The following is a 144179-nucleotide window of genomic DNA, read 5'->3' as shown; positions in this document are numbered from 1 at the left end:
GTCACCATCTACAGAGGCCGCCATGAATAACGCCCCTTTTTTCGGTGTGTCAGATTCCGACACCTCCGCCGAATCAATTAGCACCACAAAGCTGTCTCCTCCCGACTCATCTGAAGACGATGAAATCCTCGAGACTCCTCCCAAGTGCAGCTCGACCGCCGCCTCCTCCCGCAATCTCAACCGAATGGTTGGGAATAGGTTTAATATTGATGCAGAAACTGTACCTGAAGAAACTCCCACTGGTGTCTTTCTGAGGTCTCCTAAAATGAGTGACGACGATAGCGAGAAACGGGTCAAGAATCAAGCTCTGTCTCCTGGAAGTACTCCGGGATTAGGGCTAGAAAGTCAACAACTTCATGAAGCAGGCATAGAGGCCGAACTCCCAAATGGTTCAAATCCGATGGCAGCAGAGAGGGAAGGGGTCCATCATCATCTCAGCAAGCCTTAATATTGTTCGTATTTAGAATGTGCAGCAAGTTAATGTTTTGGAATATTTTGAATCACAGAAATGTGTTTTTTGTGCTAGATGGACTAGTACATTGAAATATTTTGTAGTTGGTTTTCGTGCTTAATATGGTAGAACTGCCTGTATGTTTTGAGTTCTTGAAACATAACTTTAAAGTTAAATAGTATTTCTTGTTTTGGGAAGGCATGGCATCCTCCATTGAAATGCTTAGGATGGTGTTAATGAATTTTGTTAGCTTTTGCTTGCATTATCTTATTGATATTTTCTGGTATCTGCAAACAAGTTTGTCCGAGTCGAAATTTATGAAGCAAATCTATGCTTTCTTTCCTCAGAGACATTCTGTATTGCTCATCCTATAGTTTCTTTGAACGTTCTGGCCGACAGATTGACCCTATAGTCTTCTTAACTCAACAGCTTTGTTCCAATTCTTATAAGACTGTTCCTTTGTTGTTATATCCATCAGCACTGCATGCATTATAATTCTATTTATACTTGGTTTCACCAGTCTAGTGACATTTCTAGCAGCGTCTTGTAACCCTCGAATTGTAAAGTCAAGTACACTTCTTTGCAGATGCCATAAGAAATCAATTAAGAAGTGCAGACGCAAATTAACAAAATTCATTAACATTGTTAACAATGGAGGGTTCCATGCCTTCCCAAAGCAAGAGATACCATTTGACTTAAAAAGTTTTGTTCCAAAACTCAAACTTGCAGGTTCAATCATATAAAGTAGGAAATTGAACTGCAAAATTTTATTAAAATCAACCTGCACTGGGGGGAAAGTCTTGGGGTTATTCTCCAATTAGAAAAGATGAAATTTCGTTTTCATGTAAATAGACAATCTATTATCACGGATAATAAGGTATAACATTGTATAATTAATAGATGGGTTGATATATCTAGAAATATAAAACTTTAGAAATGAACTATCTTTTAATTATAGATTAGACCTGGATACTAGATTAATACGAGATTATAAAAATTGGAATGAAGCGGCATGTTTGCCTTTATCGGTCCATGCTCCGTTCCATATCCGCATATCGAGCCTAGCTTTCCTACCGCCCCATCAAAAAAACTCGGTCTTTCCTCTTTTTTCTTTGTTTGTTTTTCTTATTGGAAGATCCGTTTGTTAATATTACGAGTTTACAACCAGCAAGTGAAGAGTTTCACTTCATCGTATACTCAAATACCAACACATACGTGAACACATTTTTAAAAAATACGTAGAAACTACATTCTCTGTATAGAGTGAGATATATCGAAGCATGTGGAGGAGGTTATGTTGGTGCGGGGCTTTGAAGCAGGGTGTGTCTGCGGCCGACGGGAGGAAGCTTCCGCAGTCACCTCAAAACCGACTGTTGTTAGAGGGAGTGACATTACGAACCAATCCAGTCTTCCACAGAACAAAAGCTTGGTCATCTTCTCCATCTTCTGATGTCGATGCAACCTCCGATTTGAAAAAGACGAGAGCAGGGACGGGCAGCGTAACGCTGGCGGAGGCGAAGAAGCTGATGAAGCTGGTGAATGTGGAATCACTAAAGACCAAGCTAGAGACGGAAGGCAAAGAGGTGATCCGCTACCCGGAGTTACTGAAGGCCTGCGAGAGTATGGGCGTTACCAGAAATCTCGACGAGGCCATCAGTTTTGCACGCGTTCTCGACGAGGCAGGCGTGGTGCTTCTTTTCCGCGACAAGGTTTATCTTCATCCGGACAAGGTACACATCCCTCTTCTAACCCTTCACTCTTTAGTGTTGATAATCTAACGCATCTACTCTTACACAGGTGGTGGATCATATTAGAAAAGCAGTCCCTCTTGCTTTTGCTCCTGAAGACGACCCCATAAGGGACGAGCTAAAGAAGTTGCAGGAGAAGAAGGAAGAAATCGACGTGCTGGCACATAAGCAAGTCCGGTGCATCCTTTGGTGTGGTCTGGGATTATTCGTTGCACAAGTGAGCCTGTACTTTCGGCTAACATTCTGGGAATTCTCATGGGATGTAATGGAACCGATTACGTTCTTCACCACGGCCACCGGCATCATCATAGGCTATGCTTACTTTTTGCTTACTGCAAGAGATCCCTCGTACCAGGATCTGTTGAAGAGGCTTTTCCTGCGGAGGCAAAGAAAAATATTCCAGAAGCATGGGTTTGACGTCGCCAGGTTTAAAGAGTTGCAAAACAAGTGCAGAACGCCTTTCGATGCCTCCACTTCCATCCGGAATCGAGTAGGCTTGGACGTTGAACTTGATGACGCCTTACACAAGGATTAGGCTATATCTCCACCACTTCCTTAGCTCAATTAAAGTTATGGAGACATGTCTGGCATTTCATTCACTAATTCTCGAATAAATAATTTGGTCCAATAAGATTTTATTTGACCAGAACTTCTTACTAAATTTTGCATGCTTGTCAATGTTAAGTGCATATAAGTTTCTTTTTCCTTTTGAACAAGGGAATTTTGATCGTAAGGGGTATCGAACCCTCAACCTAGGGGACAAATAATCGAGAGATTTTAACCATTTATTGTAGGAATTGTGGCGTATAGCATGTGGATATTTTGTGCGTGGACAGAAAATTCATGGCATTGGCTAATAAATCCAGAGGTTTAGCAGAGCCGGAAGGAATATTTTTGTCAACCACGACACAGATAAAGCAAAATGCCAGAAAGAGCATGGCCTGTTCATTGCCTAGGCTCGATCATCAGCTAAATAATAATACACAGAAACCAAACCCAACTCGGGGCTACAATTATTTTGTATAATATCAGTAAAAAAACATTATTAATAAGTCTAAGATTTTATAATGCGTTAATTTTTTATTTTATGAGAAGTTTTATAATTTCTATTCCATTATTATAATAGCGTATTTTTTTTAAAAATAATTTAAAGTCATAAAATTTTAATGTTTTTAAATTGAGTTGCCCATACCATGAGACATCATCGTGTTCTTTAGAATTAATTGGAAAAGAAGTAAAACTCCAACAATGGGGATTTTTAATATGAAGCAAAACAAACAAAAATAAAAAGCACAATGGTAGTTGAGAATAAATTACCAAAACCCTGGACCTTTTAATATATTTTTTTAATTTTTTATACCGTTAGTTATATAATGTTAAGACATGTGAACATCAAATTGTAAAAGAATAACTTTAAATTATTAGATATTAAGTGATATTTTTTTTAAAGTAGATTAAGTGATATTTTAATATCAATACGTGTTTAACTTTTTATTTAATTTTATGGTGATATGCGGTGACATGTTTTTTTTTCTTTTGTTGATACCATTTTATCCTCCACCACCTCTGGGGTTTTCTCTTATATTATTGTTTTAGGGGATTTTTTTTTGTCATTTCAAATATTAAATAGCCAATTCCACCATTCAGTTTAAAGCATTTATTCTTTTCTAGCAATTCATAAATTAAACAAAAAAAAAATCATAAATTTGGGATTTATGGACATTTTTTTTAGATCTAAACGGTTTAGAATGTTTGTTTGAAAATTCAAACAATGAAAAACATTTTTATGAGAAGACCGATAACATAACTCAAAATTAATCTCATTATACAATCGATGAATTATTTAAATGATTATTGTTCGAATATATAAAATTAAGGTTAAATTATATTAGTGGTCATCTTATTACGAGAAAAATTTAATCATTTTAATTTTATCAATCAGATTATTTTGACTCGAGTTGAAACCAAGCTAAATGGTACGCTATTACTTGCTGTCGGCACTCGTTCGGTAAAACCCAAGTTGAAGATTCTTCTTTTCCTTGTTTTATTAATTTCTTTTCAATCGAAGCAACTAAAATATATCCGAAATTCCGCGGTTACGCATTCGATTTTCTCTCCTTTTTACAATATCCATCCCATAGAAGCTCAATTTTCCTTCATCTCTCCCCTTGTATACCGATCTGGGCAATTCTCAGAAGAAGAAAAAAGTGTGAAGAAACAGGGCCTTAAAATTATGTGTACAATGGTGTTGATGCCCCGGAAGAAGAAAGTTGGATCAGTTCCGGTTTACTTGAATGTATACGATTTGACTCCGATTAATGGTTATGCTTACTGGCTTGGCCTTGGGATCTATCATTCTGGGGTTCAAGGTTAGTTTTCTTTCTTCCTTTTGGGTGTTGCTGGAAAAAAGTAATGGAAAATGAAAAGAAAGAAACAGTGGGTTGTTGCAGTATTTTCTATGTAATTCGTGCTACTGCTGTTTTTTTTTCACGCCTTGAGTTTTGTTTCCATTATCTGGGTAGTCTGTTTGTTTGATGAGAAAATTTTCCAATTAATTTTTCCATGTATCCTTATTAGTTCGATTATTAGTGTAATAACCAACGAGATTGAAAATTGAAGGGAAGAATTTGAAACTTGTATATGCAAAAGAACTTCCACAAATATTAGCATATACATCCATGAAGCTGGTGCACACACACAAACGTATTTCTGTAGAAGTAGATTTCGACTGAGTTGAATCTTGGTGTGCAGTTCATGGAGTTGAATATGGTTTTGGAGCGCATGATCATTCAGCTACTGGGATTTTCGAAGTGGAACCAAAGCAGTGTCCCGGTTTCTCATTTAGGAAATCCATTTTAGTTGGAAGGACGGATTTAGGTCCGAAAGACGTCCGTTCGTTCATGGAGAAACTTGCTAGAGACTACTCCGGGAACACTTACCATCTCATCACTAAGAACTGCAATCATTTTTGCAACGATGTGTGTATCCAATTGACAGGGAAACCGATTCCTCGCTGGGTTAATCGACTTGCTAGACTCGGTAAGAAATCAACTTCTCACCCTTTTTATATCTACTTCATGGATCATCTGATTGTTTCTCGGGAAGATTGGTATATACCCATGCATATTCAACTGAAAGTTCTGTTGCGTATCGTTATTGCTCTCGTCAGCATGTTTTCTGATTTTAAAGTTAAATCAAAGAACAGGAAAGTTTTGCTTTAGAAAAATTCAAGATAAGGAAGAAGTGGTAGCAGCTTCCACCCACCACACCCACCGATGTAGTGCAAGCTTTGTGGAACGAGCACCATTCATGAATGGTCTATACTGCCCGTATGAGCCAATAATTCCGTTGTTTATTCTTTCCACAACTACCATAGTCAGCTTGTTGTCTTGCATTGTTATGATTTTAATACTCACCCGATATTGAAATGTTTACGGAGTTGTTCGTCACACAGGTTCTTGTGGTGAAGTAAATTTGAAGGTTCTCTCTGTGTAGACTATTGAGTGATGATATTTGTTATGAATGTATAGGTTTGCTCTGCAACTGTGTTCTCCCGGTAGAGTTGAACGAGACTAAGATTCGCCAAGTTAGATCGGAGGTAAGGTTCAACAGGTAGAGAAGAAGAAGTTGAGAAGCCAATCGAGTAGGAGACCTCGTTCTTGGACATCTTGTCCTTTGGGCCCTGCAATAAGTAACAGACAGAGGCGATGTCTTCCATCATCGTCGCTGATTCACACCTCTATGACCTCGAACTTAAGTTTGAAGCTCTAAAGAATAGTCAACAGTAGATGACGTTAGCAAATGCAAATCTTTTTTACCCCACTTCTGTTGTTTACTTGGATGGGCATGGGAACCGCTGCTTCGGGAATTCGCAAAGTTTCAATCTTCTGTAATATACTTTTTGATTTGAATGGAAAAGATCTGTGCTTTTCTTTCTTGCTTCTCACACTCTTGCAGTTCCAAACCATGTTTTGTTAGAACCGTTAGATGTTTGGGGACTTGAGGGAAGTGCTTGTGTAAGAAATAGGACCCCGTGAAACAGTAGTGGTTGGCTAAGGTTGAATGTGAAGGGTTATGGGGCTGCCTTGGGGGACATAATGGTCCCTTTCATTATCATGAATCTGGTGGGGATGATGTGTTTGTCTAGATCGAGTGGCAAAAAGTTGAGAAAAACAGGTTCTCGTGTCCGAGGTCCCTTACCCCCATGTAAAAAGATTTTTTTGTAAGTAACCAGAATATTTCATTTATCAAAACCAGTATCAATAAACGTCTTGTCATGTACATATTAAATAAATACAATCAAGACTATCGAAAATAAAATATAACATTGATAGCTTAGTGATAGCCTGATAAACAAAATTATTAACAAGTAGAGCAACGATGTACATAAACTGAACACACCAACGGCTTCGAGCGTCAAAACATGAAGAGAAACTTGAAGAATAACCAAAATGACTAATGAAAAAAGCGATCTCCCCTTAACATCAATCTCATCTGACACATATATGCAATAACCAACAAATCATCTTGTACAAACGAACAGAGGAATCGAGCATTAGGAAAGCAACCAATCATGTATTCAGTGAAAAAGACCAAGAAGAAGACCAATAAAAAAGTTGCACCGAGAGTCTAAAACACCGGTAGTCATGATACCCTTTACTATAAAAAGGGCTAAAAGAAATTATTAATGAAAATACGATAAAAAATAATAAAAAATGACAGGGGGTGGCCGGAGAAGACGAACACCGCTGCCATGAAACAAAGAAATTTTAAAAATTACCAGTAAACTATGTAAAAAGGTTTCTTGTATGTAAACTAAACGATTATTGTTCGGATAGTTAAAATTAAGGTTAAATATATTAGTGATCATTTTATTACGAGAAAATTTAATCTGATCGTTGATATTTTAATTTTATCAATCAGATTATTTAATTATTTGAATCGATGTCAATCAACTCATTCGCTACAAATATTTAACGGATTAACAGGTAGAGGAACATATGTAATAGTTAATAAAATTGACATCGTTATACATTTAGCTCTCGTCATTTACACAAATGAACAATGCATTGAAATTCTCCTAAAATTAAATAAGCACACGTACAACTATAATTTGAGCGATATTTATTAGGATAAACAGGTAAAATAAATAAAACAATTCACATAATGTTTTCATAAAGTAGTTTATATAAAATATGAAGGAGACGAAAGAGAAATATACATTGCATTTTAAAAAAAATCTTACATTCGCGTGTGTTTGAATAGTAATTGGAGAAGGGCTTATACATAATTTTACCATTTTGGCCCTTAATTCATTAATAGTAAAACATATGGCATAGCATAATCCATTCATTAAACATAAATATTGATATTTATCTTAAAACCATACTTTACTTGCAGGTTTCAACATTAGTTTCAAGACAGCTGGTTAGGTTAGAATTTGTTCAATTTTTGTCGGTGTTCTTCCTCAAAATTGATAACCCAAGTCCGGTTTTGTCAACTGATCGGCGCCAACACTACTAACCAGCACGAAGCTTACAAGACAAGTGAAGACAGAGAGGTTCTCTATTGCATTGTTCGAACTTTGATTCCATTTCCTACTTTAACTCGTATTATTATTGTTTTAAGTGGCATGAGGGACCTCATTCGCTGCAGATTACCCCAAAACATAATTTTAAAACAAACCCTTCAAGAACGAGAAGAGGCCCAATGGTTGTTCAAGTCATCATATCCGTACAACAGCGTTCAATAATTATATAAATATCGAATATTTTAATTTGATTATTTAAAAAAAAAAAATCTTTAATATTATAAAATATAAATTTTACTTACAAGTGTCCAATTTCTTACCATTCAATCTACCACACGTTAAATTCTGAAACAAAGTAATATTGTAAAGATGTGGAACCAAAGTCAAGGGTGGGAAGGCCGAATCACCCACCAAAACCCAATTTTTACTGTAGGCATGAAACAAGTGATATCCTATCGTTATTGCTTTTCCACTTAAAATTTAAACAAGTTATGGTCTTAACAAAATGGTGTTAATTATTTGAAGTGATTAATCATAGTAAAGGGAAAAAAATCAAAATTTAACCTACCTCATATAACCATGCCATATTTTCTTTAAAAATATTTGGATAATTAAGGGTAAACACACCATTGACCAATTAACTATTTAACACTTTAACTTTTCGCTAATTTTTAAATTTTCAATCCGATCATATAACTATTTAATTGTATTTAATCAAGTTATTGGTTGTTAACATTAACGAAAAAAAGATGATGTGACAGTTAAAAATTTATAATTATATTTGATATTTGCTACTTTGTATTCTATTAATTTACCTCTAATTTAAATTTAATTTAATAATGCAATCATTTATTCATTTGATGACTGATGAAAGGTGACCAAGGCAAAAACAAGTTGAAATTCAGTGCTGATCTCAATTAAAGAAACAAGAAGAAGCAACATCCAAGTGTGTGGAGAGGGAACAATCTTCAATGTTAGGACCAAGTCCTGGTTTAACTTCAACTGTCCAAAACAAGTCGTTTTTTGCATCCGACTTTCTTGCAAGCCAAATCCTTCTCGATGTTCTTAGCAATTCTTACAATAAAACAACTCAATCTTGACCTTCTTTATTATTAAATCTAGGGGTGAAAAAGGTTTTTGAGAGAATTGGATTTTCTAAGCAACTTTAAGGGAACTTCTTTAATTAAAAAAAAGGTAAACCCAAGTTGCTTAATTAATCATTTTGAAAAATCAAATCCACGGTTTCCTTTTTAGAAAAATCTCTAATGGTATAATTATGGATGTAGTCCTTGTATCGTGTCAAACTTTTGAATTTGATCTTTCTACTTCATTTTTGTCATGATTTGAATATATTGGTGGTTAAGACCAGCTGCCATAATTAATTTCCTTGATCTGTCGGATTACATATCTGGCACCGGAAAATATACAACTCTTTACCTAAATATTCTCCGAATTCTTAACGTTGCCGCCAACAACACTACCAAACGGATGCTTTGCCATTTCCAGCTTATTAAAATCGAGCCAACACACCTTAATTAATTAGGGTATTTTTCAGTTTTTCCTTTGGAAGTTGAAAAAACACACACATAAAAATGGGTTTATGAATTGGTCTGCATTTGTAAGGCTGAACCCAACATAAAAACATAGAAAGTCCAACATGACTCCATTACCTGTTTTCCTCAACAAATCACTTGTTCTAAAGAATTTATATCAGATCATATATATAAGCATTATTCATTAACTAGATTCTCTATGAAAATCGTTTAAACCCTCGCCCATCATTGTCATCCTCACTACTTTTCCACGTCAGATTGTATACACCATGATTGGCTTTGACTACCTTTTCTTCTCAACAAGATCTCACCTTTGACTCTTGTGTTCTTGCTGCTTCTTCTTTTGACACTATGGTGTGCAAGTTCAAAGGGGACCCTTGCCTTTTATAATGAGAATTTGTACGACAACGATGATCTTACAACAGAGTTTATGGTATGAAAATTTATCCTATTGTTTCACATTCTTAGTTGGTTTGAGACTCGATAAGTGAAGAGCCAAAATTGTGTCAAATTTGCAAACTCATCAGGCAATTATACTTAGAAATCATTGGTAAGAGGCACACTGTTGGTGTTGAAGCATGTTTCTTGAGATAAGGAAAGTGGTAGGTCAGGGTAAATTTGGCCAAAGGTGACACTAAAGGTTTCAAACTGTTAATGATGGTAAACTCACTAACATGCAATGATTTTAATATTTCACCTTTGCTGAATCAAAAGCAAAACAATATAATGAGATTCAAAACAACTTTATTTTTTCATTTTTGATGTTTGTGGGGAACAAAATCAATTCCCAAACAGGTGAACATCATGAAATTCCACTGATATAGACCAGACACCAAAAGCCCAAAACAATAATTGATATCACTTCAAAATTGTAAATTTTCCTTTCACCAAGGGGTTAAAAGGTTAATTGCATAATGTAAATTTGGGAGGGACTAAAGAATCAGTTTTACCACTTAACCAAGGGTAATGTTTTAGTAGTTAGTAACGGTAAGATACTAAGTGTTGAGTGATAAGTAGCTCATGTCTCTTCATGAAGATCTTAATTCGAGCATTTGTGAATGAAAAAAAAAAAATACAATTGAGGGATTAGTAATTTAAAAATGTAGCATGATGCAGCTAAAAGAAATAGGGAAGATGATTATATCATAAGTGCAGTTACTATACATTAAGCCTCATCAAATGGGTCACCTGGTAGACACCAGGAGTCTAAGACCTAACATAGGGTCTACTGCACCTGGAAAACAGTTCAAGGTTGCCAACAATAGGTTAAATTTGCCTGGAAATAAGCCTGTATTTGCTTAACATCTGGTGACCTAATCCTATGGATTAGACATTGCATAGTTCAACGGATCCATAGTGAAGTAGTTCCTCGATCATTTGTTCAATGTGATCCTCTTCAAGTGGTTTGAAGTTGAACTGTTGGGTGCTTTCAACTTGAGGTTTCTTGACAACCCTATTGGCTTCTGTCTCTTGATCTGGTAATGCTCTCTTTTCCGGCAGTCGAACCGCCATTCCACTGTCTCTCCCTGCAACACAATTGTTGTCGATAACGTGTGGAGTCGGTGCCTTCTTTTGCGGTTCATGCACAGTTGGTTGTTGATCAATTGAAGTGAAGCCATGTAGCATTTTGTGTATTTGGCTCTCAAGTTGCAGAGAGAAGCTTGGATGCTGATGGTTGAGGTGCATTGGGGTTGTAAGGGAAGTTGGTTCTAGCCCTCGGTCCACACATAAACCTCGCTGCTTCGTCGTAGGCCCGAGCCGCGTCCTCTGCTGTCTCGAATGTCCGAGCCAAATTCTAGTTTTCCTGCACCAAAAGAAACACATCCTTTAGTACTCGTAGAAGGACTAACACGTTCATGGTTTTCGAAACAGAGTTGAACTTACACGAGAGGATGGCGAATTTCGGACACCCAAGAACCCCAATGCCTTTGTCGAACACCTCGATATCGTTGTTGTGGTCTGGCCATGGTAGCAAATAAAGAAAGCTTCTTTTGAGAAACAAAAACAAAAAAGTGTCTGTAGAAATGCCTCAATGACTCAATGAGAGTGATGCTATGAATGGAAGGAAGAGGAAGGGGGTTTTGTAGTTGACACACATACATGTCATCCGACTTGAAAATTTGTTGGGTCCCATAAAAGGTTGAATTCATAATTCCGTGAAGTATTTACACGAATTGCGATTATATCTAAAATTATGTCGCGTAGGACTCTTAAAATAAGCAACTTTTTAACACTATTTTCTTCACTTGTAAAATTTGAACAAAATTTCTTATTTGCTAGACCCTGTCCACTTAACCTAAATAGATTGTTCATGTGAATGGTCTTCAGCTTAGGCAATGACTTAAGCAATATCTTTGAACATATCCACAAATATATATCTATATATATATATATATATATATATATATTATTTTAAAAAAATGTAATGAAAAAAACTTGTTTTAGAATGGTTGTTTAAACATAATATTTCATGTAGGTACCAGCAAAGTTTGTCTTCGCCCCAAACAAATATTCTGTGCATCAATCTGCACTTGAATGATTGAGCCAATCCTATGTTGTTCAAAACACAAAGAAGAATCTTGGACCGTCACGATTCATATACAGATCTAGCAAATATGATTTGATCGAACCCCACTATATACAAATTAATTTGATTCCAAAACGACAATCATTTGATTACGTTACCTCTGAATCCATATTTTAGAATATGACAATAAGCATTACTCGCCCAGATATCAAATTGGGCCTTTGTCAATTAAGTCGTGTCGGCCTGCTCGAGGTTCTTCATTGACACCTTACAATTTGTATTTCTAATAAATTTACATACATTTTTAAATAATATTATTCGAATTCATATCATCAAACAAACATATACTACTTTATACTAAATAGTTTTTTGACAAAATAAAAATCGTTAGTTTATTAAATATGACGGTATCAATAAAAACCATAAAAAAAAAGCTCAATTATTGAAAGATAACCAATAAACCACAAATCATAATCGAGCAACTTGAGAAAACTATCAATGAGCGCAAATCGCGGATTCAAATCCAATCTGAAGGTCCAAAGCAGTTAAGATTATAATGATAATAAATAAGCGATATTAATTAGTCATGACGATGTCAAATCTAACATTGAGATAATAATAAACAAAAATAACAATCAAACGATCGAAAATGTGACAAAAACGAAGGAAAGCGGGTCACAAAGAAAATGTAACATAAAGATAAAGTTATTAAAATTAAGAAAAACAAAAGTACAATATAGTAAAATAAAAAATAATAAATATCATCGATACTATAACTAATATCGTTGTCCATCATAAAGTAAGAAAAATTAAAACTTGCAGTGGCACAAAATAGAGGGGGGTGGGGGAACTAGGGCTGAAAACCATTGTGGATTCCAACTTGATTATGTTATACAGAATAGATTTAATTGTGCTTGAGCGAGGTATATATTATATTGAGACAAAAAGGTGCCTACCACCGACAATTTGGCAATTAAGAGACTTCATTTGAAAGCTTCCAAGTAAATGGCTTATCATAGGTTTATAAATATTTTTAGCCATTTTCCAAAAGAAAAGTAATATTTTAGATCTGACCTATGCGTTACGACTAGATCTAGTGAATTGTAGTAAAAAAATTCAAAATATTTTCAATAATTTAAAACCATATTCCGAATAAGCATCTTAAAAATAGATTTGTTAATATTAAAATTCATTCCAGAAAATAAAAGTCGACGTAAGGACTAAATAAAATATTCCAACATCAGTATCGAAGACAGTATAAATCATAAAACCAACATTTTCAAAATATAAACACATGTCAACCAAAATAAATGCAGCTTGGAAGATAAATACATTACAACAAAATATCACTCAACTAATGTGTGATCCTCAAGTGCCAGTCCGAGATGCCTATCCAAAATATCTGAAAGAGAGACATTTGGGAGAGTGAGCTAGGGATCTCAGTGTTCCAACAATGCAAAATAAAACATATAGTTTAGATTTCAAAACCAGTTCATAACAATTCATAAACGTCGGTAGAGTTTCTAAAATCAGTTCAGTTCCAAATTATGAAAATATCGGTAGTGTTTTAGCTTAAAATACATAATCACCCTCCAACCGAACACCATATGCAGTTCCCCATAATTGTATCTATAAGGACTTACCCTAGGCCCAAAGGGTGTAGGTGCCAACATAAAGGAGCACCTTGGGTCCATAGGGTCTTACCCTAGTCGAAGCGTAGGTGCCCACCTGAGGGGAGTGCCCTCGAGCCCATAAAGACTTACCCAATGCACATAGCAGAGGTGCCACCCTAAGGGTGTACCTTAGGGTCCATAAGATCTTACCACTAGGCCCAAGAGTCGCCTTAGGTCCATAAGGAATTACCAGTTCGATCGGTCTAAACCTATATCAGGAATTACCAGTTTGACCGAGCTGAACCTGCAGAAACTTCATACTAAATCTCATGGTACCCGAAGAAAAACATTTTTCAGACAGTAATCAGTGGCAGCAAGAAATCAGAGTTTAACATATTTATTTCAGTAAAAACGGTAACCATAGAACATGAATAAGATAACCAGGCTTAAATATTTGTAAATCATAAATCAAACTTAAATCAGATAAACATACGAAATCAAGTCAAACTGATAGACACATTGCAAATCAGATAAAACAATCATGTCCACATGGTATTTCAAACATATATTAAAAATAGATATATAGCACACAAGGAACACACCTCGCAAAAAACAGTCTGGAATATCTACTGAGCATCAGCTTCACTACGTTTTTCGACTGTACGAGAACCTAACTCATAACAATACAGAGCTATTATCGGAGTAGTATACTAAACTGAATATTTAACAGGATTATAAAACTGTACGTGTATTCACGAGCTCTTACATATGAGCGGATCGGGAGGAACCGGGTCAAGCAGTCGAACGGTCAGGAGATCCACGAGTACCTTAAATATATAACATTAATTAGTCATTGCCCTTCAGTTAAATTTGATGCACTAAAATAAATACTTAATTTACATATGCACGTTCGAGTTTACGAGTTAATTTGGAGGCTTTCTGGTTCGAATTTAGCAAAACGGAATTCAGATTCGGACTCAGGACATCGAAAAATATAAACTATGACTTTTTGAATGTTCTGACTTTTTTGGTCAAAATCAACGGTAAACGGTCAGGTCAACGGTCAGAGACATGTCAACGGTCAAGTCAAAGTCAACGTGTCGGTTAAGGCCAACGAATCAGATCGGTTCAAACTGGTTCGGGTTGGTTCAGTTCGGTTGAACCGTTCTAGAAGGATTAAGGCTGGGGAAAAGCTCCACGCGCACGCGGTGGCGACAACAGGCTCGGGGTGATCGACTGACTACTCCACGATCAACCATACATCAATTTCAAGCAATAATAACACTAAAAGCCAACAAAATCCATCAGAAACAAACGAATAAGGTCTAAATGCTTACCCAAGCCGACGACGGGGAAACGACAGCGACCACTTGACCCACAAGTCGGGTTTTGAGCGCACGGATAAGGGAAGTCCGGTGGTTCAGGCGGTGAGGCGAGGGGACGATCGAGGCGGCTGAAAAACATGATAACATGAGACAACGAGAGGGAGTTTCTAACGGTGATTCAAACGTCGATTCACGCCGAATCATGCTACGGTGGTGCTTGGGCTTTGGTCGTCGATCGACGGCGAGTCAATTGAGGGTGGCGGCATGCTCCAAAGGTGGTCGGACGGTGCTTATTTGACGGAGAGGGCAGATGTTGGGGTTAGGGTAAAATTGGAAATTGATATTTTCACGGGTATTTGGGGGTTTTTTGGGTATTATAACCCAGTATAACATATAAAATACATATTTAATAAAAATCTCAAAAATTGTCCTAACCTGGCTAAGGCACGATTAACCATTCTATTTGATAGGGGTTCGAACCGCCAGCCACTTAAAACTCATATTTTATTTATTAATTTATTTTTCCACTAACAGACACATGAGATAATTACGAGACTGATCCTTAAACTCCTTACATATTCAAAATTAAACTTTAAAACTTTAAAACTATTGTAGCCCCAATAACCAAGTTGGGCAAAATTGGCAGGCTTAATGCACTGCAACTCGGCTGTCGGCATTCCGCTGAACGTCATCCCATTACCCGCTTGACACGTAACGTATGGTTTATCTCCACCTGTCCTTTTGTCGCTCTGTCTTCTCATATATCACCCAAGTCCTTTCTTCTTCAAGAAATGCCCATTAATTTCCTTGGTAATTACAAAACCTACCGTGTTTCATTTAGGGTTAATTTGCAATACGCTCCCAAGTTGTTTTCTTTGCTAGAGTTTCTGATGGCCGATGTTGTTTACGTTGATTGACGGAGGAGACTGCCATATATGTCTTACACGATTATCCTGAAATTTGGCTTATTTTCTTCATCCTCGTCAGCTCTTCACTGTTGCAAAGTAGTTGTTGGGTGATGTCACTCGGGGCACCGTTAAAATTAATGTCGATGTCGCTTGTCCGAGGCAATTGGGATCACCAACATTGGGCATATTGGCCCGTCGGCCCATTGGTTGCTATCCTTACTGAAACCCAAGCATTGTGTCATGATATTCGTATGGCGGCCGAGATGTAGTTTCTTCTGGTTGCGGTCGAGTGTAATGCTTGTTGTGAAGCAATATCACGACTCATGCATTAGCTAATTATGTTTCGCTTACTGTTAGTCCTTTCAATTTCAAACATGTAGCTCTTCCCTTCATTTTGTGATTGTTACTACTGATACTTAATGAATAAAGGTTGATTTATATTCCAAAAAATATCTTTTTACATATCATTATAATATATATATATATATATATCTTGTCGACATAACGATTTTAATTTAATTTTTTTTAAAAATAATATTATTTTTATCAATAAAACCATTCGATAAATTTATTTGATTTTCATAATTAAATGACTAATATATAGTTTATTCTAATATTTGTCCATTATTTTTAAAGATGGGTAAATATCATTCCTCACCGATTCCCCTCCTTTTTTTCAATGATTTTACTTTATTCATTCAACTTTTAAAATTGTTTTTGTTTTGATTATTCTGAATTATTTTATTATTATTTTAGTTTGATATAGTATTTTTTATTATTTAATAAAAATAAATAAAAATAAAAGGTGGTTGAACTTCACCGTTGGCCATCATCATATACCATTGTAAATGGTGGTTGTTCGGTCCCAAATTTCATTGGTCGCTTCACATTGAATCTGAATCCGACATCCATTTTGTTAGAACTTGCTCTGAAGTCCACGAACTGGATATCAAATGAGGAAGCATAAATGTTTCAATCGAGATTCATGGGTTTTTGGACATTTTTTTGATGAAACAACTACTAGATTCGAATTTAGGGGATCGAGACGAACTGACCCATGAAATTTGAGATCGAACAATCACCATCTACGACGGTCGACGATTATCGGTTGTGATGTTCGACCACCTTTTATATTTATTTTAAATTATTTTTATATTAAATAATAATAAAAATATCACATCATATAAAAATAATAATTAAATTATTTAGAACGATGAAAACAAAGAGCAATTCGAAAATTAAATGAGTAAATTAGAAAAATTAAAAGTATAATAAATAAAATTGAAGAAGAATAAAATTAGTAAGTAATGACGTAATTTACGCTTAATTTCTTTTTTTTGGGAAGCATAAAAAAAGAAGAAAAGGGAGACAAATAAAGAGTCGACATGAAGGCAATTAATTTAAATTTAATTTAATCCCCACACAAAATACATGAACTCCCCCCCCCTCTCCTAACACTTATCATCTTCCTCACCTTTATCCTTCTTTATTTCCTTCTCTCTCCCTACATGATAAATATATATATATTCTTCTTCATTTTGAGTTTTGTCTCAAAAAAAACTCTCCCAATCTCCGTTTTCAAAGCTCTTTTATTTCTCTATAATTGTTCATAGTATATAATTTTCTTGTTTTCAGCCATGGGTGTTGCAGTTCTAAAGCCAGATGATTTTTAAAGCTACCGAATCCCATGAAACACAAACACCACAATAATCTCTACCCTAACCCGAACCGTTCGAATCGGGCACCGCAAAACCGAAAGAATCGGTCTCCGACGATCTGCCCTCCACTTCCTCCGTCTTCCGGCAGCAGATCCCGGTCAGAAATCTCGTGACGGGTCAAGTCAAGATCCTCAAACGCGGAGAATATTTGAAAAAATCGTATCCTCAAAAGTCCATTAGGTTCGAAAAGGAAAACGTTCATGTAGATCTCGGTTCCAGTGACCGCTTGGGGCCAGATTCCGGGGCTATCCCGACCCAGATCCAACTGACCGAGTCAAACAACAAGAACGGCAACTATAAGTTCGTGCCAGTCTCGTTTTATGCTGGGTCTGCCTTCATAACCTCGCCGCCTCCGAGTTCCGTTCCAATGCCGGCGTTCTTCACGAAGATGGCTGAGGTTTCTGTAAAGAATAACGACGCCACAAGTGACTTGAGGAGGATATTGAGGCTCGATTAGTAGTTGTAGTTTGATCTTATCCGTCTCGGTTTCGATTTGTCTACTTTTATATTCGATCATCCCTTATTTTTTCAAGGGGAGAGGTCAAAAAGCTAAGCTTTCCTAATGATGCTTCGTATGGTGTATAACGTAACTGCATCTAGCTTTTAGTTAACGTGTCTGCGTTAATACTCAAAGTTGTCTCTGGGTTTCTTTTCTTTTTAATTTATTGAAGTAGAACTAGGCTTGGGCATGGTATGGTGAAACATGTTATACCAGTTGTGTTTTCTTATCGTTGTAATTGTTGTGCTTCATTGTTTGGACGATCAGCTGACAAGTCCCTTTGCCCTGCTCTTTGTGGCACCCCCAACTACAACTCAGTCCTATTTGAAAACTCTTCAAACTCGTACGAAAATTTATCAAGTTAAAAAATGATATAAACTTGAGTTCCATACATGGAAGATTCGAAATGGCATGGAGTAAGCAGGCCAAGGCTTTCTCTCGCCGATTCAGATAGGATGGATACAGATGTACTGATAGCGTAATAAAATTTCAAGTTAGCCACCATCGAAATACTCACTTACATCCCCTTTCTTCCCTCTTCCTGCAATTTGGTCACCCCAGTTTTAGTGCTTATATTTGTACTAAACATGCATTTTAGTACTTCACTTTATTTGAATTGGTGCTACTTGATAGAGGCAAATTTTATTGCAACTTATTTGCGATATATTTTTAGTGATTAGTCTATCATAATTAGTCAACCTAATGTCAAAAAAGTACTCATGAATTAGAGTTGTGGTCGGTAATAAATAAATATAAAAAAGTTAAAGAAGCAATAACGTGAAGATGCTTAAAAATTACACTTACGAAATTGGATCTTGTACATTTTATTATTTTTCAAATATGTTGATAAGAATTTGGGGTTTTTTTCCCAATACTCGAAGTCGGTTAATTAATTAGGGTATTAGGTTGGTCTAATTTTTATTTTAAGAATCGACTGATGCGACGTAAACTATCACATACACTATCAGCAGCGTGTCACTTAACAATCACAAAATGTAATAGTGACGTCACGGCACACCATAACTCGAACCCCTCAGAAAACCACAATGCCAATAACTGGTTGATCTATTCATCAACATAAGGAAGCCAAGAAATCTGTAAATATTAAATATCAAAGTTAGTATATATAAAATTAAAAAAACTTAATAATAATAATAATAATAAAAGAACAAATGCATACCACATATCGACTGGCGATGTCGATCCTCATCCATATATCTAGTGCAGTGGTACCCGACAAAATAATCTCGACTATTTTATGATGCAATCTAAAATATTTAAAATTAAAAAATATTATAAACAAATAAAAAATAATCAAAATAATCAAATTAAAAAAATAGTTAAATAAGTGAAGTTAAAAAATTACCTTGCAACCATAGGAAACTCGACTCTGGCCAGTGTAATTGGCGTAAAAAACGGGAATTAATACCAAGCCAAGGACTGTAGCAATATCATATAGCCTGCTACATCGACTTTTCGACCCGACTGGCCAATTGTAGCTTTGCAATGCTCCCGGTACAGAAAGGCTAAAATCGTCAAGCCTTAATTGGTATTACGGCACACAGAAGTCTTCCAAAAATCGCAGATATGAGTGTGTGCCAAATTATCAGATTTATCCAGCTCCGATCAGTTGGAGAAGATATGCTCAGAACGCAGAAATAACCTCGTCCTCAGTAGAATCGACAATCACTTAGAATTCAGACTCCAACCACGTAATTCACCCTCGATGACGTCGGATGATGGCCATTTTTCCAAAACTTGGTAAATCAACGTCGCGGGGTCGTAAATATTTTTCCTCGCCATAGAGGCTCCATTCATCAGAACACTGAGTTTGTAAGCGACGTCTTCCAAAGTAATCATCACTTTACCATTCGGGAAATGAAATGTGTGCGTCTCAGGCCGCTAACATTCAATCAGAGCCTCAATCAACGTCGGGTACAACTTGAAGCCACGTACATATATGGCTGGAAAGAGACCGAATTGCTATAGATATATCAACATCCGCTATTGCGACTCTCTATATGTCATCACGTGCTTATGAATATTCAATTCATCTTCCGGCTTAGATCGACGAAACATTGACGTTATCCAGGCGCAATATTTCTTATCGGGTTGTCATTTTTCGATATTTTCACACAACATATATATATATATTAATTTTTTTTGAATTCAGACTTTAATGAAAAACCAATATCCCAAACTCCTATTTATAGCCTTACTCTCAAGTCTCAACGGGTATAAACGCTTTTTTTTTCCAAAATCATGACTGAACTCGTCACCTTGAATGTCTAGTTAATCAGTGAGGTGATGAGTTCTATGTGATTGTTGCCCATATACCCGTTAATCAATGTCTAGTTTATTTTATAATTTAAATATTATATTCTTATTTTATGATTTAAAAAATAGTTTTTTTAAGAGTGGTGATGAGTTATATTAATGATAATAAAACAATAGTCCATGTGAGACTCACTAATCGAGACCATTTAAAAAAAATATTAGAGGGAACTCTCACCTAGAGGTGACAAATTCTTTGTACAATGTAACATTTATCGCATTTATCAAAATAAAAATTGTACCAACCTAATACCCTAATTAATCCGCTTGGGGTATTGTCCCAGAAAACCCGAATTTAGTAAGTTGATGACAATTGCATAATTGAATTATGATTTTGCGAATCACTTCACTTTTAGAATGATTATGATTTAAGAAAAAAAATTATAGTAAAAAAAAACACTGGAGGTCAAGATCTTTATGAACAAATTGATGGAGTATATGAATTATATAGTGCAACCTCATTTCTCTATCTGAATCTTGTCGGCCACTCAATTCAGGGGCCTCTCCGAGTCGAGCGATTCGTATGTTCGTAATCTTACACGCCCATCACCACACTATCATCTCTACGGTTCCCTTGCTCCCACCGTCCGATCTCACTAGAAAATGGAACCCGACGTTTGCATCGAGACATCGTGCATGATCCGAATCGCCGTTCTTCCGATAGGCAACGTTCCTCCTTCTCTCCTGCGGGATTACCACTCCATGCTTCTGCCGCACCACACGATCCCTCTCTCCACCATCAGCTCCTTCTACACGGCGTTCTCGATAGGCAACGTTCCTCCTTCTCTCCTGCGGGATTACCACTCCATGCTTCTGCCGCACCACACGATCCCTCTCCACCATCAGCTCCTTCTACACGGAGCACCAGAAATCCCCCTTCGCCCACCAGCCATGGGACAAGGGCTCGCTCGGTTCAAATTCCTTTTGGGAGGATCCCGGCCAGCCGTGGGAGGATTCCAGCCCAATCGCAAGATACTCTGCGTGATCGGCATCTGCCATTGCCCTTCGTTCCCGGATCTCGATGTACATTCAATGCCGCCTCCAAAAGTTACTCCTCTGCTCTTGTTCAACACTGCTTCGCCTTTGCCTGGCGATTCTCAAGTGAGTTTCGTTAATTAAGGTTTCCGTTTTAATTCTTACTTAAATCAGATGCTGATTTCTGGTTATCGGTTGTGGTTTTTACTGTTATGGTTTCCGTTTTAATTCTTACTTAAATCAGATGCTGATTTCTGGTTATCGGTTGTGGTTTTTACTGTTATTAATTGCATTTTTTAGTTATTTGCTGAAGGAATGGTTATACTACCCAGATTCAGGTGTGTCGGGAATGCTTAGTTTTTTCTATAGGTTGAGGAATGATTCCCGATACCAGGACAAAGTCCCCGATAAACACGCGGTTTTTCACTATTTGTTTATTAATAAACTACATATTGGTTAATTGCTTGGTTCAATTATTTGATTTTCTGATGCAGCTGGATGGTGGTAAGAAAAGAGAAAACTTGGTTTTATTTCCTCCTGCGGATCGTTCAACCCAGAGTTTCACTTGCAGACGATGATGCAAGATATCGCTGCTTCATTATTAATGGAATTTGAGAAGTGGGTTCTTAAAGCAGAATCTTCCGGAACTCTTTTAAAGACGCCTTTAGATTCTCAAGCTACTCTTAACTCAGAGGAGGTTTATGTTTAGACATCTTAAGCATTTAATCTGTACTTTGCTCTTGTGTATACCAATTGTATGCTGTTCAGAAATTATCTTCTTAATGTTTGGTTTGAATAAAATAACAATGCAGGTGATCAAGGCCAAAAAACGAGAATTGCTCGTGCACAGAAGACAATAGGGGATTATTGTTGTTAGCAGGATCACCTGTTGATGCGAATGCTCATTATTCAACTGCGCTTGAGCTAGCCAGGTTAACTGTAGATTACTTTTGTATGCTGGGGCATTGGAGGGTAGTGTTTGCTATACTGGTAATTGCGGGCTCATCTGCTTTATGTTATTTGTATGGATCCTTAAAAGTCATTGGATATTTACATTAATAATATTATTCAACAGAAACGAATGGATAAGGCTGGTAGCTCTCTTATTGAAATTTATAAATGTCTGTTACAATAATGCATGTGCTCGGTAATCACCACTACCAACTCTATCGACAAGTGAAATTCCAGGATTTATCTCATTTGATTGATGATGTTTCATTTCCCTAATTGAGGATTTATGCGTAAGGATGAACTGTTCCCTCATTGTTTTCATTTTATTCTGACAGGGTTGGATGGGGGTTGTTTTTTAAGATTAGGCTATACTATCCTTTTGAATCTTAATTTTGTGTGATAATATAGAACAGATATCTACCCATATGCCATAGAATTTATTCCTATTTTCTTATCATCAGGTGGATCAAATGAGCCAGAAAGATACAAGTATAGAGGATGAGGTTAGGTATCGGTACAATAGTGTCATTACACATTATAGGAAATCATTCGTTCAAGACATGTTCAGAGGTATCTAACGTCATTTTCATTGCACCCTTTCAGTTTCTGTTATGATATTTGTAGATTTTGGCATATGCTCTATCCCTTCTTATGTTATATTAATGTTTCTGTTGAACCCATTATCATTTGAATCTTTTATCAAACCTGATGAAGTCTTTATGTTCGTCTTATTTGTGTCAGCCTGATATTGTGCAGTACAATAAGTGTTTGATTATGCACATATGCTACTAATAAATGGAAGTTTATATGCCTTTAACTTTTTGAGATCTGGCCCTTCTAATTTTATGTTTTTAAATTCAGGGTTTCACCAATACTTTTGAACTGGAAGCTACCTTGAAATTGGCCAGGTTTCTATGCAGTATCTTCAATGCTCAATGCCATTATTATCTCCTTAAATTAGCTTGTGAACGTGACATGCATAGCTTCTTGGTATTTTTGAGGTCAATTGTAGGAAATTGTTTTATAGTGTTAATCTGATAGCTGCTATTTATATTGACAAAAGCCATGAATTTTACTGTAATTCACTCTTATTAAACGTGTAGGAAACTTACAATTATATATACAAACCTAAGTTTATCTTAGGGAACTCTAAACTAGGTAAGAGACTAATTCTAGTAATAAAAAAGAATCCCTTAGATTTAGGGATACTAATTAGATAGAATTACAAACCCAACTCAATCTTCTTAACTTAGGTAACTAATCTCTGACATATTTTTACATTACTGAAAAGAATAAGGTGGAGGCACTTCTATGAGTAGCCTTGTCTGAATTCCAAGATTTTGTGTTAGTGCTATGCATTCTTAAACGGAATTTTTTTAATTGTTGCTGTTATCGTAGGAGAGAACTGACTAAGGAGGTTGTGGAGTTGTTACCAATGCTGCTGATGGTGCAAAATCATTGATCGATGCCAGTGACAAACTCATTTTATATGTTGAAATAGCTCGTTTGTTCGGTACTTGGTTATGAACGAAAAGCTGCCTTCTTCTCAAGGCAGGTAGCGCAGTTGTACCTACAACAAGAAAAGATTTGCTGCTACCGGTGCCATGCAAGTCCTGCAATGACCACCAAAGCATATCGTGTTCAAAGTAAAGCATCCAGTGCAAATCATTCTATATCTAATTGAGTATAGAACTATGCGAACTTTGTAGTGCACATTTTATAAAGGCACTTCTGTCTTTGTATACTACCATACTATAACAATCATCCATATTCTTTCTGCTATGGCAGGAAACTGAATCAGGGCATACTGATAGAGGGAAATCACATCATCACTCAGTGGTTTCACTGTTTGAATCAATGGAGCACCTTGCAGATGGTGTTTTGTGAGAGATACTTCTGTCTGCTGTTCGTGCAGGAGACCTCTTGCTGCCTGGAGTGCAGCCGCAAGGCTACTAAGATTTATATCCTCTAATTACACCTGCTGGACAAAATGGACTTGCTAATGCAATGGAAAATGCAGCTGAAAGGTTGCCTTCGGGAACTCGGTGTGTTGACCCTGCCTTACCTTTCATAAGGTTTGTCTCACTGCTTTGAATTTATCTAGATTTGGGGAGGGAGAGTTCTATTTCATCACTCTATGGTCCTGTGCTTCTGCTGCACTTAATTGTGGAGATCTTTTATGAGAGTCAATTGCTCAGACATTCCATGTTCTCTTTAGTTTTTACATAGGTTTTTTTCTGCTTATTTCCCCGTCTATCAAGTTCTTTTGCCGAGGTCTATGTATATGCACAATTGCTTATTGTTAATTACAAAGAAAATTTTGTCTCCCACTTTCCTTATACCTCAGTATGCAATGTCTTTAATGTAGGCTGTATTCTTTTCCTCTCCATCCCTCACAAATGGACATTGTAAAACGCAATCCAGCAAGAGAAGATTGGTGGGCAGGATCTGCACCTTCGGGACCTTTTATCTATACACCAATCAGCAAGGGAAAGCCATCTGATAATAGCAAGCAAGATTTGGTTTGGATTGTAGGGGAACCGATCCAAGTCTTTGTGGAGGTAGCTAACCCTTGTGGATTTGATTTAAAGGTTGATAGCATCCATCTCTCTGTGCAATCGGGGAATTTTGATGCTTTCCCTTAGTGTGGATCTCCCGCCTAATTCATCCCAAGTGATCATGTTATCTGGGATCCCTACATCCGTTGGACGAGTGGTGATTCCAGGATGCACTGTTCATTGTTTTGGTGTAATTACTGAACACCATTTTAAGGATGTTGATAATTTGCTTCTTGGAGCTGCACAAGGACTTCTGCTTTCTGACCCTTTTCGTTGCTGTGGTTCACCGAGGTTGAGAAATGTATCTGTGCCGAATATTTCTGTTATACCTCCATTGCCATTGCTCGTATCACATATTGTAGGTGGTGATGGTGCCGTTGTTTTATATGAAGGTGAAATTCGAGATTTATAAATAACTCTAGCGAATGCTGGCACAATTGCAGTTGAGCAGGCACACATTTCACTGTCTGGAAAAAACCAAGATTCTGTCATCTCAATCGGATATGAAAAATTAAAATCTGCTCTTCCGCTGAAACCTGGTGCAGAAGTGAGTATACCTTTGACCTTGAAAGCTTGGCAACTTGGCTTAGGTGAGACTGATACTGCAGCTGGTAAGAGTGTCTCGGGGAGCATGGTAGAACTGAAGGAAGGAAGCTGCCCCTCATTGTTAATCCATTATGCAGGTATTTTTTTTTTAAACTATATGTACAGTCGCTCAGTATCTGTCATAACTGAAGCATATTTCCCTTTGTTGTCAGTGGCCCATTGATACATTTACTGCAATATTCTGGAATTTCCCAAGTTTCTTTAATTTCTTCTTTGATGGTTTCCTGCTGTATTATTAGAGTGGATGAACTGATCTTTTAAATTCCTTTATAACGTAGCCCTGCAGTATTAATGCTAGTAGCTTTGATGCATATCATTGCCCATTCCTTGCAGTCAATTATTTGCATGCAATCATAATTTTAAAAGTTCAGGGTTTTTTGAACCCAAAAAAATAAAAAAACTAAATGATATTTACTATGGATAAATTTAGTTTCTGTTGCATCTACACTGGTGCTAGTGTCACTCGCTCTGAAGCTTAACATAATCAAGTTTATTTGACTTGGGATGACTAGTAACTTCTTCATGGTTCCATCATTCTTGAACTACTGTAGGAACTTTCTGAAGCTCATCATTCTTTTCTCAGGGGCCAATGGGAGAAGTTGGGGATCTTGGAAAAAACAAAACATCTATCCCCCCCAGGAAGGCGACTAGTTCCACTACAAATCTGTGTTTTGCAAGGTTTATCTCTTGTGACAGCTCGTTTGCTTTCCATGGAGATTCCTGCACATGTGGATGGGAGTCCTTCCAATCTGGCTAATGGGGATAGTAACCTTTTGATGAAGCTGTTGGCTATGGAAGTAAGATAGAGAGATTGGTGAAGATTGATCCCTTTAGAGGAAGCTGGGGTTTACGTTTTCTTGAGCTAGAGATGTCTAATCCAACTGACGTGGTGTTTGAAGTTAATGTTTCTGTCTTGGAAAAACCAAGCAATGAGAGCAATGTTACTGTTGATTATGCTGCGGGATATGGTTATCCCAAAACCAGAATTGACAGGGAATACTTTTCGAGGGTTTTAATACCACTTGAGCATTTTAAGTTACCATTTCTTGATGATTCATTTTTCTCAAAAGATTTGCAGTCCGATGCGTCCACCGGTGGTAAAAGTTCTAGTTTCTCAGAAAGAAATACAAAATCTGAACTAAATGCTTCCATTAAGAGCCTCACTTCCAGAATAAAAGTCAGGTGGCAATCAGGACGGAACAGCTCCGTAGAACTGAACATCACTGATGCGATACAAGCAGCCCTTCAGTCATCCATCATGGATACTATTGCCAGATCCTTTCACTTTGGTTTCAGGCTTGCTAGAATGGTTCTGAAAATGCTGCAAAACTTGATTCACCACTAGAATCTGATACTAGTACACACCCCTCTGCGTCAAAGAATCCTGTAATTGCACATGATATGACTCCTATGGAAGTTCTGATTTGGAATAACACGAAGGAAACTGTCAAGACAAGTCTTAGTGTTACATGCAGAGATGTAGCGGGACAGAATTGTGTTGAGGGCATGAGGGCAACTGTCCTATGGGCTGGTTAGTTCCTTTTATCTTATGGTATCTTTATACTGCAGTTCCGTTTTCTGGTTTTAATAACATCATTTTCAGCCATACCTTTTTTCCGGAGAAATCGCAAAAAGCCCCCTTAAAAAGAGTTTCAAAACAGTACAATTAGTGTGTGGATCACACCTTAATTTTTCTTCCGAAAGTTTGATTATGTTTTGTTAATCAGGTGTTCTAAGTGGAATCACCATGGAGGTTCCTCCACTCCAAGAAAGCAAACATAGTTTTCTTTGTACTTCCTCGTCCCGGGTGAGTACACCTTGGTAGCTGCTGCCGTAATCGATGATGCGAATGACATTTTAAGAGCCAGAGCAAAATGCGAATCTCCCGACAAACCTATTTTGTCAGGGGCCTCCGTTTCATGTGCGATGAGATCACTTGTGGTATCATTGGGCTGTTTCTTTATTCATTTTATGCATTGGTTTTGTGAAATATATTTGAAGTTCAATAACTATTCTGAAACCGTCATGGATTTAATGATTATTTTATAATGTTTGAAAGTTTTAATGACCAAAATATCATTGATTTTTAGTTAACTGACTTTTGGTGTACTTTACCTTGCAATAAATTCCAGTAGCTCGAGAGATGACTTTGCATTGTTGAGGAGTGTCGGGGTAAATGATCATGGTTGAAAAGCTCATATCGGATGTTGAATCGGTGGATTTCTAATTGTTAGTTGACCAATTGCTCTCGAAAGATTAAACTATCTTAAAAAACTTTCAAAACATAAATCAATGGCAATAAAATTTTCAGAACAATTAGGGAAAAAAATATATAAGTACGACTAGAATGAAAAAGCATAATTGAAAAACCCTAGTCTTTTAAGAAGTCAAAGACTATATAGTTTACTTGATTTGTATCATTTTCTGTTTTATAATTTCTGGATTTTCATTAATTTCAACTAGAATTTCGATTAATTAATTTTGTATTCAACTAATTGAACAAACAAATTTCAATGGTAGATCCAAATTGCAAGTTGCTTAACGGTGCTATTGTGGTCCATGAAAGGAAGATGATTTTGGGGGGGCCAATTGTAAAGGAACATAAAGCCAGAAATGGGAGGGTTTTATTGGGGTTGTTGGGGGGGGGGGACCAAAATCACCATTGCTAAAAACTCAACAAGTTTAGGCACATTCTCACCCTCTTAAAAAGTCATATCTGTCAAATTAGTCTCTCTTTTTTATATCAAATAAACACATCAATCTCCACAACATTTGATTGAAATGCCATGCAATAGCAAGGGGGAAAGGAAAGAAAGCATCTTCTTATTCAATGAAAGCGCTTGCTTGCCTTAAATGACTCGTTTTTGTACATTTCTTGAATAACCCAAAGCTTTCTTTTTACCCCAAAATTCCCTAATTGTACCAAATTAGATACCCACTTTGCTTATAAGAGTAAGATTGAGTTCATGCAGTCAGATTAGATTCTTAAATAGAAACAGTTTTTTATATAATTTCTTTCCATTCATAAAATTCGATTCGAAACTTTGTATGGAAAAACATAATTTCTTTCATTTGACTTAATATTTGATAATCACACACTTGTTTTTCTAAGATCTAAGATTAGTGTTTAATAATCATTTAGACTTTAATTATTTTTAAATCAAATCCTGAAACAAAAGATAATTCTCTTAACATTATTTTATCTTAAGAAGTGAATTAAAATTTTATTTAATAAATATTAAACGTTACATTACCCGACTAACATGGTAATATATATCTGTTTTTTAACATAGTAGGGTTGTTTTTAGTGACAAATCCACGTTTGAGAGCGAAATATGTAGATAAAATAAGTGCAAAATACAAGTCTTGTTTGTTGACGAAAACATGGAACATTTTCTTTTCATCCCTTGTGGATAAGACGAGTCAATCGATTTGGTGGGGGCAAAACTAACCCCAACGGAATTTGATGGCTCCTTCCCATGTATTTCTTTCGTTTTTGGTGTATTAACCATATAAAGAATTTGAAACCTTCTTTCTCTTTATTTCTTTTGTTAGATTCAATGCCTGATCGTTTTTATTGGGTAAAGTACAACAAAAAGTCCTTAACCAATATAAATAATCATTTTTGTGTACAAAAAGTCCTTAAACCATATGCACCTCAACGTGTTCTTCTCAACATTAGCATACTCGGCCAAATTCAAATCGCATTGACTTTGCTTCATCTCTCTCATGAAATCTCGCCTTCGGTTTGGCCTTTTGGGTAATGTGGGAAAAACATGTCATTCTCGTGCTTGACAACACTCTTCGTGCACCACGGTTCACTCTCGAACAGACATAAAAATTTATGTCAGGGTATACGAACTTAAAGATATTAAAAATTTAAAGGATATGTAATTAATAATTAATAAACAATATTAAAAAAAATTAGAAATTTATGGGCTATAATCTCACCCTCAACACCCCTCACTCTATCCCTGGTTCACTCTATCAGTGTTAAGCAAAGGGTATAACATTCAAAGAATCACAAGACAAGCCTTTCCAATAGACTTTTCCTACTTCTATAAGTAAACACTATTGATCTTGGTTTAATATTAAATTAATTAATAAAGGTTGGACCCACGTTGATTCACAATAAATAGAGTAAATTAGGTGAGTAGTTTACTCTTACGTTTATAATACTCAATCAAAATTAATCAATAAATTTTATTTGTTTTTATTATAAATAACTGTCTTAATTTGAAACTTTTTAAGTGTATAATATATATTTTCTGGTTTGTTATTATTATTATTGATAATTGAAATACATATGCCCCGCAAAACGTGTGGGTCCATGCAACTGATTGATACAATGGGCAAGCGTGACGAACTCCTATTGGTTAATGTTGACTGCCTCAACAAAGGTAGCGGATGCTCCATGAAACCTAGGTCGGGTTGCACCCGATTCTTCTTTTTTTTAATGTGAGTTTGGACTTCGACACGTGTCCCTCAACTAACCATTCACTTCATTGTTGGGGATATGGAGTCCACGAATGTATGAATTACATACAAGTATAATTGCTTTTCTATCTCACAACTTTGATTTTTTTATTTCACATTGACCTAAATGCTTTTTTCTTTCTCCACATCATCAACTTTTTATAAGGAGAATATAGCATTAACATTTCTTCATTTATGATCTCCCTTTTCTGCGACGTTTTTATTTTAGTTCCTTCTCGATATCTTGAGGGCGGAGTCACCGCCAATCGCCGGTAACAGTTGCACGGAACCGGACAAAACCGCCGCATGAAAAATCTAAGATTTTACCTACTCTCCACTTCATTAAGAATCAAATAAGCTTGGTTAAAAGTGGTAGGATCGACGTGGAAAGCACGCTCCCAGAATGAAGGATGCAGCTGCTACTACACGATTCGTGGAACAACGAAACAGATACTTTGTTCTTCTTTCTAGATACGATGATGTACCTCTCGTTGTTGCGAGTGTTGCTGCATGCGCGTTCACTAGCGTGTTTTCCACTTTCACACATTTTTTCATTCTAATTTTTAGGATAAACTAAGTGTTGAATGCCTAAATTATCAGTTTTCCGTTTTAGTACATAAACTTTTAATTTTTTTAAAATCATACCTAAACTTTTGTTTTTGTTTCATTTTAGTATCACGTTCAAAATTTAACGTTAAGCTTTGAAAAAATTGAAAATTTAGGTACTAAAAAGGGCCAAAACTAATAGTTTAAGTACTAAAAGTGTTAAGTTTTTAACTGTGGGGTATTAAAATAAAATGAAATCTAAACGTTAGTTATGATTTTGAAAAAAATGAAAGTTTAGGTATTAAAACATATCAAAACTGATAATTTAGGTACTAAATGTGTAGTTTATCCTAATTTATATTCAAGGATCGTAAAAGTTAGTTAACCATATGTTAGTATACAAAGTTACTCGTCATCAAATTGTATTTATTGATCTATGCATAGTTACTGGTTGTTTAGGATATAGGACTTGTTGAAATTGATTTTTACATTTATGACCCAAACAAAGTATTTTATTGGCAACAAAAATGGAAGTGGTTCAACAGTATGTTTTTTAGGGTACTGTTTCAGTAGTTATGTAGTGCTGTTTCAATAGTTGGCCTAATTAGCATAACTGTTGGTATTACTATTAAGCCATTGCAAATCAAGAAAGATCGTTTCCCTCTTTTCCTGCTGCCATCAGATCTTCATCTTGTTGAAATTGTCTTTCCATTTTCTTGTTTTGGCAGAGAACAAACACACAGTAACCATATCACATTAATACAATTGTTGCAACAGAGATGGCATCAACAGCTTCATTGATACCTTGTCACTCATCTACATGAGCATTTTTTAATAAGATATTTTGTCACAACCCGAAATCTATAGAACTAATGTTAATAATTATATCGGTTAAATGCGGGGACTATTTTGACACTGTTATAAATTTCAGAGCCATTTTGAATTTCAAAGAAATTTAGGGACTTAAAAAATATTAATATTAAACCAATTAGTATAGGTTCTTTAAAAAAAACCCATATTTCCATTTTGTGCTCATGTGAAAAGCTTCCCCTGAACCTTCTAACATCCTGAACCAAATTACCATCGTTCATCGACCTTCGATCGGTCGTGGCTTGCATTACCACCACCACGACATTCCTCGTGGTTCCCTGATCAAGCTCCGACCCTCAAAGCATCCAGAACAGTCGACGTCGGTCACAAATCAATGAAAGAAGTTGCGAGAAATCCATCTTCGTTCTCGTTTGTCGATTGCCGGTGAGCATCACCATCGGTACCATCGTGATCGCCATCCCATGCTGAGCAAAACCTGACCACCCTCGCTCTATCTAAGGCTACCGTTCTACTTTAATAAGCGTTGAATGCTCGTCAGAGAAACTCATTCACTGTCGTTATTTTTATTGATTTGTGGCTGATCCTGACCCCATTAGCATTAACATTGTCGTTGTTGGATTCCTCGCCTCTTTCCGACCAAAACACAACTGGGATCATTACCTTTCACCATCGTTTTCTTCGCCAGACGTTGGGGGTAAGCTCCAGTTGCTTTATATTTTATTTTTCATCGATAATTTGGTTGGTTTATGGGGTTAATGTGAGTTAAATCTAGTGTTTGGTGTTTTTTCGATAAATCGATCATCGACCCCGTCCTTGTCGCCTGTTCACCACCACCGTGCATAGGACTTGTCGTCTAGTCGATTTTTTCAGAAGCTGAGTCAACTCGGACCGAGTTGACCGAGTTAACTCAGACTGGGTTGATCGAGTTAACTCAGACCGAGTCAACCCATTAACCTGGATCATTGACATTGACTTTGACCCGTTGAATGTTGACTTTGACCAAAAGTTAACTTTTCTGAAAAAGACTTATTTTATATTTTTTGACATCCTGAGTTTGAATCCAAAGTTCGTTTTACCAAATTCAAACCCGATAAGTTGTTTTTCGATGTTTTATCTCCCGATTTGATACAAAGTTTCACGTTTAAGTTCTGTTTCTGATGTAAATTCGTTTGCTATGTATCCGAGACTTGATGGGATATGTACTTAAAGTTAAAAGGTGACTGAATGAAGATTATTTGGTCGATTGATGTACACAAAATTAAGGTAATACATTACTATTATTTGCATGCATTACGAAACACAGATATTGGTTATTGCATGAATGAATTTTATTGGACAATTTTGTTTAGTTAATTATTGCTGGACTCGAACCAAATTCAGTAAAAGTTTATTAAATTGTATAACACTCGAAGAACTCACATAAGAAATTGGAAGATCGTTAAAAAGGTAAATTTCAAGTTCAGTGATTAATCAGTAAATCAATTGACTTCAAGATCCTTAATAACTAAAATAACCCCTGATAATCAATTTTTACCTCATAAATGGAAAAGCATACTTAGAGTTATGTTCCTAAGCAAACGCTTGAAGACTAAACCAACCAAGGTATTAGTTACGTCTGAATGGATATAAATGGCTAAATTATATGATAAGACTGAATCGAAAGAGAATGACTAGAATAACCCAAGTACTGAAATGACCAAAATACCCTAATGATGTGGTTTAAGGAAATATTTGTAGACAAGTTTTGAAAGCACCAGTGAAGCCTTAAATATTTTAATAACCCTAAATGTAACATCCCTCATACCGGGTTAGTGATCAAATTGTGAGATTTTAATTTCAGTGACCAAATTAGATAAATTGAAAGTTCATGAACTGGATTAAAATATTTGGAGAAGGATAATTTAGCATATAAGGAAAAGTTAAGAGGGCAAACTAGTCTTTTATCAAGTAAATGAATTTAATATTATTTGGGGTTATCTTATAACCCACGTGGATGGCATTTGGGAGAAAAATTAGAGTTCTAGACATTTCTCTCATCTTCTTCTTCTTCTCCCCCGTGAAGCCAAGCTAAAGGTGAGTTTTCTTGTGGATCAAATTCTTGATGAATTTAAGGTTGCTTATTGATCCTTAGATAATAACTAAGCTTAAGGAAAGCTTAGATTATCTTAAAACCATAAGATGAGGAGTATATGAAGAATTAAAGAAAGGAAGTAGAAAAGTGAAATCTTGAAGTAGAGTTCATAATAAGAATTGAAAGTGGGATTTGACTTGTCATAAAGCTAACTAAGAAGTATGAGGTGTTAGAATTCAAATTAGAACATGTTGGAATTTGGGTTAGATTCTTAAATTCTACATGGAGAATTAGATTTCTAAGTTTTAGAAGTATTTAATGGATAATAATTAGTTTAAGTAAGAGTATGCAAGTTAGGGATATTAAAAGAGGGGAAATATAAAGTGTCAAGTAGAGTAAGAAGAGATTTTCGTGCTTAAATGACATTTCTGGGCAATGTGCATCGATGCACATTCATTATGCACCGATGCATCAATGATAAATCCCAGAAATTTGTTGAAGGTGCATCGATGCATATGAAGTGCATCGATGAATTAATTTAAATACAAACATCGAATGTCGTCAGTGCATCGATGCATAAGGAGTGCATCTATGCATTTCTAATAAAATGAACATCGAATGCCCTCAGTGCATCGATGCATCAGGAGTGCATCGATGCATGCCTCCATTAAAAGATGAAAATGGCTTTTCTTTTAGCCTAAGAAATGATAGTTTAGAATATACTAATTAGTATACTGATAAGTATCAATGAATTAATATGTAGATATCGAGCCTAAACGAGTTCTGGAACAATCGACAAGTAGGATTGATCGAGGAAAAAGCAAGGAAATATAGGTGAGTGCATATGCATAGCATGAATATAGTATTATAATCAGTTCTAGACTTATGATAAGTCTAGATTCAATATTTTAATACATGATTACATTCCATATTATGAAACATGAGATAAGTTTATACCATATGCATTACATGACATGAATATGCAGGAAATGATATGCCTATGTGATAAAGGTATGAAAATACTATGTCTACGTGATACAAATTATGTGAAGTGTGGAAGCCCATGTTATGTAGATGAGAACTATAGGTATAGTTGGCATGCCAAGGGTAGAGGGTCTACGCGGTCATTCGAGAGATATATATATATATATTCTGTGGAACATGTGTGAAGTCTTGTAAGACACATACTTGATCCCTAGTATATGTATATGATTCTTAAGGAATGATATGTGGTCCTTATGGACATTATTATATGGCACTACGGTGTAATTCTACGCGGTCCTTCGGGATATATATATATTCTGTGGAACATGTGTGAAGTCTTGTAAGACACATACTTGATCCCTAGTATATGTATATGATTCTTAAGGAATGATATGTGGTCCTTATGGACATTATTATATGGCACTATGGTGCAATTCTACGCGGTCCTTCGGGATATATATATATTCTGTGGAACATGTGTGAAGTCTTGTAAGACACATACTTGATCCCTAGTATATGTATATGATTCTTAAGGAATGATATGTGGTCCTTATAGACATTTATTATATGGCACTACGGTGCAATTCTACGCGGTCCTTCGAGATATATATATATATTCTTTGGAACATGTGTGAAGTCTTGTAAGACATATACTTGATCCCTAGTATATGTATATGATTCTTAAGGAATGATATGTGGTCCTTATGGACATTATTATATGGCACTACGGTGCAATTCTACGTGGCACTTCGGTGCAATTATACGAGCTGTGGTGACAGCATAGTGCACAACCTCACAATACTCACATACCTTAGGTTCTCAATATGATATCATGGGCCAATAAACTTATTAATACAAATTCATGAATGTTAAAGTAATATGCTTACATGTATGGATATTGGTGATGTAAACTACATTGATTAAGTACATGCTTTCATCTCATTTCATATCATTATGACATTTTTATTACATTTCCTTGTTATTATTATTACATTGCCTTACTAAGTCGATGACTTAGCGTGTGAGTGTTTCACACGTAGGATCCAAGAAAGTAGACGGGACACGTTAAATAGCTGGACAACATTACTCCTGCAACCACCAGATCAGAAGCAACTTAATCAGTAGGTCATTTTGTTATGTAAATGGCAGTTGGCATGTAATTAAAGGGTTAAGTTGTGTATGCTCTGAATATTTTGGTAAACTTATATTACAATATGTATATTATCGTATTTTCTTAATATAAGTTCAATTATTTTGCTATTATTTGTTAAGAGTTGTGTTTTAAAAGTCAATGTAATATCTCTGACTCATATCCGGGTCGGGTACGGGTTGGGGTGTTACATTTAATGGTATCAGAGCTATGGTTTAGCTGATTCTAGGCATAAACCAGAGTCTATAGAGTCTTTAAGTGGAATACATGTCAACATATAGTGAGAAATTCTGATCTGGTATAGTATGAGTATGTTGTTTTGCTAATAGAACAATGTGTTTATTTTATTAGATGTCCGGACATAATAGCTCCCGAAGTAAAGCGGGAGAAGATAGGCCTGCTGAAAGCAGTAATTCACCTGCCCTGGCCAGGCAATGTGAAGAACAGACATCTCCAGGAGTGCCTGTGCAAGATCAGGATTCGTTCTTCAGAACGTTAGACGCTATTTTGACGCGTCTTCAACCTCCTGCTCCACCAACTCAAAGAATGAATGTAGCAAAAGAGTTGAGAGGTTTAGGAGCTCCCGAATTTAAGGGAGAAGCTGAGGAAGGTCCAGTGTCAGCGGATCTTTGGTTGAATGATTTGAAAATCGTGCCAGATGGTCTCCACTGTTCCGAAGTGGAGAAATTAGATGGAGCTGTATCTTTATTGAGGGGTCAGGCGAGGATATGGTGGACGAACGTCACTATGAGGATGTCAACCGACCAGTTGACTTGGTCTTTGTTTTTAGAAGAATTTAAAAACAAGTATATTGGAGATCAGTTTATTCGACAAATGAAGCTGGAGTTTATGAATTTGAAGCATATGAGCCGCTCTGTATATGAGTACGAATGTGAGTTTAATAAGCTGAGCAGGTTTGCAGCTGAGCTTGTGCCTACTGAAAAAGATGCTTGCGAATGGTTCATGGAGGGCTTGCGCCCTAGACTTAAAGAAATGTTGATAGTATTAAACTTGTCCTCGTTCCAGGAGGTGATCAATCGTGCAAAAGCTCTTGAAAGGGCTCATAATGAAAGATTTGGGGACTCAAGAGTTCAGACATCAAAGAGGACGACTACTTCTTCTAGTTCAGCACCACCAAAAAGAGGAAGAGATTCAGGATTTCGATCGCAAACTAGATTCGAATCAGTTGCATCCTCAGCAAGAGGAGCAACTCAGGTGAGACCTAGACAGACACAATCAGTGGGATCGGGTGCTGGGAGATTCACTCAGAGTCAAGTGAGACAGTGTCAGCATTGTGGGAAGAATCATTCTGGGTTATGTCGGATGGTTTCTGGAGCTTGTTTTCGTTGTGGAGATGTTGGACATTTTATTCGGGATTGCCCGATATTGGTTGGTGAGCCTGCACCATCTGAGAGAGTTGTTTCTACCTCACAGAGAGGACGAGGAAGAGGTAGAGGAAGGAACCAGTCTGAATCCTCTATGCAACCGGAAGTTCGATCCACTGCTCGGGTATACAATTTAAAGACAAGTGATGACCGTGATGATCCTGATATCATTGCAGGTACTTTTCAACTGTATGATAAATTAGTATTTGTGCTGATTGATCCGGGTTCTAACTATTCTTATATTACCAGTAAATTAGTAAAAGAATTGAGAATTCATATAGAAGCTACGAGTAATGTGATAGATTCAAGAGCTCAAGAGAAAAGGTTAGAGGAGATTCCAATAGTTCGAGAGTTCCCTGATGTTTTTCCTGCTGAATTGTCAGGATTACCTCCAAGTAGAGAGGTAGAGTTCCAAATTGAAATAATGCCGGGAACAGCTCCGATTGCAATGGCACCTTATTGAATGGCTCCAAAAGAACTGCAAGAGTTAAAGAATCAATTACAAGAGTTGCTAGAGAAGGGATTTATCCGACCAAGTGTATCGCCTTGGGGAGCTCCGGTGTTATTTGTTAAAAAGAAGGATGGATCAATGCGTCTTTGTATTGATTATCGACAGCTCAATAAGGTGACAATCAAGAATAAGTATCCCCTTCCACGTATTGACGATTTGTTTGATCAGTTAAAAGGAGCTTCGGTATTCTCGAAGATTGACTTACGTTCCGGTTATCACCAATTGAAGATTCAGGAGAAAGACATTCCGAAGACAGCTTTCAGAATGAGATATGGTCACTATGAATTCATTGTAATGCCATTTGGAGTAACGAATACACCTGCTGCTTTCATGGATCTTATGAACAGGATTTTTCAGCCCTACTTGGACCAGTTTGTTGTTGTCTTTATTGATGACATACTGGTGTACTCGAAATCTCATGAAGAGCATAGCACACATATGAGGATCGTCTTGCAAATTTTAAGAGATAAAAAGTTGTATGCCAAATTGTCCAAATGTGAGTTCTGGTTAAATGAAGTAATTTTCTTGGGGCATGTGATCTCCGCAGATGGGATTAGGGTTGACCCTCAAAAGATTAAAGCTATAATGGATTGGGAAGTTCCTAAGAATGTGTCTGAAGTTCGGAGTTTCCTTGGACTTGCCGGTTATTATCGAAGATTCGTTAAGAATTTTTTGATGATTGTGCTGCCTCTAACAAAGCTGATGAGAAAGAATATACCGTTTGTTTGGACTCCTGAATGTCAAGAAAGTTTTAAAGTTTTAAAGGAAATTTTGATAGAAGCTCCTGTATTAGTTCAACCTGAAACTGGCAAGAATTTCGTAGTGTTTAGTGACGCGTCCTATAATGGGTTAGGGTGTGTGTTAATGCAAGAAGGGAAAGTGGTAGCGTATGCATCAAGACAGTTGAAACCACATGAAAAGAATTACCCCACCCATGATTTAGAAATGGCTGCTGTAGTGTTTTCTCTCAAGATTTGGCGTCATTATCTTTATGGAGAGCGTTGTTACTTATATACGGATCATAAGAGCCTTAAGTATCTGATGACTCAAAAAGAGCTAAATTTGAGGCAACGTAGATGGGTAGAGTTCTTGAAAGATTATGATGTGATAATTGACTATCATCCCGGAAAAGCTAACGTAGTAGCAGATACCTTAAGCAGGAAAACGTTTGCAGCCTTACGAGCTATGGATGCAATATTATCTTTAACTGGAGACGGTGGTCTATGTGCAGAGTTAAAACTTAAACCAGCATGGTTGGATCGAATTAGAGAATTGCAAAGTAAAGATGAAATGTGTTTGAAAAGAATAGAGCAAATAAAGAATGAAGAAATTAAAGACTTTGAGGTTAAGTCAGATGGAAATTTGTATTACAAAGGAAGAATTGTGATACCCGACAATGAAGATTTGAAGAAAGAAATATTGACAGAGGCTCATTGTAGTCCATTGACGATGTACCCGGGTGGAACCAAGATGTATATGGATATTAAGGATCGATTTTGGTGGTCAGGGATGAAAAGAAGCATCACTGAATTTGTGTCTAAGTGCTTGGTATGTCAACAAGTTAAAGCTGAGCACTAAGTTCCATATGGATTATTACAACCCCTTTCCATTCCTCAATGGAAGTGGGATAATGTGACGATGGATTTTGTTTCAGGGTTACCCTTGACTCCGAACAAAAGAGATTCAATTTGGGTCATCGTTGATCGTTTGACCAAATCAGCTCATTTCATTCCCGTCAGAACTAATTTCTCTATGGAAAAATATGCGGAGTTGTACATTAGAGAAATTATTAGATTGCATGGAGTGCCTGTTTCTATAGTTTATGACCGAGACCCTCGATTCACTTCGAGATTCTGGAAATCTTTACAGGGAGCGTTGGGAACTCGCCTTAACTTTAGTACGGCCTTTCACCCTCAGACGGATGGGCAATCAGAAAGAACTATTCAAATATTGGAAGATATGTTGCGAGCATGTGTTATTGAGTTTAAAGGGTCGTGGGAGAAATATTTACCACTGGCAGAGTTCGCTTACAACAATAGTTATCAATCCAGTATTAAAATGGCACCCTATGAGGCGTTATATGGGAGGAAATGTCGTACTCCATTAAACTGGTATGAGCTCAAAGATCGAAGTGTAATTGGTCCAGATTTGATTCAAGATATGGAAGAGAAAGTGCGGGAAATTTAGTATAATCTCAAAGTGGCATCTGATCGGCAAAAGTCCTATTCTGATCTTAAAAGAAAAGGGATTGAGTTCGAAGTTGGAGATAAAGTTTTTCTTAAAGTATCTCCCTGGAAGAAAGTATTACGTTTTGGTCGGAAAGGAAAGTTAAGTCCTAGATTCATTGGGCCATATGAAGTTGTTAAAAGGATAGGACCCGTGGCATATCAGTTATCCTTGCCACCGGAAATGGAGAAGATTCATAGCGTCTTCCATGTGTCCATGTTACGAAGATATAGGTCTGATCCCTCTCACATCGTTGCACCAGAACAAGTATAAGTCCAATCGGATCTGACATATGAAGAAGAACCAGTGAGAATATTGGCTTATGAAGTTAAACAGTTGAGGAATAAATCAGTTCCGTTGGTCAAAGTTCACTGGAGGAATCACAAAGTAGAGGAAGCAACGTGGGAGCGTGAAGAAAATATGCGTTATCAATACCCCTATCTGTTCGTGCAATGAAAATTCGAGGACGAATTTTCTTAAGGGGGAGATTTGTAATATCCCTCATACCGGGTTAGTGATCAAATTGTGAGATTTTAATTTCAGTGACCAAATTAGATAAATTGAAAGTTCATGAACTGGATTAAAATATTTGGAGAAGGATAATTTAGCATATAAGGAAAAGTTAAGAGGGCAAACTAGTCTTTTATCAAGTAAATGAATTTAATATTATTTGGGGTTATCTTATAACCCACGTGGATGGTATTTGGGAGAAAAATTAGAGTTTTAGACATTTCTCTCATCATCTTCTTCTTCTCCCCCGTGAAGCCAAACTAAAGGTGAGTTTTCTTGTGGATCAAATTCTTGATGAATTTAAGGTTGCTTATTGATCCTTAGATAATAACTAAGCTTAAGGAAAGCTTAGATTATCTTAAAACCATAAGATGAGGAGTATATGAAGAATTAAAGAAAGGAAGTAGAAAAGTGAAATCTTGAAGTAGAGTTCATAATAAGAATTGAAAGTGGGATTTGACTTGTCATAAAACTAACTAAGAAGTATGAGGTGTTAGAATTCAAATTAGAACATGTTGGAATTTGGGTTAGATTCTTAAATTCTACATGGAGAATTAGATTTCTAAGTTTTAGAATTATTTAATGGATAATAATTAGTTTAAGTAAGAGTATGCAAGTTAGGGATATTAAAAGAGGGGAAATATAAAGTGTCAAGTAGAGTAAGAAGAGATTTTCGTGCTTAAATGACATTCTGGGGTGCATCGATACACATTCATTATGCACTGATGCATCAATGATAAATGAAATTTGTTGAAGGTGCATCGATGCATATGAAGTGCCGATGATCGAATTCAGTGCATCGATGCATAAGGAGTGCATCGATGCATAAGGAGTGCATCGATGCATTTCTAATAAAATGAACGTCGAATGCCCTCAGTGCATCGATGCATCAGGAGTGCATCGATGCATGCCTCCATTAAAAGATGAAAATGGCTTTTCTTTTAGCCTAAGAAATGATAGTTTAGAATATACTAATTAGTATACTGATAAGTATCAATGAATTAATATGTAGATATCGAGCCTAAACGAGTTCTGGAACAATCGACAAGTAGGATCGATCGAGAAAAAAGCAAGGAAATATAGGTGAGTGCATATGCATAGCATGAATATAGTATTATAATCAGTTCTAGACTTATGATAAGTCTAGATTCAATATTTTAATACATGATTACATTCCATATTATGAAACATGAGATAAGTTTATACCATATGCATTACATGACATGAATATGCAAGAAATGACATGCCTATGTGATAAAGGTATGAAAATACTATGTCTACGTGATACAAATTATGTGAAGTGTGGAAGCCCATGTTATGTAGATGAGAGATACTATAGGGTCTAGTTGGCATGAACAAGTCTTGGTAGAGGGTCTACGCGGTCCTTCGGGATATATATATTCTGTGGAACATGTGTGAAGTCTTGTAAGACACATACTTGATCCCTAGTATATGTATATGATTCTTAAGGAATGATATGTGGTCCTTATGGACATTATTATATGGCACTACGGTGCAATTCTACGCGGTCATTCGGGATATATATATTATGTGGAACATGTGTGGAGTCTTGTAAGACACATACTTGATCCCTAGTATATGTATATGATTCTTAAGGAATGATATGTGGTCCTTATGGACATTATTATATGGCACTACGGTGCAATTCTACGCGGTTCTTCGGGATATATATATATTCTGTGGAATATGTGTGAAGTCTTGTAAGACACATACTTGATCCCTAGTATATGTATATGATTCTTAAGGAATGATATGTGGTCCTTATGGACATTATTATATGGCACTACGGTGCAATTCTACGTGGCACTTCGGTGCAATTATACGAGCTGTGGTGACAGCATAGTGCACAACCTCACAATACTCACATACCTTAGGTTCTCAATATGATATCATGGGCCAATAAACTTATTAATACAAATTCATGAATGTTAAAGTAATATGCTTACAGGTATGGATATTGGTGATGTAAACTACATTGATTAAGTACATGCTTTCATCTCATTTCATATCATTATGACATTTTTATTACATTTCCTTGTTATTATTATTACATTTCCTTACTAAGTCGATGACTTAGCGTGTGAGTTTTTCACACGTAGGATCCAAGAAAGTAGACGGGACACGTTAAATAGCTTGACAACATTACTCCTGCAACCACCATATCAGAAGCAACTTAATCAGTAGGTCATTTTGTTATGTAAATGGCAGTTGGCATGTAATTAAAGGGTTAAGTTGTGTATGCTCTGAATATTTTGGTAAACTTATATTAATATGTATATTATCGTATTTCTTAATATAAGTTCAAATATTTTGCTATTATTTGTTAAGAGTTGTGTTTTAAAAGTCAATGTAATATCTCTGACTCATATCCGGGTCGGTACGGGTTGGGGTGTTACACTAAAGGTTATAGGGACTACCTAAGTACGGCATTCATCTTGGAGACTGTTGCAATACATAAATAAAATAAATACCATCAGAATACGTACAATACCTCAAGATCCGTTCAACGATGGTTCTAATGATGATCAGTTCAACTAGTGTTGTCAGTATTAAAGGGTGAATATTCTTGAAGTGTATTGATTCGAGTGGTTGACAGGTATCACGGTGCTGAGATTTGTTCAGTTCGAGTTTACTAATATCCTGATAAATCAACATGAATCTTGAAAACCGTAAATCATCGTTTCACCCTTATTGGATTAAGTTGCTAAGAATCCACTATAAATCAAAGTGTCTGAAATACTCCTGATGGCCTAAATAATGAAATCACTTTGGTTATATCTGAAATTTATTCTGATATAAAGGTTCCTAAATAGCTTTTTGATACACCTGAAATCCTAAAAGGTCCTGAAGCATCAATTCCTGAATGTCTGATTAGATCCGTTTGTAATTGAACCTCGATCCTAAAATACGATCAATTTTGCGTACGTTAATATTTACTATTCCTGATAATTTCCAAGCGCCTTTGAAAAATATATGGATCCTCTAGTGTGTTCTCTATTGATAAAAATGTTTTCTCTTATTTATATAAAGTACGGTTTCTGATATCTGGTTTCTGATTTCTGACACAAGGTACAATTAGCTCATGATTTCTGATATTACTATCTGCTATCTGATATGTTTTATTGGGGTAACGTCTAGCTAGATGTTTGGAGTCTCTGAGGTTCAGCTAGGTGGTAAATTCTTTATGTTCTAATTGTTCATATTGGACTCCTATATCCTAGGGGTCTAGGGTAAGTCCTTATAGATGTGTATTCTGGTGTATTGCATTTGGTGCACGGTTAGAGGGAAACTTTGTATTTTATATAAAAACCCAACTTCTGATTTTTATTTACTGATATTACTGGTTCTATCTGAAATTGTTTTATTGGGGTATTGATTGGGTAGGATTATGGAGTCTTTAAGGTTCAGCTAGCTGGTAAATCCTTTCTGTTCTGATCATTCATATTGGATTTAGATCCTATAGGTCTAGGGTAAGTCCTTATGGATGATGTCATAGGGAATTTCACATGGAGTATTCGGATGGAGGGTACTACAGTGATTTTGAAAAAACCTATTTTACTGAAATAACTACTATTGTTTTTAAACTATGATTACATTTTATTCTGGTTTTGAGAGAACACACTAGACACCTGCTTCAATCTCCTGAACTTGGTCTTCTGAACGTTTCCTATGAACTATAAGCTGTTTGTCTATTACTTGAAGAAATATCAGTGAAACCTTAGTTCATCTAGAAAACCTGTAGATGACTGAATCAATAAGAAAACCTTCAATATCATCTGGTAGTTCTGTATTACTGAGCTTCCCAAAGCTCACTATTTTTACTCACCATTTCAGGTTAACGAGTAGATCATGTACAATTGTCGACATCAACATTGGGAGTTCCTTCGGCGTTGTTGGCGAGTACGGTACTTGTATAATTAGGAGGTATGTAAGTCACATTTGATTTTTATACTGAGTTTGGAACTTGTATGATTTTAATTTTATTTGTAATATATGAGTGATTTTCTGAACTTGTATTTTATTTATAAATTCTTGTAATTTTTAGATATCAAAAGAATTAAAAAATGGCCCCTTTAAATAATGTCCTAAATTTAAATTTTAGAAACAAAAAAAAAATTGATGCGACTTATTCAAGTTTATAAAAAAATGAAGGGCTATATATATATATATATATATATGTATATATGAGGAAAATGGTCACATCCAGCATTTTCATAATATAAGCAAGGATTAATGACCTAAAGCAGCTTCTTGAAAACCACTTTCCCTGTCTCTCGTCAAACACGTTGCTTACAATAACTTGGATAGTTACAAATTACAATCATTTCTTAACCTTTCTCTTACACCATACATCTATGCTTTAAAGACAAAGTCCTCACCTTTGCTCTTTCCCTCTCCCTCTCTCTAAATACAAAGACTTTAACTTCTTTCCATTCGCTTTCTCTCTCTCGATCGAACAGCCATGAATTCATAATCGTTGAAACGTTGTAGTTGTCGTATTTCTCTCTCTTTGGTATCCGTGTCCATGGCGTTTCACCACAAAAACCATCTTTCCCAAGACCTTCCTCTCCATCACTTCACCGACGAGCAGCAACAGCAACAAGAGGAGCAACTGGCGGAAACCGGCTGTCCCAATTGGTTGAACACCGCCCTCCTACGCTCGCAGCATCCCCAGCCGCATGGTGGCCAATTCTCTGACCATGGCTTCCTCAACCTTCATACGGAAGAAACTGGTTCAGACTCCACCTCCACGGTTCGACAAGCTCAAAACCGATGGCTATCACGTTCTTCGTCTTTGCTTCTTCACCGCAACCACAGCGACGTCATCGACGACGTGGCGGCCACCGCAGCAGGAGGTGGTGGGGACTCCATGATTGCCGTGGAATCGGGGGATTTGAAGAACAGTAATAGCGAGACTTTGAACAACAACAAGAGCGAAGGTATCGTAGTGGAAAGTGGAGGAGATGGGGCCGTGAATTGGCAAAATGCTAGGTGTAAGGCGGAGATACTGGCGCACCCTCTGTACGAGCAACTACTGTCAGCACACGTGTCGTGTCTTAGGATCGCCACGCCGGTGGATCAGCTCCCAAGGATCGACGCTCAGCTGGCTCAGTCGCAGCATGTGGTGGCCAGGTACTCGGCTCTCGGCGGCGAAGCCCAGAGCTTGGTCGCCGATGACAAAGAGCTCGATCAATTCATGGTATGCTTTGAAAACCATTCGTGATTGCTATTCTGGCTTCTTTTAAGTTTTCCATGTGCAATATTGAATTGTTAATTCATCATTTCAGAACTTTTGTGATTAAATTCAGCGGTGTTCGATGCACCGACAATTATTTTTGCAGATAATGGAATTTCCATCCCTCTGTTCTGAGACTTGCTGATTGAAACAGAGTGTTTCCGTTTATGTCTTTAGATTTTTGGATTGATTTCTCTAACGTCCTCAAATTGTCGCTCATATTCTAAATTGCACTCAAACTCCAATTCATTCTAATTGGAATCCTCGCATCTCAGTCGGAAGTAAAAATGTTTTCATGTTTAGGACCAATTTATTGCTTTGAGCTTTCTCATGATTGGATCTTGCACTCGTTTTAGACATTGTTGTTTGTAAGATGAAGTATACTATGCGTCATTGATCATTGAATTTTTAAAAATTATAAAATAATCATTATATTAATCGAATTATTATAAAATTATAATTATATTTATTGAACTATTACTAAATGATATTTACGTTTCCCGAACTTTTATAATTATTATAACGTTACAATGATCATTTTGTAAGTAAATTTAATGACTATTTTGTAGCGTTTGAAAGTTCAGTGACCTCTAATGTATTTTTCCCTTGTTTCTATTGTTGCAACTTACAAATTTTAATGGATCTTTTTATTTTGAAGTTGCCTTTGAAGATGATTTTATAACATTTCGCTTCCCTCTTGGTGTAGACGCAATATGTTCTGTTGCTATGTTCATTTAAAGAACAATTGCAACAACATGTTCGGGTCCATGCAATGGAAGCTGTTATGGCATGCTGGGAGATTGAACAATCCTTACAGTGCTTAACAGGTACCTTAGTTTAACTGTCAAGAAGATGATGGCGCATTTATATTCTTACTTCCGACGATTCACATTGTGTCGGAAAAAAGCTGATATCCGACACTCACCGTGCCGTTTCTGTTTCAATGCATAAACAGGAGTTTCTCCGGGAGAAGGAACGGGGGCAACAATGTCTGATGACGATGAAGACCAAGTGGACAGTGATGCCAACTTGTTTGATGGAGGTTTCGACGGTCCAGATTCCATGGGGTTCGGACCCCTCGTCCCGACGGAGACCGAAAGATCGTTGATGGAGCGTGTGAGGCAAGAACTGAAACATGAACTCAAACAGGTAATAAAATTAATGAACAAAAAAGAAACCATTGTTTGTAGAGTTTTTTATTTTTATTTTGTGTTAATGTTGCAACTCAATGTTTACATTCCTTGTAGGGTTACAAGGAGAAAATTGTGGACATAAGGGAGGAAATTTTACGCAAGAGGAGAGCAGGAAAGCTTCCTGGTGATACAACATCAGTTTTGAAAGCTTGGTGGCAGGCACATTCCAAGTGGCCATACCCTACTGTAAGTTCTAGTCCGACTACCCGAGGGAGTCGATTAAAGCATGTTAAATCTGTAGGTTTCCGCTGTTTATATCAATAAGCTAAGTAACCGGCTTTATATAAATATTTCAGGAAGAAGATAAGGCGAGGTTGGTTCAAGAAACAGGCTTACAACTAAAGCAGATAAACAATTGGTTCATCAATCAAAGGAAGAGGAACTGGCATAGCAACCCGTCAACTTCCACCGTCTTGAAGAGCAAACGTAAAAGGTACGTTGAACATCATGCACGTCTTGTTCCTAAACTTGTAGACACATACCAACCTTACTTTTCTAAAGAAGTAATGCAGGTGAAAAGTGAAAAACACACGACGGTGACCATCTTCTCGACTGGATATCAATCGCGGCGGCGAAACGAACACGCTACATAGAAAGTTTCACAACAGTATAGGGTTACATGAAGATAAGGGCTAATTAATTTACACGATGTTGTGGTGGTGGTCGCAGCCGATGAAACCCGTGGACGTTGTTTGCAGGTGTGCATTGGTTGCAATATGCTGACTGATGCAATAGTTTTAGGGAAGTATAGGAAATTATACTAGTGTAATTTTATGATTTTTGTTAACTTTTTTTTTATTTTGGGTGTGGTAGTGAGTGTACAGTGCAATAAAATTCTGCATAGTTTGCTTACAGTCATGCTAGAACATCATTATAATAGCTTCTTCTCCAGTATTGTAATGTAGAGTTTGAATTTGAAGCAGAAATGGCATATAAAGCGTTCACATTTGGTTGCAGATATGCTTGAAAGCCTTCTTTTAAGGCTTTTTTTCTCTCTGACCTGTTCTATTATTCTTTGCTTTTAATGATGAAATTGGATTCCTAATGCCTTTCATGATGATGAATGATATGATAGAGTTGAGTGTTTTTTGTTGATTAAATCTGTGATGCATTAATGGACAATCTCTCCCTTGTCACTTATAAATAGAGTAGTTAACACGTGTTACCAAAATGGTATAATTTTGAATTAAGTACCTTTTATTAGAACTAAAAAACTAGTTCATCAACTTTAATTCACCAGATTTTGGTCGATTAATTCATGGGAATTAGAAAATTTGTCCAGTTGTCGGTGATTAAATGAACCAAATCGTTTAATTTGTAATATTTTATATATAAAATACTAATATTCTGATTGAAAATTACGACCAATATATAAACTAAAGTTTCAATCGAAGTATAAAGTCTTATAATTAATTGAATTCCTCAAGTGACATATAGTTAAAAAAATATTATTTTCTCTTGAGATCTTAAATTGTATAATTACTTTTACAGTCAATGATTAATGAAAAATATACTACTTTAAAACAAACTAATTTTTATCCACATTTGCTCCATTTATCAACATATAACTTTATTGGTTGTGCACGGACCAAGCGATTAAAGAAATTATTATTATTTTTTGGGGTTTTGGGTTCGAACACCAAGATCGTTAGGGACACAAATATTCAATGTCAAATGGTTAAGAGTTATTTTTGAAGAACATAAAAAAGAAAGAAAGGAAAACATTATTGGTTGTGTATACTGTATATGAAACTTGAATCGGAGATGAACACTGTCCCAAACATAAGTAACTATTGGCGTAGTTTACCCTATATAATAATATTTGTCAAATCTAAGACAGACAAATAATCACAAACAACAAAATATATATGTATGGAGATTGTCAAATCTATGACACATATAATGTGTAAGATATTTCACTTGGTTTTAATCGTCTTGAACCAAGCAGCTTCTTGCAGTTACAGACTCGTATTCAGCCAAATACCACGAAACACCAGGTTTATGAGGCTCTAAAACGATAATCGCGCCATCTGTCAGTCCCACTGCAAATTGGGTTGGTTTCTGCGGATGTGCAGCTATGGCATGGGGGTACGCATTTGATCTGTGCAACCACCATCGGTAATAATCAGAAAAGCTACTGAGAAATCAGTTCTAGTTAACATGCATTGATAACCTTATATTTTACAGAGTTTAACATATTTTGTATATTAATAGCGTATTCCCATTATTTTTTTCGTATTTTCTGTCAAATTTTAGTTATCTTCTCATATCTTTTTGTGTCATAATCGTATTGTGTCCTGACATTTAAAATGTGTTAAAAATAGGAATTCAGAAAGAAAAAAAGGGAAGGCTGTGCAATTGCTGCATGAACCATGTGGACATACCTTGCACTGGGAGGAATATACGAAGTGGGAAGGATCTGGCATTTTAATTCGAGATCTGAAGCTCCAAATATCGCCACTTTCCCATCTACAAAGCAGGCATACACCATCTGGCTATCGCATGAGAATGTTGCTTGCGAGATTCTTGTAGAATCTTCAGGAACCCACTGAGAAAACAAAAAGAGAAGATTGAACATTCTGCTAGCATACTAACAAGAAGAAAGCTTAGATGAGAGGAAGAGGAACCTGGTGTACACATTCTAATTCTTTCGCTTCATAAATTGAAAGCTGAGTTTCATGCACAACGATGAAGTGTACTTGATCCTGATGAAACTGGACCATGGTATTTGAACCCATTACTGGGATTCTCTCATTGGGGAACTGCAAGAGTTTGCTTTTACAATTCCCCCATCCGTCAAGATTCCATGTGAAAATCTGCAGTTGGAGAAAATGAAAAACACGAATTATGAATTTCTCGATAGACCATAGGGAGATGGTTATAACGTATTAAAAACCAACCTGAGCATCTGCTCCAGAAGAAACAAGCAGATTCATGGAAGTAGAGAAAGCAAGCCCCGTGACTCTTCCAGAATGACCCTTGAGCTTGCTTTTAACCTGCGTGAATGAAAAACAACTATCTAGTCTCTGAATGCCTCTTCAAAACATTATATTTCAGATAACTATATATATGTGTATATACACTGTTGTTTATTGGGGAGACACATGCCTTATCGACACGGACATTGTAAATCAATATAGTGGAGTCGGTCATTCCAACAGCAACTATGTTGTTATCTTGAGGATGGAAAGCTAGACTTGTTGCCGCAGGTGGTGGTGGCATGAAATTCATCATTATCTGTGCTCAAGAAAATAATGAGAAAGGTCAATAGGAAACCTAAAACTTGCATGCAGAAGCAGAAACATGAATCTAATCTTGTGAAATTATCTCCCGTGGACTGTTAATCACATGTATTTGATATAAACTTTAACAAACTGTTGCTTGGAAGAGATTGGAAAGTAACCTTAAACGTCAGCATGTTGAATAGAGAAATTCTCCCCCCTGATGTTGACAACAGATATGATTCATTCTTTGACAAAGCGAAGAAAGGCACAGCCTCTTCAGGCGTGATGCCAGTAATATCATTGATCATTCTTTGTGGGCCGCTTTTCGGTTGCCACAGTTGAGGGGGTACATCGGTTGTAGCCTACATTGAATGTTTAAAAAAAATCATTTCCGAATTTCCAACTGATGAAGGAACTGAAAGCTGAAAAATTTAAGTACTAATTGGTTCTTTCTTACCTTTCCACTCAAATTAAGGTCATTCCGAGGCCATTTCCAAAGCAAATGAGTGGCATTTGAAGCTAATGCCAAAATAGCATTACCTGCATTGGTGTATATCAACCTTGATATCTGCAATTGTCAGAGAAAGAGTTTATCATAAAATTACTCTAGTTTGAACTTGATATTATCCCAGATGAAGCATAAAATGAATTAAGAGCAAATATATTTGAACTTGTAAAATCCTTCTCAAACCACTTCTTAATGAGGGTATTTACCTTATCTGCTTCCCCATAAACACTGAGTAGCAAGGACTTGCACTGAGAAGGCATGCTGATTTGGATGATCTTACTAACATCTGAATTGTTATTGGATTTATCGATAATTTTGTTTTTCACATCCTTTATCCTTTCCTTATCAAAATTCTGCTGGAAGGCTGATGAGTTAGCATAGGACATATTTTCCAACAGAAATGGATAATTTTCATAATGTGACGGCATGAATCCTTGAAGAAGAAGAAAAATTCAAGTTCATGATTACTCACGGTTGAGACATGGCAATCATCAGCTTCACCAGAATTAGCAACACTTGAACTTGGATTTATTACATGCTAAATCAAACAGAAATAATCAGGAAATGAGAATATCTACCAAAAGCAGTAGGTGTGAGTTGTGTTACGTTTATAATTAAATATTAGTTTCCTACCTTATCTCTAACTCTAGTATTCTAGTTTTTAGAAAAGATAACTTCTAACTTATCTAGGACTCTCATCTACTACTTGTAAATAACCCTTGTTGTATCCTCTTACTTTTAACGGAAAACAGAATAAAATAAGCTTTTTCATCCAGCAAACCCTATTTCTACATGGTATCAGTTTAGGTTATATCCTTTATTGCCTTCCCTCGGCCACAATAATGGAAGCAAAAGTACCCCCTGATGGTTCCGTGAACCCTCAAAGGTCGCTTCCATACCGTCAGTCCCGCTATACTGTAAACCCCAGATATCAGACAACAGATTTCCCTGGAAAAAAATATTCTGCCGAATCATCATTATATGAGATTAAGATTGATGTGAAAGCAGACTATCAGCCACAGCATGTTCCATTAGTTTCCCTAATGAGTAAACACTGCACTAAACCTGACCTTTCATTGAAGCAAAATTCAGTTGGACGAGTTCCTAAGAAGCATACAAAGTTGCAATCGCAACTCCTACCTCGTAAATAAAAAAAAGCAAAGAAATCCAGTCAATTCCAGTCTACTTCCGAGACCATACACGCTTGTGCTGTCCGAGAAGGTAGTCCCGACTTTGTTATGTTATCTTCTTTGCCTGGTTTTGTTTCTTGGATTGTTGATTCGGGTGCGAATGACCATATGACAGGCGATCTCAATCTCTTTCAAAGTTTTCATAAAGCCGTTTCCTCCTGTAGTGTCCGAACAACCGATGGTTCCCTTTTGACTATTGTGGGCAGTGGCTCGATTCAAATTAATCACCAAATTGTCTTATCTGATGTTCTCTAAGTTCCAAATTTGGCTTGCAATCTTCTTTCGGTTAGTAAATTGTATGCAGATTTGCGTTGCACTTTCTCATTTTAACTCTGATATTTGTGAATTTCAGGATTTCAACTTAGGGACGGTGATTGGCAATGCTAGGCGTCATGGTGGACTTTACATCCTTGAAGCCTCTCCTCCTGTTCCAACCCAAGTAAACCCTCATATTGTGTCTTCATTTGTTTCCATATCCCCTAATGATGCGACTGTTGAAATTGTTTTGTGGCATTTTAGGTTAGGTCATCCTAGTTTTAATTATCTTGCAAATATGTTTCCCAAACTTTTCATTCATAAAAATCCAACATCTTTTTCTTGTGATATTTCCCAAACTTTCTCGTGTCAAAGGCTTAAATGAGGTTCGTTGGTTTTTTTTCTTTTATTGATGACTATTCTCGTGCTACATGGACTTTTCTCATGAGAGATAAATCTGAGGTTGTTGATATTTTTAAACGCTTCCATAAAACGATTGAGAACCAATTTCATAGTTTTATTGACATCTTTAAGTTTGATAATGGTAGTGAATATTTCTCACTCGTTGGGTTCTTTCTCTCAGGAAAAATGAATTGTCCATCTCACTTCTTGTGTCGATACCCCTAAAAAATGGGGTCGCCGAACGTAAAAATCATCATCTTCTTGAGGTAACTCGGGCACTTCTTGTTTCTACTCATGTTCCTAAATACCTTTGGGGTGAAGCCCTCTTAACCGCCACTTATCTCATTAATCGTATGCCTAGTAAAGTTCTTTCATTTAAGTGTCCCCCGGGATATTCTTTCACAATTTTTTTCTCATTTCAAACCTTTCACCACATATGTTCCTCTTCGTGTCTTTAGTTGTATAGATTTTGTCCATGATCATAACCACACTAATTCTAAGCTCGATCCTCGAGCAAATCGGTGTGTCTTTGTTGGGTACTCGTCTCCTCAGAAAGGTTATCGATGCTACTCTCCTTCTACCAAAAAGTTCTTCACTTTTATGGATGTTACATTCCAAGAACATAAATCGTTCTTCTCAAAAATTGAAATCAGAGGGAGAGTGAGTATGAATTTCAATTTTTTTCGATTAATACAGAACTACACATTAATCTATCTCCTACTGAACCTACCACTACTTAACCATCACTTGACATCACTAAACTGCCACTTAATACCACCACATTCGATGTTGAAAACCAGACCGTTAATCAAGTTGAATCTCCAAAAACATCAAGACCATCTATGACAACCCTTATTTCCCAAACCGATCTTACCTACAAACGAAGACCCAAACATGTCCCACAGACCACTACGCAACCTATGCATTGTCAAGAGCCGGAACCAATTTTAAATTCCATTACAAGCGAAGGAGATGATCAGAGTAATTTGGATGTGATGATTTGTATTAGTGAGTTACCGATTGCTCAAAGAAAAGGGAGTACGGCGATGTACTCATCCTATCAATAAATTTGTCGCTTATGATAAATTAATGCCTTTTTTAAGATATTTACAACTCAGGTTGACAATATTAGCATTTCAGAGACCATAAAAGAAGCATTAAAAAGTCCTGAGTGGAAGCAAGCAGTAGAGGAAGATCTTTCGGCCCTTGAAACAACAAAACCTGGGTTATTGTCTTTCTTCCTAAAGACAAGAAATCAGTTGGTTGCAAATGGGTCTTTACTGTGAAATACAAGGCATATGGCAGTGTTGAGCAGTATAAGGCTGGACTTGTGGTAAAGGGGTTCACTCAGACTCATGGAGTAGACTATCAAGAGGCATTTTCCCTGGTTGCAAAACTCAATTCAATACAAGTACTAAATGTAACACCCTAAACTAGTACGACACACAGTCGACCAATTAGGGTGATACACGGAACCACTGGAGTGGCTGACCAACTTTTTCTTATTTCTCTTGCTTTAAAACAACTATTTTCTTTATAAATTCAACTGTAAAAATATAATGAAAACTATATGTTGGGGAGCTCCCAAAATAATATTTACATTAAAAAATAATAATATAGATCGACTTTAAAATACATCTACGACTCAACTTTACAACAGGGTTTATAAATATTCATGCCCTTAAAAAATTTGAGACGTACTTTGGTCTGCTCTGGGTCTGGACATTGGTCTCTTTAAGTCTCCTTGACTGCTCCATATAATCTGCGTAAGGAAACAAATTCCAAACGCTGAGCTAACTAGCTCAGTGCCACACTAACAACTAATTCATACTAATTGTATATCACTAAAAGGCTCAAGCTATCAAGTCTATTGCTTTGCTTTAGTGAGTATACTTGTATACTCACTCTCTACTCTATGATAGACATCGTAGTGCGGCTAAAGGTTCTGCATTTTGGAGCTCAAACACCCTCTATTCTACATAGAATGAGGCCTTTGGAATCTCTGCATCGGACACCACACCCTCGACTAACTCACCCTTTGCAAGTGTCAGGTCTTGGCCTTAGTCAGCTTAAAGTGCCTTGCGCACTCCCTAAGGATATATCTGGACTAAATTTATACTTTCGACTCTACTAGTTTTTCTAAAGGAATTCGGGTGTCCAGATCGTTTCCCAAGCATTCAAGCAAGACTAGTCATATTTGATCCTAATTATTCTTATTTCTACGTTTAAATTAATCATTATTACCGTTCTCACTTGTAGTCTTAATTAGAAGTAATTATAAGCTTTTGGGAAACCTCACATGATTCTATAATTCTCTTGGAATTAAAGCTCAATTCTTAACCTTGGTATCGATACTGACCTTACAGTATCGATGCCCCCACCTCAATATCGATACCCAACCCAAGGTATCAATACCTCAGCTGAAATGTATTGAAAGAAAGAGGGACACTCATATGCGAGTATCGATACTAGGACCCTGGGTATCGATACTCCCTAGAGTACCAATACAAAAATGTGGGTATCGATACTCCCTAGAGTACCAATACCAAAATAGCCTACTGGAATCCCAGTCTCAATATCGAACCCTTCGATCTCGATACAGTGTCAATACTCATGTAAATGTATCGAAATTTTTCTTCAAAAACCCTCGATTTCATACTTTCCTCATGAACAGTATTGATACTGCTTACAACCCTAAAAATACCTTATTTAGGCATGAATTTTCCTCTTAAACTCTCCAAATTTCCAACCTTAAGGTTTCCCAATTAGTTTTTAAGTCTTATGTGCTTATAGGTATCATAAATAAGGCTTAAAACATGCTAAAATAACATTAATAAAGAATCTACCATAGAATTATACTCAATATGCTTAAATCTTAACTTTCTAGCTAAAACTTATTTCTAATGATCTACAACTGGTATGGTAAAGTTGTGAGTGTGTTACCTGGCTTTCTAGGTTGCTAGAACTCCTCTTGAATCAACTCAAAATTCACTCTCTTTACCTCTAGCTTTTGAACTTTCTCCCACCTTTTTAGCTAATCAAAGGTAATTAAAGGAATTATTAACTTATCTAAGGCTTAAAACAAGGTTAAGGATACTTCAAACAACTCAAATTTACTAAATTAAACTTGAATCCCTTAACCTCCCTAAAAACCATTTTTGGAAATCTTAACCAAAACTTGAGATTAAGGGCTCTAAATGAAGCTTAAGAGATGGAGATTAAGGTTCTTACCTTGATTGCTTCAAACTAGGCTTGGAATTCTTAAAACTTCTACCTTTGCTTACTACAGAAGAGAGAAGAGAAGAAGAAAATGGAAGAGATATTTTTGGGTAAGGGTTTCACGTGAAATCCCTTTAAATAAGGGGTTTTTATCCTTTAATTTTAGAAATAGGTAAACTATACTTTTGGTCCCTCTCCTTTAAAACCTATTCTAAAATCACCCCCTTAGCTACAACTCTTAGGCCCACCTTAAGCCCAACATTATTATAAACTGGTCCAAACTGATCTTGGAAGTCTAATGGGCTCGACTTACGGTCTCAGGTTGACCTGAACTATTGACCCATGATTCGGGGTATTACATTATTATCCTTAGCCATAAATAAGGATTGGGTACTTCATCAGCTAGATGTCAAAACTGCATTCCTCAACGACAATCTTGAAGAAGAGGTCTATATGCAAGTTCCACCATGAGTAAAAATTCAATATGGAAATCAGCGAGTATGCAAGTTGTTGAAATCTTTATATGGTCTAAAACAATCTCCTCGGGCTTGGTTTGACAGATTCACGAAGGTACTTTTTCAAGACAACTATAAACAATGTTAGTCTGATCACACTCTGTTTGTAAAAACTGGTCCAGACAAGAAAAAGGCGATCTTGATTGTCTACGCTGATGCCATCATCATCATGGGTGATGCTTAGTAGAAATCGAGAAATTTAAGATGTTACTAGCAAAGGAATTCAAAACCAAGGACTTAGGGACCTTGAGATATTTTCTAGGCATGAAAGTGGCAAGATCAAGAGAAGAAATTGCCATAAATCAAAGAAAGTACATTCTAGACTTACTCTCTGAGATTGGAATGACCGGTTGCAAGCCCTCGGAAACTCCCATGGAAGTGAATCTAAAGTTAAGAAAATATGAGAATCCGATAAACAAGGAACGGTATCAAAGGTTAGTGGGTAAGCTTATCTATCTATCTCTAATTAAGTCAGACATCACCTTTTCCATTAGCATTGTGAGCCAATACATGAATGATCCTAGAGGAGAACATTTGGAGGCAGTAAATCGAATTTTGAGATATTTAAAGATGACACCGGGACATGGGTCGATTTTCAGAAAACATGAAGATAAAACAATAAAGATTTTCTCATATTCGAGCTGAGTTGGAGAATTAACTTATAGAAGGTCAACTACGGGTTATTGTTCGTTTGTTTGGGGAAACTTGGTGACTTGGAGAAGCAAGAAACAAGTCGTAGTTTCCAGGAGCAATGTAGATGCAGAATATCGGGCTATAGCACTTAGGATCTGTGAAGGTGTTTGGTTACAAAGGCTCTTAACCGAACTAGAGATGTGCGACAATAACCACTTTGAGCTTCAGAGTGACGGTAAACAACAATAAGTATTGCTAAAAATCCAGTATATCACGCAGAACAAAACATGTGGAGATTGACAGACACTTTATTGCAGAGAAAGTGAATGTTGGAACAGTGAAACTAAATTGTCTCTTCACAAAATCAGCTAGCTGATGTCTTGACCAAGGCCCTTCCGAGGATTACTTTCGACGAAATTATATCCAAGTTGGGTCTTTACAATATTTACTCCCCAGCTTGAGGGGGTGTGAGTTGTGTTACGTTTATAATTAAATATTAGTTTCCTACCTTATCTCTAACTCTAGTATCCTAGTTTTTAGAAAATATAACTTCTAACTTATCTAGGACTGACGTCTACTACTTGTATATAACCGTTGTTGTATTCTCATATTTTTTTAACGGAAAATAGAATAAAATAACAGCTTTTTCTTCTAGCAAACCCTATTTCTACAGTAGGATAATAACTAAAATGCAGACCTTTCTTGGAGCATCAGAGACATCTGTGGAGAAATCAACAAAAACAGTTGGTGATGCATTCAGCAACTGAAGACCATCAGCTGTTGCCAAGATCTTGATTTTGTTTTGGTTCGCTATAACAGCCAGCAAGGTGCCATCCTTATTGAATCGTATATGTGGATTTGCCTTCAAATTCGAAAAGTAGATATCTAACTTAGACTATCCTTTATATATGTTATAGTGAAATAACTCCAACATAAATGTAATTATCAACCCAAAATGTTGAGACTTTCTCTGCGTAACATCTCTAAAGAAGATTGAAATAGTAAAGAACTTACTGGTAAGTCTCCTACATTGATAGTTGTCAAATGCTCAACCTTATCCATATCCCATATTTTAAAAACATGGTCATCAGCTGCTGCCAAGAACTTCTCCTTAATTGGACTAAACTGCACAACAGCTGAAGAATTTTTGCAAAGGCCTTGGTAGGTTCTTTTTGCATCACCTTCACTTTCATTCCATTCAACTAGGAAAGACTCTCCATTTTTATTAGTCCCACATGAAAACAGCCTGTGAAAGAATCCATTCAAAACACCAAAAGTTTAGCGCATCTATCATTTGGGGAAAAAAAATAACATTTTATATCATGAATGTCATTGTTCATGTAAAACAAATCTAACCTTGTATTATCAGCACTGTATGCCATTGTTGTGCATGCCAGACCTGGTGCATCCATATGAACTCTGGCTCCCATGTTGTCATATAACCATGCTTTTATCTTGCCATCCACTGATGTTGAAAAGATAAACTGGCGGAAAAAGTAAAAAAAAAAATTCTTATATGATCACCAACAAACAAGATAGATCTAAAATGCCACACATTATCAGTATAGTAAATCAAAAGCAACTCTTACATGGATACCATCCTTGCAGTGAGGCAAAAGAGAATAAACAGAAGCTTCATGGCCTTCTAAATTATGCATCTGTTCTCCAGTGATCACATCCCATACCTAGAAAAAGGAAAATCAGCTAGTTGATGGATCACTTTCTCCATGTTGAAATTTTTCTATTCAAGAGAGAGATATTTAAAAAACAACCTTAATTAGCTTGTCATCACCACCGGTTATGACCAGATGTTGCTTGCTAGGTGTGGCAAATGCTAAATCATTAACACCACCAACATGAGCATCAATCTAAATTTTACAAGAAAGTAGAAGAGTTTACATCAGATACAGACCATTGAAATTAATATTTGTAAAATCAGATAAAAAACATGAAGCTACCTCCAACTTCTGCTGAACATCAGTGCCACCATGGTAGGAATATAATTGCACAATATGTTTTGAATAAGCAACCCCTATTTTGAAGCAGAGAAAAAAATCCTTGTATGATTAAAACAATATCCGAGAATCATTGTATATTATTCTGAATGAAGTTTTCCAATAATAATTTTAACTTACCAAAGAAAGAACCATTTGGACTCCAAGCAACACGATTAACAGACATACAAGGATCTTTCATCATGGCTGCCTGCATATATTTAAATATGTTCTAAGGTTTAATATGATGCAAGTAACAAAACATTTCTTTTAAAGATATGTAAATAAATTTCTCCAATGGACAAACCTTGAACACCATGGTGCATGCTCCAACATTCCAAACCGTAAAATTTCTTGAAAGCATTTTTACCCCTGAATTAACATCCCATAATCCTATGTCCCCAACATTGGTTCCAACTGAAAGAGTTAAAAGTAATAGGTATACATCATTCAAGATAGATTATTCAATCAAATAATGTCTATAAATTTGACAAGCACATAGGAGGAGGACATGCAGGGCTACTAACCCAGAAGAAAAGTCTGCTCTTCAGGATGAAAATCCATGCTCATTGGAGAAGATAGCTCAGTCAATATCTTTGCAACAGTCTTGGGCAGGTTGGTATTGTTGATTGGTTCAATACGTTCAGGCATGCCATTATTCATGGAGGTAATCGGCAATTCATCAGAAACACTGGATTCAGGGCTGTGATTTCGACCAGGATGAATAACAGTAGATGTGACCTGAGCATCAAGGTAAATGAATAATTTTAGATTTGCAGCGAAAAGTAAAGCTGTAGTAAACCTGGCCGTCATTACCTCATATTCAGCTCCCAGTAGGCTCTTCTGAGGCATGGCATGGCAATCCCCAATATTATCTGATGTTGTAGTTACCAAATAGGTGACAATCAAGGTAAGGAAAAGTTAGATGTTCAGAATGAATACATTAAATCACCTTGATTCTGAGATCTGGCAGAACATCAATACAATTACCATAACCACTACCTGATGATATTGGACCACTGATACAGATGTCTTCTCCAGAAACAGCATGAGTTACAGTAGATGGACCAGAAAACCAGCCGGATGGGAAAACTGGCAGTGATGCATCTTGCTAAACATGAAATTTTCAAGCTCCATAAGTATCATAATATAGATAACCGCTGTCCTTTTAATTGTTGGGAAGGAAACCGAAAGAAAAAAATCTCCCCTTTCCTTACCAGTAGATTGTCAGTTGATTGCATCAACAAATGATTCTGTGGCCATTGACAAACATGATCCTCAAAGAGGGTTTCTATATCAGGATTTGGCTGAGGATATTTACATTGAATATGCTGCCAGTTCAGGCTGTCAGATCACAAGGAAAAATTATTTCTGTAAGTATAGTAATAAAGAAAAATTCAGTAGATGCTGAAGCTACAGAAGAGAGATTTGAGAAGCAATTTCAATACACACAATTGAAGAGTTGCCTGGAATTAAGTTTTTACTCAGACAAAATGAAATATATAGAAGGCAAACCAACAAATTGAGAGAAAAGCTGCTACCTTTGATTAATGAGACGTCGCAACCTTTGGCTGTTGATGACAGGAAATTTCAGCTTTCCATGGAAAATTGGATTCAGCTCAATTAGTTTCTTGAGTTCACTCATCAAAATTTTCCTTGAAGACTCTGCATCTTCATACGTAGAGAGCAACTCATGTTCCCTGTTACACCAGTTGGACCTTTTAACTACCTCATTTCATCGGGCTAATATTAAGAAGAAAAAAACTGAAATCAAGTAGTATGAACCATGTACCTTAAATTATCTAATGTTAAAAGCTGGGTCATTTCTCTAAATAACTCCTCGTTTTCCTCAGCAAAAACCTTCAAGTCCTTCCTCAGGATATCCAAGGCCTTTGCACGATCATTGCTGTGCAACAATCCACCAATTTCATGTAAAATAAAAGCTAGACAGATAAAATTGCATGAAGATGTTAGCGTTTAGATTAAACCAAAATGGCTCACTTGTCCAATGCCTCAAGGAAATTCAGCTTTCTGATTTCAAAATAAATCTTCGTAGAGTACTTGTTGTCGTTGATACTTGTGAAACCAGAAAGATATTCCTCAACCATGTTCCACTTTCCATTCAGCACCAAATCTTCAAAAAACACCATGTCAAAGCAACATCCACTTTCTTGCTCCAACCTACAAATCAAATCAGTTAAAAGCATCAGAACAGAAGATATAGAAGTAAAACACTTGTATTTGATAACATGACGAACTGATGCTTACATATGAGCTGTTTTTTTATATCCTTCATCGTTGCAGAACTGTAAGATTAAGAAAAGGAGTTCCTTATTGAGAGTTGACCTCTTCTCAGAACCCATTCCTCCTCTCTGAAACTTCAGCAAGTATTCACATGAGTGAATTTGGCAAAAGAAGGAGAAAAAGAATAAATTCGATAAGGAAAAAGAAAACATCTTAGATTCCTTTGTAGGAGAGTGTCAATTTAATTACGATTAACATATAACTTTCCACGTATATATAATCAGTGTGAATACCTTTTGGTAGTATCCACAAAACAGAGCTCAGTTCAGTTTGATTTGATTTGAAGAATTCAAAATTCAAGTGAATCCAAGCGTACAACTTTGACAGAGTAATGCTCGCATAACCTCTCCACTGATTCTAAGTAAAAGAGATCAAGAATCGAGACTGATCATTGACAAAACATGAATAAAATCAACAGCTTGATTCATCAATTTTCTCAATTACCAAACAGTAACATAAGATTCGATTTGACAATCAAAACAGTCGTGCATAAAGCAGAGACAACCATAAAAAAGCAAAGAAATAGCTGATCTAGTTCCGAATTACCGAAATGATCGAGATTAGATCGAAAACACCAAGCAATTTAATCAAAAACCTAATCTTCACCAATAGGAGACTTTACTTTTAGCTCAAAGAGGATGAAAAAAAAATCAAAGAAAAACTAAAGTGGAAATATAAAAGAAAAAGAAAGACTCTTCAAAGGTTCACCTGAGTCGAATGACAAAAGGAAACTTGTAGGCGATTCAGTCTTTTCTAGCACCACTTTGATCTATGCAACTGAGTATAAATACAGAAAAAAATACTTTAAAAAAATAAGAAGGACTAAATTGTTAAAATTTATTTTTCAGGTAGGAATGGAATGTGATAAGTCAGTTGCCTTATAAAGGTCGTTAGTGGAGTCCCACGAGTGCGCTCCATCGCGGGGTTTTTCTATTTCTGATGAAAAAATTCGATAAAGTTTGAGCATTATACTGACCAGGGTTGACTCAATATGGTACAAGGTGGGCTGCCATGAAACACGGCGCTTACAATGTTCTTTATTAGAGTTGGTTTATTTTTTTTTAAATACCAAATTTCAGATAATTGTGTTGATAGTTACTATTTTTTATTAATTTCTATACAGTAAATTTAGATTAATTGTTTCTTATTTTATTTTATTAATCAATCGAGTAGTTGTATTATGTTAATTTGTAAATTAAAATTAATTAACTTTATTTCTTCTTCTCTCTTTTCTAGATTTGTTTTGTTTATGCTGTAATATTTTTACTCTTTTATGCTCATTTATTATTTGTAGTTGATTTGATTGATTGATCGTCACAGATGAATTTATTATCATATGTTTATATTTTATGGGTAAAGTATATAAATAGTCCCCAAACTATTAAGGCATTTTACATTTTAGTCACCCAACTTTTGAAACTTCCAATGCAGTCATCAAACTTTCAGTCCGTTTTCATTTTTTGTCACTGTCATTAACTCCGTTAGCTTTTGCTGATGTGGAACTTAACCTCGTTAAACCCAAATCGCGAGAAGACCTCAATGCCTCTTTCATGTTTTCAACCAACAACGGACAGAGGAGGAATGATGGCGATGAGGCACGACCGACTGGGTTTTGGTCGGAACGATGTGAGGACGGTGTGGCGAATGAAGAGCCCAATCAGTCTAAAAATGATGAAAACAAAAGGGAATTGGGGTTTTTCAATGAGTTTCGAGACCTTCTACACGGCGAACGGAGGTGAGTCTCGACAAATGACTAGTGAGGTTTTGGTCAGAATGGGGCGGCTCTCCTACTAGTACCGACAGTGAGTCACCAGAGACCGACGACGAAGATTGAGGATGGGTGTTTGAATAGTCTTCTTACAATTTGGGACGAACGGTGAACAGTGAGAATGAATCGACGGTAGAGGTGTGGTTGGGAGGTGACACAGGTGACGGGGGGTGAGCAAGAATGAGAGAAGAAGAAGAAGAAGAAGAAGAAGAAGAAGAAGAAGAATAAGATGGTTTAATGGGGTTAAGTGCCACGTCATGGGAGGTAAAGACAGTGACTAAAATGAAAACAAACAAAAAGTTTGATGATTGTATTACAAGTTTCAAAAGTTAAGTGACCAAAATGCAAGCATCATAAAAATTTGGGGACTATTTATATACTTTACCCTTATTTTATTTATTTTATGCCCATTTATTGTTGGTTTAATCGGTATATCACTTTAGCAATGTTTTCCAAGGCCCTCTTTATTGTTATTGACTTCCCTCTACAGTTGAAGAAGAATCTTCCCCCTGCTCCACCCAAGGGGGCTCCGTTGGAAGAGGTAGGCAAGTAGTTTTTCCGCTTCACTTGTTTTCCTTCTCTTTATCATCTGGAAAATGTGCCACGGTCTATTATTGCTCTCATTTTCCTTCTTTAATTGGCACTACTAGCTTTGTTATCTATAGTTTCCTACTGACTAACAAACCTAACATTGATGACAGATTTTAGTTGACAAGTATCTGTTCTAGGGGAAAATATTGAACTTCTACACTGAAAAGTCATTCTCATGTATTATTTAGACAACTAAATAAAGCAGCTTAGATTTTTTGCAGAGAAGGTGTTCATTGGAGGAGTGGATGACGAAGCTGTTATCTGACATTGACTTGTCCAGAAGTGTCACAGTAGCATCCTTTCTTGAACTAGAAGTTGCTGCGAGGTCTTGTATGTGCAATTTTACTTCATTAGCAGAACTTTAGGACTTAGTTATATTATCTTGTAAAAATAGATGTCTAATGGAATCTAAAATTATAGGTTGTCTAATTGACCCTCTATATGTGTGTATTGATATATATTATCCATAATCAAGATTAGTTTTATCATTAGCTTGGAGTTTTTACGTTTCTTATTCTTTTCAGCAGTCCAAGATTTAAATGAATGCTCTTCCAAAGCTAATATTGCTGAAAATAGCACAATTTCATCAAATAATGTTCCTCCCAATTCAGCTATATGTCATTTTGCTGGCAATTCATCAATCACATCAGATTACGGTAGTGATTCTCCTTATGAGACATCTGAGCTTGTGACACTTGGATTAGGAAGAGATGACAGTTCAGAAATTGGTTCAGGAGACCTGACAGTGGATGAAGATTTAACAGGTTCAATAGAAAAACTTGTGAAGTATGGTATTTCCAATATTGATGAGGGACTATTCATGGGACAAGCAATTTTGGAGCAGCTAGAAGATTTTCATAGGCATAAATCACACGCCATAAACATGAATGATAGTTTAGAGAAAGACGTATATAATGGAAACGGGTCCAGATCTTCACTTATTGCCGGTAATGGACTGGAACTCTTCTCTGAGATAGAGCCAGATAAGGTGGCCGGTCATACTCGGAACTTATCAACTGAAAGTGTTGGAAGTGGTGTAAGTTCTTTGAGAGGCAGCGACATGTCCATTTATGGGATTCCAAATTCATCTTTTAATGGCTCTCATGACCTTTCTGGAAATTCTGATCCTCCGTCTTCTGGAGTTACACAGATAGTTCTTCCATTGGACCAGCGTCATAAGATGAACAGTGTTCTTCTAACCATGAAGAGGAGACTAGTCACTGCAGAAACTGACATGGAGGATCTTATGGGCAGATTGAATCAAGAAATAGCAGTGAAAGGTTATCTTATGACAAAGGTGTGTGGAAGCAGTTTGATATGCTTTCGGAGATAAATTTTGAAAGCTTTCATAATTTAAATAGTTTTGTATCATTATTATTGAGATATTATCAGTATTCAGGGACTTTTGGCTGCATAGCTCAAGCTTACTACTTATATTTCCCTAATTGGTTTCCCTTTCTTTCAATTACATCCTTTGTTTGATCAACACTCGGATGAATTGTGTGCAAAGTGGCAACTTTTATATGGTTAGCATTTGGTTTTTGTACGTATCAATCTGTTGAATAATCGGGTAAAGAAAACAGAAAGAACACAAAAATTTTAACGAGGTTCAGCAATGTGTTTACGTCCTCGGTGCCTTAGGCGGCGCTAGTTTTTCATTCAATATCTCATATGTTTAAGTTACATCTCCTTTTATAATAAATAAATCCTGGTACATATTTACAAAAATAACCCCCAACCCACATAATCGTAATTCCCACTACGAGACTTTCTTTGTAAGGACAGACAAATAATGTTCGCTTCGCTCACTCCGCTCTATCCTCTGTCTTATTTACCTGTATATTTATGAGTCATACCTAACACAATCATTATTGCATTTTCTAGTATTCTCTTCCGAATGTCAAATGTTTTATCAATCATTTCATTTCATTTTCTAATGCATTTTATCTTTGGGCGCTTATTGTCCCACTAGAGGTGGAATGAGACTTATTCTTAGTAAAATATTAGCAATCTTGAGGTTGAACTGAATTAACAAATTGGAGATGCTCAGGTTAAGGATCTGGAAGTGGAACTCGAAAACACCAAACAAAAAAGTAAAGAAAACCTGCAGCAAGCTATCCTGCTTGAAAGAGAAAGGTTTACTCAAATGCAGTGGGAAATGGAAGACCTTCGAAATTGAATCCTAAACGGGTAATGCATTCAACTCCACTTTATTATTGAAATTTGTTTTCCTTCGTTATTGTCACTTGCGTGATATGGATGCCATCTGCAAATATTTTTTTCTCAATTAAGGAAAAAGATGAACTTGGCAAGATAAATTATGCTTGGAGAGGCATTGCTTATAACCGATGACTGTATGTTTCTAGTTCCTTGATTCCTTTTTTCAGTAATAACTTAACCCCCTACCCCTCACACGCCCCATAAGGTAAAAGCCAAAACTAGTTTTTGGAAACGAACCTGGTTGTTGAAGTTGTATTCAATGTTCCGTAATTTGTTTCTCAATTTTTCGAAAAATTAACCACCGCTGCTTTCTCTTGGACAAGCATCACAAATGTTATCTCGTTGCTGGTTAAATGTTCTTGTAATGTTTAATGTTTAACGCTTCACTAAAGGACAATAAAACTTGACAGGATGAGAAGCAAATAACAGAGACAATCAACCAATCTGCTGCTGAGGAGAAAGATGCAATGCTGCAAGAGTTAAATGCTACTAAGGAGCAGCTGAATGATGTATCAAAGGGATACGAAGAACTAGAGGCAAAAATCAAAAGCAGATATTAAAGTTCCAGTTAAAGAGGTCAAGTCTCTCCGGAAATCCCAAAAAGAACTGAAGCAGGAGGCTGGTCAATCCCTGTCAGAAAAATCTGAAGCTGAGGTAATTGTCTGTACTGAAGTATTTGTTATTCGTTAAGTTTCTTCTTGAGGCGTTCAACCAAAATAAAAGAAATAGAAAACCGGTAATATCTGTTGAAAATTTTCAACTTTGTTAAGCACCCTAGAGATATTAAGTGTAGTCGGAGCAAATCATTGCTCCAAGTTTCTTGCTATGTGATGTAATCTTCTGATTTTGCAGGCACAACTAGAACAGGGAAGAAAAATAATGAAGCATGTAAGAAATGAAAGAGAAAAGCTGCTCAAGGAGTGCCAGCTTCTTCACAACCGGCTTCTTGAATGCAGTATGAATTTGTCTACAGATGATGAAAATTTAATCAAAGATTCTTCCTCTGTTGAAGCATTGGATTTGTTGACCACTTCTGATGATAAAATCAGTCTCCTACTTGCTGAGGTACCTTGCTTTTGGGCTATTCAGAACTATTTCCCGAGCCTTTATGCAAATTGTTAATGTTGGTTTCTATTCTTTTATTGCTTGACCTTCCTTATCTTTTTCACCAACTAAATTCTTCCTTGTAAATAGGTGCAACTATTAGCCAAGGAAGAAGGCAATGCCTGAGATTATATTGATATCCAATTCGATAACCAATATGATACTAGAACAGATGATGAGTTAAGGAAGATCATAGCAGACATCTTCACTGAGAACGCTAAATTAAGGAGGTGAATTCTCATCTAGGGCATAGACTCGAATGTGATATAATGTCGAAGAACAAAGATACAGAAATTTCAAAAGAAAAATAATGAATCCTACAAACTGAGCCTTGTGAGTTGTAGAAGGTCACCGCTTAACCCAGCAATTAGGTGTGAAATATGACCAGCAAAGCTGTTGCCCGTGCATCATCTTCCTCTGCAAAACAGGCATAAATCCGAATATAAAATCTACGACAACAACGATGCGATGAAGACTGACTACTATGGCATTCATCTCTGTATGAACGATTGGACAATATTTTACAGATATGAAGTGATGTGTCCATTGCACAATTCTTGTTCTTAAGATATAATTGTAACAATACCTCCATATTAACAGTCACCTATCTCACGTGGCTCCACAAGAATATAAAGTGGCTTTCCATTAAGCCTACGATGTCCCTGAAAGAAAAGAAGCTAACAGTCATTGTAAAGGGCAACCAAACAATAAACCCTATTATTTTGTCTGAATGAGGGAGAAGGATTCTTTACTACCTTGACCTCCCGGAGTCCGATAACACTACCACATTCGACCACTTGAGCACCGACACGTTCTAATTAAACAACGAATCTCACGTTAGTTTCACATGACTTACGAAAAGTTATCCGAGTTTCATCAAAGCCAAAATGTTTTCTACCCAAGAGTCTAGTGGCTGCCAAGAGAGTTCCACCGGTTGCGACCAAATCATCGATCACAATAGCACGTTCTCCGGCCTCAACAGCTCCAACATGCATCTCCAAGCAGTCCCTTCCATATTCCAGCTCATAAGCTTCAGCAATCACTTCACCTACACATACATAAATCCAACAACGGGCAGTAGAGTCCAATTCCAATTATTGGGTAGGTGATTAAAAGTGGATATCCTGGGAGGCCCCTTTTGGCAATCAAAATATTCTGCAACTTGTGCTTTTGCAATTTGTTTTCTGGGTTACTGACATTTTCAGATATATATATATATATATATATATATATATATATATATATATATATATATAGAATTACTGATCTGATGAGGTCACGCCTACATAATTGACAGCACAAAAAGTCTTTTTTTCTCTTTAATAATTAGTACATTTTTTCTTCTGAAATCCACCCCCACCCACGCCCTTGACCATTGAAGCAACCCCGTTTCAATCATTTCACCCAGCACTATCTCCATTCCATATCTAAATGCTTAATATATATAAAATATTTATTATTTCATGTTTGACCTAATTCGAATTTAAATATAATCAAGATTCATATGATTATCGAACAGAACATGTGTATATGCTTAAGATATATATATATATATATATAGAAGTAATAGTACCTGGCAACTTTTTGGGTTTACGCAGAGGAACAAACTTTGCACCAATGGCTAAGGCAATCGGTGGACCAAACATGAATCCTCTAGCTTCAACTCCTGCATGAAATTTTTTTCAGCACAAGACTGTTTTATTCTTAGAAGAACAGAAGAATGGTAAAATTACGATTTTGGTGCTTGTTTTCCCAGTCCAGGGACTAAATCGGAAATCTGAGTAATAATTTGAGCAAAGAAAACGAAAAATAACAGCAAGGTGATAAATTTTTGCAAGGGGAGAAAGGAAAAACAGATTACCAGCAACGACGGAGATATTCATGTCTTTGTAGCGATCCACAAAGATGTCGACCGTGTGTTTGAATGCCTTGTGATCCAGCAACAACGTTGTTATGTCTTGGAACATTATCCCTGTTTTTTCCCCGAGAAACAAACACCCCTTTAAACCGAGTTCTTACAAAGAAAAGAAGATAGAAGAGAGAGAAAAAACCTGGTTTCGGGAAGTGAGGAACAACTCTAATGGCGTTAGATATAGCTTGTAGCCTTGGGTCTCCTTTTAGACCATTCTCAGCAGCAAACATTTCCACCATTCTTTCAACTCTCTGTGCTTGTTTTTGTCTGGTGTCTTCAATGGCAAGCTCAACTCTTTTGAAATTAAGGGAGGTACATAGATTTTCTTTTATAGAAAGAGAAGAAAGAAAATGTTTTTTTTTTCGATTTCCCTCCTAAAACTGAACCAAAAGATCAAATCTTTTGAAGCAGTTGCTTCATGTTTATGCGTGAAAGAGACAGAGAGAAAATGGTAAGTGCATTAAATACTATATAATCTGTTGTCTATTTATGTTGGGCAGACTAAATCACTATTGCTGCAAGGCATTCATGTTTTCTTCTCACCTCCTCTCAACGCACGTCAATAACACGCTTCACAATTTAATCTTTCATTTCTATTATTATAATTACTCCATTAACAAATTTTGATAAATATTTAAAAAAATCATTTGAAAATTTTAAAATAATTAAACTTCAAATTTAAAAAAATAGGAATCAATTTTTAGCTTCTAAAAAAATTAGAGATGACCCTCCTCTAACTTCAAATTAATATTGTTTTATTAATATAGGATAAGTATAATACATTATCTATTTAAAGATAACTCTCAATCAACCACTAACAATTTTGATACTCGAACTCAAAACCTCGAGGAATAATAAAATTTTTATTACCACAATTATTTGGTTCATGCAACTAAATCGAATTTGAATATGTCGTTAATAAAAACATAATTTTATTTTTTAAACCCCAACTCAGTGGGTGAGGGATGAAAGTAGGTGTAGGGACACGAGATGTCCAATAGAAGATCTACTGTGTTTTTTGAGGATGTCTCGAGCATTCAGTGAATCTAATCCAACGCTCATAAATTGGCTTTCCCGTAATCTAAAAAGGAAGATTCCATGAATTAACTTTTGCCTGTTTTTGTTTTAAAATTATTTAATTGACGGCCCAATGTATTAAAAGCATCATTAGCTGTTGTTTGTTTTCTGTTTAACGAGCAAACAAACGAACGCAGCCTAAAAGCACTTCCTTTCCTTTTATCGACTCTATCTGAATATGACGTGGCAATTCCATCTAACATCATAATATCATAAAACGTGAAACTTTAACTTAATAAATTAGTTCCTCTATTTTAATTTTTCTAAAATCTGATTATCATATTTTATATAAAAAATGATAAGTTAAACTAGCAAATTACAGATGAACTGCATATTTTTACGCTATAAAGTATAATTATATGTATTAATGTTTCATTTTTATTCAGAAAAACAATTTAATTTATTATTAGTTTATCAAATAAGTCGAGTACTAACTTAATTGCCTTTTTTACTGAACATACATTCAAATACGTTTAAATGTAGTTGACACTGCCTTACGGGTTTGGGAGAATTAAGTATTGTACAAAAAAAGGTATAAGTATAACATGGCCCATTATTGGGAGCCCCTTACTTTGTAAAATGGGTTGTATAATTTTCTTTAAACTAGGGCATTAGCTGGGCTGAATATGGGCCATCAGTTTTAGTTTGCAAAGAGTAAGGGGTTTTTGGGCCAATAGGGCAAACAGATAAATTGTTTGGGAAAATAAAGCAAGTAGAAGTTTATTTTGAGATCTATAACATTTTCTACAGTGTTCATGAAACTCATCACGTCGAAGTGACGAGTTCTAATAAAAATATTTTCTATTTAAACTCGTCTCATTAAGTTGATGAGTTCCCATAAAATATATTTTTTATAAAAAATTATATGTACCCTATTTTGCAGTTTTTTTCGGACGGATCTATTGGGCCAAAAACAAAAAACAAAGAGTATATGCAAATGTTGTCAAATGGAATGGTTAATTGCTTCGCTCATTGGTCAGATTCGATGATAAATGAATTGTTGTTATTCCTTGAGGTCTCGGGTTCGAGCATCAGGAATGTTAGGGGTATGAGCATTCAATGTTAAAATGATTGAGAATTATCTTTAAACATATTCTACATTATATTTACCATATATTTTGTTAAATGCCTATTCATATCTAAATTGGTATGTATTTAAAATACGTGGTCAAATTTGAAGTATGTGAATATTTATTGCAAATATAGTTTGAATTTATCTTATCAAATAAATAATTTTGTCATTAAGATGTTGTATTTTGTAATATATGAGGAAAAAGTATAAATTGATAAGATTAATTTTTATTTAGGATAATTGCAAGTTGTAGTATTTGTTATAGAGACTCTCAACCATTTAACAATAAACACTCAAATACTCTGACAGTCGATGGTGCTCAAACTTCAAACTTTTGAGGATAACAATCATTCTTTTAACTATCGAGGTTGTTTGGCTCATGTAAATTGATACGATACTTATTATACTTGTAGTAAATAATATTGATAGAATCTACAATAATCATATCAATCAACATTAACAGTTATTATGAGATAATTTATATTTTTCTTTCTCAATATTTTTTCCTTTTCTCTCTTTTCCCATGCACAAGAGTTATCAATTTTTTTTTCAAAAGGGTAATCATGAAAAAAATTTAAGTTTGTATTATCATCAATTCTGTCATGAGCTTGAATGGTTAATTGGGAAATTTGGGGTTTAGAGGCACAAAAAAAGAATTAGGGATTGATAAAATTGAGGATAATGTTTGGCCATAAAAAGGTGATTGTCAAAATGACAGTGTGAAGAGTGAAATAATGGGGAGTAAAAGGAACGACAACATTTTGATAAAGGCTAATGGGGAGTGGGTTGAAAAAAAGGGGACGGAGCCCAAAAAAGCCTTGGAAACAAGTCAATGGGTTATCCAACATCCTTGAGGAGGAATAGATCTGCAAATGAAGACCTACAAGCAACGAAAAAAATTGTCAAAGCCTACAACTGGAAGTAACCAACTTAGTACTTGTATAACATAAAAAAAATATGTTAGGATTGAGTCATTCATTTTTCAAACAACCTCCCAATGGGTCACCCATCCTTGGATTACTCTGGTTCAAGCACATTTAGCTACAAAGTTCTAAAGCGAATGTTCATCATTCCTTCTTAAAATCAATTGGTGATAAATAGGTGGGCCATTTTAACCTCATATCTTTGTAGCAGGTAATCATTGGTTTCCCCCAAGCCAAGGTGGATTATTGTAGGGCACCCTCCACAGTTTACCACGGCATTGCAGAGCCTCGTATCTATAGCGTGTTGTGGGCTGGCTTAGGGGCTTCGCAAGGCACACGTGGGCCTTGGTAGAATGGGTTGTCACACGCCTGATATCGCGCCCATATACGATACAATTCCTAAGGGTGATCGATAGACCCCATAACCCAACAATCACCCTCTAGCGACACCTAGGGGATTCGAACCTGCAACCTGCTCTGATACCACTTGTTAGGATCGAGTCATTCATTTTTTGAACAACTTACCAGTTGGTCACGCATCCTTGAATTACTCTGGTTCAAGCACGCTTAACTACAAAGTTCTGAAGCGAATGTTCATCATTCATTCTTAAAACAAATTGATGATAAGAATGTGGGTCATTTTAACCTCACGTTTTTGTAGCGGGTGATCACTGGTTTCCCCAAGTCAAGGTGGATTCTTGTGGGGCACCCCCACAGTTACCACGGTATTGCAGAGCCCCGCATCTATAGAGTGTTGCGGGCTGGCCTAGGGGATTCGTAAGACACACGTGGACCTCGACATGTTGGGCTGTCACGCACCTGATATCGCGCCCATACACGATAGAATCTGTAAGGGTGATCGCTGGACCCCATAACCCAATAAAATCTAATGATGTACTAAGTAATCTATGAAAATATGAATTTATTTTACCATTTCTTCTATTTCTAAACCTTATACATGTAAACAAAACAATTTTTATTTAGAGCTAGGTTGATTGATCCCAAAAAGTTACAATTTCCCCCCTTTTAAATTGTATAAGATTAAAAAGACAAATAAGATGGTGGTGACAAGAGCAAGTGAATTGCAAGAACATGTGGCAGACCAGGCGTATGAAGATATTCCAAAATGGAGGGCAGCTCAACAAGCTAGCTTAAAGGAATGCTTTTCCTCCTTGGAGATAAAATCAACTAAAATAAGGAGTTATCTGTAACAAATTCTCCAATCGATGGCCAAAAGTGTTGAGGAAGTTGAATAAATAACTTCGAAAAGTAATCTAAAAGTTGTTGAAAAACTGAAAGGTAAATATGCGGATATCTTTCGGGGTTTAATAAACATGAAAAGTATTCTTTTAGACCTTTAAAATCAATAATTTTAGCATTTAAACCTATTTTACCTCATTCTATTCCTAATGTTGCTAGTCAGTTTATGAATAAATCTTTTGGGTTAATATTGTGACTTAGGGGGAACCATCTAATATGATACAACAGGGTAGTGTGGATAAGGATAATGGAGGACCTCACTTTAATGTTCATGTCCCTGGACCAAGAATTGAACTTCAACTTTTTAATAGTACGAACCCTCGCAGTTGGATTAAAAAGTGCCAAAAAAAATTCATTTTTGTTATTCCTGAACAACAAAAAATATAAGTTACAACAATGTATTTTTCGGGAAGGTAGAAACTTGGTTTGATGCCTATGTCATGCAAAAATTGACTAGCAAAAACCCTGATGCCATTGGTGAATTTTACCCTGATGCCATTGGTGAATTTTACTGGTTGAGTGTTGAAGCACCTTTGACTGAAACACCTCTTGTTGTTCAACATCTTTTGGATAAGTACAAATATACTTTTGATGAACCCCAGAGTTTACCTCATGTGAGGTCTCATGATCATGTAATTACCTTAAAAACAGGTGCACCCTTATTAATTTAAGACCCTGTTGTTTTCCTTATCAGTGAAAATCAAAGGTGGAAGGCCAGATCAAAGAATTGTTGGCATCCTCAGTAATCCAGACCAGTAAAAGTCCTTTTGTTTCTTTATGTTTGTTGGTCAAAAAGAAAGATGAAAGTTGGAGATTTTGTGTTGACTACAGACAACTTAATCAATAGACAATCAAAAACAAATTTCCAATTCTTGTTGTTGAAGACTTACTTGATGAATTAACAGGTTCTACATATTTTTCGAAGATAGACCTACAATCTAGTTATTAGCAAATTATGATCAAACCCGAAGATGTTCCCAAGACTGTATTTCGTACTCATCAAATAAACTATGAGTTCAGGGTTATACTATTTGGGTTGATCAATGCCCCTGCTATCTTCTAAACCTAGATGAATTATGTGTTTGGATCCTACTTAAGGAAATTTATTTTGGTATTTTTCGACGATATATTGGTTTACATTCCCTCTTTGAATGCACATTTACAACACTTAAGGACTATTTTGTAGGTTTTACAACAAAATCAGTTGTTTTACAACAAAATCAGTTGTGAGATAGAAGAAATGTTTTTTGCCCAACAATAGGTTGACTACCTCGGACATATTATTTTCATTCTGGGTGGTTACGAATCCTTCCAAGGTTGAGGCTAAGCGTAACTGGAAATTACCTAAGACCTTTAAGTCACTTCGAGGATTTTTAGGACTTACTGGCTACTATAGACAATTTATTCGTAATTATGGCGAGATTAATCTACCAATAACAAACATGCTGAAAAAAGAGGGATTTAAGTGTTCTGAAGAGGAAAAATTAGCTTTTGAAATGTTGAAACAATCTATTTGTAGTGCTCTTATATTGGTCATACCAGATTTTAGTAAATAATTTTGCTTAGAGACTAATGCTAGCTCTAAGAGTATTAGAGCAATTTTATCTCAAGGTGGAAGGCCAGTAACATATCTCAGTAAAGCTTTAGGAACAAGGCATGTTGATAAATGTGTTTATAAAAAAAATACCTAGTTATATTGTTAGTTGTAAGTAAGTGGAGAAATTACCTTGACGGTAGGCCATTCATTATTAAAACTGACCATAAACCTTTCAAGCATCTATGTGGTCCAATATCGAAAGGGAAAAATAAATTTACTCATTGATGCATTTTTGAGGAGTTATGATGAAGACTCTACATTGATTCAGATTACGACTACAATAATTATTCCTGCTTGGATTGAGGAGGTAGAAACTTCATACATTAATGATGAAGTAGCTTTGAAAATGATTATTGATTTGACAACAAAAAATAGGGGTTTAAAAGACTGGACATTCAACAAAGGAATTTTATGTTTTAAAGAGAAAGTATATGTTCGTATTTTTGGTGACTTACGAACAAGGTTAATCCACACTATGCATGATTCTCCTTTGGGTGGGCATTCTGAAGGACAAGCTACTTATAAACGCTTGAAGTCATGTTATTTCTGGCCAGGGTAGAAACCTATGGTGTTACTAAACGTACAATGATGTGAAGTTTGTCAACGAATTAAGCCAGAACACGTGGGTAAACATGGGTTACTACAACCATTACCTATTCCATCTCATGCTCGGGAAATTATTACTTTGGATTTCATTGAAGGGTTGCCTACTTCACTAAAATACAACTGTATTTTAGTAGTTGTGGAAAATTTTCTAAATACAACCATTTTATTAGACTGACACATCCTTACACTGTTACAAAAGTGCAATACAATACTTAGATATTGTTAGATTTGTCTAGAAATTAAGTTGACAAGTTGGAAATTTCATCTTGGTTGGTGGCCAACTTATTGGAAATTTCATCTTGGTTGGTGGCCAAACTTTGAACATGTGAATTTCATATTTGGTGGCTAACTTGTACACATTGGAAAATTCTTTGGTAGGTGGCCAAACTTTGAACATATTGTTCTTGAAACTCAACTATAAATAGGCCTAAGTATTTCCATTAGAAATCATCCCAAAAACAAGTTCTCTCTTCCTCTTGTATTCTTCATTCTCCCACTCTGGGAATTCCAAAGAATTCCATTTGTTGTAATATTGGCGATATAGTGAAGTTATCATCCGGTGTGGTGCCCGAGGAGTAGACGATATTCTCGTCGAACCTCGTAAATTTGGTGTGTTCTCTCATTTATTGTTTTTTATTCGGTTCTTTTCCATTGTGTTTCAATATTCAATAGTTTGACAGGTTTATCCGCTATGCAACCTTTGGTGGTTTTAATCTTGACATTTTAGGTCAATTTTAAAACTACGTTCATGTGGGAAATAACCCGTTTTCCCCAACAATTGGTATCAGAGCTTCGGTTGAGGTTATCCTGGTGGTTTCGTTGCTGAAAAGATACAGTTCGTGATATTGAATATTGTTCGTTAGAATTAAAATGCCAAAATACAGATCAGTTGAGACATCAAGCTCTTCATCTGGACCGGTGAGGAGGGTGATATCAAATGCAAATTTCTCGGTGGAGTTGTTCGATGGATCCGGTCATTTTGGCATGTGGCAAGGCGAGGTGTTAGACGCTTTATTCCAACAAGGCCTAGACATCGCCATTGAGGAAGAAAAGCCCGAATATATGGAGGAGAAAGAATGGGGAACAATCAATCGTTTGGCGTGCAGCACGATTCAATCTTGTCTTTCCAGGGAGTAGAAGTATGGCTACAAGAACGAGACTTCTGCAAGTAAGATGTGGAAAGCTTTGGAGGAAAAATTCCTGAAGAAAAGCTCTCAGAATCGTCTCCACATGAAGAAAAGATTGTTCATATTTGATTATCAACCAGGCACCAGTATGAATGAACACATCACTACGTTCAATGAGCTAGCGGAAGACTTATTGGGCATGGATGAAACCTTAAAAGATGAAGATTTGGCTTTGATGTTGTTGTCATCTCTTCCAGATTAATTTGAGTACCTTGAGACAACGTTACTTCATGGTAAGGATAATGTTACCCTTAAATATGTAACTGCTGCTTTGTATAGTTATGAACTCAGGAAGAAAACCAAGAAGGAGAGCAAGTACAAAGCAGCAGAGGGCATGGTGGCAAGAGGTCGCTCGAAAAGTCAAAAGCCAAAGTGGAGAGGGAGATCAAAGTCGAAGTCCAGACTGGGAAAAGATGAATGTGCCTTTTGTCATGAGAAAGGCCATTGTAAGAAAGATTGTCCGAAACTGAAGAAGAAATGAAAAACTGCTCTAGATGCATGTGTTGCAGAGCATGATGCACATGACTCTGACATATCATTGGTTGCTTCATCAACAACATTCCATTCCGATGAGTGGATATTAGATTCGAGTTGCACCTATCATATGTCCCCTAATCGGGAGTGGTTCTCCGATTTAGTGGAACTAAATGCAGGAGTTGTTTATATGGGCAATGACAATGCCTGTAAAACTGTTGGGATAGGTTCAATTTGATTGAAGAATCAAGATGGATCAACCAAAGTTCTGACGGATGTCCGATACGTGCCCAGTTTGAAGAAAAATCTCATATCGTTGGGAGCCTTAGAATCCAAATGCTCGGTAGTCGCTATGAGAGATGGAGTTTTAAAAGTCACATATGGCGCACTTGTGATGATGAAGGGCATCAGGAAAAATAATTTGTATTACTACCAAGGTAGTACAATTATTGGAGCAGTTGCAGTAGTTTTCGGAGGTGATGATTTGGACGCAACCCAGTTGTGGCATATGCAGTTGGGACATGCTGGAGAGAAATCATTGCAAATTCTGGTAAAGAAAGGATTGTTAAAAGTTGCAAAGGCTTGCAAATTGAACTTTTGCGAGCATTGTGTTCTGGGAAAGCAGAAGAGAGTGAAGTTTGGCACCACTATACATAATACAAAAGGTATTGAAGATTATATTCACTCAGATGTATGGGGTCCTTCAAAGACATCGTCTTTGGGAGGAAACCATTATTTTGTAACTTTTGTAGATGACTTTTCCAGAAGAGTTTGGGTGTATCCGATGAAGTCTAAAGATGAAGTGCTTCAAATTTTCCTGAAATGGAAAAATATGATCGAGAACCAGACTGGTAGAAAGATCAAACGTCTTAGGACGGAAAATAGAGGGGAATATAAAAGTGACCCATTCTTTGACGTTTGCCATAAGTATGGTATTTTCGACACTTCACTGTTAGGCATACACCACAACAGAATGGGGTGGCAGAGCATATGAATCGAACACTATTGGAGAAAGTTCGATGTATGTTGTCTAATGCTGGGTTAGGCAAGGCATTTTGGGCTGAGGCTGTGACATATGCTGGCCATCTCATTAATCATCTACCGTCATCAGCGATAGGAGGAAAAACACCATTGGAGGTATGGTCTGGAAAACCTGCTACTAATTATGATTCCTTACATGTATTTGGATCCACTGCTTATTATCATGTGAAGGAATCCAAGCTTGATCCGAGAGCAAAGAAGGCTCTCTTTATGGGAATCACCCATAGAGTGAAGGGATTCCGCCTTTGGTGTTTAGACACCAAGAATATAATTTGTAGCAGAGATGTTACCTTTGATGAATCTGCCCTAGTAAATAAGGTAACAAGTGAAGTTGTCCAGACAAGTAGTACTCCGCAGCAGGTGGAGCATACTCCAAAACAGGTGGAGTTTCAGCAGATAATGGTCCCAGAAGTTGATGCAACTGATTCTTCAACTCCAATAGAAGAATCAGAAGATGAAGAGGTTCAAACCCAATAACCATTGGAGATACCAGAAACACTTACAGTTACAAGGCCAAGGAGAGAAATTCGTAGACCTGCTCGATTTGTTGATATGGTGGCCTATGCTCTTCCAGTTGTTGATGATGATATCCCTATCACTTACCAAGAAGCAATACAAAGCTTGGAAAGTGATAAGTGGAAAAGTGCCATGGATGAAGAAATGTAATCTCTCCAAAAGAACGACACTTGGAAACTGGCACAATTACCGAAAGGTAAAAGAGCCATTGGATGCAAGTGGGTATTTATAAAGAAAGATGGATCTCATAACAAGAAATATGTTCGCTACAAGGCACGGTTGGTAGCTAAAGGCTACGCTCAAAAGGAGGGAATCGACTATAATGAAGTATTTTCCCCTGTTGTGAAGCATTCCTCCATTAGAATATTGTTGGCCTTGGTAGCACAGTTGAATTTGGAGCTAGCTCAACTTGATGTAAAGACGGCTTTCTTGCACGGTGATTTAGAAGAGGAGATCTATATGACACAGCCAGAAGGATACAAATATGGTGGTTATGAGAAATGGGTTTGTAAGCTGAACAAATCACTATATGGATTGAAGCAATCTCTGAGGCAGTGGTACAAACGATTTGATAGCTTTATGAGGAGGAAAAAGTATACTAGAAGCAAATATGATCATTGTGTGTATTTGCAAAAGCTCAAAGATGGATCTTTCATTTATCTTCTCTTGTACGTTGACGATATGTTGATCGCTTGGAAGAGTCAAAAGGAGATAGACAAATTAAAGGCTCAGTTGAATCAAGAGTTTGAGATGAAAGATCTAGGTGAGGCCAAGAAGATTCTTGGTATGGAGATAAGCAGAGATAGACAGAGAGGGAATCTTTGTTTAACACAGAAGCAATATCTGAGAAAGGTATTACAATGTTTTGGCATGAATGAAAATACCAAACATGTAAGTATCCCATTGGCTTCTCATTTGAAACTTAGTTCTCAATTATCTCCTAAAACTAACGAAGAACGAGTGTATATGGCAAAAGTTCCATATGCTAATGCAGTTGGGAGCTTGATGTATGCAATGGTGTATATGCGTCCTGATATTTCACAAGCAGTTGGAGTTGTGAGCAGGTACATGTATGATCCTGGAGAAAGACATTGGCAAGTTGTGAAATGGATTCTACGATATCTCCAACAAACCGTGGATGTTGGTTTAGTTTTTGAACATGATGAAGCACTTGGTCAGTGTATGGTTGGATATATTGATTCCGATTATGCTGGTGATTTGGATAAGCGTCGATCAACTACTGGTATTTGTTTACTCTTGCTAAAGCCCCAGTAAGTTGGAAGTCTACATTGCAATCAACGGTGTCCTTGTCTACTACAGAGGCAGAATACATGGCAGTTTCAGAGGCTGTAAAGGAAGCAATTTGACTTAACGGGTTGATGGAAGACTTGGGAGTTGTTCAAAGTCACATTAGTCTCTATTGTGACAGTCAGAGCGCTATTCACTTAGCAAAAAATCAAGTCTACCATTCAAGGACTAAGCATATCGACGTGAGGTATCATTTTGTGAGGGAGATCTTTAAAGAAGGAAAGATTCTACTTCAAAAAATTGCGAAATCAAAAAAATCCTACAGATATGATGACCAAGGTGGTAACGGTAATCAAGTTCAATCATTGTTTGAACTTGATTAACATCCTGAAAGTATGAACACCTTCGGGTGTGTGGCGCTACAAATTTGGGGAGTTGAAGAAGTTGAGTAGGCTTGGTAATTTCAAGCCAAGGTGGAGATTTGTTAGATTTGTCTAGAAATTAAGTTGACAAGTTGGAAATTTCATCTTGGTTGGTGGCCAAACTTTGAACATGTGAATTTCATATTTGGTGGCTAACTTGTACACATTGGAAAATTCTTTGGTAGGTGGCCAAACTTTGAACATATTGTTCTTGAAACTTAACTATAAATAGGCCTAAGTATTTCCATTAGAAATCATCCCAAAAACAAGTTCTCTCTTCCTCTTGTATTCTTCATTCTCCCACTCTGGGAATTCCAAAGAATTCCATTTGTTGTAATATTGGCGATATAGTGAAGTTATCATCCGGTGTGGTGCCTGAGGAGTAGACGATATTCTCGTCGAACCTCGTAAATTTGGTGTGTTCTCTCATTTATTGTTTTTTATTTGGTTCTTTTCCATTGTGTTTCAATATTCAATAGTTTGACAGGTTTATCCGCTGTGCAACCTTTGGTGGTTTTAATCTTGACATTTTAGGTCAATTTTAAAACTATGTTCGTGTGGGAAATAACCTGTTTTCCCCAACAGATACAATATATAAATTACATGGTCAACCTTTGTGATTATTTTAGACAAAAACAGAACTTTCACAAGTCTGTTATGGAAAAAGTTCTTGAAATAGTTAAGGACTTCTACTATATTCAACAGTGCCTACCATTATGAGATAGATGGTCAGATAAAGAGAGTAAATCAATGCCTAAAACAATATTTAAGGGCTTTATGCTTTTTGAAGCCAAAGGATTGGGCTAAATGGCTTCCACAGGTAGAGTGGTGATATAACACTAACTAACACACTATCATCATAACAACCCCATTTGAAGCTATGTATGGATATAAACCCTCATTACTATCCCCTACTATAGATTCATCATAACAATAGGCTCAAGACATCATTCAAAAGCAGGATCGACTAAACAAAGTATTAAAGGAAAATCTCTTGAGAGTTTAGTATCGCATGAAGCAAAATGCAGATAAAAAAAGAATTGAAAGACAATTTCAAATTGGGGATGAAGTATACCTGAAACTTCAACCATATCGCCAAACATCAGTAGCACTTCAAAAGAACTTAAAGCTCATTGCAAGATTTTATGGACCCTACAAAGTAATAAAAAAATTGATTTACTTGCATGTTGTTTACAGTTACTTCAAACATCAAAAATTGATTTTGTGTTTCATATCAGTCTACTGAAGAAAAGGATTGGTTCTCATAACGTTACCTCTTTGGACCCTTTTGAGGTTGGAAGTGATGATCAGTTACGCATGTATCCAGCCATGGTTCTTGACAAAAGGGTTGTAAAAAGCAACAATCATGCAGTCACTCAACTTTTGATCCAATGATCGAACTTGGAACCTGATAATTCCACTTGGGAATATTAAACGATCTTGAAGTCATAATTTATTGACTTCGATCCTTGGGGACAAGGACCCACTACAAGAAGTTTAAATGGTGAATTAGGAAATTTAGGGTTTAAAGGCACACAAAAATTAGAGGTTATTAAAATTAGGGATAATGTTCAGCTAGAAAACGATGATTGTCAAAATGATAGTGTGAAAAATACATTAATGGGGAGTAAAAGGAACAACGTCGTTTTGATAGAGGCTAATAAGGAGTTGACTGACAGAAAGGGGATGAAACCTAAAGAAGCCATGTAAACATGCCAGGGGCTTGTTCAACATCCTTGAGAAGGAAGAGATATATAAAGGAGGATTTACAAGTAACATAAAAAATTGTCAAAGCCTACAACTAGCAGTAACCAATATAGTATCTATATAGCACAAAAGGAATCTACTGATGTACTAAGTAATCTATGAAAAATCAATGAAAAATCTGAATTTTTTTTACCCATTCTTCTATTTTTAAACCTCTTATCTTCAAACATAACAAATTCTCTACTTAAACTAAAAGGAGATGAAACATGATCAATCAATCAATTCAATCACTTGTACCCAAACATTTAATTTGGGATCTACAGCAAATTGAACAGTTCCCCACGGAATTCGTCACACCGTGGGATATAATTTTTTAATGGGTCGTGTCAGGTGGGCCCCACACCTGGAATTAAAAAAATTATATCTTGAGGGACTCGTCACGCCAATTTTTTTTTAATTTTTAAAAGAAAATTAAAAAAATAATATTTACGTGACGAGTTCCAACGACAATAATTTTGACTTTTTTTATCGTTGGTAAATGATCGATTTTTTTATTAAATTTCAATGGAACTCGTTACCCTTGTGTGATGAGTTCCAACGTTTATTTTCAGTTTGAAAAAACTAGCCGTTGGGTAGGGTAGTATAAATAGAGTTTTGGGTTGGATGGATTTTTCACTTGTAATTAAACATTCTACTGAAAGCAAAAACTTTTATATTGAAGAATTTATGTTGAAATGACATCAAGAGATAAATGTTACGTCTTGATGAAGTTCATATTTAATCGATCGAGTTGACAATAGTAAGTTTAATTTGTTTTATTTCATTTTAGTTTTGAAAAAATTGTAGTATTAATAATAATTATTATATGTAATTGTATTAAATAATTTATTTTCAAATTGTAGCGAGAATAACAAATCATTCGTCATCATCGAGGAATGACGAATGAAGAGTCATATCAACGGATGGTGATATATCTTTCACAATCCGGATTATATGGAGCGACTTTTCTTCGCAGATTTAAGGTGATACTGACATTGATATCGACGTTGATTGAGTGATGGAGGTCCGAAGTTGGTACGCGACATCTTCCAAAGTTATCGTCACTTCACCGTAAGGTAAATGAAACGTATGTGTTTCGGGCCTCCATCGCTCAATCAAAGCCGATATCAATGCCGACATCACCTTAAATTCGTGAAAAAATGTCGCTTCATATAATCCGGATTGTGAAAGATATATATTATCATTCGCTGATGTGGCTCTTCATTCGTCATTCCTCGATGACGAATGGTTCGTTCTTCTCGCTATGATTTGAAAATAAATTATTTAATTCAATTACACAAAATAATTATTATTAATACTATAATTTTGTCAAAACTAAAATGAAATAAAACAAATTAAACTTACCATTTTCAACTCGATCGACGAAATATGAACTTCATCAAGACATAACATTTCATCTCTTGATGCCATTTCAACACAAATGTTTTTGTTCTCAATAGAATGTTTGATTACAAGTGAAAAATCTATCCAACCCAAACCTCTATATATATTACCCTACCCCAATAACTAGTTTTTTCAAACTAAAAATAGTCGTTGGAACTCGTCACACTGGCGTGATGAGTTCCATTGAAATTTAATAAAAAATTCGACCGTTTACCAACGATCAAAAAATTCAAAATTATAGTCATTAGAACTCGTCACACCGGCGTGACGAGTTTCATGGAGATAAAATATATATTTTTTTAATTTTCTTTTAAAAAATTTAAAAAAATTAGCATGACAAGTCTCTCAAGGTATATATTTTTTTAATTCCGAGTGTGAGGCTCACCTAACATGACCTATTAACAATTATATTTTATAGAACTCGTCACGCCGATGTGATGAATTTTGTGGAGATTATTTAATTTAGTGTACATCCCAAATTAAATGTTTGGGTAACCTAAAGACTAAATAATTTAGCCGGTTGCCCGAATAGGCCAATTTGACCAAAGAAAGTCCCCCACTTTTAATTTTCTTGTTCACTGCTTATAACTTTGGGGTTGGTACAGTACTGCTTTTGTTTTGGTCAGTTCATCAGTCTATATGAATAAAGAAAACCCCAAAAAGAATTAAGCTACACTCACATTTCTACACAGCTCTTGCCATTGTTTCACTTTGAAGGAGCACTCTACTCCTTCTTCTTCTTTCAAGAATCGCCATTGAAGATGCCTAGACCGGGTCCAAGGCCTTATGTTTGTGAGAGAAGAGCTTGGCACAGTGATAGACACCAACCCATGCGAGGCTCCCTCATTCAAGAAATTTTCAGGTTAGTTTTCCATTTCTTTCATGTATTCAAAGTTGATTTTTTTAAATGTATATATATATTTTTTGGTTTAGAGTTGTAAATGAGATTCATAGCTCTGCAATTAAGAAAAACCGGGAATGGCAAGAGAAGCTCCCTGCTGTTGTTTTAAAAGCTGAAGAAATAATGTATTCCAAAGCCAATTCTGAGGTATTTTTTTTTGGTGCTTGTGTTTAGTTTTAAAATGAAAAAGAACACGCCTTGAGCTTTGTGTTTTTATGGTGTTTGTATATTTGCACAGGCTGAGTATATGGACCTCAAGACTCTGGGGGATCGAACAAATGATGCCATTAACACAATCATTAGACGTGATGAGAGTACTGAAACTGGAGAGCTTCTTCTACCTTGTATTGAAGGTACTGTTTTTGCTTTGCATGATGATTTAATCTGTTTGATTTTGAAGCTAAATGTGCATATTTGCAAATTGGAATTCTTTTGTTGCTTGATTCTGGCTTTAATCATGATAAAAAGTGTTGCTTGATTCTGCCTTGTTGTTGGTTAGCTGCTCTGAATTTGGGCTGCAAGCCGAGAAGAATTTTGAGGAGCCAACGGAATTGTAACCTGCGGTGTTACCTTAATCCGGTACCTCAAGAAGCTGGCAACATTGCTCGAGGAAATGTCACAGAGAACTTGCATTGCATGTCTACTTATTCCGGCTTCATGAAACCAACAACAACGATGAATGCAACTCATTTGGGGTTTGCATCTGAGAATGGTTATCTTCCTAGTAACAATCCGTGCTTACCTAAAGAGAAGTATCCTCCTAATTTGTATTTGTCCTCCCTTCTATTCTACGGAAACCACCGTAGATTCGAAGAGCCACATCATGGTTTCGGGGTCTTCCCAAAGTTAATTTCCAATACGGTGGAGCATGCTAAGACGGGTTACATCCATAACTTTGTGGATTCTTCGAATAAGATGAACCAAACAGATGCACTAAATGCTTCTATGAACCCACATGAATTTGCCTGTGATCTATCATTGCGGTTGGGCTCCCTTTCAACACCTTGCTCAAGTGTTAGAAATGGTCAGCTTCGGGAAACAGGAAAAAGCAACTCCACCTTGCTCAATGGAGATGATCGCTTGAACTCAACCTCAAACGAAGGGAGCTTTGAAGGTGATTCCATGAACGTAGATGCAACAATGAGAAAGCGAAAGGCGATATATGGTCTGGCAACTGATCAGCAATTTCGTTTGCCTTCAAAGCTTCCCTACGGTCATTTAACCGGAAAAATGAAAACCGCAGAATCCTAGACTGCCCCGTAAATCCCCTTAACATTGGCTTTGGTGAGTATATGTGCTGCTGAGAAATCTCTTTTCCTTTTTTCACAATCTTTTCTGTAGTTAATAGATTTTGCGTTGAAGTGTGCGAAAATGTTTGCAAGAATGTAAGGTGTAAATGTTTTGAGTGAAGTTTCAATTAGATGAGCTGATCTTTTCGTCTTACATGTTGACTGTTATTGCTTGTAAAACTCTATATACATATAAATATATATATATAATTAGGGACATAACCAAAACTAAATATTTATTGGAGCCGGAATATTATACTATTTAAGAAAAATATAAAGATCTATTAGGTATTTAAACTCGAAATTCAGCATTAACAAGCGACCTTAGTGATTAAGGGGATTGTTGTTATCCTTGAGGTCCCGAGTTCAAGCATTGCGTATGTAGGGGTATGAGCGTTCATTGTCAAATAGTTGAAAGTCTTTGTACATATACTACCTTGTATTCACCTTAAATTTATAATAAAAAACTCAAAATTCACAAGATCACTTCTAATTTATCTAATATCTAAACTTACAATGACCTAAATTGTAATTATACTAAAAATTTGAGAACATGTACTTATCATTCTTTAGTTCGACCATTACTTGATTAAATATTTAATAAATTTTTATATTTTTAAATTTAAATATTTATTTTTATATGAACCAAAATACTATTAAATCATGATTAAATATTTAATAAATTTTTATATTTTTTAAATTTAAATATTTATTTTTATATGCGATGCCCCTTAAACCCTAAAAGAGCTTCGTCCTTGTATATAACCCCATGATAAGCTATTCCTTGTATAATATTCCAAAGGATGAGAAAGGTCCATAAAATAATTTATCTGATAACTAATTTGATTGGTTGGTTTTGGATTAAGTATGGCTAAACCTGATGACTACTACATGAAAATCTAAAAAAAGATACATTTTTGTTTGTATGAGTAGGGGACAAAGGTCTCTTTACAAAAACCTAACCATTATTATTGAGTCCATAATCCATATGCTTTGAGTGTCGTATGTGGACCTTGTATACTTGTTCAAATGAGGAAAGAGTGGGAATTATTAATGAACGACTGTGGGTGTGGGGGAGCTTCTTCTCAGTTGAGTACTGATGGGGTCATATTTTAATCTTTTTCGGTTACATATCAACGGTAGCGGATTTAGAAATTTAAAAATGCAGTTCAAAATTTTAATAGATATTTAAATTTTTTTATTTTTTTCATTTTTTTTTAACATATTAAACTAAATTTCATTTTTTATGAATAATAGGATGCACTTGACCCCTAAGGGAGTGTTTGGTTCATGGATTGTGGGATTCCCATGAGATGAGAATCCTATATTCCCATGTTTGGTTGGCCGGGAATCTCATTCCCGGTAATGTTTTATTACCAATAGTAGATTTTTTTGGGTATATTACCCGGAATGTCATTACCTCCATTCCCTTAGGTATTGTAACATTACTGACGTTTTGAACTAAAATGCCCTTAAATTTTTATTTTTTTTTCAAAAATATCATTATTCTGTCATTGAATAATAAAAATTCTACGAAGGTTAAATTACAAATTTATCCTTAAATTATTTTAGATTTACAAAAAAAAAGTCTATAATTAAAATTTTATATGAAGTTCAGGGGTTAATTTTTTTTTACCCTTTCATTAAACCTTTTTTATATTTTTAATTTTGTAAAAAAAAATTATATAAATATTATGAATTTAATTTTTCAAAGAAAATATATAAATATTTTACAATTTATAATATTATACAAATATATAATAAGTACAATTTGGTCAAATATATATTCCAATAATCTTTTATTTCTTTAACCAAATACGGTAATCTTACATTCCTGCTAAACCAACCAAACACAAAATACAACATTCCCAGTAATCATATTCCTTAGTAATCTTTTATTCCCACTGGTAATCCTACATTCCTTGAGCCAAACGCACCCTAAGGATTTAGTGCATCCTCTACTTCATACCAAGTTGAATCGGATTTGATATAGTATTCTTTTGGTACTATTTTTTTTAACTATAAGATTCGAATTTGAAACTGTATTCGATAGCTATCAAAATATCAAATTTTATTACACAATTAAGCAAACGATGATGGTTTAAAGTTGCAACCTTGATTGTGGCAAGTCCCTATCTACATCTACATGAGAGGTATTGATGAGTAATCACAATGCTGAAGGGTGAAAGAAGGTCGAACTCTTGTTTTGGTCCGTCTATTATTAAATTTGAAGTTTTGCTTCTATATTTTCATTTAATCGACAATTTTCTAATTAAATAGCGTTAATTATTATAAATAAAATAAAATAGATTGAGACTGTCGTTCTAATGAATTCTGTAATATTTTTTTTGAATTAATAAATTAAATATTGATGTTTATATTAAAATTGACCATGTTTGTTTGCTAAGGAATCGAATGGAAGGACAAAGCCTTCGAAGTTCGAGACATTAGGCTATTTCAGCTTTCTACTAAGGTTGTAAAGGAGTCGAGTCGAGCTCTAATACTGTTAAGTTTGATTCGACTCAAAAATTTTAAAATGAAGTTCGACTTGATTTGAAAACTCGCGAATTTAAAATTTTTAAACTCGACTTAAACTCGAAATCATGAATTGAAACTCGTAAAAGCTCGAAATAAAAAAAATCTTAAATTTAACTAGATTGAAGTCCCAAACTCAACTCGAACCAGAACTTTAAATACATGAAAACCTTATATTGTATTTTTTAAAAAAAAAAATCAACACATAAATATTAATATTATTAATAATTTATTTATTTAAAATAAAATTTTAATCTATTCTATTTTCAAGTTGCTCACTAGCTTTTCGAATCGGATGTCAAATAGCTAATTTCGGTTCGTTAAGAACTCAAGTCGAACTCGATTGAATCTAGTCTATTAAAATAAAGTATTAATCAAACTTTGACCGAATTATTCTTGAACAATTCACATTTATCTCGTCTTATTTACAATCATACTTTCCACATGAGCAAAAAGTTGTTTATAGTTTAATAATTTCAACATAAAAAAGGAAACAACCGCGGGGATCAGTACCGATTTTTTCTAAATTAAAGGACAGGGATTAAGTCCCAAAAATTTAGCATAGTACAGGGATGAAAGCCCATTATTTGACCAATATCGTTTGAACAGTTGACCACTATTTTGACTTTCTTAAACTTACAGTGAACTCAACCGCGGACAACCACCACTCTTTACCATCGAAAAATCGAACCTTTGTTTTCCCGCAGGAAAACAACAATTTTGAACCAACCACCCATTTTGAAAATCTTCAGAGGACGATGAGCTCTTCGGCAAAGTTAAGTCCCTCATTTTCGTCAATCTCAGCTTTATCTTCATCTGAATCCATATTCAAATTTCCCTCCTTTTCACAACGGTCATCTCTTAGAGTTCGAATCTCGCGCCAAGCCATTCACCGCTTGTTCTTCCACTACTATCCACAAAGTTTCAGGTTCTGAAATTTTGAAAGAAAGAAAGAAACCGCCAAACAGGTATTTAAAGTCCTAATCTTTTTTTGACTAATTATGTTTATGTTTTCAATTTTCAATTGCAGGAGAAATTCGCCGTTGCAGTTTCTGTAGGAGAAGAGGGCTGGCTTTCACTGCAACGCTGCCGTTTCTTCTTCCCCTGCATGAATTTGTAGATTGTGTTGGCGCTAAGGCGGTTGAGTAAGTTATAACTAAATACTGCAAACAACTAGATTCCCGTTTGTTATTGTCCCCCCCCCCCCATTCTAGCGGTAGATTTTCAATTATGAACGATATTCTTTTGGTCTATCCTTCTGGTCTAACTTCAATTTGTAAGGATTTGGTCTCGTACATTACGAAAATTGAGAAATTAGTCCAGTTGTTGGTGAACAAGTCAAATTGAAATGCTTATTTTTGCTTAATTTACTGTGTATAATAAATTGCTGAATTGTTACTACTTCCTTGCATATATAAATCGTTGAATTACTGATTTTCAAGTCTTCAATTTAAGTCTGCAATTAGTCTAGTTATTGGTGAACGAGTGAATTGTTAGATTTAGCAAAGTATAAGGACCAAGTTAAGACGAATTAGAGTGACTAACTATACGACAACAGAGAGGTTTGACTCTCTAATTTGTTAGGGTTGGTCCTTGAAACTTGCTGATTTCTTGTGTACATATTGTGAGTTATACTTTTCAAGTTTGCAGTTTAACAACAATGCTAAACAATATTATTGAATTGGACTATATTTTTAGTTTTCATGTAGTCCGAGGACCATGTTATGACTAATTATAGGGATTGGACTAACTTCTTAGTTTCGTTTGAGGGATGGAATTCGTAATTATACTTTTTATTTATTGATAATTGAAGGTCAGGTCAAAGCGAGTATATGCGTATAAAGGAAGAGATAAGTAAAGTTGTAACCAAGGGAAAAGCAGCCGGTGTTCTTCGTTTAGTATTCCATGATGCTGGAACCTTTGAAATGAATGAAAATTTAGGTACATAATTTTCCCACATTACATAATAATAGAAAATCTGAAGGATTTAAGCTTGTTTTAATGTTACCTGCACTCCTTTTTAATCGTTTTCGGAAGGTGTTATGAATGGTTCTATAGTTTATGAACTCGAAAGGCCCGAGAATGCAGGTCTCAAGAAGTCTGTGAAGGCACTATCTCTATCTGCTCTTCGTAATGCAGAGCAATGTATTTATATGTAGTTTTGGCTTTTGCTTTCCTCTTTTTAAGTTGTAACACTTCAAATGGATGCATCGTTGTTTTAGGTTCTAGAGAAAGCAAAGAAAGAAATCGATGCAATACGTTCGGGTTTTTTCTGCAAATATCAGATGAAAAGATTTTGATGGAAATGAATGGTTATCGTCATGCTAAGATGTTGTGTATCTTTGGTTTTCTGTTGTTAGTATCATGGGTGGACATGATTGGTGTCGCTGGAGCTGAAGCTGTTTCTGTTTGTGGAGGTCCAAAAATCCCAGTTACGTTAGGCCGACTGGATTCCGGGTGAGCACCTAGTTCGGATCATATATAGAACTTGATAGCTGATGAAATATATATTTAACTGTTATAGTATGTAGCATGCTCTGCTTTAGCATCTTTTTCGATGTAAAATTACATTTTATGATCCTCACTGATGACACAAGTCTGATGTAGGGAGCCAGATCCTGAAGGGAAGCTTACCCAAGAATCTCTGGATGCTGCTGGTTTGAAGCAGTGTTTTCAACGAAAGGGCTTCTCGTGAGTTTTTGCTCGCAAACATTTTTTTTTCATTTCCTTGCTCCACCTTTGCAGCTGCTTGATGTCTGTAAATCATCGACAATAAATCTTAGTTTCAGTAGCTATAGTTCATTTAAACATCATGTCTGAAAAAAATACTTGACATTGTTCTCATTTTGCAGAGCACAAGAGCTAGTTGCTCTATCCGGGGCTCACACTATTGGCGGTAAAGGTTTTGGAAGTCTGGTTACTTTCCATAACTCGTACTTCAAAATTCTTCTGGAGAAGCCATGGAATTCTTCCGGTACATAATTTAACACAACTCGTATCATTGTTCTCGTGAGCACATCTGTTACTTATGCACCGATTGTTCTCGTGTAGCTGGAATGTCAACCATGATCGGCCTTCCTTCAGATCATGCCATTGTAGAGGATGATGAATGCTTAAGGTCCGTGTTGGAATTTGGAAAATCCGCTTACATTGCCATTTAATAAGGTTCTCCTGTCTCTGCTTGAATTTTTCTTTCAATGAAGTTATTACTAAGCCTAATTCGGGTTTAGGGTTCTTTGTTAAAGAACATTCAATGCAATTGTTGCTGTCAAGCCTACTTAGTGACAAATGATGGATGGTCGTCGTTCAGAAATGAACACTCGCATTCATTTAAAAGTTCTCATTAGCATGCTCGACTAACGGACTAATCGGGAGCTTATTTGATCGCCGCAGGTGGATCATGAGATAAGCAGGCGATCAGAACATGTTATTTGAAGATTTTAAGAATGCTTATGTTAAACTAGTGAACTGTGGGGCAAGGTGGAAGAGCATTTAAATTATGAGACAAATAATGAAAGCAATGTGCCATCTGCTATGGCTCCTTCCATATTCACACATAGGACAAGTTATGAGGGACCAGAGTCCTAATGTCTTTTTATGTCCTTGAAAAAGACACTGATTTCACCAACATTAATTGATGATTTATTGCCTTTGAAAGCTGCATTTTTCTAAAATAAAATTTCCACCATCCAAAATTCTTTTTAGTCCTCCAATGGGTTTATCATTATCCTAGCTCCACGGATTAAAATAAATTAATAAAAATGCTGATTGATTATCTGTTGATTAATTGGTGGATAGTTGTATCATTCATCTAAGGATTGGATTGGTTTGATGACACGCCAGAATTTCTTTGGTTTGATAGCTACAATTCAACTACAATAAAGTGAATTCCATACGTCTACTTTAAGATGAATATTTGATCTAATCTTGACGTGTTCCAATTTGATTTAATTTTATAAATTTACAAGGAAAAAATTTTAGATTGATTTTTTTAAGATAAGATGAGTAGAATTCAGATTTAAGATGAAAAATAATAATAGTATATTTAACCTTTACACATTTAAAGATAATTACAATAATATAACACTATATAATTAAATTAGGTGATAGGAGAAGAGATGTTATATTAAAAATTGTATTTGATGGACTAAAAAGTAAGAACTAAGCCCTACCCATCCATGATCTTCCTAATCCAAGGAATTCAATAGATAAAAGTGTGATTTCAATAATAATAATTTTAAACACTAATATTGTAAATAATCCTTAAAATATATTTAGATAAAAAAGTCCAAACTTTTCTTACCGGATAATAATATATAAATTTTATAAAAAATATTTATTTTGAGAAATGTAACCTCTTGGAAAAAAATAGAATGGTATGGGAGATCAGGGTTAGTTATTAAACTGTATTTAATTATCTGAAATTCCGATAAAGGGGTAAAAATAACGTACTAGAACCGTATTTTTAAATTATTTTGGTGTATGAAAATCGTATATTCGTAATCGTATTTTACGGGGAACAGACATCAATCATTTTCTCTCGAAAGAAAGAGACCCGGCAATAGATTTGAAAGCCGCTACCATAAAATACAAACAAAACAAAAAAAACATATAAAAAATTCTCGTTCAATTATTTTATATTTTATTTGTTTTTGAAGAGCTTCCTGATTACTCTTTAATCTCCACTGTTCACTTCACTATCTTCCTTCTCAGATCCTTTCCGTTTCCTTCACTAATTTATCTTCTGGATCGCTTCATGAAGTTTTGATTTGTCGCACGCTTCACGAGGTAAGAAAGTAAATTAGTGGAACTGTTTTTTTTCTTCTTCTGAAATTGTTGTTTGTTTGGTTACTGAGAAAGACGGAGGATTTCATGCTTGAGTTTCGGTAAGAGTAGATCAATGTGAAAGGAAATGCATATTGTTGTTTACTGATGCTGAAGATCTCTAATCTCATTGAAGATTTGCTCTACTTAAATAATCTGTTTTCACCCGTTTTTTCTGCTGACTTGGTTGCATTTTTTTAGTTGCCTACTCCTGAATATGTTTTTAGTATCGCTGAAGCGCAAGTCTAAGATCTAATTTAGTGTTGCTTGTTCATTTTTTCCTGCACAAGTTTACAGCAACAGTGAATATATATATATATATATTTGCAAATTGATCTGTTATTTATATCCTTTTGAGGTTGTAACTTGTAGAGATGAACGTGGATAGAAGGAGATAATCGAAAATTAGTAAATATTGCTGGTAGTTGCTATGAAGGCTTGAGAAAATGTAAATTAGTGGAAGTGTTAAATTGCTTTTCATTGTTTCGTAGTTAGCCTTACACTTGTTTGTTTTATTCAGTGTGTGATGGATTCGGAAGATATCTTGCGTGTTGATGGGCTTGATGAGGTTGCTCTTCAAAATGGTGTTGGTAGAAAACTTTGTTTGTCTGGGGACGACAGTGATATTTCAGATAATGTGAATGTTGAGAAAACCTTCCAGCCTTATTTGCAGAATGAAATGGATGATAATGGAAAAACTGGGGAAGCTAGAGAGAAATTGAATGATTTTTTGGATAGTAATGGATTGATTGATTCTAAGGTAGTAGATCTTACATTCTGTTTGGGTTCTTCTATTAATGGTTTATATTTGATGCAGTAACAGTTTATAACCTATCAATGAACAGAACCAGATGATGAGAATTAAAAATGAGGTTAAACTGGTTATATTTTAATTATTTTGATGTTTTGTCATCATCTAATTCATTGACAGTGTACACTCAACTATCAAATGTAAATCCTTATATTAATTCCCATTAATCTGAATTTCGTGTTTTATGAGTGTGTCTGTCTTCCATAGGAAGGGAAATTTAAAGATAATGCAAATCAATCCAAAACTCAGAAGGTTCAAGGCAAGGCCAAGAATGAGAAGCCCTCTGATCCCAGAAATGTCTCTTCAGCTTTAGTGAAGAAAAGTAAAAATTGGAAAAGTGAAAAGGCAACTTCAATAGCTTCGAATGGTGGTTTTCTTGCTACAAATTCACGTCCGAAACAACCTCTTCAAAGTAGATCAGTCAATGAAAAACAAGGCAATGCATCCAAGGTCGGAGCTGATATCCTTTTCTGTGCATTTTTCTTTTTAATTTTGCAACTATTACTGTCTTTCTGATCATTGATTCCCTCTCTCTGCTTCTGGCAGTATTCTGAGAAATCTGGTGCACCCTTTTTTGAAGGCACTATGTACGTACTAACAATGCTTATGTTAGAATTTCTTCTCTTTTATCATGCAGCCTTCTTCCCATGTTATTGATTTTAACCAACTTAGAGAGCCTTGGAATTAGACCTTATGTTTGAGATGATGAAGGATGCTTTCTCCTTCCATTTCTCACCCGTTCTATTGTGTATGATAGAGAGAAACCCAAGCCGAAGCCTCTGAAGAAAGGGCCTATTCATAAAGCTGAAGAAGACACAGAGTCCTCGTATCCTTTACTATTTGTACTTTCCATGATTACTTCCTGTCTTGGACTATAAGTTGAAATAGTTTTCTATTTAAGCCTCTTCCTGGCTCTGGTGTATAAGTGTCTTTTTTAATTGATATATTTCTGTTTATCCTTAATTGGTTCGTAGAAGCCCCAAGGCAGCCGATGCCAAGCCTAGTAGGGTTGGTACCCTTCCAAATTATGGTTTCAGTTTCAAGTGTGGTGAACGGGCTGAGAAAAGGAAAGAGGTTGGCTCTTTAGTTTATATTCTTGATATTTTGCATTGCCTATTTTGGCAACTCTTTTAATAACTTTTTAACTCTTCTCCATTGCGTTGTGAAGTTCTACACGCAACTTGAGGAGAAGATTCATGCACGGGAAGTAGAAAAGAGCAACTTGCAAGCAAAGTCCAAGGTGTTATTTTGTGAATATGATGACTTAAGGCCTGAAATTGTTTATTTCTTATCATAACAACGTTTCAAATTTCTGACAGGAAACTCAAGAAGCTGAGATTAAGATGTTTAGGAAGACTTTGACTTCAAAGCAACTCCAATGCCAAGCTTTTATCAGGAACCTTCACCACCTAAGGTGGAGTTGAAGAAGGTTTGTTTAATGTTCCGATGCATGAAAAGCTAGAAATGCAAATGGCATGTTTCTTAATATTATTTATTTACTTATTTCTCCTCTCTTTCTTTTGGGTGTGGGGGTCTGAGAGGGCTCAAATTCAAAACGATACATATAGTTGCCAACATTACTTCTTAAGTTTTTATCATTAGGTTTGCCCATCTTTCCACTTTTACGCCTTTGCCATTCAGGCTTTTGCATGTCTCTGCTCCATCCTCCTACAGGAGCCGCTTTCTTTTCTGCAGAATGCTTCTGCTTGATGCTTGAGTTGGAAGTAGTACCTACCTCTGTGAAATGTTGCTGTTTAGCTGTAGCTGATACATTTAACTTAGAACTTTAACCGATTGACAATGTTGTGATCATTAGTGAAAGTCTTTCTGAATGAACCTGAGAGCATAAAATTGATTCATATTCCAGATGTGCTGAGATTGGTCAATCCCTGTTAGTTATGTCATCTACGCATCTTTCCCTGGAGTACCTTGTAGCAGTCACCATGCCTCTTAAACAGTGGCGTGTAATGTCAAAGCTACATTAGTTTTAAACACTGTAGCCAAGTAATATCATAGTTTTTGAATTATGTTTTTAGTTGTTGATGTCATTTGTTTACGTGGCAGCAATGCAGCATGGATTTTTTAGGGCTTAAATTTATCTGCTTTATAGATCTCTTGAAGGGGTAACTTTGAATTCAACTGTTTTAAGTTTCCTTGTTCTATTCCTCAGTTAACAGACCACTCCCCCCGGGGTGCGTGTGTGTGTTGTGCATCATTTTAAAATTTACACTATATTTCCTGCTTCCACAGTTCTATTTTTTGAGTTCACACAAATTTATCGACCATGGCAAGACTTCACGAATCCTCTCTTTTCCTATTTCCTGGGTGTAGATACCGACAACAAGACCTAAATCTCCAAAGCTTGGTCGAAAAAAGGTTCAAGTCCTTTGGACTCTGATGATACCAACAATAGTGGTCACCAATCAGGTCGACTAAGTCTGGGTGAGAGGCCATCTCAGAGCATCTCTGCTAAAGTAGTTTCTCCTGTCCATGCTAAGAAGCCACAGCGTAAATCCCTTCCCAAACTGCCTTCTCAGAAGACTAGTTTATCCAGTGCAAAAAATGAGGAAAAAGCATCAAAGGCACCAAATCAGGAAAAGGTAACTGCATTGAAAGCAACTGCTGCAGGGAAGATAGCCTCATCTAAAGCATCAAATGAGGAGAATCCGACATTATCCGATGCAACAAACGAAGAGTTATCTCCGGTCCAACAGCAGGAGGTAGTTCCTACAACTGATTCAGGTGAAAGCAAGCTCGACATTGACGGAGGACTACTAGTGATTGAAGAGCAAGGACAACTGGAACTTGTACAAGAGCCTATTGCACTGGAGCATTAAAGCATGGCGATGGTTTTCAATCTTTAAAGTGGATGTTCATGTACAAAGCTCTGGACTTCATTTTGCCTAAATAAGGACGCGTCTAAGACTGAATTATTCGAATGATCAAGGTATGAAAATTTCTACATGGTGGCATATGATGTTGTCTTCTCCCATATTCAGCAGCTTAGGTCGTTTAGTGTTGTTGCTTGCAAAGGTTGATGGGCTTGTTATTAGGATTCTCCATTCCTGTTTGCGGCACTACTCTTCTGTCGATCTTTTTATCAAATTGTCATAATTTGTGGTTTAAGGATGGGCTTATTGAATATATTCTGTAAAGTTTCGGAGTTGTCTTTCGTCGTTGTTAGATAATCCGTGATCGAGCAGGGTTTAGCCGCAGCTGCCGAACAAATTGGTATTGTGAATTAAGTCCATTTTGAAGTTCTTAAGCTTCCCATTCATTCTATATATGAAATAGCTTGTAGATTATTTTCCAGGCGCCATGATCATCATTCAACGTGCCGTAAGTGACTTCAGGTAATACTCACTGTACGGATAGCAATGGATAATATTTATTTAGATATTTGCGGATTTTATTATTACGGATTCGGATAGTATTTGGGGTTTGATGTTTTAGTTATCATTAACTGTCAGAGAGTAGATATACATCACATTGAGGGAGTAGACATACTTAAATATTATTTCATACACCACTGGTTTATCACCCCGGGTGTTGTATATTTTATTATAATAATATTATATAATACGGTACAAAATTCAATTCAAAGAAATTTCATTTAAAAAATTCCCTTTGAACGAATAGTAAATTGCACATATATATATATATATATATATATATATTATACTTGTATTAACAGATTTTTCTCCATGATGGGAGAAACCGATATTTCGAAGAAAATGTGAAATCAACAGGCAGCCGTGGTGAAATTACAAGGGGGGCTATGGGGGAATCGGCCGTGAGGTTGCTGCGGTGTGCAAGAATTAGCACCATTGATTTGATGCTCTTCCCCTTTCACTTCCTCTTCTTCTTCTTCAGCGTTCCATAGATACCAAGCATAAGATGCAATGACATGGCTGCAATTCACAATATTATTATTCCACCGGCTCCATCCATGCAAAATATTTACGGGAGAGCAGCTGGTCGTTTCAGTTAAAATATTTGAAAACCGGCTTAATCAAATTCATTCCATAGAATCGGTCGGACAAGAAAAAAATTATTAAATCTATTTGAATTAAAGATGATTTTTTTTTTGACTTGGGCGGATTCTGGCTCAGGACGAGATGAGTTCTTTGTTAAAACATTGAGATTAGGTTAAGATCAGATTATTCTTCCACTACGTTGGATCGGGTGGTTAAAAATTGGTTTAAGGGTCATATTTGCCCCTATAATAGATCTAATTTATCACTTTAGATTTTATCGTATTTTTTGCATAAATTTAGTCATTAAAATTGTTTCATTGCATCATTTTATATTAGTCTCCTAACTTAAAACCCTAAATTATAAGTCATAGCTTAGTATTTAAGGTTTAGAGTTTAGAGGTAATGGGGGTTTATAATTTAGGTTTTAAGTTAGTATAGAATGATGTAATCGAGCAACCCTGCTGGTTAAATTAATGCGAAAATACGATAAGAACAAAAGTGATAAATTATGTCTAAAAGTTACCCTTTTACCTTAAAAAATTAACTCATCATGTACTATTGTCATCTCTAGCTTAAATTGAATTTTGTTCACTTGAATATTTGATGGTTGGATTAAAGTATTTTAAAATTTGAGTTTATCTATCTGATTTGATAGAAAAAGTAGTTAAATTGAATTCAAACTATTTTTATCCACCCATATAAAAACAATAAAAACTGGATGGTTGTTTGATCGGTTAACAAATTGAAAACAAAAGATTCAGAAAAAAATTATACCAATCGTTAGGAGAAGCTTTGAGAGCTCGATCAAAGTAAGATTGAGCCCTAGTTTCATCTCTATGGTTAGTCCATATCAAATCTCCATACATTGATAAAACTTCCCCATCATCTGGTTTCACCAAAACTGCTCTCTTACAATATTCTTCGGCTTTCAATAGATCACCTCGAACCTATTGAATTCAGAAATGAAATCAAACATATATATATATATAGTTAACACCAACAATTATTTTAATTAAAATGTTGATGTAGATTTTAATGGTGGTAATTATGTGAACTATATAAGATTAATAACAGTATATATATATGTTAGATTTTAAATTTAAACGTAATAGAGATCAAAGCTCATAATTCGACTTTTGTGATTCTCACCTCTTTCAAGAATTTAGCATAGTTTGCAAGAAGAATGGTCTCTCCGGGGTAAGTTTCGATCATATTTTGGTAATAATCATCAACCACTGTTTCCCTTCACCGTAATCTCCAAACCCCTGAGCTGCACCACCTTTGCTACCGACATCGCCGCCGGCCAGCGACAACGTCGGTGAGCTGATACTATCAGTCCCTTCTTCCTTAAACGAATCATGAGCCCCTAGAGAACGAGTACTACTAAGTGGACTATGCTTCTTGGGGATAGAAGTTTGCCTCATGTTACCATCCGAGGGTGTTCTTTGCATCATATTGTGTGACGAAGCCGTCACGGTAATCGGCTTCGACCGGTGACCCGACTCGGCCACCGCCGAGCCATGAGGAACGCACAGGATGGGTGTCGATGAGCTTCGTAGAAGCATTTTTGCTGCCTTATTTTAATTTTATTTTATTATATGAAAATATGTTTTTGTTTTCCTCTTGTTTGATGAAAGATTGAGCTTGTTTTTTCTCTGTGTTCTCTGGAACCCTTAGGGTTTTCAGAGAATGAAACAAAAGGAATGCATGAAAAGAAAGGGAAAAAAAAACTTCAAGGTGATGAAACAGACAAGAAAACAACGTAGGATTTGTTTCTTGTGTTTCATTATATATTCATCTTCATGGTAGAGAAACAAGGGCATGTCTTCTGCCCTATTGTATCGCTCGTCGAAACGAAATGATCGGCGATTTCTTCGGCACTTGACGTATCCTGTCATATATGTATATACCCTATTTCTCTCGAAGGTTTGGCCCTATCAAACTTTTTTTCTAAGGTCCAAATTTAACGTGATTCAAGTTTTGTTTTATCCAATCTTAAAAGTTTACGCTATGATAATTCTTTTAATATGATACATTTTTATTTATATATTCAAAAAAATATTTATATGTATAGGCCTTTTCTATTCAAAAAATATTTATATATTCAAAAATACTTTATCATAAATTTAAGAATATAGATATTGATTTATCAAAAAATAAACCAGTTTTTTATTTAGTTTCATAGAATTTAACGGTATGGTTAATGACTATATTAAACATTAAATGGTTCGTTTGAAAATAAATAAAGATACAAAAGAAACTCAACTTCTTTACTTTCCTCTCGTTTTCCCTCCATCCAAACATAACATAAATGTTAAATATCCATTAGATGAATATAAAACATAGCTAGAAATTGTCAAAACGCACACACACACAACCTGAGCTTTTCGGAATTCATCCTCTTAAAGCTGCTAAATGATTTGTGCCCAATCTTCAGTTGATACGCCATACGAGTCTCCAATAAGTAGCTAAAAGAAGCTCGAATGTCATGGACGATATAGCTTACTCCCGCATTTGCATTTCCAGGAAAGGTGATAATAGATATCATCATCACGTTCATCATGGCCAGAAGCTTTGTGTCTCCTTTTATCATTGGGCAGAATAACCAGAGTCGCCATGCACGGCCTGCAACTCGAGCACTTGTTCACACACCTTGGGGGCCTTGAACCCACCTGCAGCTTCTCTTTCTCATTGAAGTTACCTGTTTCATAGCTCGAAAAACCCCAACACAACTGCCAAAAAAATAACATTTACAGATAAGCATTAAAGGAGTGGAACAAATGGCATGACCATTTATGCCTAAATTTTCACCTGGTTTGGAAGGAAAGAACAGCATGGAAGATACGAGGATTGCAGCAATAGTAAGCTTATTTTTATGGTAACATGATGGAGCTGCCATCAAGCTTTGACCTGGTTTTTTTCCTGAAACTTTTAGCTGGGAATATTATAATATGTGTTGGCTATAGGAAGGGCAACAGGGAAACCAATTATCATGGAAGGCAAAGATTTGATTCAAGTGGATGGATATAAAGATTTGATGGTTTATTGCAGGCAGCATAAAAGACAAAACATTTGTCTTAAATGATTTTAACCAAAAATGGTCCGAGAGAAAATTTTTGGCAATAGGAAAGTGAAAGTCACACAGGAAACTCAATAAGTTAAATCTTGCTTCAGTACTGATGTAACAATAGTGTTGTACTGTATTGTTGACAGCAACTCTTGATACAAAACTGTTTTGATCTGTAAGATATTGTCCAGTTCGAGACGCTAATTTATGAGTACCTACTGATTGATGGTTCGAGACGAAAACAACATTTACGAAACGAGATGAGTGAAAATCAAGCATGAGTGCAATCTGCAAGGCCAAGAAAGAATAGTACAAGTGAAAAGAAATGATATTGAGTGAAATCATTGATTCATCCACGCAAAAGACCAAACCCCCCTCGGCTGTCAGAAATAAGTTAGAAAGTGTCGGATAGTGTTGTCATAATGCATCATTTTATTTAATTAGGAAGAGTCCTATCGACAGCAATAACTCACTGGTTTACAGTAACTGGAATTGACATTTCCTTATGGAAAGGCTTTCATTTGATTGACGACCCACTTTATACTTTCTTTATGAGAAAAGCTTAGCAGCCTTACCAAAATAGTTATAAGAAAGTTGGGAAATTACATCTTTGGAGGAGATAATAATCTTACTACGCATAAAAGTTGATAATTTGAACTTCTATTACAATGGATTGAGAGGTTCCGGACTTACAGTCGACAGTTCAGAGAAGATGACACCAGCAGAAACAAGGACTTGGCAAGAAGAAAAATAGCCATGGCCGAAGCCTCTGTTGCCATGAAGAAAGAACACCAATTTCAGGGTTCAAAGTTGAGCCCACTTATCGGACCTTTTATTTCCAAGCCTCTGTTGCCATGTTTGGATCCAAGGGGAAAAGCCTGCGGGTAAACTTTTCAAAAGGTCTGATTCTACTATTGGGCATAAGATATTTAATTTTGTTTTTTTTATGGTCACCCTCTAATTCGAAGGCTTCATGATTAATCTAAATCAACTCGAGTCGTATATTTAACTTTTTTAAGTGAATTTCTCAGTTAAAATTTTTTACATACACAATGACTCTCCTAAAATCTTGTTCAAGCGATATCAAGCTACTTATCACTTGAACCAATCTCGTTTGTGAAATTTAATTTATTTAAAAAATAAAGGTAAAAAAGCACCCGATGTCCCTGAACTTAAAAAAAAACAATTTGACCCTCATCCTTTTTTAGATCAATGTGGCTCTCGAACTAGTAAAAAAGAATCCAATATGACGCTTTTACCAATGGTTCCGTTAATTTCTGTTGAGTAAATTACATCATTTATCACTCAACTATTTTATTTTATTTTATTTTGGTCACTAAACTCTAAAAGTTTTTAATGTCAGAACTTCTATAGACTTCAGGGACTAAGGATGAAGTTAACCCATTTTAGTTTAAACACAAAACCCACCTTCCTTCTCTGTGATTGAGAAAAACTAAAGCTAGCAGTGCCTTCCCCCTCCCAAAAGCACCAACTTCACCTATAATGGGTATCGACTTGGTCGCCGGCGGCAAGAGCAAGAAGACAAAGAGAACTGCTCCCAAGTCCGATGATATCTACCTCAAGTTTCTCGTCAAGCTTTACATGGTAAGGAGGATTGGCAACAAATTGAATGTAGTGATTTTGAAGCGATTTTAAAGCGGTTGTTTATGAGCAAAGTCAACAAGCCTCCTTTGTCTTTTATCCAGTTGGTAGTAAACGAAAAGGGAGCCCTTGAATCTACGGCGGAGCAACACCCAGCAGAACACCGAGCTCACTCAACCATTGCTCCACCACTCGACGAAAAACGATTAACTCCAAAAGCCACTTAACTTTATTAACCATGGCAGAAACAACAAGTTTGTGTGTGTGTTTTTCTTCTTCTTCTTCTTCTTCTCTTTTGTTAGTTAATGATTAACTTTTTAAACCATGGCCGACGGTAGTGGCATCGGTGAAGGCGGTTTTGCCGTGGTGAGGTAAGAGGAGATGCAGGTGGTGGGTTTTGTGTTTAAGATAAAATGGGTTAACTATAGTTCTAGTCCTTGAAGTCTCTAGTATTTCCAAAGTTAAAATCTTTTAGAGTTTAGTGACCAAAATATAAGAGAAGAAAATAGTTGAGTGATAAATAATGTAATTTACCCAGTAAGAATTAATGAAGTCGTTGATCAATGACGAAAAATATTGGTCAAAGGGTCATATTATGTTATTTTTTTCGAGTTAGTGGGTCATATTGATCCAAAAAAAAGTATGAGGGCCAAATTATTTTTTTTAAGTTAAGGGACCTCGAGTGCCTTTTTACCAAAAATAATATAAGTTTACTATATTTTACCTGCAGTTGAAAAATAGAAAAAGTGATTGAAATGGCAATTAGTTAATGGAAACATAGATATTGGAATAATCCATGATACAAAAGACCGAGTCTTGTGAGGAAGTTATTGCAAAGGTTTTGGTTGATGATCAACTACCACATTATTTTCGCCATTAATTTGCTGTACCTGACAAGCGGCACCTATTAAAAAAAACTCACTTTTATATGTACGAACCAAACGACATCGATAGTAAAAAAATTATTGATATTTTTAATATTTCAAGTTCGAGCATCAAAAATGTTAGGATGTGAACGTTCAACGTCAACTGATTAAAAATTACCTTTAAACATATATTACTTCATATTTACCCTTGATTAATAAAAAAAAAAAAAACACATACACAGACCCTCATGTGTTCACCCATTGGCCATGGTGGGTTTAACTGAATTATCAAATCTTTTTCAACTATTGTTTATATTTTAAATTAACTTTTATTTTTTAAAATAATCAAGTTTTCCAATTGTCGATATTATATTATTAGTAAAAATTTTCATAATTTAGTTGTTGATTGAAACGATAGAATATCACACTTTAAAAAATATATGATAGAATGCATGCATCATTTAAGTTAATTTTCATTCATAAATAAAAAAAATATTAAATGTATAAACATGTTCAATCTCATATCTCCTTATATATTAATAATACATTAATCAAACACTTTTCATAAGTAATTAAAAGAAATCAAAAAGGTAAAATATGTGTATATATTTCGATTTCTATTGAGAACAATCTAACTGGTAATAATTAACCATTCTAATTACATGATTATAGTCTTACCAATTGAAGAGTGACAAATTTTCCTTATGTCAAATATATTTATAGCGAAAGAAATATAATTGTTGATGAAATGATAATTATATTATTAGGAATACTAATTTTTTAAACTATACACCGATCATGCTTAAGTTAGTCGAATTCCCTCCTATTTTATCATTCAATGCAACAAGCTTTGGCTTTACTGCTGCCGGCTGTAAATGTAAAATGCAGCCAATGAAACTGGAAGATACACCACACAACAGCAGCAAGGCTAGTGTTGTTTCAAGCTTTGCCATTGAAGAGATGTGTAGCTTTTTTTCTGGGCGGAATCACAAAGTCGACTCAATAGCCAACTACCCCGTATTAGATTCCTGCTCAAAATGCCAACTCAAAAGTTGCAAATTCCCACCTAAATAACGAGTATTTTTCCAAGGAAAAAATTATGCCTTTCACACCCCCAAGAGTTTTCACCACATTTAATTTTAAATATAATCATAAAATCCCAGAGCTGATTTGGTACAATTAACCCATTTTAAAAGTCCAATAAATTGGATGAGCTAGCTAGGGAACATTATTGTACATAGTAGCATAGTGAAAGGGGATTTTCAAAAATATTACATTAATTTTCTTGATCTTTCTTTGTGGCCACGAACCTAGTTCGTTCATGGTGTAAGTAGGTGAAAATCATAATTGCAAAGTAGTTATTACTCGGGGAGACAGCTCATATATAATTTGTCTTTCTCCTTGCACGGCAAAACACCACATTTCAAACCTCGCCACTTCCATATTTATGATATCTCTGCACACTTCTCTTTAACAAGTATTCCCCCCACACATCAAATAACATGGTACAATCAAAGAAGTTCAGAGGTGTCCGGCAGCGTCAGTGGGGCTCTTGGGTTTCTGAAATTCGCCACCCTTTACTGTAATATTTATTAATCAACAACATTTATCACACAACATGCGTATATGTATGTGTTATGCCTGTCTGTGTGTTTTTTTTACAGTGTTTAGATGTTTGCAGGAAGAGGAGGGTGTGGCTGGGGACATTCGAGACGGCCGAGGCGGCTGCGAGAGCATACGATCAAGCTGCGATCTTGATGAATGGGCAAAATGCAAAGACCAATTTTCCCAAACCACAACTCGATGGTGGTGACACAAATGTTGGTGATGATGACGAGTCTCCATTGCCTCCCAAGGCACTATCTGAGCTTTTGAATGCTAAGCTCAGAAAGTGCTGCAAAGATCAATCTCCTTCTCTTACTTGCCTTAGGCTTGATACCGATAATGCTCATATCGGGGTGTGGCAGAAACGTGCCGGGACTCGATCGAGTTCGAATTGGGTCACGAGGGTCGAACTTGGGGGTAATAATAAGAAGAAGGAGGTTAATACGCCGGTGTCGGAAGATGGGACGGCACTGTCGTCATCTTCGAACATGGCCGAAGAGATCGAAGGTGGAAGCCTAATGGGAGAGGAAGATAGGATTGCATTGCAGATGATAGAAGAATTACTCAACTGGAATTCTCCTAGTGGAGTTTATTAAGTGTTTTAGCCAAAGTCATATATCCTTGGAATAGCTTGTAAATTATGGGAAAAAATTAATCCAGTCTTTTGCATTTTCACCCTTTTATGGTAAAAAAAAACCCCATTCATATCTTCCATCTCCACATGTAAAAAACTGGTGCTGTATGCAGTATTTTTACTCGGCAATTGTGAAATTTTACTATATGAAAAGTAAATGTAGATCAGCACCTATACATCTGTTTAACCATACAAACTTAGTCCATCCTATATTATATGGTCTAGTTCTTGTTTTAGTCCCTCTACTATGTTGAAACCTGAGATTTAATATATCGATAATACATCAAATATATACAGTCTCACCCAATTTTAAGTAAATTATACGTGAAGTCAAGCTCACTCTATGTCCCCCACATATTTTTTGCTAATACATGGCTGTCATGTATATTTAACAACATGGTCCCTCAAGTCCAATCCGAACTTTTTTCTCTCTTTATTTTCTTTGCGTCATTAACGCTAGAGAAATCAATATTCACATCTTAATTTAAAAGAATCAAAATCAATATTTAAATGATTGTACGAATTAATTACGTTAATATAATATCTGAATACGGAAATTTCTTATTATAAGACAATATCTTATAGCATAAAACTAAATTATTGGATGGGATGTTTTTGAAAGCTACTACACGACTGATTAATTGAGATTTCTTTTCGTGATTGTGTTTCTGTTTCTGTTATAGAACACGAGAATGATGTTTTAAGAGTCATTTTATAAAGTCCCTCGAATTTCCCTATCCTATATACAGACATGGCAACCCAAATACTGTCTCCCAACACCAGAGAACGAATCCAAAAGATTGTGAAAGACACCAAAAAAATATTTATCGAATTTTGTGTTTCAAATTATGTTTTGATCCTTTTTCCGAAAAATCCATGATGTGACATATACGTAATTTCGTGTAATATTATATTTATGCCGTTAACTTTTGATTAAAATTAAAGATTCATAATAAAGAATATTCATTGTAATTATAATATTTGTATCTCCTTATTAATTCCAAAAATCGAGATTTCTCCTTGGCGAGGAATCGGCTAAATGATCCGTCTGTCTCTCTTATTCACCAGTGGCAGCCTCCGGCCGCTCCATCGATGAAAATAAATTTTGATGCCAGATTCGTACATACACAGAGTCAGTCTTGGTCTGGGGTGGTTATCCGAGTCTCAAATGGCAGCTTAATGGGAGCATGCAGAAGGTGGGTGGGACTTAGTATTCTTGGCGGAAGCGATGTCGACAATGCATGCGGTGCAGTTGGCTCTGGACATGGGTTTTCAGGAGGTTATACATAATTCTATGTATTATCTGTGAATCAAATACAACAACAACAACAAAACCCTATTCCCATATATAATGGAGTAAGGGAGAGGTAGGATAGTAGGCTGTCTCCAACACCAGATTGAGAGCAACTTTCGTGAAAGACCTCATGCATTTAGAAAATTAAAAATAAAAATAAAATACAATGCATGTATAAATAAATAAATAAATAAATACATATTTTGGTTGAATATATCCTTTTTCAAATGTTTATAGTATGATTTTAAGCTTAATATCATCGAGTTATTAAAACAAAGGTTCACATGTATACGTTGTTATCGTTGATCAGTCTATGCTTATGTTAACCCGAGTATAGGACATATAATGTATATGATGTATTTTCTGTGTTATCACTTTAATTTTTTCCTTATTTTTTTAATAACAAAAAGATTCAGTCATTTTTAATCAGGATTTTTCAATAGTAATAGAGTGATTATAAGATAATATTTGTTCAAAAGTTTTCTTAATAATTCAGAATGTACACACACCTACGAACACTGCTGCTTGAACTCATGACTTATGGAGAAACAACACTCCTTCCAACTATTGAAATCACTTGACGAGTTCTTTTAATCATTTTTAATTGTCATTGCTAATAAGTAAATCTTAGAGTGGTATTGTTTTTGTACGAGGATATGATGAGTGCTTAATTTAGTTATTATTTCATTGTTAATTACTCCTTTATTTGTCGGTTTATGTGGCTAAGTTGGGCATTTTCTGTATATGACATTAAATTCTAGAAACTATGCTAAAAAGGGTGATTTATGTAAATTTTTATTTTTTTGGAATCATGGTTGGACTAATGGGCATGATTTCATTGACGTGGTGACGAGTTAACATCTTCTAGAAGGTCCAATCAACATTTTCGTGAAGACAGAACTCTCAGCCGTAAATCCAGACGTGAATTTAAGATTTATTTTTATTTTTGGGATTTATTTCAAACGGAATTATCTTTTGTAATTTTTAGGAATTATCTTTGTATTTATTAGGATTTATCTCTTAGAATTTTTAGGTTTTGAGGAGATTATAAATACCCATTGGAGTAAGCCTTAAAATCATCTCGAATTGTCTTGTTTTTCTTTGTTCTTATTTTCTTTCTTTTATAAAGTTTTTACTTTTCTCTTTAGTTTTTACTTTTAAGTTTTTCAAAGCCAAAGGCTAAAACGATGACTCAATTCCGATCATGATAATAGAAAAGAACGAAATACCCTTTGGGAGGAAGGATAAGCTTATATCATATTTGACTTTCTGGGAACACACTTGGGAACTGAGATCAAATTTGATTCTCAGCGAGACACTAACCGAGTCGGGTTTTTCCAAGGCTTTAAAATCGAGCAATGCTAATAACGATTGTAGTGATTAGTCCACATAAGGACTTACAATCAAATATTGTTTTGGATTGTCGGTTCAATTAAGAGAAAACAAGTTATAGGGGTTGTGCCCTATAAACTGTAATCGGCATGAATCCGAAGTGAAAAAATCTATTTCGATAATCGACGAAATTTGAGGCAAAGCGAAAGCTGTAGGCTGATTTTTAAAATTAGAATTTTAATTCAACTGTACTTCCTTTCAATTTTATTTTCTTTAATTTCAATTTGTAGTTCACGCCTAGTCCATAAGCAAGGATCAATTCATGGCAATTTCATATTCCTTATGGATCGACCATTACTCTATCTATACTTAATTTTTATTGAGATTAATGAATAAATTATTTGAAAATTAAAACGATGTGTTGTCGGTATATAAGAAGGAAGAGAGGGGCAGCTCTCAATCTCAGAGCAGTTGGATATGAGTAAATGCTGCCCGTACGAGGATGAGGTATCTTGTGATGTTAGGGTTCCAACCTATTAGTTAAATTGGGTGCATCGCTTTTAAGCATGTGATGTCGATGCCTTTGTTTCCTTCGTTGCAAGTGACGACGATCGATTCTGTTCACACAAAAACAAAAGTGATGACGATTGATGGTTTCTCAATTGATATGTCCACTGTGGATCGATCTATTGGCGTGTTCTATTATAGTAATGGTAACGGACCCATGGCCTTTGCCGGCATGTGCTATTGCATTCATTCTCATAAATTAAGGTTAGATTTCCGATTTAATATCGTATTTAATTTAATTTTATATACTCTTTATTAATAATTTAATTCACTTAAGTAAGATATCGAGTTTGCGCCTTTGTGTATACAGAAAATCTCTATTGGGAGTCTCACCCACCAAAATTAAATGTGCGAGATGAGTCGGTTTGAATTAGTCAAAGTAAAACTTTAAAATCGGAAGAACAAAAAATATTTAATAAGTTGTTGAAGTGTTACGTAAATTTCAAATTCCTTTTGAAACTTAAATATCGATCTGAAAAAAGTCGGATACCTAATTTAAAAAAGATTACTAAACATTTATAGAGAAATCAATCTACGAGATGACCTCAAAGCTAGACCGAGCAAAATTGACCCGAACTTGATTACTTAAACTGGTTTACTTAACCTAATATCTGATATTAACCCGACATGATAATCAAATTTAATTTGATACTTAATCCGAACCATATCCGATCCAAAAATTTAAAGAAACCAAAATCAACCTGAATCGAAATTAACCCGAACTGAAAGTAACCCGAACTGAATTTTAACCCGATTAGAAAACAGTCCGAGCCAAATTTAACCCGACTCGAAAGCAACCCGAACATATTGAAATTGATAAAAGTTGCTAAACGATTGAAATAAATAAAGTTTAATTATCTTAATTGTTATACAATTATTAGATTTATAATAAAAATAATAGAAAACAACTAAAACAAAAGAAATAATATTAGATTTATAATAAAAATAATATAAAATTTACTTAGGTTACTATTAAAACTTAACAAATAAAGTTTTATATTATTTTTTAAAATTTAATAAAAATATTAAATGTATAATTGGAAATAAATTTTTTAATAAAAATGTATTTCTTAATAAAATAGTTCTCATTATAAATTTTTCATATAGATCAATATAAAATTTCGATAACAAATTCTAAAACATATTATAGGATCGGATTTGTGTCAAATTATCGATTTATCATCTCTAAATGATGGTTTAATTCAAAATATTGAACGATTGAGAATTGAAATCAAACTTAAATGATAAAATTAACAAATAAGAAAACAAAATTTTACAAGTACATATCAATTATTCTATATATACTTGATTTTGATTAAACTCATAATCAATTCAACTCGAATTGACCTGATCTAAAGGTTGACATAAACTGAAAATCAACCGATCTAATATTGACCCGACCTAAAATCTATCTGACCCGGTATTAACCCGACCCAAAAATCAACCAATATGGTATTGACCAACCCGATATTGACCCGATCCAAAAAGCAATCGATTTAATATTGATCCGAATAGAAAAACAACGATCCAATAATCACCCAACCCAAAAATTGACTCGACTCGATCTGATTCACCGTACATCCGAACAAGATCCGATCCGATCCGAATAAAACTAAATTGAATTTAATCTAATCTCGAAATTATTAGATCCAAAATGATCCGACCTAAACCCGATTCGAATGACTCGTTTGTCACCTCTACTCAAAGCTAGACGTGGATCCTTTCCCATTACCCATTACTTTCCTACCAACCGGGGCCTCAATAACTTCTTGTATTTATATCTATGAATTGATTTACAAAAGAGAATTTTCACTAACTGAAAATAAATTATAAGAGGATATCTATAGGCGTTATTAAATAAAAAAAACCTCTATTTATTATTTTATTAGAAAAACTACCTCAAACATCATTAATTGAAAAAATATAATCAAATTGCACACATAAGATAATCTTGCCTTAGGTAAAAAGTAAGGTCAGATCATGCATTCTGTAAAACACGAGATTCATCAATTTTTCATATAATTTCGTTTAATTTTTAGATAAAACATACAAAAAATATATGAAACTTATTTTTCGTAAAACGTATAATATTATTTCGTTTTTCACAAAACGTGAGGTCATTTTACATAGGTTGTTTGAAAGATATTTTTTCAATTAATGTTGTTTGTAGATTGTTTTTCTAATAAAATAATAAATGAGGGTTTTTCATATATATATATATATATGAATACAATAATCCTAATCGAACAAAATTTTATAAAGAAAGTTTTCTCATTTACTATAATTTTTTGTTTTTTTAAATATATTTCTTTATTAAATGAGTCGAATAAAATTCGTATCGCAAAGTTTAACAACTCACAACACTATTATTAATGACAAGATGGGACAAGTGGACAAATAGCTGATAACCAAGGGCAAAACTCCAAAAGCATAGGGGGTGGGTAAAATAGCTTACTTTTGTGTTGTTGACCTGTTGAAACTATCACAAACAAACATGGCCTATCGGGAGACCTTTAGCTCTTCTCATGGAAGCTAAAGGCCTACCACTTCATTTACTACTAGTGGTTGTTAAAAAGTTTTTAGACTTGGACGTCGAAATTAGAGGTGACAAATGGGTCATTCACATTAAGTTTGGGTCTGGTTAATTCGGGTCGAGTAATTTTGAGTTTAGATTAAATTTAGTTTAATTTTGTTCGGATCAGATCGGATTTGTTTGGATCTAGTTTAGGTGTACTGTGAATTAAATCGGGTCGGTTGATTATTTGATTGATTGTTTTTCGATTCTTATTAATATCAGACTTGGTTGATTTTTGGATCGGGTCAACATCGGGTCGGATCAATACCAAATCGATTGATTTTTTGGTATGTTTAATACCGAACCGGTTAGATTTCAGGTCTGATCAATATGAGATCGATTGATTTTCGATTTAGGTCAACTTTTAGATCAGGTCAATTCGGATTGAATTAGTTATGAGTCTAATCAAAATCAAGTATATATAGAAAATTGATATATACTTGTAAAAATATTTCTTCTTATTTGTTAATTTCATCATTTAGGTTTAATTTCAATCATCAATCGTTAAATATTTTGAATTAAACCATCATTTAGAGATGATAAATTGATAATTTGACACAAGTACGATCCTATAATACGTGTTAGAATTTGTTATCAAAATTTTATATTATCTCGTATGAAAAGTTTATAATGAGAACTATTTGATAAAAAATAAATTTTTTATTAAAACTTTTATTTCCAATTATAAATTTAATATTTTTATTTTAAAAAATAATACATAACTTTATTTATTAAATTTTAGTCATAACATAACTAAACATTATATTATTTTTATTATAAATCTATTATTATTTCCTTTGTTTTAGTTGTTTTCTATTATTTTTATTATAAATCTAATATTTTTATAACAAACAAGATAAATAAACTTTATTTATTACTCTTTTTAATCTCACTATTAGATTCTTACTTTTATATTCCTCTTAAACTTTCTATTATTTTATTATAAATATAATATTTTTAATAAATTATTAATTTTATTTAAATTAATTTATTATTGAAAATAAATTTTACCTTTTAATAACTTTTATCAATTTCAATCTCTTCGGGTCAGGTTAAATTCGGTTTGAATTGCTTTTGGATCGGATTAAAATTCAGTTCGGATTCCTTTCAGTTTGAGTTAATTTCGTTTCGGTTTGCTTTTAGTTCATGTTAATTTCGGTTTGGGTTGATTTCGGTTTCATTAAATATTGGATCAGGTTTGGTTCGGGTCGGATATCAGATTAAATTTGATTATCGTGTTCGAGTTAATATCAAGTATTATGTCGAGTAAATTAGTTATGGTAATCAGGTTCGGGTAAAGTTTACCAGGAAATTGTCAAGCATATAGTATATATCTTCAATTAGCACAAATTATGGTTTCAGTCCCTCATTTTTAAAGCATTTATTGTCCTCGTGCTTTTTAATATTTATATGATCTTTTTTCCCTGAGGTTTTTTGATGACATTAACAGAAAAATTCATGTCCGTTTCATTATAATTAATCACTATCTATATTCGAATCAGATTTAAATATCGGCTCGAATACTTTATGAAGAATGAAGAGATCGATCAATATTAGTGATGATAGTAGTTAAAGTGACTTGAATAGGGAAAGTTCATGTTCATAGGACTTCCTCTATTTCAAGGGAACCAAGGCCACAACAGGTAAGGAGTGAGTAGGCTATATTTATGGTTCATAGCTCAGTTTTCATAATGTAAAGGCTAAGCTTCAACTTCAATGGGCTCAAAACATTAAATGCTTTACCGTTTCTATACTTTTGGGCTAAATATATGGTAAGTTTGAATCTAGGTCACCACCAGATTGTCCATATTAGCATGGGGAAGAACATGGTGAATAGCCTGCAAGGACCATTTAACAAAAGATTTCTTCTGATATAAGACAATAAATTTACCAGCCTTGCATTGGACCATATATGCTTAGAAATCAACATTAAAGATAATCTTTCAACAATGACAGACTGGCCTTGCAACCTAGAAGTCTGATCCAGCAAAATTTACTGGAAAAACAGTTGAATACCAATCATATTCGATCAGATAGGCTTAACAAAGTCGACATTTCACATTCACCGGCGCCTTACTTTTACTCTAGTCCATTCAAAGCTCAACAATACTACTCTGTCCGCACCATCAGGTTTCTGCAACTCTGAGTGGAAAGGACCTGGTGGTACCATGCTGATGCTTTTCTTTCATACAATAAATTCTTCTCATCTTCATTAAGCTGCTCAAGTTTCGAGTCTGTATTCTCGAAATTTTGCCCGTTTCTTTCCTCAGGGAACCATAAGAATGAGCTTCTTCTTCAGATCACCAACTTCGAGCTGGTGTATTTAGGCATGGACCAAATGTGCCCACCAGTTACAACCTCTACTGCCCTCATAACTTTGTATTGATTCATGTAGTCCAACAAGTTGCACATCACAGGAGCACACTTTACACCATGCATCATCAATGTAGTTAGCAGATCCTATAACCTCAATATCTGCATTTTCATGATTGACGTCAGTAACATCAAGTTGAACTCGGCAGATTCATAGTTATCTTCATCGTAAGCATCTTCGACGCGCTGATATAGTCTTCCCGAAATTTAGCTCGATTTGTATGATTGGTACTCCTCTTTTCCCGTAAGACCCGAGTATCGTTTTTGTTCTAGTTGAGCAGGCATTGACACAATCTTCCCAGTTTTAGGACATCCCTTACAACTGAAGCAGCATTGGAAGTGAGCACCATTCCATTCATGGTATGCATGCTTTCATTCTTAAATTTTAAGAATGTCTACGAGACTATCTTTCTAATTAATAAGAAAAATAATTAACTATTAAAATATCTTATTGGCTACCGAGAAATTAAGTTATATCTTCAATCGTGGCTCTCGATCATGTAATTGAATTGACCTCAACTTATATAGAATAATTCCGATAATAAAGAAACAAATAGCAATAGTACGACCCCATTTTCGAATATTCTGAGTAAAGGACTACCCCCACCTATTTCTTACTTTGTTTGTCTTTCTATACGGTACCACCGCTCACCATAATTTACTCATATACAAGGAAAAAGAAAAGGGTGTGCTTTTGATCTTTGATCAGGTGAGTGGAGGAGCATGAAGTTTTGCAAGAGCTTAAGCATATTGATCGAAGAAGCTTTGCCTGATTGGAGGGATAAGTTTTTTCCGTACAAGGATTTGAAGAAGCAGCTGAAGTTGATTTACCCCCAAGGATGGCAGCGACAAGCAGCCTAATAAACGACCCAGATCGGATTCAACTTTCGAGGAGGAGGAGGGCGAGGTTTACAAGGAGGTGATGGATTTCGTTTTGCTGTTGGAAGCCGAGGTTGAGAAATTTAATGCCTTTTTTGTTGAAAAAGAAGAGGGTAAGCTTCTGAAATTCAACCTTTTATATGTAAAGTTTCCATTTTTCAAAAATTTTATGAGTTTTTATGGGATTAAATTGTTGGCCAACGACAGGGTTTTGTGTTTTTTATTGATATGATGTTTATAGATGATTATGTTGAAACTTTGTGGTGAACTCAGTGATGGTTTGTTGAAATTTTGAGGTTAGTGAAGTTAAAAAATGAATATTTTCCCTTATTCTGAATTCAAAGAGCTTTATTTGTAGAATTCTCTGCTGAACTGCCTGTCTTAGTATGGGGAAAAAAAAGAGATGGAAGACATCTGTTTTGGTACTTTGTGGTGAATTTAGTGATGGGCTTGTTGGAAAATTGAAGTTAACGAAGTGAAAAATGAATCTCTTCCCTCTTGTTTTTGTTATTATTTCCTTAATTCTGAATTCAGAGAGCTTTATTTATAGAATTCTCTCCTGAATTGCATGTTTTAGTGTGAAAAAAGGATGGAAGACGTCTGTTTTAGTACTTGTGGTCATTTTAGTGGTGATTTTGTTGAGAATTTGAAGTTAATGAAGTGAAAAGTTAATCTTTTCCCCCGTGTTTTTGTTATTTTTCCTTCATTCGGAATTCAGAGAGTTTTATTTATAGAATTCAATGCTGAACTGCATGTTTTAGTGTGAAAAAGGGATGACAGGCAAATCCTTTTTGGTACCTTTGGGATTTTCTCTTACAGTGGAGTTCATTGATGTAGCACGTGTTCTTTTGAAAGTTTTTAACTCTCTTCTTCGTGGTTTGAGCATATATATTTTTCATGTCCACTGACACTAACAAAGAAGCCCCGTTACAAAATAGAGATTGCAACAGCCAAGCCCACATCGGAAAATGCCTCGTTACAAAAAGAACGCGTAACGGAATGTTTATTGCTTTTTGTTAAGAAATATGAAGCAAGAGTTCAAGAAATGAATTCATTCATCTGTGTCAAATGAAAAACGATACAAAGTTATATATAAGCTCCTTTTAACAAACTAACTAAATTCTTCTTTAACTACACTAACTAACTGTAACAGTTAAATAACAAACTTCCTCTTCAACACTTTTGTCTTTGTAACTTGCAGGAGCTGCAAGACAAAGCAGAAAAGGCCAATGCATCAGACGGGGACTTAACAGAAGTGGGGAGAGAGATAGTGGATTTTCATGGAGAGATGGTTCTGTTGGAGAATTACAGTGCCCTTAACTATTCAGGTAGTAATCCTTTTTCTTATAAGCTGATATTGCTGATGAATGACTGAAAGCTAGAACTAACAATGCTTTCACAAATTGTGAGAATAATGTTTGTGGAATTGACAAATTCTTCTCAGAAATCAGCGTATTCGTGCTATGCAAATGTTAGCTAGCTTGACATAGTAGCTCTCTATCATGCCCGATTCATGTCCTTTTGCTTGATGTGTTAATTGTAAACTATGAACATTTTACTTGAAAGTTTTGTTTAGACGGACCACATTAAGTTAATACAATTCGATTCAAATGCCTATGTTGGTTATGTGTTCTTTTAAGTTATCTGTAAACTTTTGAACCTAAATGATGTACACAGGACTAGTGAAGATAATAAAGAAATACGACAAGCGAAGTGGTGCTCTTGTTCGCTTGCCCTTCATTCAAAAGGTCTTGCAACAACCTTTCTACAGGACCGATGTTCTTAGCAAGCTTGTGAAGGAGTGTGAGATGGTGCTCGAACGTCTTTTCACAATGAATGAGCCATCGGCCTCACCTGAAGCAACCGATGAGGAGCAAACCAACGAGACAGAATGTCAATCCAATACTTCTAGCAGAAGTAACAAAAGCTTGCTCAAAGTCTCGAAAGAACTTGCAGAAATTAAGGATATGGAGAATATGTATATGAAGCAAACCTTGTCAGCACTACACGTCTTGAAAGAGATCCGAAGTGGAAGCTCAACCGTGAGCATGTTGTAGATGTTTGATTTGTCCGGGGCCTATATCACTTGCAAATGAAAACAGTTTTGGGGGTTAAAAATCAGAAAAGAAAACGTGGAGACCATTTCTTTATTTTGTTCATCGTGGGTAATAAAAACTGAAATGTGCAGTTTTTACGTGGGGGAAATAAACTGTAAATGGAGGGGGAGGGTCAGTTTTTTAAGGAAATAACCACTCATCAACTATGACAGAAAAACCGGGGGGAAGAGTTAGAGAGCAAAAAAGCGAGAGAGGAATCGGGGACCATTTCTAAAAAAAAAACAACAGAAAACATATAGGGAGAAAGAGATCAAGCAGTGTAACAGACTCATTTTTCAGGAAAGCAATATTAAGCAAGGAGCAATTTTCTTGGTATTTCCTATCTTTAATTTAATTGCTAGCAATTTCCATGAATGTTTTTATTTCTAAGTAAGTGAAAATACAGAGAAGATGAACTAGTTACGTTGTATTGCTTAGTTTTGTTTTTTTTACTTGTATTGTGGCTATCATAGTGTGTAGTTGGGACGTTAATGAGAGTTAGGTTTCCTTGAGTAGCCACCATTCGTAAGTTAGAGGCGAATTCTTAAGAGAAATAAGTAGAAAATGGTGAGAGAACAGTGAGTTTACCTGTCTTTGCAATTTTCGCCTGGGGAACTCTCGGCGGCAATGGTGTTTGAAGGAGAAGAGCGACAATCGGCCTCCTTTTCTGGTCAGTAGCTTGCGTAGTAATGAGAGGGGGACGGTTGAAGAAGAAATGAAAAGAGGGAAGCGTTAGGTTGGGTAGGTTCTGTGTATAATTAGGTTAGACCTTTACTTAGTTTAGGTTTTATTTATTAATAGTTTTGGGTTAATTAATTTTTAGCCACCTAAATCTTAGGATAATTTGCTCTCCTTGTACTTTAGCCTCATATTTACACTTTAGTCACTTTTGGGTTGCTTTCGAATTTAACCTTTTGTGTTTGTTCTGATTTCGTTATTTTTCTAGTTTTAATTTTAGTTGTAATTTTGTCAGATTATTTATGTTAAAATCTCTTATATTTATGTGTGTTTTTATTTAAGTCCTTTTTTTAATTTTTAATTTGTATGTTTAATTTTACATTTATTCAAATTTAGTCATTATTTTAAACATATATATATATATGCACTTTTTAAAATTTATAGTTTAACATGTTATGATTTTGTTTTTATATTTAGGTCACATATGTACATTGTATGTTAATATGCATGGTTTACAATCCTTAATTAAAAAAGATGTATGTAATTTTTTTGTATGTCACGTTGTATGATATTTTTAATTCAGTTTAATTAATTTTGGCATGACATCCACTTTTTGCATAATTTGCATGATAGCCTCACTTGCATAACTCGATATATTCATAATTGGATTAAGGGTAATATATTTTTAATTTAAAATTGTTTTAAGTGGGCAATCATAACTGATTTGAGGTCTGCTTTTAATGACTTTAAAAAAAAAAGTGTATCCTGAAAGTGAAACAAAAAAATTTGATTCGTCACCTAAAATTTGGGAACGAGAGAAAAAGAAATGTTCGTTTATTTAAATATATCGAGAAAAGGTTGTTATATCTTTAAGATCTGGTCTCGATATTTGTAAATAATCGAACATTCTTTATCTTTCTAAAACGACTTGGTAATTTTAATTTAATTATTTTGAGTGCTTTTGAATGTTTTAAATTTACATTTTTATTTTATTGGATCAAAAATAAAAATAAATTCGAATTTGTAAAGTTCATTGCAAAGACGTTAATTAATCGACTAGGTACCGATTTAGGGCGTTGTGGGGGTGTTAATCCTTCCCCACACGTAACCGACTCCCGAACTCGAATTTTGGTAACGCTTACCTCAATTTGTTGTTTTAATTAAAATTAATTTTTATTTAAAATGACAAAGCATTTTTGGGTGCCCAATCACACCCTAATCAAATATTGGTAGCGACTCTTCGAACCGTATTTTTCGATCGTAAAGGAAATTCAAAATTTTTCGAAACGAGAGGTCTTTTAAATCGCATATGTTTTTAAAATAAAAAGAGACAATTAAGAATTAATGTGGTTTTCAAAATCTCACTTTTTTCACCTTTTAGAAAAAAATCGTTTCGACAGCTTGGCGACTCCGCTGGGGACTTTTTTTTTAGAAAGTCAAGCCGATAGTCGATTAATTAATTGTCTTTGCAATTGAAAATTACAAATTCGTTTTAATTTGATTTTTGATCCCTTGTTTGGTTTTTAAATAAGTTTCGTTTGTATTTTGATTTCTTTAATTTAATTTGATTGACAATTAAATAGTTGTACTAATCTGTTTGTTAATGATTTCAGAATAATTGTTTGTTTTAGGAATTGATTTTGAGTGTTTTTATTGTTTGTTTTTTTGCTTTTCCTCACACACTGCACAGCTGCATTATCATAACATGAGCTAAAACCCCGCTCCGTCCTATTTAAGTAGGAGTGAGAGACTATGCCCTCGTGTGGTTCTCACCTCCGCATGGGATAGTGGATCGCTCCTGGAGCTCACGCCTTATGGTCCTCGTGATGGTAATCACCTCCGCATGGACATAAGGAGGTGTGTTTTCTCGAAATTGAACTCGATCCCCTAAAGCCTGTGATGGGCCAGGATTGAGGATTCGGCAGCCTAAAGGGGCACCGGCAAGGACAATTCGAGAACCTATTACTTTAGAACCTAACCCTGCACATAGTGAACGTAGAGCCTGAACTTAGGTTGAGCCAAACCCGAACCTTAAGAATCCCGTGAGGAGGGTACACAAAGAAAAGCTTTTTTGAGTCATTTATTTTCATTTTTTTGAATAAATGCATGCGAACTAGATATCATGCGGTTAGGATTTATTTTTGTGAATAACAAAGCATGGGGGTAGATATCATATTGGGTAGGATCTGATAAAGCATGATTGGGTAGCAAGCATGTGTGGGTAAAATTCTTGAATAAATTAAAATCCCGACTTAATTGCTTTATGTTTACTAACCGATCTTTTGTTATCTTTGCCTTGTTTCTTTTCTGTTTTGCATTGCACGATCTATTACATGGTGTTGATTTGGGATCGATGTCCATATAGAAGGCCAGTAATATGGAACGAACGGTTCAGAAAGAGGTTGAAGACAATGCAGATATTTTAAGGTGGTCGGAACAGTCCCAACTGACCAATGGGGATAGCGTGATGCTTGGATACGTGTCGGAGTTATTTGGTTACACTCACATCAACGTACGTCAGAATGATCTGAATGAGCTAAGAGACGTATGGGGAAGATGGGAAGCAGCCGATAAGGAGATTGTTTTATTAGTTGTACGGCGATATTCCTTATCTTCTGGATGTTCCTATTGACCGAAATATGTTTAGAGCATTGGCACAGTTCTGGAATCCGACTTATAGCTGTTTCACATTTGGTAGAGTGGATCTAACACCAACAATAGAGGAGTATCAAGCTTTGGTCCGTTGTTCGAGGTCTCAGATGGATAGAGTATATACCAAGCTGCCAGTCACTCCTTCATTTAAGAAGAAATTACTATTCATGATCGGAATGAGTGAAGATTGGGTAATCAGAAACATTAAGAAGAAGGGAGACAGTGAGTGTATCTCTTGGGCTGCTTTGAAAGAAGTAATTGATCATCACCCTGATAAGAGAAAGAAGCTTGACTTGTTTGATTTAGGGATTTATGGGCTCGTTATTTTTCCAAAGGTGTTAGGATATGTAGACGTATCAGTCGTTGACCTGTTTGAAAGATTAGACAAGCGCGTGGATCATGTTCCATCTATTCTAGCTGAGACGTTCCGGTCTTTGAGTTCTTGTAGGCGCGAGGGAGAAGGACGCTTTATAGGATGTGCGCCTTTGCTGCTAGTGTGGATTCTGAGTCATTTCAAACATGTTGAAAGAGCACCAGGACGAGTGTTTCTAGAGGGGTTTTCGCCTTTGAAAGATTTTCTTTCTAAAGAATGGCCTGGGGGCTTCACCGAAGAAAAATGGATGGTCATCTTCAAGGATATCAGAGATGGAGATATTTTGTGGTGAGCTTCGTGGAATACCTCTTCGGATATACTTTACCGATGTGGAGAGCGAGATTGGGTTCCTTTGTCAGGTATATGGGGTTCTGTTGGGTATGCACCGCTACTAGTTTCCAGACAGTATGGATCGAGGCAGTTCATTCCAGCCACGTGGGACTTGGTAGGATTGGATTTTGCATTCAAAGGAGATCAGTATAAGGGTAAAGTTAAAGGGGTTGTTGAGGCCTGGAAGTAAACTCGTCGCGTGAATTTGTTTACCTATGATCTCGAGTTATCTCAAGAGTACGAGCAGTGGAGAAGCGGTCGAGTAAACGACAACATCCCAATAGTGAATCCTGAAAATATTCAGCCGGTGGAGGAACAGTTGAGAGTGCTGCCATCTCCATTAGAGTTAGCCAAGCGCGATTTCGAAGCAGAACAGAGACAATGGAGAATGACTTTACAGAAGCTAGAAGATGAAGTGTATCAAAAGGGATTGGAGATTAATATTCAGAAGAGTAGAGCAGATCAAATTGAAAAAGTAGAGAAACAACTTCGGCTAGACTTTGACGATCTTCGGTCAACTTATCAGCGAATGGTAAAAGGTCAGGCAGGTTCTAGCTCGAGTAAGTCTGTCGAATTGAGGCAAGAGGTGGCGAGCCTCAAAAGAGTAGCCGGAGAGAGTCAAGAAGAGCTCAAGCAAAGTAGGCACCAAGTGAAGATTTTATCGAAAGAAAAGGATTCTTTAGAGCAGCGGTTACAAAAGAGTCAAGCTCAGAATGAGAAGTTGAAAGAGAAAATTTCAAGTTTATAGACTGCATTACGACGATACCGAAATAGGGAAGGTAGCTCGAGCCAGGGGGAGGTTGAAAGTCTGAAAAAACAAGTGAGTGAGCTTGAAGCCATGGTTCAAGATTTTCAGAGGCAATCAAGTGAGCTATCGATAGTTCCTTATGAGGGGGATATACAATGGCGTTTTCGATGGGAGCGAGCCCAGGCGAGAGTTAAGCAAAGAGAATACCTTATTGCTTGTTACTTAGGACACGCGCGGAGAATAGCTCAATATTTGGTCATTTTATCCGAAGAAGCTACTGATGTGACTGAAGAACTGGATCTCGAGGCTGAAGAAAACCAGAAGATCGTGGAGTTGCTAGCACATGTACAGCAAATCGGAGAGATGGTGCATATTTATTTGTGATATGTTTCAACTTTGTAATTGAACGTCGTTCTAATATAAAGAGTTTTTCTAAGGAGTCGTTCCAAGATTAACACCCTGCATTTTGCATATGCATTTTTAATACATTTAAATTTTTGCGTAACATTTTATTAATTCATATCATAGTTTCATATTTATAATAAATATCAGCGATAACAAATGGCTCTGTGACAGAGTAATACTGGAAAATCCCAAGCATATCTACAGAACCAGGAAGAAAGTTATGGAAGACAACTTGCCCAATTGAGAAGGCTCAGTTGGAGTTACAAGATAATATCAAAAAATGCAAGAAGAGATGAATGCCCAAAAGGAGATGTTTGCCAAGTTTGCGAGTATGTTAGAAGGAAGAATCCAGAACATGAGAAAAGCCCTATGCCAGAAGGTGTAATCGAGGACCCACTTCATCATCCAGTGTTAACCCCAGAACAATCTCAGAACGTTCAAGTGACCCCTGTTCATGTCGGGCAGGTGCATATTAATCCAGTTGGTGCTTTTGTTAACGTACAGCCTGGATCTAGTTCATATCAGGAAGAACATCAATATCATCAAGTTCCGGACCTTGATGAGAAGCCAAGAAGGACCAAACAATCTGTTGGAAGAGAAATGGAAGCAGTTAGAAAGAAAGGTCAGAGCCATGAAGGAAGATACCAGTGTCTATGGATTGACGCAAAGGAGTTAAGTCTAGTTCCTGATCTGGTCTTGCCTCCAAGTTTAAAGTTCCTGACTTTGAGAAGTTTGATGGTACTAGGTGTCCCTCTGCGCATATCACGATGTTTTGTAGGAAGATGATCGGATACATAGGGGACGATCAATTGTTGATACACTGCTTTCAGAAAAGCTTAACTGGCTCGGCAATCCGATGGTATAACCAGCTGAGTAGAGCTAATTAAATCGTGGAAAGACTTGGCTAAGTCCTTTCTTGAGCAATACAAACATGTGAAGATGTTAGGCCAACATGATGATGTTGCAAGGAATGGAAAAGAAGTCTAACGAGAGTTTTAGACAATATGCTCAAAGATGGAGAGATGTAGCAGTGCAAGTCCACCCGCCATTGGAAGAGGAGGAAACAAATATGCTTTTTGTCAACACCTTAAAGGCTCCTTTTTTCTCGCATCTTATCGGTAATCCTTATCGAAGTTTTGCTGATGTGGTTACAGCAGGAGAAATGATTGAAATGGCGATTAAGAGTGGAAAGCTCGAATGAGGAGAGTCTAGTAAGAGGCCACCAACGAGGAAAAAGGAAAGCGAAGTCAGTAATGTGAGGCAGTACGATTCTAATAACATCACTGTTTCCCGTCCTCAAGGAGCAGGGTCGTCAACACAAAATGATAATAGACAAGGGGCAAGGGACCAGAGGAGAGAGAGGCCTCAATTTGACCCCATCCCGATTACTTATAAGGAATTGTTTCAGATTTTGTATGATCGACATGTGGTTTCGCCGTATCACGTGACTCCAATACAAACTCTTTTTCCCAAATGGTATGATGCTAGTGCTCAGTGTGAGTACCATGTAGGGAACCCTGGGCATTCCATTGAGAATTGTACTGCTTTTAAGAAGGTTGTCCAAGCTTTGAGAATGAGGAATGTCATCAACTTGGTGACAGTGAGCAGCCAAATATAGCTCAGAATCCGTTGCCAAACCATGCAGGGGCAGGAGTTAACGCGATTACTGAAGAGAAAGAAAATAGAATTGTAAAGAATGTTAGTGAGGTGGTATCACCCATGAGTTGGGTGTGGTGCCAGATGGTCAAGGTAGGATTGTTGAAGCCCAGTTTGATGGGTGAACAACTTAACAGTGGATAGGTGTGTCAGTATCATAACAGTGAAGGACACAGTATTCAGCAATGTCTTGACTTTCTATCTTTGGTACAAGACATGATGGACATTAAAGAAATTGAGTTCTTTAGAGAGATTGTTGAAGAAGAGGAAGCGGAAGTTTACGCTTCAGAAGGATCGTCTAAAGGGGTATACAATGCCAGTTGTCCCCTAATTATTACTCCCAAAAATCGAGTTGCTGAGAAGGTAGCCCCGAAAGTGGTTATTACACCTCCATCTCCATTCCCATATCGGGATAATAAACAAGTGCCTTGGAGATATGATTGCCAGATGGGAGATGTAACAAAAGAGAATGAGGAAGTAGATGAGATGGGACGCTTTACTAGAAGCGGTAGGTGTTATTCTCTTAATCCACCTAAAGAGTCTGAGAAGAAGGTTGCAGTTGATAAGGGGAAAAAGGTTGATGTGCAGATAGAAGAAGATAAGCCTGTTATCAATGAACCAGTAACCGAGAGTGAAGCGGTAGAATTTTTGAAGTTTTTGAAGCATAGTGAATATAGTGTTGTGGAACAGTTACACAAGTTGCCTGCCCGTATTTCTGTTTTATCATTACTTTTGAGTTCAGAGGCCCATAGGAATGCTCTGTTAAAGGTTTTGAACCAGACTTTTGTTCCGAAAGAGTTGCCCATTGAAAAGTTAGATCGTTTAGTTTCCAATGTACAAGCTGATAATTTTTTATCTTTTTCTGAGGATGAAATCCCTTATGGGATGATGGGTAATCAGAAGGCTTTGCACATCACAGTTAAATGTAAAGGGCATGTGTTGTCCCGGGTTTTGGTTGATAATGGTTCGGCTTTGAATGTGATGCCCTTAGTGACTTTGAAGAAGCTTCCATTAGATAGTACGCTTATGAGAACCTGCCAAAGTGTGGTTCGAGCTTTCGATGGGACTAAAAGAGAAGTGTTGGGCAAGATTGATGTTCCTCTGAATATTGGTCCAGCAACTTATGAAGTGGAATTTCTCGTAATGGACATTATGCCTACGTACAATTGTTTGTTGGGAAGGCCTTGGATTCATCAGGCCGGTGCAGTTCCGTTCACATTGCACCAGAGACTGAAATTTGTGATTGATGGAAGGTTTGGTATGTATTCATGCTGAAGAGGACATTATTGCTTCTGTTTCTACTACTGCTCCGTATATTGAAGTTGATGAGCAAGCCGTCGAGTGTTCTTTCAGATCGTTGGAGTTTGTTAATGCTACGTTCGTGGCCGAAGGTAGGAAGATACCAAAGCCTCGATTGTCAGATTGTACCAAGATAGGGCTCAAATTGACTCTTGGAAGAGGAGCGAAAGTTGGAAAGGGGTTAGGTCGACTGTTGTAAGGATCGGTGAATCCAATATGCCCTGTTACTAAAAGAGATCGATTTGGTTTGGGGTATCAGCCAACTCCGAGGGATAAGCTGAGGGGAATTAAGAAGGGTCAGGAAATGAGAAAGGCCAGATTGGTTGGTGAAGACCTTAGCTGGGAACCCATGACCTTCCCGCGGTTGAGCAGTATTTTCATATCTGGAGGGTATATGTTTCAAGGGAATTCAAGGAACACTGAGGTGATGGTTGAGGATGCCTTGGGAGATTTAGGCATTAACGTTATAACTGATGATGAATTTGAGGAAATGAGAGTTATGGGCATTTATCCTGCACCGCCGGGCTTCGTGTTAAACAATTGGACGGGGAAGAACTGCCTGTAGTTTACAAATCTTTACAGAGTACACTGGAACTTTCTCCCTTTTGTTCATACCCTGGGGCAATAGGTGATTTTATATAAAGGGTTAAGTTGTTTGTTTTTTCTTGCTTTCAATAAAAGATGCATTCTGTTAGCTCCAAATGGCAAACATTCTCCCATGCATTTCATTCATTCATTCTTTGTTGTATATATGTATGTATTTATTTATTTCTATTTATTTATATGGGAAAAGATCCTCCCATATGTATATATGTATATATCTTCTTTTCCATTATTTTTCAGGAGCTCAGATATCAATAATGAATGCTAATGACTCTGACCCGGAGATGATTTCGAGAAGCCTATATGTCAAGAGGAGATCGGATTGTGATGATGAAGGATGTGAACTACCTTCTGAATTGCTGAAAATGGTGGAGAATGAAGATAAGAAGATTCTACCTCATAAAGAGTCTACTGAGAGTTTGAATTTGGGGATGGATGAGGATAAGTGAGAAATAAAGATTGGTACCACTCTGTCAGTTGGAGGTCGACATGATTTGATAGAATTGCTTCAAGAATACAAAGATGTGTTTGCTTGGTCATACGAAGATATGCCGGGTTTAGATACAGAACTGGTGTTCAAACTTCCAATAAAGCCTGATGTAAACCGGTACAACAAAAACTGAGAAGAATGAGACCTAAGATGCTGCTCAAGATTAAAGAGGAAGTGAAGAAACAATTTGATGCCGGGTTTCTTAAAGTGGCTAAATATCCTGAGTGGGTGGCAAATATTGTCCCAATATCGAAGAAGGATGGAAAAGTTCGAATGTGTGTCGACTACAGGGATCTCAACCGAGCTAGTCCAAAAGATAATTTTCCTTTGCCACATATAGACACGCTAGTGGATAATACTGCTGGAAATTCTTTGTTCTCTTTTATGGATGGTTTCTCTGGCTATAATCAAATTAAGATGAACCTGAAGATATGGAAAAAAACGACGTTCGTTACCATGTGGGGAACGTTTTGTTATAAAGTAATGCCGTTTGGATTGAAGAACGCCGGGGCAACATATCAAAGGGCCATGGTGACGTTATTTCACGACATGTTGCATAAAGAGATAGAAGTTTATGTCGATGATATGATTGTCAAAGCTAGGACAGAGGAAGAACATATTGAGAATTTGAGAAAGCTCTTTAAAAGACTAAGAAGATGCCAGCTAAAACTCAACCCAAACAAGTGTACTTTTGGGGTGACATCTGGGAAGTTATTGGGATTCTTAGTAAGCCAAAAAGGAATTGAAATAGACCCAGATAAAGTAAAAGCTATTCAAGACTTGCCACCCCCACGAACACAAAAAGAAGTCAGCGGATTTTTGGGGAGATTGAATTACATAGCTCAGTTTATTTCGCAGTTGACTGAAAAGTGTGATCCCATATTCCACCTTCTTCATAAGAATAACTCAGGGGAATGGAATGAGGATTGTCAAAGAGCTTTTGAAGCAGTGAAAAGATATTTGTCGAGCACTACAATTTTAGCGCCACCCATCTCAAGCAAACCCTTGATTCTTTATTTGTCAGTTTATGAAAATTCAATGGGGTGTGTGCTGGGGCAACGTGACCAAACTGAGAAGAAAGAAAGGACTATTTATTATCTCAGCAAGAAGTTCACTGAATGTGAGACAAGATACTCACCCATTGAAAAGTTGTGTTGCGCTTTAGTATGGGCTACCCGAAGGCTTAGACAATATATGTTGTATCATACTACTTGGCTTATATCCAAGCTTGATCCCTTGAAATATCTAATGGGTGTGCCTGCATTATCTGGAAGATTAGCTCATTGGCAGATCCTATTGTCCGAATTTGACATCCAGTATATAAACTAGACGGCAATTAAAGGAAGTGCTATAGCGGAATTCATTGCAAGCATGGCTTCGGAAGAATATGAGTCGTTGAGCTTTGATTTCCCAGATGAGGATTTAATGGTCATTTCGGTAGAAGAAGCAGTGGCATCCACTAGTAAATATTGGAAGTTGAACTTCGATGGTGCTTCAAATGCCTTGGGACATGGAATCAGGGCGATTTTGGTCTCACCAGAGGGAGAGCATTATCCTTTCACCAGTCGGCTTAATTTTGATTGTACAAACAATATGGCTGAGTATGAAGCTTGTGTTCTGGGTCTTAGAGCTTCTGTTGAACGCAAAGTAAAAATGCTTAAAGTGTATGGGGATTCAACTTTGGTAATTTACCAAGTCAGGGGAGAATGGGAGACAAAAGATCCTAAGCTTGTAGAATACCGTAAGTTAGTTATGGAACTTGTTGAAGAATTTGATGAAGTAACTTTCAATTACCTCCCCAGAGAAGAGAATCAAATGGCAGATGCCTTAGCCACACTGGCAGTAGCATTTAAGATGAGCGAATATTCAAATATGATGCCCATTGAAATGAAGGCTTATGAGTATCCAGCCCATTATTTTAATATTGAAGAGGAAGAAGATGGAAACCTGGTATTATGATATCTTGCAATATAAAGGTATCAGAGTTATCCAGAACAGGCTACTGAGAATGATAAGAGAACCATTAGAAGAATGGCATCAGGGTATGTGCTTGATGGTGAGACCCTATACAAGAAAAGTCTGGATCAGGTCTTGTTAAGATGTGTGGACGCGAAAGAAGCCAAATTGATTCTTGAAGAAGTGCATGAGGGAATATGTGGTACCCATGCTAATGGGCATGCTATGGCTAGGCAGATTATGAGATTTGGGTATTATTGGTCAACTATGGAACAGACTGTATCAATTATGCCCGAAAATGTCACAAGTGTCAGATTATGGAGATAGAATACATACTCTCCTCATCCGTTACATGTAATGACAGCTCCGTGGCCATTCTCAATGTGGGGCATGGATGTTATTGGACAAATTTCGCCCAAAGCTTCAAATGGTCATCGCTTCATTCTGGTAGCCATAGATTATTTCACCAAGTGGGTAGAAGCATCTTCTTACGCAAATGTTACCCAGTCTACAATATGCAAATTTTTGAAGAAGGAGATCATTTGTAGATATGGTTTGCCCGAGAGGATTATCTCTGATAATGCGTTGAATTTAAATAATAAGATGATGGACTCGGTCTGTAAACAGTTCAAAATAAAGCATCATAATTCCACCACTTATCGCCCGAAGATGAATGGGGCAGTAGAGGCGGCCAATAAGAACATCAAAAGGCTCATAGAGAAGATGACTGAGACTTATAAAGATTGGCATGAGAAGTTGCCATTTGCTCTGTTTGCCTATCGAACTTCTGTACGAACGTCAACTGGGGCAACTCTATTTTCTCTGGTATATGGGATGGAAGCTGTTTTACCTATTGAGGTGGAAATTCCCTCACTTCGGATTTTGTCAGAGGTAAAGCTCAATGAGGCAGAATGGGTCCAAACTAGGTATGACCAGTTGAATTTGATTGAAGAAAAGAGATTGAAAGCTATTTGTCATGGTCAGTTGTACCAAAAACGTATGATACGGGCACATGGTAAGAAAGTTCGCCTTCGAGAATTCCATGAGGGAGATTTGGTGCTTAAAAGGATTTTGCCTATTCAGAAGGATTTCAGAGGAAAATGGATGCCCAATTGGGAATGACCTTATGTTGTCAAGAAGGCCTTTTCTGGGGGAGCTCTAGTCCTAACTGAAATGGATGGATCAGAATTACCATATCCAGTGAATTCCGACGCTGTTAAGAGATATTTCGCTTGAATAAGAAATAAAAGAGAAAAAATGAAAAAATGAAAAAAATAATAATAAAAATGAGAAGAAGAAAAAGAAGAAAAAATGAGAAAAAATGGAAAAAATGAAGAAAAAATGAAAAATAAAAAATGAAAAAAGGGAAAAATGAAAAAAAGAGAAATAAAAGGAGGGTTCAAGATGAAAACCCGAAAAGGGCATCTTGGAACCAAAGGAAGTCTCAAGTTGAAAACCCGTAAAGGGCAATTTGAGTTTTGTTTAAATTCAGAATTCGTGCATGGTGGAGGTTCTGAATTGATTTTGGAAGTGGAAAGAGCTCTTGACATGGTTAGTAACAATGACAGTTGACGATCAGGGTTGAGACCAAAGATTAATGAGTCTCGATTGAAATAACCAAGAGAAATTGAATGCACATTAGATTCAATACTGGTTTAGGGCATCCAATGATAGAGATCTGGGAGTTTAGAAGCAGTTTCATACTCTTAAGCATCACAATTTTGGAGATCTTTTTGACAGAAGCTACACTCGAGACATTCTAACGGCGTGCCAATTCAAAAGCATTTGCATTATTAATATTTGAAGACGCCTACTCTTTTGTTCTTTTATTGTTTCCAGTTAAAAGTTTGCCATGTAGTTACCTGAAAATTCTCGACATTTATATAAATAAAGAGATGTCTTTCCTTGTTCGTTTCCCTCTTGTAAACATCTTATTTTGAAAGGTTAAAACATATAGCTTAACTTGAAGTACATGAGATCATTTTGTATTATTGTGCAAAAGGTTTTGGAAAATGCAGGTATTCTAAAGCTGATGATGGTTTTAACATGTAAGCTTTGTGTGGTTACGGGAAAATGAAATCTTGAAATTCATGGAAAATCTCAGCCATGAGAAGAAGACCTAAAGAGATCGTCATTAATTAAGAAGTTGGTTATGGGTACTGGTGGGTTTTCAGGAAAGAAAGAAGTCAAGGCCCTGTTAAGCTGAGAAATATGGAATTGAGATTGTTAGCTGGGGTGAACTGGTCAAACGTTATGTGCCCAAGATGAAGCCGAGTTCCATTGAGATCAAAAGGAGATAGTGTTCCTTCGAAGAAGAAAATGCATTAAATTGCATAATGGCATACATTTTAGGCATGAATAGGATCATGGCATTCATAATTGCATGATGACTTAAATATTTATAGGTTTCACATGGATAGTTGAAGATTGAAGATATTGAAGCATCGAGATGAACATAACTGGTTTTGAGATTTTGAAAAGAATGATGTTTATACGAAAACTGAGCGCCAAAGCAGATTCACGTATCCAATGGTTTCCAGACAAGTTTTCGCGACGGAGATGGATTTTCAGAAATTTTATCAAATTCTAAATTTTTGAGTATAATATTTTCAAACATACATTAATGATTGGTAATGTTTGATTTACAAAGTTGGACCTTCGAAACAGGTCAATCTTAAACCTTCACGAAAGAGCAGTAAAGCAATTCAAACTTAAGCCTTCATGGAAGAGTTGTGAAGCAAATCATCATAAGCCTTCTCGGAAGAGTAGTGAAGCAAACTCATTTTATGAAGATCGAGTTCTATACTCTCTGATAGAATAGGGAGCGGACCCGTTTATTGAAGATCGAGTTCTATACTCTCTGATAGAATAGGGAGCGGACCCATTTGTTGAAGATCGAGTTCTATACTCTTTGATGGAATAGAGAGTGGACCCGTTTGTTGAAGTTTGTTCGAGTCCCATACTCTCTGATAGAATAGAGAGCGAATTCGTTTGTTGAAGATTGTTCGAGTTCTATACTCTCTGAAGGAATAGAGAGCGGACCCGTTTGTCGAAAATTGTTTGAGTCCTATACTCTCTCAAAGAATAGAGAGCGGACTCGTTTGTTGAAGATTGTTCAAGTTCTATACTCTCTGAAGGAATAGAGAGCGAACCCGTTTGCTGAAGATTATTCGAGTCTTATACTCCCTGAACGAATAGGGAGCAGACGCATTTGCTGAAGATTGTTCGAGTCTTATACTCCCTGAAGGAATATGGAGCGGACCCGTCATCCGAAGCTTTTTCAAGTTTCATTTATCCCGAAGTAACAGTGGAGTGCTTTAATCTTTTGAAGTTCTCATGGCCGGACAAATTTGACCATATTTTAATCTTTGCTCTATTCTCGTTACACGACAATAAGCAAAGAGGGGCAGCTGTAGATGTTTGATTTGTCCGGGGCCCATATCACTTGCAAATGAAAATAGTTTTGGGGGTTAAAAACCAGAAAAGAAAACGTGGAGGCCATTTCTTTATTTTGTTCATCGTGGGTAATAAAAACTGAAATGTGCAGTTTTTACGTGGGGGAAATAAACTGTAAATGGAGGGGGATGGTCAGTTTTTTAAGGAAATAACCACTCATCAACTATGACAGAAAAAACGGGGGGGAAGAGTTAGAGAGCAAAAAAGCGAGAGAGGAATCGGGGACCATTTCTAAAAAAAAAACAACAGAAAACATATAGGAGAAAGAGATCAAGCAGTGTAACAGACTCATTTTTCAGGAAAGCAATATTAAGCAAGGAGCAATTTTCTTGGTATTTCCTATCTTTAATTTAATTGCTAGCAATTTCCATGAATGTTTTTATTTCTAAGTAAGTGAAAATACAGAGAAGATGAACTAGTTACGTTGTATTGCTTAGTTTTGTTTTTTTTACTTGTATTGTGGCTATCATAGTGTGTAGTTGGGACGTTAATGAGAGTTAGGTTTCCTTGAGTAGCCACCATTCGTAAGTTAGAGGCGAATTCTTAAGAGAAATAAGTAGAAAATGGTGAGAGAACAATGAGTTTACCTGCCTTTGCAATTTTCGTCTGGGGAACTCTCGGCGGCAATGGTGTTTGAAGGAGAAGAGCGACAATCGGCCTCTTTTTGGTCAGTAGCTTGCGTAGTAATGAGAGGGGGGGGTTGAAGAAGAAATGAAAAGAGGGAAGCGTTAGGTTGGGTAGGTTCTGTGTATAATTAGGTTAAACCTTTACTTAGTTTAGGTTTTATTTATTAATAGTTTTGGGTTAATTAATTTTTAGCCACCTAAATCTTAGGATAATTTGCTCTCCTTGTACTTTAGCCTCATATTTACACTTTAGTCACTTTTGGGATTGCTTTTAAATTTAACCTTTTGTGTTTGTTCTGATTTTGCTATTTTTCTAGTTTTAATTTTAGTTGTAATTTTGTCAGATTATTTATGTTAAAATCCCTTATTTTTATGTGTGTTTTTATTTAAGTCCTTTTTTTAAATTTTAATTTGTATGTTTAATTTTACATATATTCAAATTTAGTCATTATTTTAAACATATATATATATATATATATATATATGCACTTTTAAAATTTATAGTTTAGCATGTTATGATTTTGTTTTATATTTAGGTCACATATGTACATTGTATGTTAATATGCATGGTTACATCCTTAATTAAAAAAGATGTATGTAATTTTTTTTGTATGTCACGTTGTATATTTTAATTTAGTTTAATTAATTTTGGCATGACATCTACTTTTGCATAATTGCATGATAGCCTCACTTGCATAACTCGACATATTCATAATTGGATTAAGGGTAATATATTTTAATTTAAAATTGTTTTAAGTGGGCAGTCATAATGATTGAGGTCCGCTTTTAATGATTTTAAAATAAAAGTGTATCCGAAAGTGAAACAAAAAAATTGATTCGTCACCTAAAATTTGGGAACGAGAGAAAAGAAATGTTCGTTTATTTAAATATATCGAGAAAAGGTTGTTATATCTTTAAGATCTGGTCTCGATATTTGTAAATAATCGAACATTCTTTATCTTTCTAAACGACTTGGTAATTTTAATTTAATTATTTTGAGTGCTTTTGAATGTTTTAAATTTACATTTTATTTATGGGATCAAAAATCAAAATAAATTCGAATTTGTAAAGTTCATTGCAAAGACGTTAATTAATCGACTAGGTACCGATTTAGGGCGTTGTGGGGGTGTTAATTCTTCCCCACACGTAACCGACTCCCGAACTCGGATTTTGGTAACGCATACCTCAATTTGTTGTTTTAATTAAAATAATTTTTATTTAAAATGACAAAGCATTTTTGGGTGCCCAATCACACCCTAATCAAAGATTGGTGGCGACTCTTCGAACCGTATTTTTCGATCGTAAATGAAATTCAAAATTTTTCGAAACGAGAGGTCTTTTAAATCGCATATATTTTTAAATTAAAAAGAGACAATTAAGAATTAATGTGATTTTCAAAATCTCACTTTTTTCACCTTTTAGAAAAAAATCGTTTCGACACATGTTCTCACTGCCGCCTTTGCAAAATCACACGTTAGACAATCGGAAGAAAATCACTGTGTTGAAAGAGGCAGCCAAATAAGTTCCACTTTTTTTTTACCTTTTGTATTTTAAAATATATGCTGCAATATAATGACCAAGCTCTGTATTTAAATCCAATTTCTAGTTGGAACTTGTATGACCCCTTTTCGTATCAACGGTTTTAAATACCAGAACATGTGGTTTTGATCTTATACACAATTTCTCGTTGGTGTTCTTACCCACTACTTGGTAATACTAGGCTGCTAGGCTTTAGCGTTGGTGTTCTTTTGGTGATGCACTGAAATGGTTTCTTCTCGAGTTGGAGAATTCGGTTTTTGGCATTGATGTTTCCGGCAAAGGATGTGTGAGCGAGAGAGTGTCGGAATTTGTAGTTCGAGATGCTCTCCGATGATATATTCCTCTCAGCTACCATTTAGTTTCCCAATTAATCTCAAACCTCTATCCAACGCACTTTACATGAATGATCTAAACATTTAGGAAACCCATTTTTTAACTTTCACATGAAAATCTTCTGTAGTCTGTGATTTTTAACCTTTAAAACCCCTTAAAAAATTCTTAAGGTTCCAATGGTTCAATCTGCAACACACCATTTCCAGTGAAAATGTCTATAGTAGCAGAAGCACTGGTTACCTCAGGTCTTTTCCGATGGTTCAGTGAAACGCTTTGCACCCGAAATAGCTCCCGCCACCGAAGAATCCTGTGGTGGATTCAAGTCTAAGGATGTGATCATCGATCCATTGAAAGCCATAACGGGGAGGATTTTCCTTCCTGATATACCAGGACCCTGTACTCTGCTTCCGGTTCTGATTTACTTCCATGGTGGTGGATTCTGTATCGGTTCAACCACATGGCTCGGCTACCACCATTTCCTTGGAGATTTCTTGTTGTGTCCCAATCCCTTATCCTTTCTATCGACTACCGTTTGGCACCCGAAAAACCGCCTCCCTATAGCTTACAACGATTGTTATAGCTCCCTGGAATGGCTATGCAACCAATTTACAAACGAACCCTGGTTGAAGCAAGCTGATCTTTCTCGCGTGTTTCTCTCTGGAGACAGTGCCGGTGGGAACATTGTTCATCAGGTCGCTATTAAAGCAACGAGGAACAAAACTTACATGTTAAGATTAGGGGATTATTGTTGATACCTTATTTGGTAGTGAAAAAAGGACTGAGAAAGAGAGGGAAGATGGTGCAGCCGGCTATGTGGCAATGAACGACATGTTTTGGAGGCTAAGCATACCTGACTGGTCGAACCGCGATTACTACGGATGTAACTTTGAGAATAAAGATGTTTCCGATGCCGAATGGAGAGAGTTTCCTGCGGTGGTGATTTATGTGGCCGGTTTGGATTTCTGAAGGAAAGGGGAGTGATGTATGCTGAGTTTTTGCAAAGGAAAGAAGTGAAATGGTGAAACTCGTGGAAACCGAAAACGAGTCTCATGTCTTTCATGTGTTCCATCCTAAATCGGAGGCAACTCGGTCGCTCCAGCTACAGATGAGTGAGTCATGAAGAACAATTAACTTGCAGGTTAATGCTGCGCTACTGAATATATTAAACTGAAATCCATTATGTATAGAACGGTAATAGCCATAAATAGTGATAGCCTTGTCTACATCAAAGCATAATAAATGGATATGATATGGGTTGATCAAGCATCAAATGCTGCAAATCATAAGATAATACATACATACATACATGCATCATTGTAAAGGCAATCCTACTGATCATCAGTGCTCATAAAGCCCCCAATGAAGCCAGCACCATTGCAATTCCCACATAACATCTGCTTTTTGCCTCTGCAAAAATGATCAAATAATACCAAGTGATTTCATGGACAAGAAAAGATCAATACACAAAGATGAAACATGAACATAAAGGTTTAAGTTTTGTTACCCGCAAAGCCAACAGGAATCACCAGCTTTAAATTCTCCATTGAAGAAATCAACAGCGTTCACTCCGTTACCTTTGCACTGAGAGCAAACGACTGCACCTGTCAGAGCAATAGGTCTAATTACGGTTTTAGTCCCTGTACTATGCTGAACTTTGGGATTTAATCCATCTAATTTTCCCTAATTTGATATCCTTGCAATATAGTCAGCTTAGCTTAGCTTACCATTTCCATCGCAATCACCACAAATAACACTATTTGGTTTGGTTTTTCGCTTACTTGGGGTAGCCTATTAGCAAACAGAAGAAGCAACAAGTGAAACTACAAATACCGAAACTAACCCAAACCCGAAATCGAAGTCGGTACATTTATGGAGAGGGTGTTTCTGACCTTGGCTTTTACAGTGAAATTTGGCAGTGGAACAATTTTGGAATGAACCATGGTGATGAAAAACCTTGGGATTGGAAGGAATAATAGAACTGAAAATTGTACCTGCAATCATGTTGCAGAAGATGTTAAAAGTAAATACCAGTTATACATACATACATATATATATATGTAGGTATGTATGTACGTATGTATATATGAATGTAGAGAGGGGAAGTACGTGGTTTTTGTATGGATATAAAGGGTGGTAAGTGTGGTGCTGAGGATGAAGCAGAGGCCATTTGTAGCAGAGAGATAATTAGAGCTGTAAACTGATGAGCATTAGTTACTTGGTTTTTGCTGCTATGGTTGGATGGTTGGCAATCAAAGGACAAGCTTATCGGATTATATATTTTTAGCAATCCCTTTCAAATTTGGACAATCTTAGATAGATCTATCTACTAATATTTTCATTTCATAAATGTTCTTAACAAATTTAGAAAGAAATGGTGTAAAATTATGGCAAAGATGAAAGACCAATTATAGGCCCATTCCATCAACAAAAGAACAAAACATCCCAAGCTAAAAAGATAACATCTTTTAGCTACAATCAAAATTCAAAATTCAAATCTTTATTATTCATCGCTCAAACAGAGAAAGAAACAATCTCCCCCGTTTCCGATCTCCGATCTCTTCTTCCCGCTTACCCCCATTACCGATCTGGGTTTCTCTCAAAACCTCAAAACAAGCAATGGGTAAAGGCGGGCCTTTAAGCGACGGCATCATAAAGAAGATCCTTCTTTCATACACCTACGTAGCAATCTGGATCTTCCTCAGCTTCACCGTCATCGTCTACAACAAGTACATCCTCGACAAGAAGATGTACAATTGGCCTTTCCCAATTTCTCTAACGATGATCCACATGTCCTTTTGTGCCTCCCTCGCTTTCATCCTCATCAAAGTCTTCAAAGTCGTCGAGCCAGTTTCGATGTCTCGAGAGCTTTACCTTTCTTCGGTTGTTCCCATCGGCGCTCTTTACTCTCTCAGCCTCTGGCTCTCGAATTCCGCCTACATTTACCTGTCGGTCTCGTTTATCCAGATGCTTAAAGCATTGATGCCCGTCGCCGTGTATTCCATCGGCGTTCTGTTTAAAAAAGAAGGGTTCAAGACTGATACCATGGTCAACATGTTGTCGATCTCATTCGGGGTCGCCATTGCGGCTTACGGCGAAGCTAAGTTCGATACCTGGGGTGTGATTTTGCAGCTGGGAGCTGTTGCTTTCGAGGCTACCAGGTTGGTTATGATCCAAATTCTGCTTACTTCTAAAGGGATCACCTTGAATCCGATTACTTCCCTGTATTATGTTGCCCCTGCTGTTTGGTTTTCTTGATGGTTCCATGGATTTTCGTCGAGTACCCAGTTTGAAAGAGACTTCAAGCTTCCATTCGATTTCGTCATTTTCGGGATCAATTCGCTCTGTGCTTTTGCTCTGAATCTAGCTGTATTCTTACTCGTAGGAAAGACTTCTGCTTTGACAATGAATGTTGCTGGTGTTGTCAAGGACTGGTTGTTGATTGCATTCTCTTGGTCGGTTATCAAGGATACCGTGACACCCATCAACTTATTTGGGTATGGACTGGCGTTTTTGTGTGTTGCTTACTACAATCATTCAAAGTTACAAGCTTTGAAGGCTAAGGAAGCACAAAAGAAGGCTGCTCAAGCTGATGAGGAAGCTGAGAGATTATTGGAGGAAAGGGAAAGTGAAGGAATCGGCAAGAAGAGTGAATCTCAAGATTAGATAAATCCTGGTTGATATTATGATATCAGATAAGGAAACAAAAAGGGGTTGCATTCAAAGGCAAAAGGCAAATATGAGAGGACAGTGCATCTGGGTTTTGGTATGCTGTTTTTAGGTCTTCATTTCTTTAAAGCTAGTTATTTTTCTTAGAGAAAATCGTGACAAAAAATGCCTTATAATTTACGATTTTAACCAACTTTTTTCGGATTTGCCAAAATGACCAACAAAATCGCAATGCGATCGCTAATTCGTAACGTGATCTCCATTATCACAAATTCGCGTTGCATTTCGCGTTGCGATAGTTAGAAATCGCGTTGCGATGGTCTACAAGGTCGTTGCGATTTTCCCAATTCGCAATGCGAATAAGTAAATCGCAACGCGAATTGGGAAAATCGCAATGCGATACTGACTATCGCAATGCGATACTGACTATCGCAATGCGATACTTACTATCGCAATGCGATAATACAAAATCGCAACGAGATACTGACTTTCGCAACGCGATTCTGACTTTCGCAACGCGATTTACATAGCGCCATTCGTATTAACGCGTATTTTTTTTTCAAATTCCAAACACGAATTTTTTCTTAATAAATCGGAAACTAAACCGTCCACAGTAATCGCAACTCATAACCTCAAACCCAAAATCACAACACTCAGTCCCATCTCCATCTCTCACTCTCTACGGCGAAATCTGTCCCCATCTCCGAAGATTTCCGTCCCCATCGCCGGCGAAATCCCTCAACCATTCACAGTCAAAAATCCCTCACAATCATTCAGAAATGGAAAATCAACCTCCGAGGGTTAGTTTTTTTTATTTTTATTTTGAAAATTTTGCATTATTTTAGGTTTTTCATATTGAGATTGATGATAAGTTTACTGGTAATTTCAATAATAGATTAATCATTTCACTTAGATTTCTTATTAAATTCATTCGATTGCTGCCAATACTGCTAAACTGTTTAGCCTGTGAAGTTAGTATTTGTCTTTGTTTTGTCTTTTGGTTGAAGTAATGCAGAAGAAGAATAGTTTCGAGAATGAAAATCGCAACGCGGAAATAACTATCGCAACGAGAGAATCGCAACGCGAAATAAAAAACGCAACGCGAAACCAAAATCGCATTGCGATTCTCTCGTTGCGATTTTCATTTCGCGTTGCGATTCTCTCGTTGCGATAGTCATTTCGCGTTGCGATTCTCATTATCTCGTTGCGATTTTCATTTCAACCAAAAGACAAAACAGTGTTGCAAATTTTAGTTTCAAGAATAAACTACTATTTATGTTTATTGTTTTTGGTATATCTTGACAGTGTAGTTTTTGGTATATCTAACTTGGTATGTTTATTGTTTTTGTAAAAAAAAATTTCGGCTTCATTGACATTAAGGAATAAAGTTAGCCTAGCCACTACAATTGCTTCGAAGCTTTCACCTGTACAAAGAAAATTGTTTGAGGAAACCTGCTTCGGGCCATGGCTGAGAGTACAACATCCGGGTGGAGATGCTAATTTGACCCATTTGTGGCTTCAGACCATGACTAGAGATCTACCCGACAGTATACAACGTGGTGAGGAAGAGATATGGTTTCATTTTCCACCGGCGTATACTTGTTTTGGGCGGAAGGAGTTCTGCTTAATCACTGGTCTACGATTCGGACACGATGATGTAGGCCAGTACACTCGTCATATCACCCGCCATCATGGTTATCCAGGGTTTTTCCTGATGAGTCAATAGAGAAGCCGAACTTACACGTCGACGACATGAAGAAATTGTTTAATAAGAAAGATGGTTTTACTCGGATGAATGACGTCGATGTTGTCCGAGTATGCCTTCTACTACTTTTGTATGCCGACTTTTTAGGTAGAGAGGCCAGACAACCTATTCCTCAGGAGCTAATATTATTGGTAGAGGACCTAAATGCATGGAATCTGTTTCCGTGGGGTTCGTATATATGGAAAGCTACCTGGACTAAGTTGTCGTCTGCTTTTGATGACCGCAAAAGTTTGCGGGGTGATGGGTCGAGATACACTTTGTCAGGCTTTGTTTGGGCCTTTAAGGTAAGAATTTCTATATAATATTTTCAAAATTATAATTAATTATTTAACAATTACTAATGTTTGTTATTATATTGTTTGTAGATTTGGATATTCGAGGCCTTTCCCGCCATGAAGACATATGCAATAAAAACTACAAATGATATTCCCAGGGCTATTTCCTGGAAGAGGAAACGTCTGTTGGATTGGGAAGACTTAATACCATATGCGACAATAAATAATGTAAGTTAATACAAATACTATCATATATAAACAAGTTATTAATAGTAGACGTTTAACTTTGTTTGAGTTTTTATATTTTTAGGAGGCCAACATTCCATTAATGAGACTGACACCCACGAAGTCTGAGCTTGCCACTGATTGGTGGCAAGCTAGTCATCGTTTTCTTGATGGCACGAATGATGAGCAGCCTCCACTTCCTCCACTTCGAGAGCCATCACCTCACCCAGAGCCATCACCTGATCGACCCGACTATACACCTCTACAACGAGAGCCATCACCTATCCCGTCACATCATCGAGCCTCTTCTCCACCATCACCTCATGATAGGCGACCGGCAAAGATGCCACGACTTCTATCTCCCTGTTCTCCACCTCCACGGGATGAGTCAAGGGAGTTACGTGATGAGGTCAATGCCTTACGTGAGGGGATCGGTACTCTACGCGATAACGATGGTGCATGGCGTGTGGAGGTGTCTACTTTACGTGGTGAGGTTGCCGCTCTAAGTGAGATGGTAGTATCGTTGCAGAATGAGGTTCATACTCTACGCAACGAGGTAAGTTTAAGATTTTCCATATTTAACTTGATGATAAATTTACTCGTAATTTCACTTAAATTAACCATTTCACTTAGATTGCTTAGTAAATTTATTCGGTTGCTGCCAATACTGCTAAACTGTTTATTAACACTGTGAAGTTAGTATTTGTCTTTTTGTTTTGTCTTTTGGTTGAAGTAAATTTATTCGGTTGCTGCCAATTCTGCTAAACTGTGTATTCTTTAACACTGTGAAGTTAGTATTTGTCTTTGTTTTGTCTTTTGGTTGAAGTTTTGAAATATATTTGTCTTTGTTTTCACTGTTTAAATATCATGTCCGTTTATTTACTGATATTTGTATTTAATTATTTAGCGGACCGATAAGGTGGATGCTTTACGTCGGGTTTTTCTTGCACGACAGAGTTCACGCATCAGACGGCGTGCACGTGCTATTAAGTCTCCGTATACCCCAATAGTGCGAAGACACCGCAAGAAGAAGCCCGACTCGCCTGTCATCCCTCAAGAGTCAACTCCTATCGTTGAAGAGGCCCCTATCATTCCTCGAGAGTCCCCTCCCACCGTTCAAGAGGCCACTGTCATCCCTCAAGAGTCCACTCCTAACATTGAAGAGGCCCCTATCATTCCTCGAGAGTCCCCTCCCACCGTTCAAGAGGCCACTGTCATCGTTGAAGAGGTCCCTCCCACCATTCAAGAGCCCGATTCACATGGCGTCATATGTAGGATTCTTGAGAAACCCTCTGACGTGCCGGACATGATGGATTCAAGTTGGCTCTCGTATGAGTTACCGGCCAGTACCATACCGGTATCTGAAGTGGAGAGGGAACAACTACCGGACACAATTCTGGATAACACCCTTTGGGCTAAGACCGCAGTTAATTTTTATCTACATGAGCGAAGCCAGGGGTGTTTCATTGACATATGGAAGCTCAATGATGATATCTATTTGTTGCTTGATCGGTCTTGGTGGGGCGTATTATTAGGGGTCGAAGACAATGGCTATTTCGATGGAGGGGTAAGTCTTATATTTTTCTTATATTTTAATTTGATTATTTTTTTGTAAATTTATGTAAGTTACTAATATATGTCTTTTTTTGTAAAACAGCATATCGATGCGTGGGTATCACGTCTTCTAATAATTAGGAAACTTAAGGAAAATAAAAGAAATACACGATATACAATTATGCCGACGTCTTTTAACGCCGTTCACTTGAAGAATCAACGAGATGAATCATTTGCGTTGGTCAATGGACAAGCTAAACTTTATCCTGCATGGTGGGAGGTCGATAAGGTTAGTGTTTATTTTAGATTGAGTTTAAAGGTATTCATAAATAAGTGCGCAAATGAATGAATTATTACTTATGATTGCAGGTGTTTATCCCTGTTTTGGAACGTAACCATTGGCTTCTCGTCGAGCTTCAGATCCCATCCCTTAAGGTAATAGTATATGACAACATGATAAATTACATATCATTGGCTGATTTAAGAGATATTATTAAGGGATGGAGCTCTTATTTGGCTAAATTCTTGGATGCGATAAATTATTAGACTCGTTCTGGAAACAAGAAGCTAAAGAAGCTCAATATTACAGTTAGCAGAGAAAAGACCGCACCACAACAAACGAAAGGACCCAGAGGGGATTGTGGTCCTCTCGTATGCTTGGCGTTGGACCGTTTGATCACATGAAGTATAAAGTATCTACCTCCCACCGATGTAGATAGAGCTGCAGTAGGCTTGTGGTTTCGACATTATATGGCTAGATCGATATATACGAGACGCTGCCTACCTGCATCCGCGTTATAAAAATTTCCATAAACAATTGGTATGTTTATAGGCTTGTGGTTTGAAAATGTTTGGTTAAGTACCTAGAATTCAATAATTTTCTGTTTGTAGGTTTTAGATGTGTAGAAAGTGTTGTTTGAGCAAATGTTTGGTTTATGCAGGTTAATCTCAGAAGTGAGCTGCGTGAAAATGATGTATGGCTGCAAAAGTTGATTCAATAGTAGAAGTGTTATTTTCTCTAATAATTATTGCTTATTTTTTTATTGTTTAATTGATTTGTAAAAGGTGATTTGTAAAAGTTGGATGTTAACATAATTCTTATGTGTGCTTGTTTAATTGATTGAAATGTAATGGTTGATTTTGTTGATTTCAATCTGCATTATGTTGAAGGCAAAAAGTACTATCGCAATGCGAAATGAAAATCGCAACGAGAGAATCGCAACGCGAAATGAAAATCGCAACGAGAGAATCGCAACGGGAAAATGAAAATCGCGTTGCGATTTTCATTTCGCATTGCGATTCCCTCGTTGCTATTTTCATTTCGCTTTGCGAAATTAGCGTTGCGATTTTCATTTCGCATTGCGATTCTCTCGTTGCGATTTTCATTTCGCATTGCGATAGTAATTTCCGCGTTGCGATAGACATTAAGATGATTGCCTATTAAGTGATAACAACTGAACAGATCATAGCAATTTTCAAACTCAAGTTACTAATACATGCCTAACTGAAAATGTTAAAAGTTCACATAAAATCTACATAATACAACGTTTGCATTTAAAAATCACCTAAGTTAACAGTCCCAAAAGGTGAAGCCAGTTGTGATTGGGATTTTAAAGGTGATTGCGATTTTGATTGCCTTTTTCTTGACACCATATGAGCTTTGGATTTTGATGATGATCCATATTTTGGTAGAGGAAAAGATGATTGTGATGGCACTGGTGATCCACATGTCAATCTTGTATGACCACTTTCCTTGCACCGACTACATGTCGATCTCTTCTTCTCTTCACCCTTAGACGGTATACGATCGTGACTTTTTGGTCGGCCAGGTAGCCTTCTGTCCATGGCTGGTGGCAAAACTGTTTGTAAGTCATCTGGTATGTCCCACTCAGAAGGATGTGGAATAGGGTAGACAATCTCGGCATAAGTCTGTCGATATACTTCTGTAGTGTAGAAATCCATAGCGTATGTGCTTGAATCATCTTGGTTTAGATGAAGAGCAACTTTTATAACATGGCCACACGGATAACCAGATGTTTGCCATTTCATACAACTACATGTCCTTGCATTTAGATCGACAAGCCCATTTAAGTTATTATCCAGTACTTCAAACAAAGTGTTTGAACATGGTTCAACTCTCCATGACGTTGACTTCACAACACGTTTCGTTATCTTTTTTTCAATTCATGGTGTAACACGATGTTCCAATGTTCCTGTAAATTTAAATAAATAATACTTAGTAAAATATATGATAAATTACGAATTCAAAGAAATAATACCTGCACGGTTTCTTTTCTTGTAGTACCACTGTTGAATAGAGGCTCGAAAAAACTCCATTAACATAGTAATAGGTAATTTCCGGGAATGACGACTTAGAGCGTTGATTGATTCTGCACTATTAGACGTCATGAAACCATATCTTGCTCCAAGTTGATGTACTATTGACCATCTTTCAAACCCGACATCTTCTAGTGTTTGAGCACACTGAGGCAAAACACGTCTTAAACAGTTTATATGCTTATTGAAATCCACTTCCCGATAAGCCTTTACAGCCTTCCAGTATGTCCATTTGTGCTTTTTTTATACCAGCAGACCTTGATTTTAGATTTCTATACAAATGAACACCACAAAGTCCATGAAAAGCATCTGGGAAACACCTTCTAACAGCGTTGTCAATTAAGTTTGCCCTATCGGATATGATTGTCAGATTGCTAATAGGATCTATGCAATCCCTAAGATGCCCCATAAACCATGTCCATGAATCAGAGGTTTCAGATTTGCCAACCCCGTAAGCTATTGGCAATATCCCATTGTTAGCATCCATGGCTACTGCTAATAAGTTTACTCCAAGGTATCGACCTTTCAATGTGCTCCGTCAACTATAATAACTGGGCGCATGCAAGTAATAAACGAACGAATCTACAAAATAATATACACAAGAAATATAATCATTTAAATGTGAAATGCATGTAACTAACAGAAATGAGTCAACAAAATATATTGATTTACTAACCGCAGCACCAATGGCGATAAACAACAACTCAAAGCGTCCATCTCTATCTGTTTTGATATGAGTTACCGACCCAGGATTTTTCAGCTTTAAATTGTGACAATAAGCCGACAGTTGGGCAAACGATGCTTCTGGCGACCCCCTCAACAATTCCAAGGCATAACATTTGGCTCTCCAAGCTTGAGAATATGATATACTAATCTTGAACCGAGCATTCATGTCAGTCATAATTTCATGTCCCCGATATACCCTGCCATTCAAAAACATTAACTCAGCCAGAAAACCACCCAACACCTTTTTGTTTGCCTGTCTATGGTTAGGAAAAACTTGGGTTCTTGAACATGTATGTTTATCAATAAAAGTCCTAACTTGAAACATTTCACAATCTTTTATCCTCTTTGCAATCATACGCCACGTACAGTTTTTGTCAGTCATACACCTTGTTTCGAAACGATCTTTGCTTGA

General features: G+C 36.1%; 9 protein-coding genes and 9 pseudogenes across 15 annotated transcripts; 13 read left to right on the top strand and 5 right to left on the bottom strand.

The window, feature by feature from the left end:
- Window positions 1–1631: 1631 nt before the first annotated feature.
- On the top strand, window positions 1632–2734 carry LOC120183684 (calcium uniporter protein 6, mitochondrial-like). Its single transcript, XM_039188344.1, has 2 exons — window positions 1632–2181; window positions 2249–2734. The coding sequence occupies exons 1-2, from the start codon at window positions 1732–1734 to the stop codon at window positions 2732–2734; spliced, it is 936 nt and encodes a 311-aa protein (XP_039044275.1). The 5' UTR covers window positions 1632–1731.
- A 1429-nt stretch (window positions 2735–4163) lies between these two features.
- LOC120183683 lies at window positions 4164–6139 on the top strand (annotated as a pseudogene).
- A 4457-nt stretch (window positions 6140–10596) lies between these two features.
- On the bottom strand, window positions 10597–11280 carry LOC120183719 (annotated as a pseudogene).
- A 4518-nt stretch (window positions 11281–15798) lies between these two features.
- On the top strand, window positions 15799–17830 carry LOC120183698. Its single transcript, XM_039188352.1, has 2 exons — window positions 15799–15920; window positions 17554–17830. Exons 1-2 carry the CDS (start codon window positions 15799–15801, stop codon window positions 17828–17830), a joined length of 399 nt encoding a protein of 132 aa, XP_039044283.1.
- A 2852-nt stretch (window positions 17831–20682) lies between these two features.
- On the top strand, window positions 20683–27226 carry LOC120183696 (annotated as a pseudogene).
- Window positions 27227–44455: 17229 nt separating this feature from the next.
- LOC120183679 (homeobox protein knotted-1-like 3) lies at window positions 44456–47431 on the top strand. Of its 3 annotated transcripts, none has more exons than XM_039188341.1 (6): window positions 44456–45207; window positions 45950–46070; window positions 46199–46392; window positions 46491–46622; window positions 46733–46869; window positions 46949–47431. In XM_039188341.1, exons 1-6 carry the CDS (start codon window positions 44533–44535, stop codon window positions 46950–46952), a joined length of 1263 nt encoding a protein of 420 aa, XP_039044272.1. In that variant the 5' UTR covers window positions 44456–44532; the 3' UTR covers window positions 46953–47431. The 3 variants fall into 3 exon arrangements, with proteins under 3 accessions (XP_039044272.1, XP_039044271.1, XP_039044270.1); XM_039188340.1 differs by having other exon boundaries at window positions 44457–45207; window positions 46941–47431; XM_039188339.1 differs by having other exon boundaries at window positions 44463–45207; window positions 46938–47431.
- Window positions 47432–48356: 925 nt separating this feature from the next.
- Window positions 48357–61441, bottom strand: LOC120183734 (topless-related protein 1-like). Of its 4 annotated transcripts, none has more exons than XM_039188374.1 (27): window positions 61389–61416; window positions 60914–61037; window positions 60645–60754; window positions 60378–60557; window positions 60169–60282; window positions 59918–60076; window positions 59594–59720; window positions 59379–59487; window positions 59193–59251; window positions 58904–59117; window positions 58684–58793; window positions 58518–58587; window positions 58341–58414; window positions 58155–58250; window positions 57972–58067; window positions 57739–57866; window positions 57397–57628; window positions 57080–57244; window positions 50641–50706; window positions 50375–50521; window positions 50118–50228; window positions 49840–50022; window positions 49545–49673; window positions 49337–49432; window positions 49064–49252; window positions 48821–48984; window positions 48357–48537 (listed from the first exon to the last, which is right to left on the bottom strand). In XM_039188374.1, exons 3-27 carry the CDS (start codon window positions 60737–60739, stop codon window positions 48363–48365), a joined length of 3288 nt encoding a protein of 1095 aa, XP_039044305.1. In that variant the 5' UTR covers window positions 60740–60754; window positions 60914–61037; window positions 61389–61416; the 3' UTR covers window positions 48357–48362. The 4 variants fall into 4 exon arrangements, with proteins under 4 accessions (XP_039044305.1, XP_039044306.1, XP_039044303.1 ...); XM_039188375.1 differs by having other exon boundaries at window positions 60645–60748; XM_039188372.1 differs by lacking the exon at window positions 60914–61037 and having other exon boundaries at window positions 60645–60748; window positions 61389–61441.
- An 823-nt stretch (window positions 61442–62264) lies between these two features.
- LOC120183695 lies at window positions 62265–66533 on the top strand (annotated as a pseudogene).
- Window positions 66534–66635: 102 nt separating this feature from the next.
- On the bottom strand, window positions 66636–68706 carry LOC120183735 (adenine phosphoribosyltransferase 5-like). Its single transcript, XM_039188376.1, has 7 exons — window positions 68415–68706; window positions 68225–68335; window positions 67937–68029; window positions 67262–67411; window positions 67119–67177; window positions 66950–67025; window positions 66636–66780 (listed from the first exon to the last, which is right to left on the bottom strand). Exons 1-6 carry the CDS (start codon window positions 68512–68514, stop codon window positions 66957–66959), a joined length of 582 nt encoding a protein of 193 aa, XP_039044307.1. The 5' UTR covers window positions 68515–68706; the 3' UTR covers window positions 66636–66780; window positions 66950–66956.
- Window positions 68707–83456: 14750 nt separating this feature from the next.
- Window positions 83457–85053, top strand: LOC120183737. The gene is made up of 4 exons (XM_039188377.1): window positions 83457–83710; window positions 83782–83896; window positions 83988–84102; window positions 84249–85053. The coding sequence occupies exons 1-4, from the start codon at window positions 83610–83612 to the stop codon at window positions 84998–85000; spliced, it is 1083 nt and encodes a 360-aa protein (XP_039044308.1). The 5' UTR covers window positions 83457–83609; the 3' UTR covers window positions 85001–85053.
- Window positions 85054–88283: 3230 nt separating this feature from the next.
- On the top strand, window positions 88284–91084 carry LOC120183739 (annotated as a pseudogene).
- A 1133-nt stretch (window positions 91085–92217) lies between these two features.
- On the top strand, window positions 92218–96513 carry LOC120183736 (annotated as a pseudogene).
- A 362-nt stretch (window positions 96514–96875) lies between these two features.
- On the bottom strand, window positions 96876–98914 carry LOC120183740. The gene is made up of 3 exons (XM_039188378.1): window positions 98335–98914; window positions 97960–98132; window positions 96876–97119 (listed from the first exon to the last, which is right to left on the bottom strand). Exons 1-3 carry the CDS (start codon window positions 98395–98397, stop codon window positions 96951–96953), a joined length of 405 nt encoding a protein of 134 aa, XP_039044309.1. The 5' UTR covers window positions 98398–98914; the 3' UTR covers window positions 96876–96950.
- Window positions 98915–104120: 5206 nt separating this feature from the next.
- LOC120183686 (ethylene-responsive transcription factor SHINE 2-like) lies at window positions 104121–122437 on the top strand. 2 transcript variants are annotated; one of them, XM_039188346.1, is made up of 3 exons: window positions 104121–104302; window positions 104402–104928; window positions 122417–122437. In XM_039188346.1, exons 1-2 carry the CDS (start codon window positions 104223–104225, stop codon window positions 104919–104921), a joined length of 600 nt encoding a protein of 199 aa, XP_039044277.1. In that variant the 5' UTR covers window positions 104121–104222; the 3' UTR covers window positions 104922–104928; window positions 122417–122437. The 2 variants fall into 2 exon arrangements, with proteins under 2 accessions (XP_039044277.1, XP_039044276.1); XM_039188345.1 differs by lacking the exon at window positions 122417–122437 and having other exon boundaries at window positions 104402–104963.
- LOC120183688 lies at window positions 113642–133021 on the top strand (annotated as a pseudogene).
- A 409-nt stretch (window positions 133022–133430) lies between these two features.
- Window positions 133431–134510, top strand: LOC120183730 (annotated as a pseudogene).
- On the bottom strand, window positions 134443–135414 carry LOC120183731 (protein BUNDLE SHEATH DEFECTIVE 2, chloroplastic-like). The gene is made up of 5 exons (XM_039188371.1): window positions 135326–135414; window positions 135109–135210; window positions 134944–135007; window positions 134724–134820; window positions 134443–134626 (listed from the first exon to the last, which is right to left on the bottom strand). The coding sequence occupies exons 2-5, from the start codon at window positions 135157–135159 to the stop codon at window positions 134548–134550; spliced, it is 291 nt and encodes a 96-aa protein (XP_039044302.1). The 5' UTR covers window positions 135160–135210; window positions 135326–135414; the 3' UTR covers window positions 134443–134547.
- Window positions 135415–135723: 309 nt separating this feature from the next.
- LOC120183711 lies at window positions 135724–136973 on the top strand (annotated as a pseudogene).
- Window positions 136974–144179: the final 7206 nt, after the last annotated feature.

Source organism: Hibiscus syriacus, unplaced genomic scaffold, assembly GCF_006381635.1.
Source record: "Hibiscus syriacus cultivar Baekdansim isolate YM2019G1 unplaced genomic scaffold, ASM638163v2 tig00112801_pilon, whole genome shotgun sequence".
Lineage (NCBI taxonomy): Eukaryota > Viridiplantae > Streptophyta > Magnoliopsida > Malvales > Malvaceae > Hibiscus > Hibiscus syriacus.
The sequence above is the reverse complement of the archived record's forward strand: the minus strand, read 5'-3'. Positions and strand labels throughout refer to the sequence as shown.

Excerpts from the sequence above, each read along its gene's own strand:
- LOC120183734 (XM_039188372.1), bottom strand. The coding sequence starts at position 60,739 with ATGGGTTCTGAGAAGAGGTCAACTCTCAATAAGGAACTCCTTTTCTTA. Across the intron at positions 59,118-59,192 it reads TACTGGGAGCTGAATATGAG|GTCACATCTACTGTTATTCA; the intron begins GTAATGACGGCC and ends CTTGATGCTCAG. Across the intron at positions 50,229-50,374 it reads TTTATGGGGAAGCAGATAAG|ATATCAAGGTTGATATACAC; the intron begins GTAAATACCCTC and ends TGACAATTGCAG.
- LOC120183731 (XM_039188371.1), bottom strand. The coding sequence starts at position 135,159 with ATGGTTCATTCCAAAATTGTTCCACTGCCAAATTTCACTGTAAAAGCC. Across the intron at positions 135,008-135,108 it reads ATTTCACTGTAAAAGCCAAG|GCTACCCCAAGTAAGCGAAA; the intron begins GTCAGAAACACC and ends GTTTGCTAATAG. Across the intron at positions 134,627-134,723 it reads GATTCCTGTTGGCTTTGCGG|AGGCAAAAAGCAGATGTTAT; the intron begins GTAACAAAACTT and ends TCATTTTTGCAG.
- LOC120183740 (XM_039188378.1), bottom strand. The coding sequence starts at position 98,397 with ATGATCGAAACTTACCCCGGAGAGACCATTCTTCTTGCAAACTATGCT. Across the intron at positions 98,133-98,334 it reads ATGCTAAATTCTTGAAAGAG|GTTCGAGGTGATCTATTGAA; the intron begins GTGAGAATCACA and ends TGAATTCAATAG. Across the intron at positions 97,120-97,959 it reads AAAGCTTCTCCTAACGATTG|CCATGTCATTGCATCTTATG; the intron begins GTATAATTTTTT and ends TGTGAATTGCAG.
- LOC120183698 (XM_039188352.1), top strand. The coding sequence starts at position 15,799 with ATGTCGCTTGTCCGAGGCAATTGGGATCACCAACATTGGGCATATTGG. Across the intron at positions 15,921-17,553 it reads ATTCGTATGGCGGCCGAGAT|GTTCGAAAAGGAAAACGTTC; the intron begins GTAGTTTCTTCT and ends AAAGTCCATTAG.
- LOC120183686 (XM_039188346.1), top strand. The coding sequence starts at position 104,223 with ATGGTACAATCAAAGAAGTTCAGAGGTGTCCGGCAGCGTCAGTGGGGC. Across the intron at positions 104,303-104,401 it reads GAAATTCGCCACCCTTTACT|GAAGAGGAGGGTGTGGCTGG; the intron begins GTAATATTTATT and ends AGATGTTTGCAG.
- LOC120183684 (XM_039188344.1), top strand. The coding sequence starts at position 1,732 with ATGTGGAGGAGGTTATGTTGGTGCGGGGCTTTGAAGCAGGGTGTGTCT. Across the intron at positions 2,182-2,248 it reads TTTATCTTCATCCGGACAAG|GTGGTGGATCATATTAGAAA; the intron begins GTACACATCCCT and ends ACTCTTACACAG.
- LOC120183735 (XM_039188376.1), bottom strand. The coding sequence starts at position 68,514 with ATGGTGGAAATGTTTGCTGCTGAGAATGGTCTAAAAGGAGACCCAAGG. Across the intron at positions 68,336-68,414 it reads TCCTCACTTCCCGAAACCAG|GGATAATGTTCCAAGACATA; the intron begins GTTTTTTCTCTC and ends GGGAAAAAACAG. Across the intron at positions 67,026-67,118 it reads TCGGACTCCGGGAGGTCAAG|GGACATCGTAGGCTTAATGG; the intron begins GTAGTAAAGAAT and ends CTTTTCTTTCAG.
- LOC120183737 (XM_039188377.1), top strand. The coding sequence starts at position 83,610 with ATGCCTAGACCGGGTCCAAGGCCTTATGTTTGTGAGAGAAGAGCTTGG. Across the intron at positions 83,711-83,781 it reads CTCATTCAAGAAATTTTCAG|AGTTGTAAATGAGATTCATA; the intron begins GTTAGTTTTCCA and ends TTTTTGGTTTAG. Across the intron at positions 83,897-83,987 it reads ATTCCAAAGCCAATTCTGAG|GCTGAGTATATGGACCTCAA; the intron begins GTATTTTTTTTT and ends ATATTTGCACAG.
- LOC120183679 (XM_039188339.1), top strand. The coding sequence starts at position 44,533 with ATGGCGTTTCACCACAAAAACCATCTTTCCCAAGACCTTCCTCTCCAT. Across the intron at positions 46,623-46,732 it reads CCAAGTGGCCATACCCTACT|GAAGAAGATAAGGCGAGGTT; the intron begins GTAAGTTCTAGT and ends TAAATATTTCAG. Across the intron at positions 46,870-46,937 it reads TTGAAGAGCAAACGTAAAAG|AAGTAATGCAGGTGAAAAGT; the intron begins GTACGTTGAACA and ends ACTTTTCTAAAG.